The sequence below is a fragment of the Erythrolamprus reginae genome, chromosome 1 (assembly GCF_031021105.1).
Source record: "Erythrolamprus reginae isolate rEryReg1 chromosome 1, rEryReg1.hap1, whole genome shotgun sequence".
Lineage (NCBI taxonomy): Eukaryota > Metazoa > Chordata > Lepidosauria > Squamata > Dipsadidae > Erythrolamprus > Erythrolamprus reginae.
Genome location: NC_091950.1, coordinates 140,329,181 through 140,473,359, shown reverse-complemented (window position 1 = coordinate 140,473,359; position 144,179 = coordinate 140,329,181). Strand labels below are relative to the sequence as shown.

At 40.8% G+C, this 144,179-nt stretch overlaps 5 protein-coding genes across 8 annotated transcripts; 2 read left to right on the top strand and 3 right to left on the bottom strand.

Moving 5' to 3' along the window:
• Positions 1-8,005: 8,005 nt before the first annotated feature.
• PRPF19 (pre-mRNA processing factor 19) lies at positions 8,006-26,452 on the bottom strand. The gene is made up of 16 exons (XM_070767260.1): positions 26,148-26,452; positions 22,950-23,099; positions 22,186-22,262; positions 21,129-21,270; positions 20,956-21,029; positions 20,809-20,871; positions 20,624-20,665; positions 20,398-20,472; positions 19,731-19,806; positions 19,375-19,484; positions 19,076-19,231; positions 18,889-18,958; positions 18,659-18,744; positions 9,978-10,148; positions 9,090-9,195; positions 8,006-8,790 (listed from the first exon to the last, which is right to left on the bottom strand). Exons 1-16 carry the CDS (start codon positions 26,164-26,166, stop codon positions 8,693-8,695), a joined length of 1,515 nt encoding a protein of 504 aa, XP_070623361.1. The 5' UTR covers positions 26,167-26,452; the 3' UTR covers positions 8,006-8,692.
• Positions 26,453-29,896: 3,444 nt separating this feature from the next.
• Positions 29,897-42,351, bottom strand: LOC139175898 (pre-mRNA-processing factor 19-like). The gene is made up of 16 exons (XM_070767274.1): positions 41,997-42,351; positions 40,246-40,395; positions 36,850-36,926; positions 36,168-36,309; positions 35,995-36,068; positions 35,848-35,910; positions 35,650-35,691; positions 35,416-35,490; positions 34,752-34,827; positions 34,389-34,498; positions 34,090-34,245; positions 33,903-33,972; positions 33,673-33,758; positions 31,835-32,005; positions 30,888-30,993; positions 29,897-30,721 (listed from the first exon to the last, which is right to left on the bottom strand). Exons 1-16 carry the CDS (start codon positions 42,013-42,015, stop codon positions 30,624-30,626), a joined length of 1,515 nt encoding a protein of 504 aa, XP_070623375.1. The 5' UTR covers positions 42,016-42,351; the 3' UTR covers positions 29,897-30,623.
• Positions 42,352-43,303: 952 nt separating this feature from the next.
• Positions 43,304-55,474, top strand: TMEM109 (transmembrane protein 109). 4 transcript variants are annotated; one of them, XM_070767313.1, is made up of 4 exons: positions 43,304-43,379; positions 45,950-46,212; positions 49,648-49,750; positions 53,747-55,474. In XM_070767313.1, exons 2-4 carry the CDS (start codon positions 45,982-45,984, stop codon positions 54,127-54,129), a joined length of 717 nt encoding a protein of 238 aa, XP_070623414.1. In that variant the 5' UTR covers positions 43,304-43,379; positions 45,950-45,981; the 3' UTR covers positions 54,130-55,474. The 4 variants fall into 4 exon arrangements, with proteins under 4 accessions (XP_070623414.1, XP_070623397.1, XP_070623388.1 ...); XM_070767296.1 differs by having other exon boundaries at positions 43,346-43,629; XM_070767287.1 differs by lacking the exon at positions 43,304-43,379 and adding an exon at positions 43,572-43,834.
• Positions 55,475-72,266: 16,792 nt separating this feature from the next.
• TMEM132A (transmembrane protein 132A) lies at positions 72,267-104,371 on the top strand. The gene is made up of 11 exons (XM_070767404.1): positions 72,267-72,572; positions 90,477-90,691; positions 91,699-91,917; positions 93,503-93,903; positions 95,399-95,548; positions 98,019-98,211; positions 98,294-98,437; positions 99,717-99,922; positions 100,156-100,429; positions 101,062-101,253; positions 102,381-104,371. The coding sequence occupies exons 1-11, from the start codon at positions 72,503-72,505 to the stop codon at positions 103,575-103,577; spliced, it is 3,261 nt and encodes a 1,086-aa protein (XP_070623505.1). The 5' UTR covers positions 72,267-72,502; the 3' UTR covers positions 103,578-104,371.
• Positions 104,372-107,742: 3,371 nt separating this feature from the next.
• Positions 107,743-137,995, bottom strand: SLC15A3 (solute carrier family 15 member 3). Its single transcript, XM_070735932.1, has 8 exons — positions 137,319-137,995; positions 130,388-130,686; positions 126,654-126,816; positions 120,557-120,667; positions 118,249-118,417; positions 111,785-111,943; positions 110,340-110,498; positions 107,743-110,069 (listed from the first exon to the last, which is right to left on the bottom strand). Exons 1-8 carry the CDS (start codon positions 137,883-137,885, stop codon positions 109,945-109,947), a joined length of 1,752 nt encoding a protein of 583 aa, XP_070592033.1. The 5' UTR covers positions 137,886-137,995; the 3' UTR covers positions 107,743-109,944.
• Between the last annotated feature and the right edge of the window lie 6,184 nt (positions 137,996-144,179).

The window sequence follows — 144,179 nt, the reverse complement described above, 5'->3', positions numbered from 1 at the left end:
GGTCCGTTCTAGAGGCATGGTTTTGTGTTTCAAACGGTAGGTGTGTAGGTGGGTTGGCAGCAGTCAAAAAACAAAAATCTGATGGTAAAAATACAAAATAATAGAAATTGAATTTAATTATTTTAATGCTGTACAGAGAAATAGGGGACACAACACCTGATGTCCCCTGCACATCAAAATGCTTGTTGACTGGGAAGAACTCTCTTAAGACTGATTTAGGATTCATGTCCATGCAGAAGAGGCCCAAGAATGAATCTGGCTTAATTCATACTTCACTATAGTTTTATTCTATAGAGGCATGAGAATGCACTTTCTGATGTACAAAATGTTGTCAAAATGGTCAGTGCTATTTTTATCATTTTTTTCTGATCACAAATAGCTTCCCCATTACTAGTTCAAAACAAAAACATTTTGAAAAGGTTAAGTTTTGCCCTCTATTCCTTGTCAGCGTACAATATTGTATCAATAATGAAGATTGATAGCCAATAAGTGTCAAATCTGTCCTACAAATGTGCAATATTGTGCTATTATCCAGATTTATGACAAACCTTTCAGTATTGCTCATCTGATGGCTCCTTCTATTTTTCCATACAATTAACTCTATCAGATATTCAAATTAGTGAGCCTCAAAACCCTACATCAACCTATTAATAAACTTTTCTGCTCCTATGAATGCTCTAATTGCTATGATCTTAATTTGCTGAGATCTTTACCCAGAATGAATTAGTGAGTTCATTGGCTGATTTATATACTCTTTGGCAAAAGAGGAAAATTCATGCAAGAGTACAGTGGTTCCTTGACTTTCGCAGGGGATACATGCCAAGACCACCCACGAAAGTCAAATTTCTGCGAAGTAGATGCTCCCTTCCTTCCTTCCTCCCCCTCCTTCCTCCATTCCTGGTTTTACTTACCCCCAGAACCCGCAGGGGCAACAGGGCGGCAAGCTGAGGGCTTTGCTGCGCTTGCTGCTGGTGTCTCCCATGGCGGAGGCGGCAGCACCGGTGCTCAGGGTCAGGGGAGGGAAAGCTCAAGGCAAGAGGGATCCAGGCCAGGACTTGAAGCCGGTATTCCAGGCCGGTCAGCTGGGAGGTCAGACACTACCACTAAGGGAGATGCTTAGGTGGGTGGGGGAAGAAAAGGTGGTGGTGGTGGTGGGCGGCAGCAAGGCTCGACTTCAAGTGGAGTGTACAAACGCTCCGAGAATTAAAGAAGAAAGATCGGGAGGCTGGGGCGGAAGCAGAGCTTTTATTTAAAGAAGGTCGACTGGGGTGGGGGAGGAGGAGTTAAAACGCACAGTATTGTACATCGGGCAGCTGCAGGAAAACCCGTGGTGTTCAAAAAAACGCAGAGTATTTTTTTATTAATATTTTTTGAAAACCCGTGGTATAGCCTTTCCGTGAATGTCAGACCCGCGAAAGTCAAGGGACCACTGTATATTAGTTTTTGTTTAGGAAATCTATTTTGTTTCCCTGTCTATTTTTTAAAAAAAATAAGCACTTGGTCTTAGTCATGCACTCAAAAGCCCATTTGGACTTTTTATCAGAGGCTGTTTTATTTTGGGTAAAACGGGAACAGAGCAGCAGTAACTGCGTTATATAGCAGCTAGCCTTAACTAACTGCTATATAACTGGCTTTATCACAACTGTTTTTTTTTAAATAAATTTTTATTGATTTTTATAAAATAGTTACATAAAACAAACATATAACAGTGCACAGTGCGTGTGCCCATCACCTAACAAACAAGACACCCCCCTTCACCACCACCACCCATACAAGAGGATTCAAAGGTTTTGATTGGTTTATCTATAAATCCTTGGCTCTATCTTGCATTGAATATTACTAAGAGTGATTGCAGTTTATTTTTCACATTTACATCACAGATTCTACTCAACATATAATCTTTCACCTTATTCCATCGTACCATCAGCTTCTCCAATTTGTGCTCGTCAAAATTATTTAATCTTATTTCCATAATTTCAAAGTGTATGTGGTCCACCATATACCAGTACCAATTTTGCAATGTCCATTTTGTGGAATCTTTCCAACCCAATACCACCACCGCTTGAGCACTTTCCAATGCTGCAGATTTTATTTCCTTGAATTCTCCTAGTTTTCTTTGTTTAATTAAAATCGCTATTTCTTTTGTAATTGTCCAGTTAATATTTAACATTTTGTTAATTTCATTCTGTACTTCATTCCAGAATGTCTGAATTTCTGCACACTCCCAGAACATATGCATAAAGATTCCCTTTTTTTGACAACCATGCCAACAATTACCCTTCTCTTTCCCCTGGAAGTGTGCAAGTTGTGCTGGTGTATAGTACCATTTATGTAAAATTTTCCTTCTCATCTCTTTAACTCTCGTATTTTTGATCTTATATATATTTTCTACTATTTCTTTCATTTCACTTTCATCTATTTGTAAATCATTTTGCCAGCATCTTGTCAAACTTTTTGTTACTTCCTCTTCCACCTGCAGTAACATTCTATATATATTACCGGCTTGTGCTTTACTCTCATTAATCTTTTCTCTTATTATTTTTTCTAAACAGTTTTCTTCTCGTAAAAGAGCTTCTTTATTCTCACTTTTATTTAAATATGTGCTTATTGCATTAATCTGCAGCCATTTCTGTTGACCAATCCACCATTCCAATCGAGTTCTGCTAACTCTTCCATCCTTCTCATATAATTGTTCAATTCTCGTTATCCCTTTGCTATTTAATACTTTAATAATTCTGCTTAAGTTAACATCATCCCTTGTATTCAATACGTATAACGTTGATAGCTTGGAATTCCTAGTTCCACATTTTCTCTGCCATTTAGACCATATTTCTAAGCATGCTTTGAGAGGGTCGATTAAATTGCTAATTTCTGTTCTACTCCAATTTTTAAATAATAACTCTTTATTATTTATAATATTGATTTCTTTTTCTAAATTTACCCATTTCTTTTCCCCCCATAACTGTAATTCCATTAATCTTTCTATTTGAAATGCTTCTCTATATAGTACTAAGCACGGGCTCCCCCACCCGCCCTCTTTCTCTTGTGCAAACTGCCAATGTTTTCTTATTCTAGGCTTTTTGTTTCCTTCAATCCAAAAGTTTAATTTACTATCCCATTCTCTCAGTTTTGCCCCAGGGAAGATACCCGGTAGAACCTGAAATAAATACATCATTTTTGGTATTATCATCATTTTAAGGGCCCTAATCTTGGCAATTCTTCCCAACTTTTTCCCCTTCCAATTTTTTATCTGCTTCTGAATTTTTTTCCATATTAAATTATAGTTGGCCGTCACAATTTTTATCGGATTCTTAAACAACCAAATTCCTAGATATTTCATTTTTTTACAACCTAATTTCAATCCTGATATTTTTTGTATCTCAATTTGCTCTTTGGGGCCAGTGTTTAAACAAATTATCTCAGATTTCTCTATATTAACCATAAGTCCCGATTGGTCTTTAAATTCCTGGAGCAATATCATTATTCTTTTCATCATTTCGATTGGGGTTTCAGACATCACTATAGCATCATCTGCAAACAAATTTAATTTCAATTCGAATTTTCCTATTTGGTAACCTCTCCATTCCTTATCATTTCTAATTTTATTTGCTAAAGTCTCAATTGCCAGTGCAAATAACATTGGGGATAATGGGCAACCCTGCTTAGTTCCGTTCTGAATTTTAATCGTCTCTGTTCTGTTACCATTTACTCTAATATGGGCTAAATTATCCTTATAAATTGTTTCTATAGTTCTACAGAATGAATCTCCCATATTTAAATCTTTACATAGTTGAAATAGGTAATCATGATTAACTTTATCAAAGGCTTTGTACACGTCTAACTTTAATATACTTAGTTTTCTTTTGGTATTGGTAGCATGGTGTATAACATTGACTACGTTTCTAATTGGTTCATAAATCTTTCTTCCTTTAACAAATCCATATTGGTCTTCTCCAATTACCTTTGGTAAAATATTCTCCACCCTGTTTGCCAATATTTTCATAAATATTTTATAGTCCTGATTTAATAAGCTGATAGGGCGATAAGAACTTGGATCTATTAAATCACGATCCGGTTTTGGGATAGTTATAATTTCTGAGATTTTCCACGTCTGTGGAGTTTCAGAAGTCTTAATTACATTGTTAAACAATTTTTCCATATGCGGTAATAATTCATTCATATAAGTCTTATAATATTCAGCAGTAAAACCATCTGGACCTGGGGCTTTAGCAGGTTTCAACCCTTTAATAACTCTAGATATTTCATCATTTGTAATTTTTGCATTTAGAATTTGTCTATCTTCTTCCGTTAATTTCTCTTTAACCTCTATGGTTTGCAATGTAATATGTTCTTTTTTATATAAATTCCCATAAAAGTCACTCATTATTTTTTCCATTTCTACATTACTACGTTTAATTACACCTTCCTTATCCTTTAAAGCAGAGATGTGGGATTTCTCTTTTCTTTTTTTCAAATAATGTACCATTTGTTTCATTGATTTGTTCCCCCATCCCCTAAATCTCTGTTTTATAATCATCTTCATTTTATTCCATCTTTCTTCATCAAGTGATTGTAATTTATTTTTCTTAAATAATAATAGTGTATTCCAAGCTCTATTTCTTGTAATTTTTAAAGTTTCTTGGATTAAATCTATTTCTTTTAATAGGTTTCCTCTTTCAACTTCCCAGGATTTCCTAATAAAGGCTTCAGTACTAATACAATTACCCCTCATGACAGCCTTATGTGTATCCCAAACTATTGTTTGTTTAATTTCGCCTGTTGCGTTAATACAAAAAAATCCACTCAGTTCCTTTTGTAATTTAATTCTATTTACCTCATTAGCTGAAACCACAGGGTTATATCTCCAAATCCTTTGCTGCCTGCCAGCCTCTAACTGAATCACTGCTAATAATGGAGCATGGTCTGATAACCAAATGCTTTTCACTTCCACTTTCTTGAGCTGTGCCTCTGCTGTTTTATTAATTAACATATAATCAATGCAACTAAATTTATTATGTCTTGCTGAATAAAATATGTCCCTGTTTACTATATTTTCATGTAAATCCGTCATATTAATTTTATTTAAATGTAATTTTTTCTTTTCACCCCTCCCTGCTGTTAATTCCAAGTTGAAATCGCCTGCTAAAATCACTGTGCCTTCCGCAAAATTATCTAGTTTACGCTTTACATTCATTATGAATTGTTTTGCATTTACATTGGGGGCATAAATTACTGCTAAGGTTACTAGCTTATTATTTATTTTCCCCTTAATAAATAGCATTCTACCGTCTTTGTCTCTTTTAATATTAGTTAATTGAAATAACAATCTTCGGTTAATCAAGATGGCGACTCCTCTGGATTTTGCTGTCCCTCTCGACTCATAAACCTGTTGCCACTCGCCATTTGTAATTAATTTATCTGTTTTTTCCCTTCCTTTATGAGTTTCTGATAAAAATAAGATATCAGCTTTACTATCCCTAGCTAGCTTCATGATTCTATAACGTTTCTTCTGTGATGAAAGACCATTTACATTCAACAACAATAGCACTGTCTCACCCATTTACATAATTTTAAATACATTTCCCCCTCCTGCAAAACAGAGCCTGCTGGAAAAATGCTTATTAATTACCATGAATCCCCACCCTAGTGCCTCTTCCCTAGCACCCCCCCCCCCAAGGGGAGGCAACGAAAAAACCTTTCGTTATCCAAGAGGCACTCCTGGATTTGCGTTCCACTAGAAAGCTCCCCCGTCTTTCCCCATTTAATACCATATAAAAAGCTTCCCCCCTCCTTCCCTCTTTTCCCCTTATTGGTTAGCAAGAAAAAAAAGAAAAACACACAAAGAAGAGGTTAATTAGTTGAAAACCATAATACCATATTAGCAAATCAGCTCAGTTCAGTTCATTATTTCTTCTTCTGGCACGAAACTCTTGGCTCTTCTCTTTTCTCTTTCTCCTGAAGAAATTCCAGTTCCTTTTGCAGAGCTGCAATTTTTTCCTCCTTACTTTGTTCTGCTGCACGAATCGGTTGAAGCATAAACAAATCATCCTCCCTTCTTCCATGTCTCGCATCTCCGTCTCCTACTTCTGGCTGGCTCTTCGATGTCGATGCCTGAGAAATTTCCTTCAGATCAATCCCCAGCTGTTGAAGCAGTGTCTTCCCTTCCTTCAGAGATCTCGCCTGGAAAACTTTGGAGTCTTTGAAAACAATTACTGTGGCAGGATAACGCCATGAGAACCGGATTCAGTTTTCGTAAAGTTGGGAGGTGACTTCTCTCATCTGATTTCTCATCTTGAGGGTTTCTGCAGACAAATCTTTTAAGATGCGTATTGGAATGGCTTTATAACATAAGTTTGAAATCTGCTTTAGCTCTTTAAATATTTCTGCTGCCCTCCTTTCCGAGTTAAACCTTACAATAATATCTTTTTGATCTCCTTGATTCCGAGATTCAAAAGCCCAGTGCGCTCTTTCGAATTCACCTGGGTCACATTTAACATTATTTTCACTGAACCATCGGTAAATTGCTTGAATAAGATGTTTACTCTCCGCAAAATCTTTTGGGAATCCCCTCAGGCGGAGATTAGCTCTTCTTTGTCTGTCCTCTAAGTTAATTATGCGAAGTTCCTGGCGACTCTTTCCCTCCTCCAGTTTCCCAATTCTTTGATCTTGTGTTTTCGACAGTTCTTTCAAGTCAGCCACCCCAGCTCCAACAGCCGATATCTCCTTTTTCATATCTTGGAGTAACTGTCCCATATTGGCAAATGCCGTTAGCAGTGAATCCATCTTTCCTTCCAGCTCCGTGGTAGACGCCATCTTTTCCTTTGTTCTCACTTTTCCCCCTACTCACGTTTAAAACTGTGGGTTACTTCTTCTTTTAACTCTTTTTTATAAAGTTTTCAAAAACTCCGTTCAATCCGCTTCCTCTCAATCCGCTATTCACCAAGCTAGAGAGGGTTGTCGGGGGTTAACTTTCACTTTTCCTACTTCTCATGAGGGAGCTTTCTTTCGGTGCGTCTATCTGGATCGACGCATGCGCAAATCCCCCGCTTTATCACAACTGTTGATTTACAACACAACCTTAAAGTGGCAGGTGATAAAAATGTAGCATCCCCCAATGACCTTATAAACATGTAGCATTTTTGAAACAGCATTCTGCTTTCATGGGATTTAAATAACCCAACTTCTTTTAAAAATTTCTGGAGAAGTTGATGTGCTCTTGCTTTGATCTGTTCAATCTTAGCTATTGAATTGCAGTTGCTGTTCAGGGTCTGCAAGACAATAAATCGGAAGCCTTTGTAGTTCAATAAGTTCATTCTTTAAATGAAGTTATGATTTTTTTCTGTTTCTGAATAAATGCGATGACACGTTTATAGACAAATACGGTATGTCTCTGGTACTGATATCTAAAATGCACTAAGTGTTTTAATGTCCGGTGACAATTCCTTTAAGACCCCAGAAAAATCCTGACTGTATGTTTTACTTGCTATATGCTATATCTAACACAGTTGCTAGGGCTAATTAATCCATAAACTAACCAGACCAAATGAATTCACTTAAAATGAGAGATTAACTACTTTGTGGCCTGTTTTATTCCAATAAAACCAGGTGATGCTTTTAAAAATACAGAATAAAATGTAAATGTTTATATATTGAAAAAATAAAATAAAATGAAACTAAAATAAACGTCCTTGGAAATAAGAAATCCAGAGAAAAAGGCTGATCAAAATCATTCTCATATCTAGGCAGATAGGTGCCTTATGCAAATCAGGTTCTGACCCACATAGCATACTAATGTCTATTCTAAGCAAATAAGTACTAGATTTCACATCTCCAAGTAGTATGCATTTGAATATATGCAAACTGAATATTATCTTTGAATTAATCATTAAAATTGCTGAACTGTGATACCTTCTGATGCATAAACATTCATAACACCTGTGTGTTGGCAAATTGTAATTCAAAATTCAAATGTTTCAAATGTGAGATACCACCCCAAAATACATTGTTATAGTTTAATAGGTTTTTTTTAATGAAACTAGAGAGTAGCATACAAAAATTTGCACATCTCACTACTTCACAGATTTTCAAAGGTGGCTTAAATCCATTAAAAATTATTAAAATTCTTCTACAGTACTACTGTACTCAATTAAAAAAACTCGTAGGACATCACATGTAATTCCAGCTGAGAACCATTATAGAATGACTGTTTAATGCAAAGGGTGGATTTTAAAAGTCCAAATCCTCATTAAATACATAAAAAAATATCTTTCCTCTACTTCACATAAATTTGTTTTTCACGGGTGGTCTTGGAACGCATCCCCTGCGAAAAATGAGGGATCACTATATTTAAATTTAAGGGCAATTTTTCATGCTGCAGAAAACTGACAGCTATAATGTACATGATGTTCCATCAGTCCAACACCCCACGTTTATCCCATAGTTTTTAATTACAACAAAGAATAGGCTTCAGCAGCTTTGAATCATAAAACCAGAAGCTACAGGCTTCAAAGATCTATATGAAAAAAAACGGAGAGGGAAACAATTGTATTTAAAACTGAGAGCAATTTCCCACGCTACAGAAGACTGACAGCTATACTGTACATGTTCCATCAGACACACCCCATGTTTACCCCACAGTTTTTATTTACAGCAAAGAATAGGGTCCTGCAGCTTTGCATCCTAGAAACAGAAGCTACAGGCTGTAGAATTTCAAGCTTCTGTCCATGCCTGTGGAAGCGAGGAATTTAGCATGGTGTCCAAAGGCTACTCCTGTTGTCAGCCCACTGTGCTCTGTAAAAAAAAGAAAGGAGAGTCAGACAAGATATTCTTCACTCTAAATTCAAAGAAACAGAGAGCAGCACAAACAGCCAAAATACTGATGCTAGCCATCAATACTAAAGGCAGGGTTTTTTTTCAATATTTTTAATTAATTTTTTAAAATATAAAACAAAACAAGACAAACAACATTAAACGTGTATAGGAGCTACCATTGCTCCGCTAAGCATGTATTAGGAAGACTTCTATGCTTAACTAAAGACAGTTTTGTACAGAGCTCCTGGAGAATGATACAAAGGCTAACAATTTCATACCTGTGAAATGAAGAACCTCTGTCCATTGCTTACAGATGAAAACCTGGACATCAGTACCACCAAGGGCCAGATAGGTACCACTCTGATCAAAGATAAGAGACTTCACCTAAAGAGGAAAGGCACAGAAAATAAACTGAAAGGTGTGCATGTGCATGGACATGCACAAACGTGCACATGAATAGCAGAGACCCAAAGACCAGCGGACTGGCAGGAGGTGGAGCATCGCAACACTGACAGTGTGGCAAGTGGTAAGATCTTTTTCTTTCATGATCTTCGTCATTTGCAAGGAAACAGAACCTCACAAAAGAAATGCAAGAGAAATCTAACCTGGGACGAAGGACCGTGTTGCAGCAGAGTATGTCATAAGTTCGGTGTCACAGATCAAGGACATTTTTGAGACCATCTACTTTGATTAAATCTACCCAGCCAATACAAACAAGTAAAGAGAACATTTAAGGGAAAAGGGGTCCTTGAAATAGCCATCTCCTATGAATCACACATACTGCACCAATTTGACTTCCCAATACCAGGGACAATGCCTCCCCTATTAAATGCTCAGGAAATACTGTTCTTCTGCAGTCTTCCTGGAATGTTAATCTATGTCATAACTGAACCTAGCCAGAGATTATTTGGGATTCATTACGACTTGGACTGTTTTTGTATTGTGCTATAATGTAAGCCAGATATAGTGTGAGGCTGCACACATTTCAAAAGAAACCAAGCTCTCATATAGTATAGAGGTAACAGGTTTGTCCCATTCCAAGGAAGAGAATCCAAAGCTTTAAAAGCAGCTAGATGAAATCTGTCAAAAATTATCTCAGTAGGCTATATTAAAATAAAGAGGAATAAAAAATTCAGAACTGACAAACAAAATGCATTCAGGCTAACCTCAAAGTTATTATCCAGCTGCAGCGTCTTGAAATTCTTCAGCTTACGGAGATCCCAGAGTTTGACGGAGGAGTCATCAGCAGCAGTGGCCAAGTAGTAGCCATTCTCAGAGAAGGCAATGCTAGTAATGGGACCCGAGTGTCCAGGGAAGTTTGCAACGTTAGTCCGTTCCTGAAGAAGACAAATAATTAGTGGATATTAAGAGTGATGCTGTACCCTCCAAAGAAATGCAACTCATGTCTCATCTGTATTGTCTGACTGTGTATTATATAGGGTTTTTACTTGTACTTTTTTAAATATACAGTGATACCTCTACTTAAGAACTTAATTCGTTCCGTGACCAGGTTCTTAAGTAAAAAAGTTCTTAAGTAGAAGCAATTTTCCCCATAGGAATCAATGTAAAAGCAAATAATGCGTACAAACCTATTAGGAAAGAAATAAAAGCTCGGAATTTGGGTGGGAGGAGGAAGAAGAGGAGGAGGACAGTCACTGCCGAAGGAAGAAGGTGCGGTGAGGGGAATCAAAAAGATCCAAAACTTTAAGGCTTTAAAAAAAAAAGAGGGACTCTGAGGCGGCACCCAGAGAAAGGAAAACGCTCCGTTCACTCTGAGCTGCCAAAGTCTCCTTAAGTGTCACCAAAAGACTCCTTTGGCAACCCAGAAAAGCCCAAGATGGGAACACTGTATCTATAAGGCTATGTCTAAATCTATACTTATGTATTATCTATGCTATTAATCTATTAATACAGACTTCTATTTTATAATTTGTCTAAACACTTAATATATATGTATTAATTTAAATAAAAAGAGAACTAATAGGTTGTAACATAGAATATAGAAAAAAGGGAAGAAAAAGGAAAGAAGGAAATTTTTAACTTTTTAAATTGTGAAAACACTTTCTTTGCTGCTTAGCGTTTCCTACTCCCCTAATATGCAAGTTCCAAATCTTCTACTGCAACTTAATAGCCGGATATGATGTCAGTTCATTTACTGTTCTCTTCGCCTCTTGCAATTTGGCCGTTATTCTAAAGTCTTTTACTCCTGTCACAGTCTTTCTGCCGCCAGATAAGATCTTGTAAAGTCTCACTAGTTCAAGTAATCCAAAACCCGACAGCAGAGTCTCACCAAAACAAATCTTTCCTTTCTGTTTAGCTGTGTTCAGGGTCACTCTCTCTGTCAGATTTTTCTCCCTGTGCTGTTCCGGTTTCTCCGCTCACTTCTCCACTCACTTTTCTTATCGGCTGCTTGTCAAACCTCACCGTCGCTTCAGTTATAAATCACCGTCTCTCCCGTTGTATAATAATTATCCCGTTGTATAATAATTATCTGCTGCAGTTTAAATCTTCAAGGTTTTGATCACCACAACAAACAGAGAAATTTCCCACGTTGAACTCCGGCTCACCCAGGCAGTTTCCGGTTCGTAAATCCCAGCGAAAGTGAATGTCAATTAGATGTCTGCGTCAGTTTTGTTTTTTTTAGGCAAAGATGAAAGAATCACAAAGTTGATATGCTTGGGAATATTCTCTTCCCCCTACAGAGATCTGATCTTCAGATATTTTAGTTCCAAATCTGGTCAGATATCAGGCATTTCCCTCCTCTCGCCTTCGCCGCTTTTACTAATTTAAGGTTTTTTTTTTCTTTCTTCCGATCTCCGATTGGGGGTGGGTGTTTTTCAAAATAAAAGTAAGTCTAATTTTAATTGTGCCAGGCTTGTTCTTCTTAAAGTTAACAACAACAGTACAAATATAAGCTGAAGATTTGAAAATCTGTTTATCTCACTTGCTTCCCTCTGCGGTGGCTCATTGAGGCTTCAGGTCCGCCATACTGGTGACAGCTTGACAGACGCCTTTGATCTCCGATAGAGAGGGTGTCCTTCGCACCGATTGTAAAATGCCTTTACCAATCGATGCCTGGATGATCCCTCATTACCCACGTCGCCCTCCAAACGAACTGTGCCCCGAAAGGTCTCAGAAATCGAAGGAAATAGCAGTCATGGGGAGGAGAGATCCTCCTCACAGCTGCTTCGCCCCTCCTTGCCAACCAGGAATATATATATATAGTATAAAAATATTAATTGTTTATTATTATTATTTCTGATTCTTAGATATATTTACATAATTGTTAATAGATTAATTGTTTATAACTACACTGATACTCAGATATACTTATATTTAGATATTTAGATATATTTAATATACTAAAATAGTTATTAAGTCATTAAGTGCTATAGAAATTTTAATTAATTATTATACAATTTGTAGCCTTGTAAAAAACGTTAACATTTCTAAGAAAAATAATAGAACTTTTAAAGTGCATAAATATTTCCTATGGTCATATGGAATAGAATATATAATATTTTAGAAAAGCAAAACCAGATTATAAAAGAAATGGCCAATTACCAGCCCAGAGGTGGTAAAAAAACAACCCCAGCCACACCTTCAAATACACTATCTTCAGCTTCTTCAGCATCACAAAGACAAATAGATGATATGTTAAATCCAGAGAAAGAAAAAGAGAAAGAAAGTTCCTCACTAATGCAAAATATGAATAAAACATTGACAGTTATGCAAGAAGCAATGCTGAAACTACAAGAACTTATTACCAATAACCACCTAGAGTTAAAAACTGATATCCTTAGGTTAGAAAACAGACTGGAAACAGCACAACTTGCAACACAGAAAAATGAACAAAAAATTACACAGGTGGAAGAGAAAATAGAACAGAGTGAGAAAAAAATTGAACAGGTAGATCAAAAACTTAAGGAATCCCATAAGGATCTCGAAAACTCCCTGATTCAGCTGGAGTTGGAACGATCTTCTTATTTTTTAAGATTTCAAAATGTGATAGAGACAGAGAATGAAAACTTAGGGGAGATTATGATAACCATAATTTCAGGAATATTACAAACCAGTCGGGAAGAGGTAATAAGTGAACTGGATGAAATTTACAGAATTAACACTAATTATGCCCGTAGAAACCGACTCCCGAGGGAGATCCACCTGAGATTTGCTAGAAGGATCATGAGAGACAGGGTATATGCAATTTCTAGAGGAAGGAAAATGACATATAAGGGTAAAGAATTAAATATATTAAAGCAAATCCCTAGAAAGGTAAGAGAGAGAAGGAGAGATTATAAGACACTAGCCTCTGTCCTAAACAAAAAAGAAATTACATTTAGATGGATTAATCCCGAAGGGATGATGATAAATATTGATGGCAGAAGAGTTAAAGTGGACTCCCTTGAAAAAGCACAAGAAATATACGAACAATTGGTTAACACGGAGATAGAGTTAGAGAGCGGGGAGAGATTAGAATCTAGTAAAGAAGAAGAAATTGAAATTGACAAACAAACAGGTGGAAGGACGGGGGAGACGGGGGGAGAAAGAGAAAGGGAAGAAGGGGCTAAGACCAGATCCCAAACAGCAGCAGCAGCAGCAGACAAATAGAAACAAACAAACAAAAGGAACTAAAAACAACCAAGAAGGAAAAGCCCTCTTTCTTTTATTCTTTTATTCCTGTTTATATATTCTCTTTCTACCCATTCAAAGCTAAATGCCACTGGGAACTAAACTAATTTCAATAAACATAAATGGTCTCAACAACAATCAGAAAAGAAAAAAGGTTTTCTCCAAACTCCTGAAACAGAAAGCACAGATAATATGTCTACAAGAAGTACATATCAAACTTGCACACAAAAAATATTTAGAATACACCAAATTGGGAGAGCTATACACTTCTCTAGATGAAAAAGAAAAGAAAAGAGGGGTAGCCACATATGTGAAAAAAGAATTAAACCCAAGAGAGATAAAAACTGACCCAAAAGGAAGATATATTATAGTAGAAGTAGAAATCAAAGGAGAGAAAATATTATTAGTAAATATATATGCACCAAATCATGAATTGAAACAATTTTATAAAAAAATACATGAAATATTATTACAATTTAACCAAACAAATATATGTATAATAGGAGACTATAACGGAATAGTGAACCAAAAACTGGACTACAAAATAGAAACCAAAAGTAAAATAAAAAGAGCCACACTACCAACCACATTTGAGAAAATGACGGATGAACTAGATCTGGTAGATATGTGGAGATTAATACATCCAAATGAAAAACAATTTACATTCTACTCTGCCCCACACAACTCTTTCTCTAGGATAGATATGGTATGGCTAAGTAAGAATATGCACAAAAAAATAAAATCTGTTGACATAGAACCAAATACGTGGGCTGACCATAACCCAATAACAATCACTTGGCAGGGGGAAAAGAAAGAATTTAGAAGATGGTCATTAAATACAAACCTACTTCGAGATGAAAAATATACAGAAATGCTAAACAAAGAAATAAAATTATTTCTAGAGGAAAATAAGAAACAACCCACCTCAACTCAAATACTATGGGACACACTGAAAGCATATACTAGGGGAGTTACTATATCATATACAGCTAAAAAACAAAAAGAAGAGAAGGCAGAATATAATCACTACGTAAATAAAATAGCCAACCTGGAAAAAACTCTTCAACAAAACCCAACAAACAAACAGACACAAATATCACTAAGGGAAGCTAAATCCAAAATAAATATATTAGAACAGCAAGAATTTATTAGAAATTTAAAACAAACGAAACAAAAATACTTTGAAACAGCTAACAAACCAGGTAGATGGCTTGCACAGAAAATCAAAAAAATGAGAAGCGAAAAATTAATTTATCAATTAGAGGATAAAGACGGGACAATACAACACATGGAACAACAGAAAAAGGAAATAATACAAGATTATTACAACAACCTATATAAAGAAGAACCAATTGAAATGGTAAAAATTACTAAATACATACAAGAAAATAATACCATACAAATTGAAGAACTCGATAAACAAATTTTAAATGAAAAAATTACTCTACAAGAAATCCAATTAGCATTAAAAAAACAAAAAAACAATAAAACCCCAGGGCCGGATGGACTCCCGGGGGAATTCTATAAAGGAAATAAAGATCTATTTGAACCCATATTACTGGAGACATACAATGAAATATTAGAACAAGCAAAAATTCCAGAATCCTGGAGAGAATCATACATAACGATGATACCAAAGGAGGGGTTAGACAAACAGAAAATAAAAAACTACAGACCAATTTCTCTGCTTAACGCGGATTATAAGATCTTTATGGTAATCTTAGCAGACAGAATAAAAGAAATATTAAATAAAATCATCAACACAGACCAAAATGGCTTTCTACCCTCCAGACAAATTTTCAACTGCACCAGGACAGTTTTAGACGTCTTAGAATATGGTGAAGCCCATCCAGGAAAACAAATAGCTCTTGTCTTCCTGGATGCCCAGAAGGCATTTGATAATGTTAATTGGCAATACTTAAATGAGTTAATTAGAGAATTAAAATTAGGTAACAGATTTGAAAACATTATCAAAAATATATATACCACCCAAAAGGCCAGAGCAATAATAAATGGAGACACTACAAAACCAATTTTGATAGAAAAAGGAGTCCGCCAAGGCTGCCCAATGTCACCCTTATTATTTATACTGACACAGGAACTACTACTAAATAAAATAAGAAATAATAAAAATATACAAGGAATTAAAATTAAAAAAGAAGAATACAAATTACAGGCATATGCGGACGACATGGTGTTCTTTTTAGAAGAACCAACCAGCTCTGGCCCAGAGCTAATCAAAGAAATTGAAATTTTTGGGGAATTTGCAGGTCTAAAAATAAATAAACAGAAAACAATGTTAATGACAAAAAACATGAGTATACGACAAATTAGGAAATTAGAAGAAACTACTAAACTCCAAACTACAAAAAAAATGAAGTACTTAGGATTAATATTAACAAACAAAACAATTACACTTAAAAAGGACAATTATGACAAATTATTGCAAGATACCAAAAAAAATTTAGAGAAATGGAAAGACCTACAAATATCAATGTTAGGCAGAATATCTGTAATAAAAATGGATATTCTTCCCAAATTTTTATATCTTTTTCAGACAGCTCCGATTAACTTGGAACCAAATTTTTTTAAAGAAATCAATAAAATCATCTCCAAATTCATCTGGCAAAACAAAAGGCCAAGAATAAAATATGTGTATCTCCAAGATAATAGAATTAGAGGAGGCCTGGGGCTCCCGGATCTAAAATTATACTACAAAGCGGCAAGCCTAATTTGGATAAAAGAGTGGATTAACTTAAAAAATAAGAGAATACTTGTATTAGAAGGTCATGACTTACAAACAGGCTGGCATGCGCATTTATGGAAAGATAAATTGCAAAAACAAACTATATTTGACAGGCACTTGATCCGTAAATCACTACTAAAAACCTGGTACGAAATTAAAAATAAACACTACGACAAAATTCCAAGATGGCTTTCCACTATGGAAGCCATCATCTACCCAAATTTGATCGACATAGCCAAAACCATCCAGTACAGAGACATATTACACCCAAACGGGGAACTCAAATCTAGACAAGAACTGGAAAGATTAAATCATAAAATGGATTGGTGGACATACGCCCAAATAGAATCCAGATTTAAAAAAGACAATCAAACACCCGGTATTCAAAAATCTATGAACCCATTAGATAAGATTCTGATAGGAAATGAAAACAAACAAATAAGCAGAATATACCAAATACTTTTAGAACAGGAAAGAATAAAAGATACGACCAAAACACCAATGATAGCGTGGGAAAAAAATCTGCAACACGCCATCCATATTGCCGACTGGGAAAGAACATGGACCACAATATCCAAAATAACCCTTTCGGCAGCATATAAGGAAAACTATTACAAATTATTCTACAGATGGTACCTCCCACCGGCGAGATTAGCAAAGATCCACCCAACGTTATCAGACTCATGTTGGAAGTGTAAAAAGGAAAGAGGTACGTTTTTCCATATGTGGTGGTCCTGCCCCATGATACAAAAAATTTGGACAATAACTCATACTTGGCTCACAGAGATCACGAAAGAGGAAATAGAACTCACACCGGAAGCTATGCTTTTAGGAGTTTGGAGAAAACATTATTCAAAACAAACAATGCTCCTCACAACACATATTAACACCGCCACGAGAATTGCGATAGCACAACTCTGGAAAAGTGATCAGATACCAACGGAAGATTTAATTATAGATAAGATATATGCATGTGTAGAGATGGACGAATTCACGAACTCAATTAAGGGAAATAAATTAATAGAATCAAAAAGAACATGGCAAAAATGGCACGAATGGGTTCAAAAGAGAACATAAAAGCAACATAATATGAAACAACAGTACAATTGAAACGACCTACAGTTACCGTGTATAATTAATGAACGTAATAGATTTTAGAATTTAAAAATATAAAATACAATGTATATAATGAAAGAAAACCGGTCAAAACTTACTGTCAGAATGTTAACTGAGAATATGTATAATCTGTAATTCAAAATAATATGTGATGGGAATGACATAAGAAAAATTAATAAAGAGATTTAAAAAAAAAAAAAAAAAAAAGCCCAAGATGGCCAGGATTAAAGGGGGATTGATAGGAAACTGGCCAGGCCTTCGTGCCACTTTCAAATTTCCTGGGAAATTTTTCCGGGCTCGGGTTCTTAAGTAGAGGCAAAAAATCTTGAACACCTGGTTCTTATCTAGAAAAGTTCTTAAGAAGAGGCGTTCTTAAGTAGAGGTACCACTGTATTAGATTTGTCCTGTATGCTTTGTTTTTATACTTATTCGGTGAGCCGCCCTGAGTTTTCGGAGAAGGGCAGCATACAAATCTAATAAACTGAATTGAATTGAATTGAATCTCTGCCTTCACCATTAAGAGATGTGAGCAGTCATTCAAAAGATACATTTGATTCTTGACAAATGTATCTTTTTCTTTTATGTACACTGGCAGCATATGCAACGACAAATTCCAAAATCACATTTGGCCAATAAAGAATTCTATTCTATTCATAATATTCCTGTATGTTTCAAGGAGGAACATTTGACATAGAGCTCCTTAAGTCTTTTCCTCCAACAAAGAACCCAAGAAGAGTTTCATGCTCTTTAACATTAGCATGAGAACTTTCTAAATACAGTGGTACCTCTACTTACAAACCTAATTTGTTCCGTGACCAGGTTCTTAAGTAGAAAAGTTTGTAAGAAGAAGCAATTTTTCCCATAGGAATCAATGTAAAAGCAAATAATATGTGTGATTAGGGAAACCACAGGGCAAGGGGAAGCTGCTTCCTCCCAAGAGATTCCTAGAGAGGCCACACGGAGGATTCTCCCTGCTTTTTCTGGTTACAGTTTCGGAAGCTCGGGTTTGTAAGTGGAAAATGGTTCTTGAGAAGAGGCAAAAAAATCTTGAATACTCGGTTCTTATCTAGAAAAGTTCATAAGTAGAGGCATTCTTAAGTAGAGGTACCACTGTAATGGTATAGATCTACATACTGTATTCACAAAAACATTAACCAACCTAATAAATAAGTAATGGTCTAGCTCTAGTTAAGATACTCATGTACTAAATATTCCATTTCTTATTAAAAACTTCTAAAAGAATAAAAATACTTTTGAATATGAATATGTATGGTCAATGTCAGTAAATCCTTAATAATCAGACTCACAAAGTAAAACTTTCCAACACTGTCATAATTACAACTCAAGTCTTACCTTTAAATCCCATATTTTAATCTGAGAGTCCATTGTTCCTGTTCCAAAAATAAGTCCATCAGGATGGAACTGAGCACAGGTGAGAGCTGCAGGAAAGAGTATTGGATCACTGCATGTGAGGGAGCTCCAATCAGCTTCTTCCCTCCCACATGCCCAACACACTGAGACCACACTCGTGCAAGCATGTCTCACGGAATATACAATTTAGATTCTAAATGCAAAATCCATACCACAGCCAGAAGTTTCATCTGTGACCTTGGTGAGAACACGGCCAGTCTGGATGTCAGAGAAAGCCCAATACTATAAAAAGCAAAGGTTGAGGTTGTACATAAGCAGTCGGTGAAAGAAGATCATGACTGTTGAATCCTTATTTTTCTTTTAAATCTAAGCTAAAAGATACTCTGCATTCACTCTCACCTGGTCATCAGAAGAGCTCAGAAGATAATCCCCAGTTGCATGAAGACTCAACCCTGTGACAGCACTTTCATGGGCTCGTACAACCTGCACACAGGAACCGCCAGAGACTGACCAAATCCGGATAGTGGCATCTGGAGATGCTGAGAACACCAGTTCCTGGAGGGAAAGCAGAAGTCCATCTCCTTAAATACCAATTCTGTAAGACTACATGTAAATGGATTCCTTCAACAAATGTATAAGAAAACCTCATAAGAGATTCTCTCACAGAAAAAGACTGCACAAAACTCCAGAATCCTTACCTGGGATGGATGGAACACTACGCTGGTGACCTTCTTTGTGTGACCTTTAAGGGTGGCCAGGATCTGTTCTGAGCTCTTGTCAAAGACAACAACATTTTTATCAGCTCCACCTGAAAACAAGATAAAAACTAGAAATCAGAGCATCTCACCAAGATAATACTATTTATAAGAGTATTCTTCAGCGGTTGACTTAAAATACATATTATTGGCATAATATTTAAGTAACGTTACTACTTCATTCCAGCTTCATGGAAACAGACGTCAGCAACATGGAAATGAGTTTTATCCTTTCAAATATAAACATGGAGCAAAAAACATCACTCTGGGAAATAAAGGAAGTAGAAGTCTTAACATACCTGTGAGGATCTTGTTGGTGTCAGAAGGACACAGGTCAAGAGCTAGGATGCCAGGGATACTGGCACTGTGCAACCCCTGTTTAAAAATATGAGGGTATGGCAATTAGCATTCCAAATCTTCTCATTTTATTCACTGATCAATGAGCAATATAAGAGAAGGTTTTTACAAAAGATGGGTGTCTCTGTATGTGTGTGGGATGGAAGTGTTTGTGTGTGCTTACTCCATATATTAGTTTGCTAATGCTTCTAAAAAACCAGGCACTTTATAGCCTGGCAAGATGTGGTAAACATCCCACTACAGATTTGCAAGACTAGCAGAAAAAGTAATAAGGAAATCCAGCACCAACATAGTAAATTAATTGCCCGACATAATGAAACAGAGGAACCAAGATTAAAATTATGAGCAAAACACCAGTAGCACATCACTGGATTTTGGTAGTGAAGACCAAGATTTACTCTATGGTGATGCAGAGGTAGTATGAACATACAAGAAATTCTGAATTTTTAAAAGGAATATAGGAGTATAAACAATACCAAACATGTAAAGAACTATCATTAATTTAAATACTGTCCCATCAGGATGAAAGGAAATTCACCACCATTGTTAAATAAATGTATGAATTTTCAGGGCTCTTGGGATAATCTTGTCAATCAATCATATATTTACCACATGTGAAGCCACCTGCCGGTATCTATTAAGTTCTTCCGGTTTCACCAGTTCTTCTGGCACAGTCTTCCCTCTCTGCAAAAAAAAGAAAACAAAATTCATCCACCAAGAAACAAACTACCTAGGACAGGAAATTGGATCTATCGGTTCTTCTAAGAGAATTGATATGCACATCCCACATTCACCTTAGATTCCACAGCTCAGTTTAGTGAAAAGGGGCACTTACCTTTTTCCGCTCTGTGGTCAGCACTGTGGCTTTGTCTTGAAGCTGCAAGACAGAAAAAACAGAAAAACGATGCTGTGATAGTGCTTGAAATTAGATGTTACATACTCACAAGTGGTTCAAAGCACATGTTTTTGCACATTCCTACTACAGTTTATCTGAACTTTTGAACCCAAAACATTTCTTACTTTCTGGATAATTTCTGCTGACATTCCTGCCAACTCTCCTAGATCCATTGGTTCACCAGCACCCTGGAAAAAAGAACAAGTACAGCATTTTGGTTCAGAGGAAGAAGACACGGCATGAAGAGTATTACAAAAATATGTGGAACATACCATTTGATTTGGTTGTGAAGAGGGTATAGCTTGGGGAACAATAAGGCCAGCCTGGGGTTTCAGAGTTGCCAAAGCTGTGAAGAAAAAGATGATTTGGTAGGTTTAACACAGTTGGCAAAACGGGGACCCTTCTTGCACGCCATTAAAAAAAATAAAAAAATTCTGCACTATACCTTCTCTTGCAGCAGTCACCTCTTTGGTGAGACGAGCAATAACACGGCAGGCAGCATCATGTTGGTAGAGTGCATGAGAAAGTTCCTGTCGCGTAGTCTGAAGCTGCTGGCGCAAAGTGAAACTGTGCAGCATGACAGCATCCTGAAGAAAGTAATTCAGTACATTAACATTGTCTGGAAGTGGACATACAGCATGACAGCCCTCTTCTCTATAAGGGCTCCAGCCCTCTGGATTCAGTTCCTCCCAGAGATTCGTACTGTCCCCACCCTCCTTGCCTTCCGCAAGAGTCTGAAGACCCACTTGTGCCGACAGGCCTGGGGACATTAGACATCAGCCCCTGCCGATGAATGGACATATTTTTTGTTTGTTAGAATGAGAGTGACTGGCTTTTTAGTAAATTGGGGGTTTTAGATTGTTAGTTTTAGTTTAAACTGGATTTAGGATATTTAGTATTGTTTTTTATATGCTGTAAACTGCCCCAAGTCCCCGAAGAGGGGACTCCAATCCAATCAATCAATCAATCAATCAATCAATCAATCAATCAATCTGCAGTCCATTATTCATTCATTCATTCATTCATTCATTCATTCAATTTTTATGCCGCCCTTCTCCTTAGACTCAGGGCGGCTTACAACGGGTTAGCAATAGCACTTCTTAATAGAGCCAGCATATTGCCCCCACAATCTGGGTCCTCATTTTACCCACCTCGGAAGGATGGAAGGCTGAGTCAACCTTGAGCCGGTGATGAGATTTGAACCACTGACCTACAGATCTACAGTCAGCTTCAGTGGCCTGCAGTACAGCACTCTACCTGCTGTGCCACCCCAGCTCATATTAATTAATTTCTTTTTTGGTCTTCCCACTCTTGTGAACAGGAAAAATAAAGTAAAATGGATAGCTTTCATGTCATTTGACACCAGCCTATTGATTTTTACAACTCCCTTGTTCTACAAGCAGGAAATTTGATTGCTCATGTTACATGAGTAGCAGAAATTATTTGCTCACAATAAAATAAGAATTCTAGATTATTGTATTAATATATATATATATATATACCCATTCATCTTGTAGTGCCTTCAGGATAGCTGGAATACTGGTAGAAGAAGGAGGCTTAGGCCGAATTGGGTGGGCAACTGTAAACAAAATATATACAAGGATTAATTATAGAAAACCCCAAAATTTATCCTCATAAGCCTTTAAAACATGGCTTTGGCAGTTTTGTCAGCTTTAATTTTAGTGACTAATTTAATTTTGCCTATTTTGGGGGGGTCCACTGTGATGCAGCTGAGGGTAGAATTGAAGACTATGGATGGCACTAGAAAAGCAAAGAGACTGCATTCATGCCTTGCTATTTTAAAACCCAAGGAGCTGAAAAAGCTGCAGAAGGGGCACATGGTTTATAAAAATCTGACCAGATGTTATAATTATAGTTGGAGACAGATGTTGAAGCAAATCGGATTGAAAGAGCAACATGGAAACAATGGACAATGTAGAAAGTGAAAAAAATGCAAACATAAACATCGGTGGGATTTCTGATTAGGGAAAAGTATACATTTTAGTCAAGTGTTGGTTTTGTTAGGGAGATGGGCAGCATATTATTTAATAAATAAGATTTATACACATAGCACTTATTCTGAAATATTGTTCTAAATGGATCTATTGAACAATTCTCTCTATAAACCTGACGATGATATTTTGGAATTATTTTATCTCTTACCATAAACTTACAAATATTTTCAAGACTTTCATACAACACTGTAAGAGATCAGTCAGATTAGGTATTTTGCATTCTGCAAAGTAATTCTCCTGATCTTCTTTACCTTTGATATCTATCAGCTGTTCCTCAGACAGTGGCTGGTTGTTCACTGGATCAGTCCCATTCTCTGCAATATACTTTTCAATCAATCTTCGTTCATAAACATGATTTGAGACTGGAGACAGACAGGGATGCTCTGGTACCTCATTCGAAACTGCAAGAAAAAAAGGTGGAGGAAAGAAGAAAAATTATGTCTTTAGTAATTTACAGACAACAGGATCAACTTTTAACAGGCATGACTTCTATCAACTAAATTAATATGTATCTTTCTATTCTTTTTGAAAATATGAATATATAACAAATTGCGCTATGGGATTCTCTGTGCTTTAGGCAAGCCTCAGCACTGCTGCCAACTACCCCTATTTGTGGAGGGGGGCTAGATGTTTGGCAAGAGAAATACAGAATTGTTTATCTTTTGTTCATTGGGGATGCACAGCAGAGTTGAGTTAGGCATTTTTTGAATTTTTGACACACCAAATCTAAATGGTTCACCATCACTGTATTAAGACAAAATAAAATACACATAAAATGTTGCACTTAGACTTTTGAATCCATTAAAAACTTGTGTATGGCAGTATGTTACCAGTACATAATGTTTATTGTGGCCATAACATACAAATAGAAAATAGAGTTATAATTAAAAAGTTTAATGTAAGACAGCAGTTTAACAGTTAAGTCAATAGATATTACATAAAACACTTTAAACCTTATATTATTAATTTATTGATATTTGTTTTTCTAGCCAGAATTTAAAATGTTGCCATTGTAATTTTAGAAATTGCCCAAGAGCAATATTTTAACATATTCAAAAACGTATCTCTGTAGTCTGTTTTAAAATATGTGTATATCCTTCCAAAAATTAGTCTCAGTTTTAAAATATGTGTATATCCTTCCAAAAATTCTTGCAAAAGATACAGCGCATTAATATGTGATCCACAGTTTCAAGGTCAGTATATTTACATGGACAACTTCTGAGCGATGGGAATCTTGACAAGTAAAATTGCTGGAAAAAGGGAATGAAGACATATAGAAATGCATCCCAATGTGGGATGGGTACACCATAGCTGAAATTACCAAGCACTGTTCAAAGTATTCCTATTCTGAGCACTTTATATTAATAGGGGGAATATAATTAAAATATGCTACTACTGTATTAGCAAACAAGGCACCCTGAGAAATAGCAAACTTTCTGTATTAACTTCAGTTGTGCAAATGCATTTCTGGCTACCACTAAAGTGTAGACATCTACATTCAAGTTGGAATCTGGGATTACATAGAAATTGCAGACCTGAATCTTCAAAACATATTAAATGGCTAATGTTCAATCTGTATTTTGAGTTGATTAAGCCTTGATGAATTGCACGATTCTTTGAATTTCTTTGGAAGGAAACAGGATTTGGTATCACTAATTATTGCTAATACTTTCCCCCTAAATTCCAGATGTTAATTTTATACATATGTTAAATAGCATGGAAGACAAGCCATAAAGTCATGCTAAAGCCAACAAATAGGAATATAAATGCAGGATACATCAAGAAACAGTGACCTAGGTTCCATCCATCTCTTGACAGATACTACTACTGAAAGTTATCAAGAAAACAGATGTATACCTCCACACCCCCATCTCAATATACAGGACAATGGTAACTAAAATAAGTCCCTAATTAGGCCCAAAATAGAGCTAGATAACTGATCTATTCCAAAAATTTGTGTAGATTATTTTTCCCTTTCTTGAAAGCCAGAGATTAAATGAAAGACATGAAGCTTTAAATAAGATTATTGATTGCGAATAAAACAAGCATATTCTGTAAACTATGTTAAATTATCTTTTTATGTAAAACTATATAAAATAACAGGACCTTGCACAACATTTACCTTCACAAGATAATTACAAATCAATAATATACAGTTAGAATATTAAGTGCCAAATCAAGGGAAATTTTTAAAAAATGATTTAATAATGTATTTTAAAAAGCTACTATTGGAAATATATATATGCAAATCAGACTCATGGGCATTTCTTAAAGGCTTAAGATGCAGATGCAAATGGAATGCATACCCACATCACTGAATGTGTAATTTATGTAATCAAAATATAGTCAAAATTATAGAGCCTCGGTGGTGCAGTGGTTAAGAATGCAGTACTGCCAACTACTTCTGCTGATCACGGGCTGCCAGCAGTTTGGCAGATGGAATCTCAGTAGGCTCAAGGTTGACTCAGCTTTCCATCCTTCCAAGATGGGTAAAATGAGGACCCAGATTGTTGGGTGCAATGGGATTACTCTCTGTAAACCGCTTAGAGAGGGCTGTGAAAGCACTGTGAAGCGGTATATAAGTCTAAAAAGGTATTGTTAAAATAAATGAGGAGTGGAATACAAATATATACTGCTCAAAAAAATAAAGGGACCACTTAAACAATACAATATAACTCCAAGTAAATCAAACTTCTGTGAAATCAAACTGTCCACTTCCACATGTTAGCACTTTCAACGTTGTACAGAACAAAGTATTCAATGAGAATATTTCATTCATTCAGATCTAGGATGTGTTCTTTGAGTGTTCCCTTTATATTTTTCCAGCAGTGTACAAACTTTCCCTTTAACAAACTAAAGAGGAAAAAAGAAAATAAGAAATGAGATATGACATAAGTAAATCCATTGAAAAAGAACAAAATGAAAAGCTAGAGATGTAGGGTGTAGTGGATAGAAGTTTTTTTGGGGGGGGGGATACTGCTTCCAGCAGACTCCATTATCTATTTTAAAAAACCTGATCAACCAAAAAAAGCTCCCTATGATGTACAATTGAGAAGTGCTGAGCTTTATCTTCCTCTAGAAACTGTTCAGAGACCAAGTGCCAAATTGTGAAGAAGGGTTTTAAATTTAAACATTTAAATTGACGATTGAATCCATTGTCTGGTGTCCTGCCTTCTGCAGAGAGAAAAGGGGCTTTCTTTCTCCTGTGACAACCTCTCAGCTCCTACCGATCTATCTGCACTGCAGTCTACAACAGTGGCCTAATCCTCTCTCACGGACTGTAAACACCGCAACCCCTCAGACATTTCAATATTGGGAACTGTCACAGTTAGGAGCCAAACGGTTGGGGGCTGTTCAAGGGGGAGCCCTTCTCTCGAGCCGCCTCCCTCCGTGCGAGGCCGCCGCTGTGCGGGAAGAACGAGAGCCGAGGAGAAAACGGGGTCACTCACTGGAACATATGAGGGACATGGCGTGCAGGATAATAACCCCCCTATGGCTATTGTGATGGTTTGATCCTTGAGGCGGCTTCGGGGCCACGAAGGCCGAGGAGGAGGAGGAGGAGTCGGCTTTCGATAGTCCGGTTCGGCTTTTTTAAAACGCCATCACGCCACAGGCCAAGAATTCCGCGCGAACTTGCAGCAAGAGGACGGAAACGGAATCGTTCCACTAGCTCAGGTCCCGTTAGGGGAAACGACCCTCGCCACGTGACCTAATCGTCCGGTGACTTCCTGATCCGGAGGAACCTAGGGAGGGAGGGGTAAAAAACTACCGTTCCCGTCATGCACTTGCTGGTCTCATAACGCGGGTCTCGAAATGTACTTGGAAAGTAGATTTATTCAGCGATACTTGCCCAGCTCCGGGAGAATAGGGAATTTGTTTTTATTTATTTATTTGTCAAACAATTATAAGATGGTAATTTGCACAGATAAAACATTAGATAAGTAATGATAAAAAGTACTGATAGAAGACAATAGAACAGTAGGACAGGGGCGGGAAATAACGGAAAATACACAAAACAAGTCGCACCTATGAAATGTGTCTAGCCAGCCTTGGAAAACAACAAAAGTAACCAAATTACTTTTCATAGGAAATGTCTTGACCCCTGGAAACTGCCTAGAGAAGTCCCTGCAGTTTTCTTGGGTAATTTTCTTCTAAGTCAAATGGATTCCAAACAGCTTATTTAGTTTAATGCAAGGGTAGGCAAAGTTGGCTCTTCTATGACTTGTGGACTTCAACTGTCAGAATTCCTGAGCCAATCTTGCTAGCTCAGGAATTCTGGGAGTTGAAGTCCACATGAGCCAACTTTGCCTACCCGGGGTTTAATGTATTATAATTAATGTATTATAATTCGTATCTAATGGCTGGAAATTATAAATTGATTTATTTCCTTGCATGAAAAAAGAGTTACAAATTCTTACCACTTTCAAATTGTAATACAAACCATTTTCCAAGTGTCAACTCCAAATTGGACTTTGGAGGCGGTCCTATTCTCATCACCTACCTCTTTATTATCTTGTGAATCTATTGTCTTGTGATAAGAGAGAACAATTAAGGCTATCTACTTTATAATGCAGTTACTGCTGCTTCTGTTAGGCTGGATTCCCTAAGCATAGCTCTGAACACAGAAGCTATTATACACTTCCATGAAATTGACCTTTTAGCTTTTGTAAGAGTATACAAAGTAATAACTGGGCCACTGCCACATGAACGAGGGAAAACCACTCCATTTTTCTGTCTTAATGCAGTTTTCACAGGCAGAAAAACGAAGATGTTTGTCCCTGGACTTTGTAGCATCCTCACATTTGCCATTTTGGTGCACCCACAAAGGTTTGCAGGCATAGTGAAAATGGCATTGCTTCTGTCCATGCAGTGCAGCAACCATAACTTTGAAATGGGTTTATAAGTAGCTTGGGGGGTAGAGGTCTGTTGTAACTTTGAACAGCCATTAAAAGACCAGTCATAACTAAAGGAAAATCTATAGTGATCCAGTTGAGGCAAAGATTTAATATTGCAATCCTTATTTTCCTTACTTGGAAGACAATCCCACAAAATTTGAAAGGGGAGCTAAAGTGAGAATACAGTGATCCCTCGAGTATCGCGAGGGTTACGTTCCAAGACCCCTCGCAATACTCGATTTTTCACAATATAGTGGTGCGGAAGTAAAAACACCATCTGCGCATGCGCGCCCTTTTTCCATGGCCGTGCATGCGCAGATGGTGTTTTTACTTCTGCACCTGGGAAGACCCAGGGAAGGTTCCTTCCGCCGCCCAGCAGCTGATCTGCTCGGCAGCGCGGCAGCAGCGAGGAGCCGAAGATCAGGGTTTCCCCGCCGCCCACGCAAAGGGGAAACCCCAATCTTCGGCTCCTCGCTGCTACCGCGCCCGCCGCTTGTCCGCCCGCCGCTTGTCCGCCGCCTGCCTGCCCGCTTGTCCGCCGCCTGCCTGCCCGCCTGCCCGCCGCTTGTCCGCCGCCTGCCTGCCCGCCGCTTGTCCGCCCGCCCGTCGCTCGGTGCACGAGAGGGAAAGTGAGAAAAAGAGGGAGAGCAAGAGGGGGAGAGATAAAGAGAGAAGGAAAGAAAGAAAGAGATGAGAAAGGAAGGGAGTGAGAGAGAGGAAGAGAGAGAGAGAAGAGTGGAGTATTTTTTAATTAATATTTTCTGAAAAATCGCGATATAGCGTTTCGCGAAGCTCGAGATCGCGAAACTCGAGGGATCACTGTAGAACTATGACCTCTGATACTGTTACACTGAGACATGCTTAACCTCTTGTTTACTTGCAGCAGGAATATAAGAGGCTACCTCAGTATCAAATTGTGAGCTGTGAAAACCTCTTTTTTTGTCTTCCAGTTCAGAACTGAAAATATCATACAGGTAAAACTGAAATCCTTGTAGCTCCACGTTTCCAATGAAAAAGTTGTAAAAAAAAATTCTATCCAGCTGTTTTGAATACCGGTAAATGTAATGACCCAACTTCCAGACAAATATGGCCACCTCTGATATTAATATCTAAAATGTACTAGATGTTTTAATATCCTATGACAGTTCCTGTGTGCAAGTTCTCAGGAAAATTCTGAAAGTATGTTTTGCTTAAAGAAAACGTAGTGCTGAGGCTGTAGTAATATAACACAATTTCCAGGATTAATTTAACCAGTTTGCTTAAGTATTTCAATCTTCTGACACAATGATCCATAAACAGAGAATGGATTCACCTCAAATGTTATATTAAAACATGGTTAATTACTTTATGGCCTTGGTTTCATACGAATATAACCAAGTGATGCTTAAAACAATGTTTATACGGAATAAAATGTACACATTTACGAAAGAAATGTAATGAAACTAAAATGAAAGTATTTGGAAATAAAAGACCCAGAGAAAAAGACTGATCAAAACAGATATCTAGACACAGAAAGGCGGCTTTATGCAAATCAGGTCCTGGCCCACGTAGCATACTACTGTCAATTCTAATAAAATAAGTACAGTGATACCTTGTCTTACGAACATAATTGGTTCCGGGACGAGGTTCGTAAGGTGAAAAGTTTGTAAGACAAAATAATGTTTCCCATAGGAATCAATGGAAAAGGGATTAATGCGTGCAAGCCCAAAATTCACCCCTTTTGCCAACCAAAGTGCCTGTTTTTGCGCTGCTGGGATTCCCCTGGGGCTCCCCTCCATGGGAAACCCCACCTCCAGACTTCTGAGTTTTTGCGATGCGGCAGGGTAATCCCAGCAGCGCAAAAACGGGCGCTTCGCTGGCAACAGAAGGCCTGGAGGTGGGGTTTCCCAATGAGGGGAGCCTTTGCCTGGCAACGGAAGTCCAGAGGTGGGGCATCCCAGCGGCGGCGGCGGGTTCGTAAGGTGAAAATAGTTCAGAAGAAGAGGCAAAAAAATCTTAAACCCCGAGTTCGTATCTCGCAGTTTGTATGACGAGGGGTTTGTAAGACAAGGTATCACTGTATCAGATTTCACATCTCAAAGAAGTATGCATGCTCCCTATTTGAGGTTGTATTTCAAACATTCCATTTAATGAATATACTACCTTCAGATTGTGCTATAAATTAATACTGTCTTTAATTGCTGAACTGTGATACCTTCTGATGCATAAATATTCGTAAAAGATACAGCCAACTTGTTTGTTTTAGCAAAATGTAGTTCAAAATTCAAATGTTAGAAGTGTGAGATACCACCATCCAAAAGCACTTTGTTATACTTGAACAGTTTTTTTAATGAAACTAGAGCAGCATACAAAAATTTGCCCCCCTCCCTTTCTTCATCCTCATCTCTGCCACTATCCCTACTAGATTGTCAGCAATGGATGGGTTTTGACTAAGTATTCTTACAGTTACAGATCTACATGAAAAAGAGAGGGGGGGAGGGAGAGAGGAAGAGAGAGGCAGGGAGAGGGAGAGGGAGGGAAAGAGAAACGAATACAGTAATCCCTCGCTACTTCACGGTTCATCTTTCATGGATTCACTACTTCATGGGTTTTCAAAGGGGGCTTAAAACCATTACATCTATTGAAAATTTTAAATCCATTAAAATTCATAAAATTCTTCTACACTACTACTGTACTCTATTAAAGAAACTGGTAGGATATCACATGTAGTTCCAGCTGAGAAACATTATAGAATGACTGTTTAATACAAAGGGTGGATTTTAAAAGTCCAAATGCTCATTAAATACATTAAAAAATATCATTCCTCTACTTCACAGAAATTTGTTTTTCACGGGTGGTCTTGGAACAAATCCCCTACGAAAAACGAGGGATCACTGTATATTTAAATTTGAGGGCAATTTTTCATGCTGCAGAAAACTGACAGCTATAATGTACATGATGTTCCATCAGTCCAACACCCCACGTTTATCCCATAGTTTTTAATTACAGCAAAGAATAGGCTTCAGCAGCTTTGAATCGTAAAACCAGAAGCTACAGGCTGTAGAATTTCAGGCTTCTGTCCATGCCTGTGGAAGCGAGGAATTTAGCATGGTGCCCAAAGGCTACTCCTGTTGTCAGCCCACTGTGCTCTGTAGAAAAAAGAAAAGGCAGTCAGACAACATATTTTTCACTCTATGATTATCACTTCAAAGAAACAGAGGGCATCAGAAAAAGATGAAGTTACTGATGCTAATCACAAGTATAAAAGACAGTATTACATAATGGAAAATGATACAAAAACCAACAATCTAATACCTGTGAAATGAAGAATTTCTGTCCATTGTTTACAGATGAATACTTGGACATCAGTACCACCCAAGGTCAGATAGGTACCACTCTGATCAAAGATAAGAGACTTCACCTAAAGAGAAAAGGCACATAAAATAGATTTTTAGAAGCAAAGCATGATATATTCATATGATCTAGGACAACCCCCCCCCCAACTAATGGGGTGCAGCCCACTACTGAGCGGTGGGCTAATTGCCACCAGCCTGCATTAGTGTCACTGTGGGTGTTTGAGGCCCTTCATGCAAGATGTGTTACAGGCTATCATGGCCCCACTCAGGTGAACTTTGCTACAAACGTCACGGGTGCACATGCACACTTGCGCCTGTGCCTCTCACAAAATCATCCCCTTTCTCCCTCCCTGGGCTGCCAACCCAGAAAGGTTAGGGAACTCTACTCTGGGACATCTCTGAAACTATCTACTTTGATTAAATCTACCCAGCCAATACAAACAAGAAAATCACTACTTTAAGGGAAAATGGGTCCCTGAAATAACCGTCTCTGCTATGAATCCTACATACTGAACAGGTTTGCCTTTCCAATGTCAGGGATGATGCCTTCCCTATTAACGTTCAGGAAATACTGGTCTTTTGCAGTCTTCCTGGAATGTTAGTCTTTGTCATGACAGAGCCTAACCAGAGATGATTTGTGATTATTTACTGACTTTGTTACGGTATGGACTATTTTAGTATTGTGCTATAATGTAAGCCAGCTGTAGTGTGAGGCTGCACACATTTCAAAAGAAACCAAGCTCTCATATAGTATAGAGGTAACAGGTTTGTCCCATTCCAAGGAAGAGAATCCAAAGCTTTAAAAGCAGCTAGATGAAATCTGTCAAAAATTATCTCAGTAGGCTATATTAAAATAAAGAGAAATAGAAAATTCAGAACTGACAAACAAAATGCATTCAGGCTAACCTCAAAGTTATTATCCAGCTGCAGCGTCTTGAAATTCTTCAGCTTACGGAGATCCCAGAGTTTGACGGAGGAGTCATCAGCAGCAGTGGCCAAGTAGTAGCCATTCTCAGAGAAGGCAATGCTAGTAATGGGACCCGAGTGTCCAGGGAAGTTTGCAACGTTAGTCCGTTCCTGAAGAAGGCAAATAGTGGATATTAAGAGTGATGCTGTACCCTCCAAATAAATGCAACTCATGTCTAGTCTCTGCCTTCACCATTAACAGATATGTGACCATTCATTCTCCATTCCTGTATAATATTTTGAATTCAACATAACATTGACAGCAATACCTAGGATGATAGATATTTGAGATAGACTATTTTAAAACTATTTGAAAGAGAATAAAATGAACCTTTAGTACATCACCAAAGCCTTCTACACACTTAGATAATACAACCGTGGTAAGTAAAAAAATTCTTATGCCACCACTGAAAGGAAATATTTTCTCAAGAAAGACGCTTTACATAACCATTTAGATACCTTAAATCTTTATACTGAAAATAGCAATAAAAATATAAACATAATTGTTCCAACTTTATTTTGATTCAAAAGAATGGTGATCATAATCCATAAAGAGGGGGTTTATTTCAAATTATCCCCATTTTTGAATCTATCTCTTCCAGGGAAGAGGAAATATTTGATAATGGCATCATTCTTGTCACGCAACAACGAAGAAGCAAGAGACTTCTATATTTTATAGTATCATCATCAATTCTTTCTAAATACAGTGATACCTTGTCTTAATTGGTTCCAGGACGAGGTTCGTAAGGTGAAAAGTTCGTAAGACGAAACAATGTTTCCCATAGGAATCAATGGAAAAGTGATTAATGCATGCAAGCCCAAAATTCACCCCTTTTACCAGCCGAAGCGCCCGTTTTCGCGCTGGTGGGATTCCCCTGAGGCTCCCCTCCATTGGAAATCCCACCTCCGGACTTCCGCATTCGCAAAAATGGGCGCTTTGCTGGCAACAGAAGTCAGGAGGTAGGATTTCCCAGCAAGGGAAACCTCAGCAAAATCGCAGCATCGCAAATTTGTTTTTGCGATGCTGGCATTCCCCTGTAGCATTGCAAAATCCAGAGGTGGGGTTTCCCATGGAGGGGAGCCTCAGGGGGATCCCACCAGTGCGAAAATGGGCGCTTCGGCTGGCAACAGAAGTCCGGAGGCGGGGCATCCCAGCGGCGGTGGTGGGTTCGTAAGGTGAAAATAGTTCGGAAGAGGCAAAAAAATCTTAAACCCCGAGTTCGTATCTCGAAAAGTTCGTATGACGAGGGGTTCGTAAGACGAGGTATCACTGTATAGGTATACAGGACCATACCTAGACAAACAGGCAGACAGATAGACATAGATAGATAGATAGATAGATAGATAGATAGATAGATAGATAGATAGATAGATAGATAGATAGATAGATAGAAAGAAAGAAAGAAAGAAAGAAAGAAAGAAAGAAAGAAAGAAAGAAAGAAAGAAAGAAAGAAAGAAGCATTAAGGACAATCTAAATAGTCAATAGTGATATTTGAGTTCATATTTCAATTCCTGAAGATTATGAGTGTTCCAAGTTCCAACCAGTATTCATCGCAAGTCTTTACAACATTAAGCACCCTTCAGATAAAATATAATGGTGAACTTAAAGCAGCAGATAATCCTATGAATTTAAAACAGCAAGTAAGCAACAAATAAAAAATATGTGGCATATATTACTAGAACATGGTCAGTGTCAGCAAATCCATCAATCTCGCAAAGTAAAAGTTTCCTATATTCTTGAACTATATTATTTGTCATAATACAACACAATTCTTACCTTTAAATCCCAGATTTTAATCTGAGAGTCCATTGTTCCTGTTCCAAAAATAAGTCCATCAGGATGGAACTGAGCACAGGTGAGAGCTGCAGGAAAGAGTATTGGATCACTGCATGTGAGGGAGCTCCAACCAGCTTCTTCCCTCCCGCATGCCCAACACACTGAGACCACACTCGTGCAAGCATGTCTCACGGAATATACAATTTAGATTCTAAATGCAAAATCCATACCACAGCCAGAAGTTTCATCTGTGACCTTGGTGAGAACACGGCCAGTCTGGATGTCAGAGAAAGCCCAATACTATAAAAAGCAAAGGTTGAGGTTGTACATAAGCAGTTGGTGCCAGAAGATCATGACTGTTGAATCCTTATTTTTCTTTTAAATCTAAGCTAAAAGATACTCTGCATTCACTCCCACCTGGTCATCAGAAGAGCTCAGAAGATAATCCCCAGTTGCATGAAGACTCAGCCCTGTGACGGCACTTTCATGGGCTCGTACAACCTGCACACAGGAACCGCCAGAGACTGACCAAATCCGGATAGTGGCATCTGGAGATGCTGAGAACACCAGTTCCTGGAGGGAAAACAGAAGTCCATCTCCTTAAATGCCAATTCTGTAAGACTACATGTAAACGGATTCCTTCAACAAATGTATAAGAAAACCTCATAAGAGATTCTCTTACAGAAAAAGACTGCACAAAACTCCAGAATCCTTACCTGGGATGGATGGAACACTACGCTGGTGACCTTCTTTGTGTGACCTTTAAGGGTGGCCAGGATCTGTTCTGAGCTCTTGTCAAAGACAACAACATTTTTATCAGCTCCACCTGAAAACAAGATAAAAACAAGAAACCAGAGCAGCTCAGCAAGAGAATCTATTAATAGGAGTATTCTTCAGCGGTTGATTTAAAATACATATTATTGGCATAATATTGCAGTAACTTTACTAATTCATTCCAGCTTCATGGAAACAGACGTCAGCAACACGGGAATGAGTTATAAGATTTTATCCTTTCAAATATAAACATAGAGCAAAAAACATCAGTCTGGGAAATAAAGGAAGTAGAAGTCTTAACATACCTGTGAGGATCTTGTTGGTGTCAGAAGGACACAGGTCAAGAGCAAGGATGCCAGGGATACTGGCACTGTGCAATCCCTGTTTAAAAACACAAGGTATGACAATTAACATTCCAAATCTTCCCATTTTATTCACTGATCAATGAGCAATATAAGAGTTTTTTACAAAAAATGTGTGTCTGTGTGTGTGGGGGGAGGCGGGGCGTGGGGGCGGTGTTTGTGTGTGCTTACTCCACATCTTTGTTTGCTAATGCTTCTAAAAACTAAGCAATTTATAGCTTGACAAGATGTGGTAAACATCCCACTACAGATTTGCAAGACTAGCAGAAAAAGTAATAAGGAAATCCAGCACCAACATAGTAAATTAATTGCCCGACATAATGAAACAGAGGAACCAAGATTAAAATTATGAGCAAAACACCAGTAGCACATCACTGGATTTTGGTAGTGAAGACCAAGATTTACTCTATGTTGATGCAGAGGTAGTATGAACATACAAGAAATTCTGTATTTTTAAAAGTAGTTTAGGAGTAAACAATATCAAAAATGTAAAAACTATCATTAATTTAAATATTGAATGAAAGTAGGAAATTCACCACCATTGTTAAATAAATGTATGAATTTTCAGGGCTCTTCAGATAATCTTCTCAATCAATCATATATTTACCACATGTGAAGCCACCTGCCGGTATCTATTAAGTTCTTCCGGTTTCACCAGTTCTTCTGGCACAGTCTTCCCTCTCTGCAAAAAAGAAAAAGCAAACAAAATTCATCCACCAAGAAACAAACTACCTAGGACGGGGAAATTGGATCTCTCGGTTCTTATGCTAAGAGAATTGATGTGCACATCCCAGAATCATCTGAGATTCCACAGCTCAGTTTAGTAAAAAGGGGCACTTGCCTTTTTCCGCTCTGTGGTCAGCACTGTGGCTTTGTCTTGAAGCTGCAAGACAGAAAAACAGGAAAAATAAAAAAACTATGCTGTGAAAGTGCCTGAAATTAAATGTTATACAGTATACTCAAAAGTGGTTCAAAGCACATGTTTTTGCACATTCCTACTACAGTTTATCTGTAGTTTTGAACTCAAAACATTTCTTACTTTCTGGATAATTTCTGCTGACATTCCTGCCAACTCTCCTAGATCCATTGGTTCCCCAGCACCCTGGAAAAAAGAACAAGTACAGCATTTTGGTTCAGAGAAAGAAGACACGGCATGAAGAGTATTACAAAAATATGTGGAACATACCATTTGATTTGGTTGTGAAGAGGGTATAGCTTGGGGAACAATGAGGCCAGCCTGGGGTTTCAGAGTTGCCAAAGCTGTGAAGAAAAAGATGATTTGGTAGGTTTAACACAGTTGGCAAAACGGGGACCCTTCTTGCACGCCATTAAAAAAAATAAAAAAATTATGCACTATACCTTCTCTTGCAGCAGTCACCTCTTTGGTGAGACGAGCAATAACACGGCAGGCAGCATCATGTTGGTAGAGTGCATGAGAAAGTTCCTGTCGCGTAGTCTGAAGCTGCTGGCGCAAGGTAAAACTGTGTAGCATGACAGCATCCTGAAGGAAGTAATTCAGAACATTAACATTGTCTGGAAGTGGACACACAGCATGACAGCCCCCTTTTCTGTAGGGGCTCCAGCCCTCTGGAATCAGCTCCGCCAAGAGGCCTGGGGACATTAGACATCAGCCCCTGCCGATGAATGAACGTATGATTTGTTTGTTAGAATGAGAGTGACTGGCTTTTTAATAAACTGGAGTTTTAGATTGTTAGTTTTAGTTAAAACTAGATTTAGGATATTTTGTATTGTTTTTTATATGTTGTAAGCCGCCCCGAGTTCTTAGAGAGGGGCGGCATATAAATCCAATCAATCAATCAATCAATCAATCAGTCCAATACTTTCTTCTTTGGTCTTCCCACTCTTGTGAACAGGAAAAATAAAATGGATAGCTTTCATGTCATTTCACACCAGCCTATTGATTCCTACGACTCTCTTTTACAAGCAGAAAATTTGACTTCTCATGTTACATGAGTGGCAGAAATTACTTGCTCATAATAAAATAAGAATTCTGGATTATTGTATTAATATATATATATACCCATTCATCTTGTAGTGCCTTCAGGATAGCTGGAATACTAGTAGCAGAAGGAGGCTTAGGCCGAATTGGGTGGGCAACTGTAAACAAAATATATACAAGGATTAATTATAGAAAACCCCCAAATTTATCCTCATAAGCCTTTAAAACATGGCGTGGCAGTTTTGTCAGCTTCAATTTTAGTGACTAATTTAATTTTGCCTATTTTGTGATGTAGCAGGGGGTAGAATTGAAGACTATGGATGGCAATAGAAAAGCAAACAGGTTGCATTCATGCCTTGCTATTTTAAAACCCAAGGAGCTGAACAAAGCTGCAGAAGGGACACCTGTTTTATAAAAATCTGACCAGACGTTGATATAATTATTGTTGGAGACAGATATTCAAACAAATCAGCTTGAAAGAGCAACATGAAAACAATGGACAAAGTATAAAGGGAAAAAATGCAAGCATAAACTTAGGTGGGATTTCTGATTAGGGAGAAGTGCCAGAGATACATTAGTCAAGTGTTGTTTTGGTTAGGGAGATGGGTAATTTGGATTTGATTTAACTCATAAATTAAGATTTTTAAAATATACTTTAATATACTATTAGATGTGTTTTTATGCAGTGAGTTGTAACAGATATTTTCATATATTCTCTGGATGGATCTAAACAATAATAAGTTCTTTCTTTTTTCTGTACAATGAAGACTTCTATTTTCAGCGGAGTGACTATAGCTCCATTTAATGTTATATGTTGTGTGCATAATTCCCTCTAAGCTGAGCAGTGAGCAATCGCTCACTTAAAAATCATCATCAACTCAGAGTTTTCGAAACCTGCCCAGAAGCCGAGGGAAAGAGTGAGAGGGAAGGAGAGAGAGAGGAAGAGAGGAAGAGAAACAGATAGAAAAAAGAGAGGAAGGAAAAGAGAAAGAAAAAGAATGGGAGTAAGGAAGAGAGAAAGAAAATCAAAATCTAGTTTGAAACTAGCTCAACTATTGAAGTGGCATTTTGATATTGATAGAGTTGCCCTATTATGAGCTCACTGTTATAGACACACAGTGCAGTATTTTATTTTGAAATTTCTGAGGCAAAACAGGGTGGGTTTTTTGTTTGTTTGTTCGTTCATTTATTTATTTATTATTTCTGTGCCGCCCAGTCCTGAAGGGACTGCCGCTCAGACACTATACTGTTCCGCCCCCCCCCCAAAAAAATTAGAGGGAACACTGGTTGTGTGTGTCATGTTTGTCTTTGAAAAATAATAAAAATATTTTTTTAAAAAAAAGAAAAGAAAAAAAAAGAAAGAGCAACATTAAAACAATGGAAAAAGTAGAAAGTGAAAAAATGCAAACATAAACTTAGGTGGGATTTCTGATTAGGGAGAAGTGCCAGAGATACATTAGTCAAGTGTTGTTTTGGTTAGAGAGATGGGTATCATATAATTTAATAAATAAGATTTATACATACAGTGTTCCCTCGATTTTTGCAGAGGATGTGTTCCGAGACCGACCGCGAAAGTCGAATTTCCGCGAAGTAGAGATGCGGAAGTAAATACATCATTTTTGGCTATGAACAGTATCACAAGCCATCCCTTAACACTTTAAACCCCTGAATTACCATTCCCCATACCCTTAACAACCATTTACTCACCATTATTACTGGTACTCACCATTGAATAAGACACTTAGTGATCCTGATATTTATAAACATAATTATTTATTAACAATAATTATTATTTTTGCTATAACAACACTGATTAGCTGACATTTCGGCCAATAAACAATGGCAGACAAAAGTTTGGCGATGACCTATGACATCATTGGGTGGGAAAAACCATGGTATAGAAAAAAACCCTGCGAAGTATTTTTTGATTAATATTTTTTGAAAAACCGTGGTATAAGCTATTCGCGAAGTTCGAACCCGCGAAAATCGAGGGAACACTGTACAGCACTTTTTGAAATACAGTGATCCCTCGATTAGCACGGTCTCGATTAGTGCGAAACGCTACAACACGGTTTTTCAAAAAATATTAATTAAAAAATACTCCACGGTTTGTTTGCTATACCACGGTTTTTCCCACCCGATGACGTCATACGTCATCACCAAGAGTCACTTCTCTGTCTCTTTCTCTTTCTTTCCTGTCATTCTCTGCTTCAATCATTTTCTCATTTCTCTTTTTTTCTCCCCTTTTTTCTATCATTTCTCTCTCTCTTTCTTCCTCTCTCACACTCTCTTCCTCCCTCTCTCATCTCTTTCTTTCCTTCTCTCTCTTTCCTTCTCTCTCCCCCCCTCCACTTGCCCACGAGAAGAAAAAAAGCAACCTCTGCCGGGCAGCTCCCCTTGTGCCCCCGCTTTGTGCCTGCCTCTTGTCCCTCTCTTTTGGGGATTTTTTTTTCTTTTCTGTCTGAGTGCGTCTGTGTGAGCGCGAGAGAGGGAGTGCGTGTATGTGTGTGTGTGTCTGTTGCGGCTTGGGCTGGTCGGCCTCGGAGGCGGGAGAAGGCGAAGAGGTAGCAAGCGGGGAACCCGGCGGGGTGGATGGCGGTGGCGGCGTGTGTGTGTGTGTGGTGGCCGCCTTCAGCTTGGGGTCGCCGCCGGCGTGCTCGAAGGATGCACCGCCGCCCGCCTTGGAGCCCTCGAAAGCCTCGTCGTCTTCTGTGCTCTGCTCGCCGCTGCTCTCCAAGCGGGGCGCAGCGGCTGGGAGCGCGCGCCTTTTCTCCCCTGCGTGGATCCTGGCTAGCCGTCGCGCCTCTCTTGAAGATGGGGAGCCTGGCGACGCGCTGTTTTCCCCCACCGAGGACAATCGGGGTAAACTCTTTTGGTTGGGAACCAACCGGCCCGGTGCTCTTTTGGCTCTCTTGGGGTTTCCCCTTTGCCTGGGCAGCAGGAAGACCCAGGGAAGGTTCCTTTGGCCGCCCAACAGCTGATCTGCTCCGCAGCGCAGCAGCAGCGAGGAGCCAAAGATGGGGTTTCCCCTTTGCCTGGGCAACGGGGAAACTCCATCTTCGGCTCCTCGCTGCTTCCGCGCTGCGGAGCAGATCAGCTGTTGGGCGGCCAAAGGAACCTTCCCTGGGTCTTCCCCGCTGCCCACACGCAAACTCCACCATCTGCGCATGTGCGGCCATGGAAAAAAAAGGGCGCGCATGCGCAGATGGTGTTTTTACTTCCGCACCACTATAACACGGAAAATCGATTAGCGCGGGAGGTCTTGGAACGTAACCCCCGTGCTAATCGAGGGATCACTGTATTGTTCTAATTTGATCTGTTGAACCTGATCTCTAAACCTGGCCTTGATATTTTGGAATTATTTTATCTCTTACCATAAACTAACAAGTATTTTCAAGACTTCTATACAACACTGTAAGAGATCAGTCAGATTAGATATTCTGCATTACACAAACCAATTCTCCTGATCTTCTTTACCTTTGATATCTATCAGCTGTTCCTCAGACAGTGGCTGGTTGTTAACAGGATCAGTCCCATTCTCTGCAATATACTTTTCAATCAATCTTCGCTCATAAACATGGTTTGAGACTGGAGACAGACAGGGATGCTCTGGTACCTCATTAGAAACTGCAAAAAAAAAAAGGTGGAGGTAGGAAAAAAATCAATAAAACAAACTTCTGTAAATCAAAACTGTCTTTTGGTTTACAGACATATGGTAACAACAGCAGGACCTCCCACAATATGGATTTTCACACGATTGTTATACAAACAAGCAATATTCAGTTAGAATATCAAGTCCCAAAAGAAGATAACCAAAATGTTGATTTAATAATATATTTTTTAAAAACCAGTTGGAAATATTACTTATGCAAATCAGACTTACAGGCAATTCTCAAGACATCAGAGTGGAAATGCCATGTATGCTCACATCACAATCTGTACTTTATACACTTATAAACATAATCCAAGAAACTGAGAATATAATTGGGAGGAAATTTTAGAAACGTTCTATTCAACAAGACAGAGAAAAAAAATTAAAAAGAAAATATTGATAAAATGTGAGTGACAAATGCAAATATTTTCATTGAAAAAAAGTTATAGAATGTGGGATATCTAATTGATAGCAGTATTTGTGAAAAAGATGTTAATTGTAAGCTAAATATGAGCAAGGAAAAATCATATAGTTACCAAAAACTGAATGCAAGTCTGTTTTGATGGTAGTTTCAAATTAGGTCATTACATTCTGATTCAGGTAGCTCTAAAATATTGTCGACCCCAAAAACAAAAGATTCAAAGTAAATTACGTGGGTAAAGAGGTCAACAAGGAAATCAGAGGACCAGAAATGCTTATGTGAAACTGAAGGAACTGGAGGTATTTAACTTTGAGGGGGGGGAAAGAATAAATGAATGGAATAAGATAGCATTTTTCTAGTATTAGAAATAGTTTAATACAAGTGAAAAACTGATGCTCATCATTCCAAAATGCAGGAGAAAGGATAATGGTCTTAAATTGCAGAAAGGCAGATTGTAGCTGAGCAGGTGAACACTTGAACTAATTACTTAGAAAGGTACTGTCTCCTCTTCACTGGATCTATACTAAAGCAAGGCTGGGTTGTGGATTGTAATTTGTAATAGATGAATAATTTGCATTCTCTGTGAGGGAGATCAAAAAATGTGATGAGTATAAAATTCCCACACTGAGCAGATGCTTGGCCTTGACCGCTTCAATAGCCTTTTGCACTTTTATATGAATTAGGCAATTTCACAATTCATTATAACCGAACTCAGTTTCTGTTTTTAGCAGATTCCACTATTTAAAAAAAACTGATCAACAAAAAAAAAAAAGCTCCCTATGATGTACAATTGAGAAGTGCTGAGCTTTATCTTCCCCTATTAACTGTTCAGAGATCAGGTGCCAAATTGTGAAAATGGGTTTTTCTTCCCTAACATTTAAATGGACGGCTGAATCCATTATTTGGTGTCCCGCCTTCTACAGATGGCTCCTACCGATCTATCTGCACTGCAGTCTACAACAGTGACCGTAATCCTCCCTCGCGGACTGTAAACACCGCAGCCCCTCAGACATCTCAATATTGGGAACTGTCACAGTTAACGGCCAAACGGTTGGGACTGTTCAAAGGGGAGCCCTTCTCTCAAGCCGCCTCCCTCCGTGCGAGGCCGCCACTGTGTGCGGGAACGAGAACTGAGGAGAAAACGGGGTCACTCACTGGAGCATATGAGGGACATGGCGCGCAGGACAATAACCCCCTATGGCTATTGTGATGGTTTGATCCTTGGGGCGGCTTCGGGGCCACGAAGGCCGAGGAGGAGGAAGAGTCAGCCTTCGATAGTCCGGTTCGATTTTTTTAAAACGCCACCACGCCACAGGCCAAGATTCCCGCGCGAACCTTCAGCAAGAGGCCGGAAACGGAATCGCTCCACTCGCTCAGGTCCCGTTAGGGGAAACAACCCCCGCCACGTGACCTAACCGTCCGGCGAGCACAAGCGACTTCTGGATCCGGGTGGGACTGCCGGGGGAAAACTACAATTCCCGTCATGCATTTGCTGGTCCCAATGCGGGTCTCGAAGTGTACTTGAAATGTACTCGAAAAGTACATTTATTCAGCGATGCTTGTCAAGCTCCGGGAACGGGAAATAATAGTGAATACACAAAACAAGCCGCACCTATGCAATGTATCTAGTCATTCTTAGAAAACAGCAAAAGTAACCAAATTACTTTTCATATGAACTTTAGTTGATTTCGAAAAACTGGAATCCTACGTAGCCCTTCGCTGTGTTTAAGACGGATTGTTGGTGATAGGCCAACACAACTCTCATAGTATGCCCAATTCGGAGGCAGAAATTGCTATAAATAGTTGAATAGTTGGGCGACAACGTTTAGGGAGGCTGGCCGTTTTCAACGTTCATCGCCGCCTTAGAAACATTTGGAAACATTCCCAATGTTGTGAGCACACGGATAATTTATTCTTTTATTGATTGATTGATTTTGTCCAATTCACAATGAAGGTTTTAGTGGGTATACACATAGTAAAATACGTAATGAAGGTTATAGAGCAGTGTTTCTCAACCTCGGCAGTTTGAAGATTTGTGGACTTCAACTCCCAGAATTCCCTAGCCAGCAATGCTGGCTGGGGAATTTTGGGACTTGAAGTCCACACATCTTCAAACTGCTAAGGTTGAGAACACTGTTATAGAGGATATAATGGTATTCTGTTGCTCTTTCGTTTACTACAGATGCCTTATGCCACTTCAATCATTCAGATACTGTGCAGTATGCAGTAAGCATATTATAATAATCGCAATCAAATACAAATAATAATAAAAAGAACTATCATGGTTCTTTTTATTATTATCAATTTATTATTATTATTATTATTATTATTATTATTATTATTATTATTATTATTATTGATGATGATGATGATGATGAAATAATAATAAAGAGCTATCATATTACCATCATCATAATCAAAACCCATGGATCTCCGATCACTTTCTCGCTACCCGCCCGTCGGGCAAGTTTTTACAAGCTTTCCAGAACAATAGGGGAAGCGCAGGGAAGACTCTCCGTGGGAGGAGCGTTTGCGCAGGTAAACTTAAAAAGAGATTGCATGTATGTAATATAATCTTCCAAAATAATTTCTGGAGTACAACTCTGAGCATGCTCCGGACTAGGATTTCCTACAAATCCTAGCCCTCCGACGCTGCTTGGACTGCATTTCCCAGAAAGTAGCTGGAGTTGGAGGCTATTTTTGAATTTCCCCTCGAGGGAGAGAGAGAGAAAATTGTCCGCACAGGCGGAGCTGCCGTTCTACTCCTTTTCTTCAAGCTTGGGACAAGGTAAATATGCACTCAACTTTTTTTGGCGGCGGCGGCCGAGTCCCGAAGTTGTGGGTCGCCTCGCCTTTCCCTCCCTCACGGGATGTAGCTCACCTGAAGTTTTCGGAGCGAGAACTAAGCTGCTCGCTTCCAGACAATGAGTTGCGGGAGGGATCACCATCCTACAGCTCACGGAGGCTCTTGCAGAAAATTCTGTGGCTTTCCCGTAAGTTGTGATTGAGCCGAGAAAGGGTTTTAGAAAAAAAAGAGAATCGGGTTTTATTCAAGTTGCTGAGGAAAAAAATGTGGTGGTAGAAACGGAGTGGATGATACGTACGGCTCCTGACGTTGGTTATGTTTGTTCTTACGTTTCTGGAAACAGAAGTTGAATTTAAATTGTAACTGCCACTTCCTCCCTCCCTCCCTCCCTTCCTTCCTTCCTTCCTTCCTTCCTTCCTTCCTTCCTCTCTCTTTCTTTCTTTATCTCTTTTTTTAAAAAAGTTTTATTGGTTTTCAAATACATTTTAAAACAGACAAACAACAACGAAAAAAATAAATGAAAAACAACAACAACAAACAATTATAATATCAGCAAACATTCAGTATTTCTGCATTGCTATTGGATATTTCATTAATTCCTATAATAATATACATATTAATTAATTACAGTAATATTCATAATCATACAATCACAGGGATTTTGTGATTCTGTCTGTCTGTCTGTCTGTCTGTCTGTCTGTCTATCTATCTATCTATCTATCTATCTATCTATCTATCTATCTATCTATCTATCTATTATTTGTTTTGCCAAGTATGCATTAGTAGTATACAAAGATACTGTATAACAATGTTTATATACATGATGCTAGTAAGGGAGAAACATTAGAACAGGGGACAGAAGGCACGCTGGTGCACTTATGCATGCCCCTTACTGACCTCTTAGAAATCGGGTGAGGTCAACAGTGGATAGTCTAAAGGTGAGGTTTTGGCGGTTAGATGATGATACTACAGAGTCTGGTAGTGAGTTCCATGCATCAACTACTTGGTTACTAAAGTTGTATTTCCTGCAGTCTCGTTTGGAGCGGTTTACTTTAAGCTTGTATCTGTTGTGTGCTCATGTGTTGTTGTGGTTGAAGCTGAAGTAGTCGTTGACAGGAAGGATGTTGTAGCAGATGATTTTATGAGCTATGCTTAGGTTGTGTTTAAGGCAACGTAATTCTAAGCTTTCTAAACCTAGGATTGTAACTCTAGTTGCGTAGGGTATTCTGTAGAGTAGAGGGTAAAACTGTAGAGGGTAAAACTATAGAGTTTTCAAAATAAATCCATATTTGGTAGTTTGCCTAGAGTAGGTAAATTCAATTTGTAGAGTTGTAAGCTTTTCAAAAGCAGGCTTCAGTCTTTATGAGATCTGCTTCATTTTCTAGATGAATCTGGAAATTCTGACTACTGAGGCTTTGAAGCAAAGCAGCAGTTTGTGTTTAAGGGAACATTGGTTGCAGTGTGGAGTGCTTCCGAGTACAGGCTGAACCGTGGACTTGATTGTGAATGTCAACAGTTTCATATTCTTTGAATCTTCATTTTTTTCTAATAAGAATCTGTGTGGGGGCTTTGCTGGGAAGATGCCATAATTGTGGATCAGTAGAAAATGATAATGCAATCAGTGTTAGCATTTATCACTGGTTATGCAATTTCATCTTCTCTAAGCAACAAGTAGTAACCTTCATTGTCCATACCTTAGTAGCACCATACAGGCTGTAGAACTAATGTTTTAAAGTATCTGGAATTTCCAATGATTGTAATGAAGTATAATGTTTAAAAGTATCTGGAATTTCCTATGTGTAAATAATTGCAGCTTGCTTCCTATGTTATGACATTGAAGAAAAATGATTGTAGCTAGCAGCCAATTGTTTATTGGACACAGTTGAAAGTATCAATATTAACTTTTAACTCCCAAGCAGTGTAGAACCTGATAGTCCAAAGCCTCTCCTGTTATAAGTCTGTCCATGTGTAAAGATCTGGATCTTTCCATTTTAAGCTTTATTGCCTTAGAGAGATAGATATAGTTGATGGGAAAAAGCAGAGTTTAAATTTAGTACTGCAAATAATTACTGACAATCTCTGCTGCTTGTGATTTCTTGATAAGAATGCAGATGATTCCAGGTAAACACAGGAAGGGAATCCTATATTCTTCAGACATGACTGATTTAGCATGCCAGCTAGCATAGCCGGGGTCAAGGAAAATATAAGTAGTAGTTTAACATCCAAAGGAAGACAAGTTCGTCCCATGGAGAGAAATATATGTATCTTAATGAATCTGTGCTTTTTTTAACCTTACTTGTAGAAAAACTGTGTGTGAAGACAAACACTGGAAGGATGGTCGGAGGGAGACTAAACTTATGGAGTTGCCACAAGATGATGCTTGCCTCATCTTTAGGCATCATTGTGTTGCTCTCTCTTGTGAACACCTGCTTCGCCCAACACTATCAAAGTTCGTCTTGGGAAAAGAAGCGTGTGGAACCTGACTTTTTTTCTGAAGTGACTCACACTGTAAGGAACACACTGGAGAAGTTGGTTGGTAAAGAGAACATTCTGAAACTGAATGAGGTATGACAGCAGTGCTATCCTAGTTTTTATATATGTGTGGAAAATAAGTCACATACTTAAGAATTGAGTGACACAATTTGGGGAAATATATAATTATAGTTGTAATTATCCAATCATGCTATTATCCAGAGATAATTATCCAGAGACAGAACACTCAATTATGCCATTTAAACAAAAACTTTGCCTACTAATAGCTAGTATATAAGACCTCCATAACCTTCAAGTTGATTTTCTATCCTTTTCAGTTTTTCATAGGAAGAAGTATTCCAATATATTATGTCTTGAGCATTATGTAGGATTGATATACGTCTCTTGTACATATTTTTTAAAAATAGGATTTTTTGCTCAAAACAGCCCAGCTTTACTTTACACAAACATACAAAAAGATCTAGGAAATGTCTTGTATTGCAGTTTTGGTTAGCTGTTGCAGTCTATGAAAATTCTTGATGTTTTCCCTCCTCCACGCCCCCAAGTGATGATATATAATTGCTTGCAAATAATATTCCTCAATATTATATTTGCAAAGAGTTAATATAACTGTACTCAATTGTAATATAAGTCATAGTTTATAAATTAAAAACCTTTTTTGTGCAATCAGATTCTCCATCTCCTGCAATTCTTTTCTCTTTCCCTCCCACCATCAAATCTTTTCCTTGATTTCTTTTTCTCATATTTCCTCCACAAGTGTCCATTAATTCTTTAGGACACATTTTGTGAATGCAGGGTACCCTAGATGTGGAAGAAAAATTATTCCCCATCTTATTCCTAGAAATCTTTGTGTGTGCGCGCGCACGCACACCAGGGGTGGGTTCCTACTTGCCTCACTGCTGTTTTATATTGTGATGTTTTGCACGCTCATGTGCGTGTTCCCTCATCCAATTTGGATTCTGTGCATGTTCAGTAGCTGTAATCGCTGAAACACAGCTGAGGAGCTGATCAGCTGTGCTTCAAGTGAAGGAATAAAGGTAAGTTTCAACCTGAGGGCTGGTGTAAGGCCCCTTTTTTCAAGCAGCAGCGGAGGAAACAATGTCCAAACAGTAAAAAATTCATCAAAAATTCCCCCAAAAAGATGGCGGCGCCCATGGACTGGCACTGGCCAAACAGGGTCCTGGACGCCATCGTGATGTCACCAGCGGGTTGCTAGCGGTTCAGGCGATCTGATTCAAACAGGGAAGAACCTAGAGTTTTCTTGGAAAGAATGGTTTCTTCTCTATTCAAAGGGATTCTAACCAGCTTATTCACTGTAATATATTATAATGAGAAACTGATGGATGGAAAGAAAATATAAATTGATTTGTCTCCTCAAATGTATGACAATTACAAATTCCTACAAGTTTTAGATATAAACCATTTTCTGTCAAGTGTCAAGTCTAAATCTTCTGTTTTTAAAAAAGATCAGATTCGCAGCTAAGTTTTCAAACATCAGACTCTTGATTATGCCAGTGTACATTCCCAAATCAATGTAAGCTATTCCACAGTTCATAAATTGTGTCATAGCTGGTGACTGTATTTTGTGCAAATTACATGAAAAGATTTTCCCATAACCTTAGATTGGTATTGCAAAAAACCCCTGGCTTCTTTGGCCCCTCTTTTGGTTGAGAATGATGTGGAGTTTACAGGGAGAAACCAGTGCAGATGGAGTTCTGTGGGAATAAGGCCTCCGTTCTGCAGAACCCTTTTAAGTATAAACATTTGTACTGGTGGGAGGATGAGACTGTTGGCAAAAGCATTGCCATGCCCATAACTTTGTGAAAGCAATTTATACTTTTTAAAAGTATGCTGGCCAGAATGGAACAGTTTCCTTTCATCCTGGAAATGTTTCCATTGGAATTCATCCTACTTCTATTTCCTTCCCAATTGGCTCTGATATTTTTAGTCACTGGTATCTCCAAATCTGCTACTATATCAGCCAAGCAGGCTTTTTTGTGTGTATGATTCTTAACTCTTTCTGCCATTCAGAGGGAATGTCCTTTTATGCTTTCCTTTCCCCCCCCCAAAAAAATTATTATTATTTTTTATTAAGACATAAACAAACAATGACACAAACCAGCCATGGGCCCCAGGCGGAACATCCGGAACCTCCAGTCCTCCAAGGAAAATGAAGCGCGTAGGCCCCCTCTGGTTGCGGTCAGGCGTGCAAGCACCACTGGAGCGGTTCCAGTAAAAAAATTACCGGCTTTTTGCTTCCATGCATCCCCAGAAGCAAAGAAACCATCAATTTTTGCTGCCGGGAAGAGTTTTCGGCTGCTGCACATGCACAGCAGTCGAATCTCGCTGCTGTGCCTAGAGCGGAAGCTGGGGCCAGCAGCAAAAGTGATCGTCCCCAGGTCCGGCCGCATGGCCTTCTCTTTGATCTCCCGGGCCGCAGGAGAGATGCCTGTGGCGTGGGAGAGGACAGAACAGGCCACATGGCCAGAATTGGGGCAACCTGGCCTGCTCCCTGTGCCATGGCCTGCAGGAGGTGATCCAGGTAAGAAGGGGTGAGGGGCGCAGCAGGGCAAGCGGCAGGGGGAGTAAGGGTGAGCGGCATGGTGGCGGTTGGCGGCGGGGTAGCGGTTGGTGGTGCGGCGGCAGTTGGTGGCGCGGTGGACAGCTCCTACCTTATTTTGCTGGTCATGAGTGACCAGCAACTCTTCTCTCCAATTTCTAGGTTTTTTGTTTCTGCGCATGCGTGGAAGCAAAAAACCCCAGAAATTGCATGCGCGTGCGCATCTTCGTGCAAAATTTGGCTTCTGCGCATTCCCTGAAGCCAAATCATGCACCAGGTATGGGCGCGCGCACAAGGGCACGCTCCCGGCGCGTTCCGGTAGGGCTGAAATTGGTGGCCCGCCCCTGCATAAAACATACATTTGGGATTTTTACATCCCCAATTTCTATTAGAAGTTATAATCGGAGATAAATACATTTATACTTTGTTAACATTATGCTTGCACATTTTAAATTGCACTACTAATAAAATTGCTTCTATCTATACTGCTCAAAAAAATTAAGAGAACACTTAAACAACAGAATATAACTCCAAGTAAATCAAACTTCTGTAAAATCAAACTTTCCACTTAGGAAGCAACACTGATTGACAATCAATTTCATTTTGTTGTCAGCACATTCAACTTTGTACAGAACAAATTATTCAATGAGAATATTTCATTCATTCAGATCTAGGATGTATTATTTGAGTGTTCCCTTTATTTTTTTTGAACAGTGTATTAAACTCTTAAGCAATATCCCTATTTAATTTCATTTCTTTTAGTCTGCACCATATTATCACTGCTCGGTTTAATCCCAACTCATTTCAGCACTGGAGGGAGCTGCAGCTCTATCATTTGCTATGTGGCTCAGGTGAAAGACCATCTCCTTTATGGTAAATTGACATATATTTTTAGAATATTTGATAATAAATGCTGTAGAAGAATTCTGTATTTGGTTTCTTTGCAGAATATGTCTTCCATGCTTTGGATAGTTTCCTCTGGAATCTCTTCAGCCTTATCTGTTGTGGCTCGAATTACAGGGCAGTTTCTTACATCCTTTGGATTGGCTGGTAAGTGACCAGGTTATCGGCATAGTGAGGGAAAAAGATTTAAGTTAATAGAAGAGGTGAAGCATGCTGCAATCTAACAGGATATGGGACACAGCCCTATTCTTACTTAAATTCCACTTTCAAATTTTGTGGCATTGTCTTCCAAGTAAGCAAAGGAAGGATTGAGTTATGAAATGTGTGCTTAAACTTGATCACTTCTGGGTAGGAATCAACATGGAGGAACGACCTACTTTTTTGCAGCAAAGGCCAATCTGATTTCATCCCTTTTTTAAAAAAAACTCAACTAGCAATATAGCAGGAATAGTGTTCATATTCATTCAGGAGGTGATCTCACTAGTTTCTTAAAGGAGTAAAATTGATCTATCGATCTATTGGATTTATAGGCTGCCCTTCTCCGAGGACTTACAGCCTCCGAAGGCAGCTTACAGCATATAAAGGAAAACAATATAATACAATGTCCTAAATCCAATTAATCTAAAAACCCCAATTATTAAAACTCTGGCATTCCCACTCAGACCACAAACCCACAGCCACTCTGTCTTGTCGGGATTGAATTTGAGCTTGTTAACACCCATCCAAATCCTAACAGCCTCCAGATACCGGCATATTACTTCCACTACTTCACTGAACTCCCAGTGATCAGAAAATATGCATGAGATTTTCATAATGACAAGGTGAAAGCTTTTCTTCATGAGATTCTTGGAATATTTAAAGTTTAAGATTACATTGTAATGTCAGTGTTAGTATAAGGGCCAAGATTAGCATTTTATGGTTAGCTGTAAATCCTGTTATGTAGCCCCTTTGTGGCAGTTTCAGGATGTCTTTGGAGAGATGATTAAAAAATACTGGGACAATGTACCAGGAATCCTTTCTTTTAGGAGGGTCTCCCAAGATATGGTGGTCATGCCAGCAGCCTCAGATGTAATATCAAACTCCTGAATGAGTGTCTGAAGGCTGGGACTGAATGGAGAGGAACAGACTCACCCTCAATCCTGACACATATCAATTAGTCCTTGGTCTTAGGTGGGATTGTACTTTCACAAGACTGTTGTGGTATCTAGGAATTGCCCTGAACTTAAAGCTGGGAACTGGGCAACCTCTAAATAAACAAACAGACAGACAGACACCTATATTGGAATGTTGATGAAGACAGATGGAAACTTTAGGACAAAAAAAAAAGACATCATTTAATGTTACAGTATGCAGGAAGGCATAAATCACTCCTGTATTTTTTAACAAGAAAATCTCATGGCAAGACAATATAAAGTGATTGATAATATAGCCCCAAAAGATGGGCTTCTCAGGTCAGATGCTATTCAACATGCTACACAGCACAAATAAATTAAATTGATTATGTTTTTGAGACAAAAAGGTGAAAGAGTCCAATTATAACAGCACAGACGTGGCCAGGGGCTGGCTGAAACAGATAGTGACCTGCTCCTTTCTAAAATTCTACTAAGCTAAAATGGAAGAACAAAGCCACTGGTTTCTGTGATATGTTCTTGAACATAAGCTCATCCTTTTCAAGAATCTCAGGAATCTCTTTGATGTCCTGGACATTTACTGATAGCGAACTAGAAAATCTGTGGAATTAAATCGAGTAAGTTGCTGGGGTAAATGTGAAAAGCAGCTGCCAAGACCAAAAAGAGAAGCAACTAGGTCAAAACAGTAAAACTGACATGATTACTGTATCTCAGAACAAACTTAACAGCTGGTAGAAGATACAAAAAATAATCCGTCAACAACATTTTTGAAGAGATTAAAGATTGAAATAGATAGGCAAAAGCAAGGAAAGTCTTTATCTCAAAATGCAGGAGATTCCAGCCATGAACTGGTATGGTGTAGCGCTTAGTGTGCCATTAATTTTTAACTATAGTCATTGATGATTGGAACTCTAATATTAAAAGTAGCATAATCTTATCTCCCATGCAAATATGTTCTGTAAAAGTAAAACCCAGAACAAAACTGCTACTGTAGGCTTAATCTGACAAGACAGAGTTACTTTGGCCTTTTGGAAAAATGCTACCCCCCACCCCACCCTTGGGCAGGGGATGTTTTGTTTTTAATCTAAATGGGATTACACTTTTTCTTTTGGGACTGGTATGCAAGTTGGGGTCTTTCTTTTGGGACTGGTATGCAAGTTGGGGTCTGCTACTCAACGTTGTGTATTGAGCAAGCAGAAACCATGGTTAAGAAGGCCTTTCAATAATTCCATCTTGCATGATAATTGTGTCCTTTCCTGGATCAGGAGACCCTTTATACAATTTGGTTACTTCACGTATGACCTACCACAATGTATTCTACCTGGGGCTGCTCTTAGATACTATTTGCAAGTTGCAGCAAGTTCAGAATGTGGTGGCATGAGCAAACTTGTAAGTCTGTGTAATACTTTTTCTGCTTGAGTTGTACAGATTGTCAGTAGGCTTTAGGACACAATTCAAAATACAGTGGTACCTCTACCTAAGAACATCTCTACTTAAGATCTTTTCTAGATAAGAACCGGGTGTACAAGATTTCTTTGCCTCTTCTTAAGAATCATTTTCTACTTAAGAACCCGAGCCGAGAAAAATTTCCCAGGGAATTTCCCCTGGGTTTCTCTCTCTGGCACAATGTATGGGAGGCAGCCTCATGCCGGGTATATGGGAGGCGCGTGCTCCTCCTCGCCGCCTCAGAGCCCTTCTTTTTTTTTTTTAGCCTTTTAGTTTTGGATTTTTTTGACTCACCTCACCTCATCTTCTTCCTTCGGCAGCGACTGTCTTCTTCTCCCTCCTCCTTCTCCCACCCAAATTCCGAGCTTTTATTTCTTTCCTAATGGGTTTGCATGCATTATTTGTTTTTACATTGATTCCTATGGGAAAAATTGCCTCTACTTACAAACTTTTCTACTTAAGAACCTGGTCACAGAACGAATTACGTTCTTAAGTAGAGGTACCACTGTACCGATTATTACCTATCAACCCTCCATGGCAAAGGGTCTTGTTATCTAAAGACCATTTGCCTTTAGGGACCTCTGACCAGCCTATATGATTGGACACATTTGCCAAATTGAAGATCCCATCCACAAAGCAGTGTCATCTGATAGGACCTAGGGAAGAGTACATTGTTGCTGCACTGTTCCCATCCACCTAAGAGGTATCTGGCTCCCACCATGCCCATGTTCCAAAGACTTCTGAAAACATGGCTGTTTTCCCAGGCTTTTGGTTAGAGTAAGAGGCTGATCTCACATGTTTGATTGCCCTTCACTGGTTATCTATCAGTGTTTAAAATATATATTGTATGTTAATTTTAAATTTATGCCACCCAACAGTGAAAGGCTACATTTTTACTACCACACTGTGGGCGTGGTTTATGCAGGACGTCCTGCATTTTCTTTCAACATCTTTCAGTGCAAATTGGGTGCTCTGGGGTGGAGCTCCATTTTTGCTACTCCACTGCGTTCCCCCCTCCCCCGAGTCTGGGCAGTAGCCCACCCTGCCACCCAGATATGTAGTAGTTCCCCAATCCTACATTTCAAAAATGAACACATATAAATCTTAAGACTTGTTCAAACATGAGGTTAATTGTTCCATTGATTGCAATTTCCTTGATTGTTTGTGTCAGCGCTGAGAGGGGAGCAAACAGATGCCCCACCCTCCTTGTGAGCCAGAGAAGCAGCCCAGAGCATAATAGGCAAACAAAGATTTATGGCTGTAAAACATGCCAAAGTGCCCACCTGCTGCTCTGCGCATACTGGAATTAATGAGCTACACCATGAGCTACACCGTAAGGTAAAAAAGGAGGAGTTTGTTTGAGTTGTAATACTTAACACTTGAGTGTAGTTGTTCTTTGTAAGTAGCTATAAGCATTTCCCCCCCCCCCCCCACATGCGGTAACGCTTCCTCCTAAACTACTGTGTATCCTAGTTGAAAATTTGACTTAATTCACCTGGGGCTCCGTGTGGGGAAGACAGATGTTGGACTGACTGTATTGCTTTTTTTTTTTCCTTTTGTATTTCAGGAGATGGATTAACACGGTTTCTGAAGCTGAGCCCCGAGCAGGTTCAGGCGCTGCTGCTCTGGAGCCTGGCTGCCCTGATTAGCTATTGGGTGCTCTCGCTGCTGTTCAGCCTGTTGTTCATTATTCTGAGCCACATCATGTGGGGCCTCAAGCTGGTTCTCTTTGGAAGCTGCTTTGCATTTATTGTGTTTGCCGTGCCTGACCGCTCAGTGCAGGCTTTACTTCTCCTGGCCTTGCTAACCCTCTATGTTTTTTTGGGTTGGTGGAGTGGATCCCAGCGCTCTAATACACGACTGGAGGCTAAAGTGCACATCTTGGAGCGCCAAGTAGAGGAACTGCAACGCCGGCAGAAGCGGTCTCCCAGATACCTGGACGAGGAGTAAATGTCAGGCAGGGGCCTTACCACGTTTATCCATTTTCTCCGAGAAGCAACTACATTTCTCTCTTTCTTTATCCCCTATGTTACTTCTTTTTCGGTCTGTACATGTTCCTGGAGGTTATCTTTTCGCCCACTTCTGTTTAGGATGGCAGTCCTCCTTAAGAAAATGATTGCACTTGGCATACTATAGCCGCAATGGTGAACCTGTGCCACAGGACATGCGAGACGTGGTCCTAAGTCAGCTCCTGCGCACATGTACACGCTAGCCAGCTGATTTTTAGCATTCTGCAGGCGGGGGGGGGGGGGGCAGTATGTTTTCACCTTCCCCAGGCTTCAAGAGGCTTTCCTGAAACCCGGGGAGGGCAAAAAACAGTTCAACGGCCCCACCGGAAGCTCATTTCTGAACTTCCGGTAGGCCTGTTGGGCCTGTTTTTCTCCATCCACAGGCTCCAGAGGCTTTCCTGAAGCCTGTGGAGGGTGAAAATGTCCTCCAGAATGAGGTTGTGCGCACATGCATAGGGGGAGGGCATTGCGTTATGGGTGCAGGCACACGCGTCCTTTTGGCACCCAAGCAAAAAAAGTTTGCCATCACTGTACTATAGCTTCTCAGTTGATAGTAATATTTAGAAAAACCCTTTCTCTACTTTTGTCTTGTTATTTTCATTCCCCTTTTTAGGCCCCATTTTTTTCCTACTCTGTTTTGACTCACGGCAGCTGTTGGGTTCTTTAAAGACAACGGGCCCGATAATGAAAAACGCTTATTTCTTAAAAGAAAAAAAAAATCCCAGAATTTCATGACTGGGGATGAGAGAATGGGTCCTCGGATATGATTCTTCTACACTATCATGCTCATATTTATAAAATTAAGTGCCTCTGTGAAAGTTAAAGATGACTACTGTGTTTGTGGTGCTCCTCGCAGCAATCAGAACATTGTGTGTATTGAAGTTGTTTTAATTCGAGCCAAAGATGCCTTTTGAAAGCAGGTTTACATCATTTTCTTATGCATGCCGGTGCTGTACGTGAGGTAATTTAAGATGGTTCTGACAAGTGGTGTTCACCTGCTGATCCAGAATAGAGATAAGCCATAAACCAACAATCAAGGGAATATACACAGGCCGTTCCCTCCGGACTGAATTAATACTGCAAGTAAATAAAACTGTAAATTCAGATTTAAGACTTCTTTGCCTGTTGGAAAATGGAGGCCTGTTGTTGACACTACATATAAGAAATTGTACTGTTAACAAAATATTGTTTGCCAATATATGCGCACATATTTTTAAAGCTCCAATTTTAGATAAACTGAATAGTTTGTTACTGTTTTCCAAATAAAGGCTATCTATCTAATCACATCCCATTGTCCTTGGCTGCTTTTTTCAAGTTCTAAGCAAATTCCAAGCAGGTATCATTTTCTACCTGCTCAAGGCTAGATGGAAAATCCTTCTACTCAGCGATGGGGGAGACTCTAGAGTGTCTTTATTCTTTGTCTGGATGAAAGAAAATGTGTGTTTTGTGGCAAGAAATATAACTGGTCACTCCACCATTCTTTGATGAGCAAAAGGAGACAATCTCTAGTGTGAACTGATTTCACATCCAAAAATGGAGCAATTTGGTTCGATGAAAACTTCAAATGATTAAAAATTGCCGGCCCATAAACAGCTTATTTATCTTGATAGTGCTTTATTTCAAGAAATAATGTACAATTCATTCTAGCCATTCATAATTTTGCCTTGGCAAGCCAAAGACGTTAATTGTTCTAATGGGATCATTTCTCAAGCTAGCCTCATTCATTGTTAAATAACAACTTCTTTGTCATGGTGGCTATTTTATTAATATAAATGTTATTTATAGGCTACTTAAATTTATAGGTTATTTAAAGTCTGTTAGTTACACCAATGCAAATAGGTCACGGTGGTAGTCAATCCGCATTCTTAAGCTTATTACAATAAAGCAAAGCATTTTTCTGCAATTCATATTAGAAAATGTACTGTAGCCTGCTTATATACCTGTACCAGCTAATACCTCTGAGCCTTGAAAGCCTAATTTGTCATACAAGCACCAGCAAAAATGATGTCAAGGAGCATAGCTGGCTTTTCCCTGACTGTATTAGAGCTGATACCAGACCAGGCAGCTCAGCTTTTGCTGTTGAGGAGCAGAGATCTCTCTTTAGCGAGAAATTGTTTATTCCCTCATCCAAATTCAATCTCTGCTTCTCATTATTCTCTGGACTCTAATGGGACCAGATCTACCTCCAACTGTAGTCAAGTAATTACCAACTGCTGAAGGAATTATTTCAGAATTAATTAACTAGGGATCAGAGAAAAATTCCAGAAGGTTGTCTTCAAACTTTGCACCAACAAACAAAATAGCAATGCTTTTTTAAAATGCCATCTAACACTGTTGTAGTCCTTCTAAACACACCATGTGTATACAGTGATACCTCGTCTTACAAATGCCTCGTCATACAAACTTTCCGAGATACAAACCTGGGGTTTAAGATTTTTTTGCCTCTTCTTACAAACTATTTTCACCTTACAAACCCACCGCCGCCACTGGGATGCCCCACCTCTAGACTTCCGTTGCCAGCGAAGCATCCATTTTTGCGCTGCTGGAAATGTAGGATTGGGGAACTACTACATATCTGGGTGGCAGGGTGGGCTACTGCCCAGACTCGGGGGAGGGGGGAACGCAGTGGAGTAGCAAAAATGGAGCTCCACCCCAGAGCACCCAATTTGCACTGAAAGATGTTGAAAGAAAATGCAGGACGTCCTGCATAAACCACGCCCACAGTGTGGTAGTAAAAATGTAGCCTTTCACTGTTGGGTGGCATAAATTTAAAATTAACATACAATATATATTTTAAACACTGATAGATAACCAGTGAAGGGCAATCAAACATGTGAGATCAGCCTCTTACTCTAACCAAAAGCCTGGGAAAACAGCCATGTTTTCAGAAGTCTTTGGAACATGGGCATGGTGGGAGCCAGATACCTCTTAGGTGGATGGGAACAGTGCAGCAACAATGTACTCTTCCCTAGGTCCTATCAGATGACACTGCTTTGTGGATGGGATCTTCAATTTGGCAAATGTGTCCAAACTTCCGTTGCCAGCGAAGCGCCCGTGTTTACACTGCTGGGATTTCCCTACTGGGACTACCCTGCAGCATCACAAAAACACGGAAGTCCGGAGGTGGGGTTTTCCATGGAGGGGAGCCTCAGGGGTGGGGATGAAGGGGCAGGACTTCCCGGGCGGAAGGCGTGCTCGGCTCTGCCGCTCCAGCCCCTTTCGGCAGAGCCTCCCTAGCCAAGCGACTGCCTTCCGTCGCAGCGGGGAACATCGGCGCAGGAGGCAGGAGAGGACCGGGCGACCAGAGAAGCAGAGCTGCCGCCGCCACGCCTGGCTCGACTTCCCTGGCTGCTTGGCCGGGGAGGCTCGGCCGAAAGGGGCTGGAGCGGCAGAGCCGAGCATGCCTTCCGCCCGGGAAGTCCTGCCCCTTCATCCCCACCCCTCGCCCCTGTGGCCGGCTCATCCAGGGGGGCGTGTGTGGACTGGCAAGCGGCAAGCGGGAAGACCAAGGGAAGGTTCCTTCAGCCGCCCAACACCTGATCCGCTCCGCAGCGCGGCAGCAGCGAGGAGCCGAAGATGGGGTTTCCCCTTTGCCTTTACCCCATCTTCGGCTCCTCGCTGCTTCCGCGCTGCGGAGCAGATCAGCTGTTGGGCGGCTGAAGGAATCTTCCCTTGGTCTTCCCCGCCGCCCACACGCAAACTCCACCATCTGCGCATGTGCGGCCATGAAAAAAATGGCGCACATGCGCAGATGGTGGTTTTACTTCCGCATCCAATATAACGCGGAAATCGGTTAGCGCGGGAGGTCTTGGAACGTAACCCCCGCGCTAACCGAGAGATCACTGTAATACCTACATGAACCATTATGTAATTTTACTAATTCCATATCGAATTGCAAGTAGTTTATTTTCACCTATGGACCCAATTTTGAAGTACATGTTTCATTCATATATTAAACATTCATATTTATTTTATTTTTTATTTATTTTTGTCCAATACACAATGAGGGTTTTAGTGGTATATATGTACATAGTAAAATACATGATGAAGGTTATAGAGGAGATACTCATAATAAAATATATCTAAGAAAGAATAGAAGAGAAGATATAGGAATAAAACATATCAATGAAAGAATAGAAGAACAGATATAGGAATAGAAGAAAGGTATAGGAGATATAGGAGAGCAATAGGACAGGGGACGGAAGGCACTCTAGTGCACTTGTACTCGCCCCTTACTGACCTCTTAGGAATCTGGATAGGTCAACCGTGGATAATCTAAGGGTAAAGTGTTGGGGGTTTGGGGATGACACTACGGAGTCCGGTAATGAGTTCCACACTTCGATAACTCGGTTACTGAAGTCATATCTTTTACAGTCAAGTTTGGAGCGGTTAATATTAAGTTTAAATCTGTTGTGTGCTCTTGTGTTGTTGTTGAAGCTGAAGTAGTCGCCGACAGGCAGGATGTTGCAGCATATGATCTTGTGGGCAATACTTAGATCTTGTTTAAGATGTCTTAGTTCTAAACTTTCTAGGCCCAGGATTGAAAGTTTAGTCTTGTAGGGTATTCTATTTTGAGTGGAGGAGTGAAGGGCTCTTCTGGTGAAGTATCTTTGGACATTTTCAAGGGTGTTAATGTCTGAGATGCGATATGGGTTCCAAACGGATGAGTTGTATTCGAGGATGGGTCTGGCAAAAGTTTTGTAAGCTCTGGTAAGCAGTGTGAGATTGCCAGAGCAGAAGCTACGTAGGATTAGGTTTGCAACTCTTGAAGCCTTCTTGACTACGTTTTTGCAGTGGGCTTTGGCAATTAGATTTTTTGTTGTTAGTATACCAAGGTCTTTAACCGAGTGGGGATTATGTTCCTCTTATGGATCCTTGGAAGCGTGCACCATGCCAGGCAATGAAATGTTTGCAAGCAAACAACCAAGCTTAGAGAGGACCAAGAACTCTGGAGTTCAACCCTGAGGATATTTATGTGTGCGTGCGTGTGTTTGTGTATTAATGAGATACATGAAGTAGACCCAGAGACAGGGTTCAAACAAATCGGTACTTTTTATTCAGCTCAGAGAACAAGTGACAGCTCAGCAAGGCAAGTGACAATTCAGCTAGTACCGACTGACTCTGCTTGGAGAAACCGCTTCTTTTATACATTTGCGGCTCCCGCCAAAGCAAGAGCCAGCCGCGTCTGAGCCAATCAGGAGCGACTTCCTGCTTTAGCTCAGACAGCGCTAGAAGACGGAACAAACTATCTACAGGAAATACAAGGTAGCCATTTCAAGATACAACACCCCTCCCCTCATAGTTGGACACATCCATCACGATAGCCATGTGACAAAGTCGTCCAATCGGTGGGGTCTCCGTGGAGCTCGCTCTGACCTGCGCAGTTCAATTTCTCCTTCGACACCGACTGTGGAGGATGGCTCGCCGTTGTTCTCCCGGTGCCGTGGACTTGGCCTGGCGGGCCCAACGAGGACCTCGGAGGAGGAGGATGGCTCGGCGTCGCTGGATGGCTCTCCCTGGCCCGATAAGTTCCTTTGCGTGTCTCTTAATTCGGGCAATGTGTTAAAGTCTGTTGAAGGGGGAGAGTCCATGTCAGCGGTTTGTGGCAAAGGATTTTCTGTTCGTTTCCGAATGTGGTCGATGTGTCGTTTCCACAGTCGACCATCCTCTAGTTTTACCATATAAGTCTTTGGTGCATTTTGTTTAACAACAATTCCCTTCATCCAGTTTACACCTCCATCAAAAAATTTTACATATACATTTTGTCCCAAGTACATTTCTCTTTCAGGTTTTACAAACATTTGATTATTAACACAGAATCTTGGGTTCAACCTATCTAGTGGTGACCTTAATTTTCTTCCCATTAATAACTCTGCAGGGCTTACATGTGTGTGAGAGTTAGGGGTGATGTGTTGGGTGAGCAAGAATTGGTCCAAGTTTTGTTGTACATCCCCAGGGCCTGACCTGTGCAATGCCTCCTTTGCCACACGAATGTAACGTTCTGCCAAGCCATTAGCCCATGGCGAGTAAGGCGAGATGAGGGCATGCCTGACCCCTAGGCCGTCTAGGAACAATTCAAATTGCCTGGCTGTTAGCTGTGGCCCATTGTCAGATACTAAGATATCCGGGCAACCATGGGTGGCAAACAGCCTACTCAATACCTTGATGGTGGCACTTGTGGTTATGTTGTTCATTGTTATTATTTCCACCCATTTGGAGAACGCATCAACCACTATTAGGAAATACTGGGATCCCACTGGACCAGCAAAGTCAATGTGGATTCTTGACCAAGGCCCAGCAGGCTGCTCCCACTCTGCTGGAGTTGTTTTGGGGGGATTGGGCCGTGATTCTTGGCATGGGTCACACTTTGATACCCAGTTTTCAATATCAGCATCTAAACCTGGCCACCATAAATGCCCTCTTGCTAGGCTCTTCATCCTGACAATCCCAGGGTGGCCCACATGTAACATTTTGAGTACCTTTACCCTTAGGCTTTTGGGGATGATCACTCTATCTCCCCACAGCAGGCAACCCTTTACATATGATAACTCAAGTCTTTTGGTTTTGAAATCACACAATTCAGGTTTCACAGAGTCATTTTGCCATCCCTTAAGTACACAGTTGACCACTTGTTTAAGGATTTGATCTTGCTGCGTGTGTGCAGCTACCTCTTTGGCCGTGGTTAGTGGGTTATCCTCGAGCTCTATCATTAATACATCTGTGGAAGGAGCAGGGTCCTCCACTAAGTCTGTTATGGGGCACCTACTGAGGCCATCTGCATGATTGATTTCCTTCCCCCCCTTGTGGGTGAGTTCATACTGGTACCCTGAGAGGAAAAGAGCCCACCTGATCAGTCTTGGAGACATAAATGGCGGAGTGGGCTTGTTGGGGGCTAGCAGGCCTAGTAAGGGCTTGTGGTCTGTAACCAATTCAAAACTTCTTCCAAAAATGTAATTGTGAAATTTCTTCACCCCTGCCACTAAAGCTAGAGCCTCTTTATCAAACTGGCTATAATTCCTCTCTGTGCTGGTCATGGTTCTGGAAAAGAATGCGATTGGGGCCTCTGTATTATTAGGCAGAACGTGAGCTAGGACTCCTCCTACGCCGTACGGTGAAGCGTCGCACGTGAGCCTAATGGGTAGTGAAGTACTGTATTGGACTACCACACTTTTAGAAGTTAATAATTGCTTTATTTGGAAAAAGGCTTCACGTTCAGTTTTCCCCCAGGTCCAAGGGGTTTCCTTCTGGAGTAAACGATGTAGAGGCTCTGCTACTGTTGCCTTCTGCTTCAAAAAAATGGAATAAAAATTAAGGAGGCCTAAAATTGCCTGCAGTTCATTCTTATCTTGTGGCTCTGGGGCTTCCCTAATGGCCCTCAGTTTCTCTGTTGTGGGGTGGATACCTTCTTTGTCCACTTTATATCCCAGGAATTCTATACTGTTGGTTCCCCAGACACATTTGTCAGGCTTGATCCTTAACCCTTTATCCTGTAACCTCTTAAGTACTTCCCTTATTCTTTTGTTTACTTGTTCTTGGTTTTCCCCTGCAATTAAGATGTCATCAAAATATGGGATGGCCCCATTTACCCCTGACAATAGGCGTTCCATAATACTCTGGAATATCCCTGGGGCTATGCTTACCCCAAACTGTAACCTTGTGCATTTGAAAGCTCCCCTGTGTGTTACAATCGTTTGTGCGTTTGCTGTTTGTTCATCGACCGGAAGCTGCTGGTAAGCCTGCGCGAGGTCGATTTTTGCAAACCTTTTCCCTTCCCCCAGGGAGTGTAGGAGTTGTTGTACCACCGGGATGGGGTAGGGGTGATGTTGGAGAGCCTTATTAAGGGTGGATTTATAGTCAGCGCAAACCCTTAAAGAACCATCTGGCTTTAGAGGCGTAACTATGGGCGTTTCCCATGGCCCTTGTTCCACAGGGACCAAAATACCTTGGCTTATAAGTTTATCTAGCTGCAGGTCTAGCTTGGGGAGAAGCGGGAGGGGTACCCTGCGAGGTTTGAGCCGGACTGGTGGGACCTTGGGGTCAATAGAAAATGATATAGGGGGCCCCTTATACGATCCCAAGGTGGGGCTGAACACTTCAGGGAACTCTTGCACGAAGTTAGGCATATTATCACAGTTTACAGTACAAACACCAGAAATTTCAATCCCCAAAGGTTCCATCCAAGCCAAACCCAGGAGAGAGTGCTTAGCCCCAGTGACAATGAGCATGGGTAGGGTACATTTGACATTCTTGAATACAATAGGTACATTTGCTGTTCCCAGGACCGAGATTACCCCCCCTTGAAAATCTCTGATTACTAAAGAGGTTTGCCTTAGATCAGATTTAGACAGGTTAGGCATGTACAGTTTAAACTTCTCCCATGGCATAATGGTATACTTAGACCCTGTATCAAGCTCCATCGAGCATGGTTGGTTGTTAAGTAACAGCGAGATAACAATTTTGCCCCCTTTTTTGGTTGCCGTGTTATTCACGGAAAATTGAGTGTTACCTTTTGAGTAGTCGCGGTTAGCGGCTGAGTAGTTTCTTTGACCCGAATAGCGGAACGGTCGGTTTTCTCGCGGCTGGGGTGTTTGGTTTTGTGGCCGTTGGTGGTGCGGTGTGGAGAATGTTTCCTCTGGTGCCGATGCTCTGCATGCGATGGCGATGTGGCCTCAACGGTTGCAGCGGTGGCATGTGGCGTCCCGGAAGGGGCATCGATGGCGCTGGTGGTTCCCTCGGCAGCCGGCACAGGGGGCTGGGGGGTGAGTAGCTCTGTGGTGTCTTGGCTGGTCTTGTACCAGGAAGCAGTTGTCCACGTTGTGAGCTGGTTGGCTGAGGTCGTCTGATCCCTCGGCGCGGGGAGACGCGGAGTCAATCTTGGCGATCAGTTCTCGCCTTCCGTGTTCTTTTAATTCCTTAGCCGCTGCGTCGGCGGCTTCTGCGGTTTGCGCTAGTTTAATCACGGTTTGTAGAGTCGGTTCGTCTTCGGTGAGGAGTTTGTTTCTCACCGTGGCGCTTCTCATGCCGAAAACCAAGGCATCTGTGAGGCGAGCTTCCGGGTCTTTAAACTTGCATTGTGCAAGTACCGTCCGAAGTCGCGTTGTAAACTGGTTGATTGATTCTGTTTCCTTCTGAGCCATCATGGAGAACTGATGCCGAAAAACCATGGCTGGTTTGGTCGGCTTGAAGTGGCTCGCTAGCTTGGCTTGTAGGACGTCCCAAGCGACGGTTCTTGCTGGCTGCGGGTCGGTGAGAGTCTGGGCAAGGCCACGGATTTCTGGGCCGCAGTAATTTAAGAAAATAGCCTGTCTGCGATCGGCGTCGGCTTCCTGTATTCCTGCTGCCTCGAGGAAGATCTCGAAGGTAGCCAGGTATTCGTCCCAGGACGTTTTTTCGGGGTCGAAGAATTCTGGAGCCCGGCCGATCTGGACGTTGCTCATGTTGCACGTGAGGTTTCTTCCGTCCGTCGTCGCCAGTGAAGTAGACCCAGAGACAGGGTTCAAACAAATCAGTACTTTTTATTCAGCTCAGAGAACAAATGACAGCTCAGCAAGGCAAGTGACAATTCAGCTAGTACCGACTGACTCTGCTTGGAGAAACCGCTTCTTTTATACATTTGCGGCTCCCGCCAAAGCAAGAGCCAGCCGCGTCTGAGCCAATCAGGAGCGACTTCCTGCTTTAGCTCAGACAGCGCTGGAAGACGGAACAAACTATCTACAGGAAATACAAGGTAGCCATTTCAAGATACAACAATACAGTAATGAATTTTTAAATACGGTAAGCCTTTTCCTAATGTTGGGTTGGGACTACAGCTGCTAGCCAGCATGCTGGCTGATATACTAAATCAAGCTCAGCTCTTTAGTACTCAGATATTTAAGTTCGTCTAATTAGAATCTAACTTAAATCCAGATTTGTTTCTTATTAAATAATATTCTCTGTCATTGATTAAAAAAAGCCAATTTGGTCATTTGAAACTATTATATGATTAGAATGTAAAATGTCATAATTACACATTCCATTTCTAAATGGATAACAGATGAAATTAGATAAAACAAAATGCAATAATAACTCGCCAAATATATACAGTAAATGACCTCTGTCATAGTGTCTTGTTCTGTTGTTATTAAGGATGATGGCAAACTTTTAGCACACACAAAAAAATTGTACACACACACACACAAAATTGGATGTTCATTTGCTAAATGCTGCAATTACTTATTTGTGTCAACATTAAACACCATCCATTTATTTATATTTGTTTTTTCTAACATTTTTGAACTTCATTCCTTTCAGTCAGCTTTCAGCTTTTAGCTTTTAACCTTGACATTTCTCTGCATTTAACAGACATTTTATCTTACAAAATTATTCACTTCACTCCTCTTGTTCTGACTTTTCTCTAATTATTTATCTTTGTTAATGATTTCTTGTGTCTTGTAGATGCAGACTTTTTAAATTGCTTTTATAGCCTCTTGTTCCTTTTTCTCCTCTTTCTTTTTCTTCTCCTAGAACAACAGTCTTTGCTTTTTTCAGCCAGTTCAATTGGCTGAATGTGGGTTTGAAGTTGTTATCACAATTGACTATTTTATTGCAGGTCATAGACTCACCAAGGATATTCTGTTAAAAGCAATACACATATTGCAAATAGAGCGATATGATGCAATAAATGCTCTGCTCTACATCAATCCAAAATTAATTTGCAATTAGTAAAGCATGAATTCTGTTGGCTGCAAAGGCAAACTTAGCAACTGGCTTGTGTTATCTTCATGTCTTTGTTTGCATGAAGGAGATTTACATGAAATTAATCTGGTCATTGGGGAATAACTTAATGAAGTATGCTACTAGTACTACCAATCTCTCTCTCTAGAAGCTACAACAGGATACACCAACACGGGTCAGTGATTCAATATTCACAGATTGACAGAGACAAGTTCCTTCTGAACAGAGGGGATTCTAAAACCAGGATAGCTGAGGGCAGATATCAAAAGCCTTACTACAGCCTAACTGTAAACTGGATATAAAACTGAACCAATTTAAGAAAAATACATTGCATTTCACATGGTATGTTGCTGTTGCTCTCCATCTAGACTCCAATTTGCTAATTCCAGGCAGTTTGGAATTGTGTAACAAAATAAGAAAGGTCGTGGTGGGAGGTGGGCAGAGGTTCATTTTGTGGAATTTCTTCTACCTAGAGTCTACAAAGATGTCTACACAAAGTCCACCTGGAGCTCAGATCAGTTTGAGGGAGTCTTCATTTGCAAAAAAAATGTATGCAAATGATTTCATCTTAGCAGAAAACTCAGTCATACTGAGCAGTTGAACTACTTGGCCTGAGGAAGCATTCAGAATAACGTAACAGTGCATAAAGTTAGGATCACCAAGTGGCAAGAAAGAGACAGAGAAAACTCTATGGCACTCCTAGTGGCAAGAAAGAGACAGAGAAAACTCTATGGCACTCCTAGTGGCAAGAAAGAGACAGAGAAAACTCTATGGCACTCCTAGTGGTTCTCCAGATTTTTGCAAACCAGAATTGGAAACTCTCATTTTGATTGGATGAAACTTTGGTTCATCTATGGAATCCCTTCTTATTATTTTATTTTATTTTATTTTATTTTATTTTATTTTATTTTATTTTATTTTATTTTATTTTATTTTATTTTATTTTATTTTATTTTATTTTATTTTATTTTATTTTATTTTATTTTATTTTATTTTATTATTTTATTTTATTTTATTTTATTTATTTATTTTTATTTATTTTTTTATTATTTTTGTCCAATACACTATACAGTAATACACAATGAAGGTAATAGAGGACACCTCTGAGAAAATAGAATTAGAGAAAGAATAGAAGAAAGAGTATAGGATAAAATAAATCAATGAGAGAATAGAAGAAAGATATAGGGATAGAAGAGAAGATATATGAGATATAGGAGAGACAATAGGACAGGGGTCGGAAGGCACTCTAGTGCACTTATGCACGCCCCTTATTTTGAGGAACAACACTGTTTCCTGGTTTCCTCCAATTTCCCCTCCTCCTCTCACTCACACAAAAAATGTTAATGATCTAGTTCAGTGATGGTGAATCTTTTTGGCACCAAGTTCTCAAACTGGAACACACACATGCATACATGCGTGCACACCGGAGGTGGATTCTAACGTACCTCGCTGCCAGTTCTCTTTCTCTCACGCTGCATGGCCGCACCCCATGGATGCACATTTTACACCCATGTGCATGCACAGTGGCAAAAAATCCAAAAATATCTCCCCCCCAAAAAGTTGAAAACTTTTTTCTGACTTCTGCATATGCCTGACTTCTGCATATGCTCAGAAGAAAAAATAACTGAATAAAAATCCCAAAAAAATTCAATTTCCCATAGGAATCAATGTAAAAGCAAATAATGCATGCAAACCCATTAGGAGAGAAATAAAAGCTCGGAATTTGGGTGGGAGGAGGAGGAGGAAGAAGAAGAGGAGAGTCGCTGCCGAAGGAAGAAGGTGAGGTGAGGAGAATCAAAACAATCCAAAACTTTAAGGCTTAAAAAAAAAAAGAGGGACTCAGAGGCGGTGAGGAGGAGCACGGGCCTCCCATACACCTGGCGTGAGGCTGCCTCCCATACATTATGCCAGAGAGAGAAACCCAGGGAGAATGGCAGGAAACTGGCCGGGCCTTCGTGCGGCTCTCAAATTTCCTGGGAAATTTTTCCGGGCTTGAGTTCTTATGTAGAAAATAGCTTTTAAGGAGAGGCAAAAAAATATTGAACACCCAGTTCTTATCTAGAAAAGGTCTTAAGTAGAGGCACCACTTTATTTTCCAATCACAATTCAGGAGAAATAAGCTATTTGAGATCAATGGACTTAGACATGCTTCAAGTTGTAGTATGAAAGGCCAACATTCCACAGTGTCCTTCCTCCATCTGGCAAAGTGGGATAAATTGCCTAGGTGGAGAAGGGCAGACGAACAAGGAAGAGCGCACTGAAGGCTTCAGAATGGGTGGGTGCCAGAGAGTCTACTCAGTCCCTCCCCTCCAGGTTACTCATCTGTCCTCTAGCTGGCCTTTGTAAACAAGGTGGTAGCAGAACTTCTCCTGGCTAGCTAGCCCTTTATGTAATCTTTATGTTTTTACTGTATTTAAGATAGTGGGATTAATGCTGTCAGTCAATGTTTAATAAATTTGGGGATGGGGACACCGGGGAATAGCAAAGAGATACATCTTATTGCTATGCTATAAGAGAGAGGGTGAATACGAGATCTGAACCACCCTAAGGTTGAAAAATATGCAGATAAGTCTTTCGCTCTGCTTTCTTTGCAGCTGGTTCAGGGAAAAAGCATCTGCTAGAAACAGCAGAAAGGAGGTATGCTAATTTGGTCTGTGCGCTGGGCACTTCCTTAATTTAAGTATTCAGAAATAAATTGCAGCCTGGGCAAACGAAGCTGAAGCTGCCTGGATGTGTGAGTCCGTGATACGGCAATTGTATTCATTAAGTGAGCATATAGTGCATACTTAGGAGCCCAGGAGCCAGCAAAGAGATTGTAGCAACCAATAATCACTGCCAAGGTTGCTGCTGTAACTGCTGTCATTCTGGATGGCTTGATAAGCAAACGGGAAAGGATGCAGCTTTTTACAAAACAGATGATTACAAAACAACTCATGATTTTCGACAGAAGGCTAGTTAGAAAGCATGCTTTCAAAACTAATATTAATACAGATTTTTTTAAAAAGTCAGATGGTACCATTGGCTGGGTTTGTCCATTATGCCAAATATGCATACGCATACACACAAGCATACTCTGGTTGAGGATAATTTTGCCAACCCAGCCACTGTGGTTATGAAAAAGCGGTTTTAGTCTGGTTTATAAACCAGGTTACAGCGCACAGCAATTAGATGGTATCTCCTTTGAGTCAAGCTAGATTTTTAGTGGCTTCATAATAGGGTCATTTCCTTGGTAAACAATGTTACATTGGGTCCGGATCACAATCAGTTTGATCCTTATTGGGACTCTTCAGGCATAGACACCCTCCATACAGTATTAGATGTTCTACATTCAACCCTTGAACAAGGATTTGAATGGGTAGGTTTTGCACTTGATGACTTTACAGTGCATTTAGCTTTAGAGCTATCTTGGCCTGGCTGTCAATAGCTTGAGGGTAGGAGGTATTATATAAACTATGTAGGTACATATTCTTTTTTTCCCCTATCACGCTAGGCACTCCCTTTTTAGAGAAATTTGGGGGCTTTCTTAGTATTAGTATAGAGTAATGATGGCAAATCTTTTTTTCCCTCGGGTGCCGAAAGACCATGGGCATACACTATCGTACATACACGAGTGCCCACACCCATAATTCAATGCCCACACCCATAATTCAATGCTTCCCCCACCCCTGGAAGGCCCTATGGAGGCCAGAAACAGCCTGTTTCCCAACTTCTGATGGGCTAAGTAGGCTCATGTTTCACCCTCCCCAGGCTCCAAAGGCTTCTCCGGAGGCGGGGAGGATAAAAACACCCTCCCTCATCCCCCAAGAGGCTCACTGGAAGCCAAAAACACCCTTTGACAGCCTCTGTGTGAGCCAAAAATCAGCTGACTGGCACACACATGCATGTTGGAGCTGAGCTAGGGCAATGGCTCATGTGCCAGCAGATATGGCTCCGCGTGCCACCTGTGGCACCCGTGCCATAGGTTTGCCATCACTGTTATAGAGGTTATTTGGCACTGTCTTTTTCTGGAAAGTGTGGACTCAAACGTAGGCCCCAAAGTAAATAATTAAGGCTTACTGCAGTCTTTATTAGACAGCACATGCTGGTGGGACTCTCTTTGAAGAACATTGAACAAAGGGAAGCACTATTATTCATACATTTCAAAAAGGCAGGACAGACTAATGCATAAGCAACAGATGATGTAAGCATACACATTCATAAGTGGAGGTTCTCAAGTTACTATAAGTAATGGACTGTTGGTCACTTCCTGTGCCTGTTTCCCTTCAGAAACCAAAAGGGAGGAATAAAGCAGTAAAACATTAAAGCAAAGAGGAGAACATCTCCATAAATCAAGAGCATGGGGCAGTTTGGGAATTCCAGACATAAAAGAAAAATATCTCATTGCAAATATGGGATTGTTCTAATGAGGCTGTGGCCTTGTATCTGTGTATATCAATTTGATTTAATTAATTCCATGCATCTAAGAATTGATTTTCCTCATAGATGTTTTTTACTGATTTCAAAGTCCTGGTATTTCCTAGTGGTCTCTCATTCAACAACTGAGGTTAGTTTATCTTTGTTGTCAGCAGACAATGTGAGTTTATATGATTTAATTAATTTATTTTAATTTAATTGACTTCTATGCTGCCCAATCCCATGGGACTCAGGGCGGCTTACAGCAGTATAAAAACAGTACAAGGGTAAAAAAAGTCAAATACAGTGATACCTTGTCTTACGAACTTAATTGGTTCCGGGAGGAGGTTTGTAAGGTGAAAAGTTTGTAAGACGAAACATTGTTTCCCATAGGAATCAATGGAAAAGTGATTAATGTGTGCAAGCCCAAAATGCAGAAACCCGGAAGCCAGGCCACCACCGCCGAAGGAGGCTTGAGCCTTCCGGTCCGCCCTGCCCCTTCATCATACATGTCATCCTGGGTGAAGCGCTGGGGGGAGGGAGTCAGGAAGGTCCTCCTGCTCCGCCCCCCAGCCAAAAACACAATGGCGGTCTGCTGCTTCCCGCTTGAGCCAGGATGACAGGCAGGGCGAAGCGGCGTGGAGCAAAGGGAGGCTCAAACTGCCGCCGGCCGCACACCTCCGTTGTGTTTTTGGCAGGGGGGAGAGCAGGAGGACCTTCCTGACTCCCTCCCCCCCAGCGTGGCCCAGCTTCCGGGTTTCTGAGTTTTGAGCGTGTATGCATTAATCACTTTTCCATTGATTCCTATGGGAAACAATGTTTCGTCTTACGATCTTTTCACCTTACGAACCTCCACCCGGAACCAATTAAGTTCGTAAGACAAGGTATCACTGTATTCAATATTAAAAAACAGTAAAACCCCATTATAAAACCCAATAAAACTGTCCAATCAAAGCAAACATACCTACCAAATCAATCACACTTCGACCGGGACAAGATGGTAGTATTCACGGCCCCCAGGCCTGCCAGCAAAGCAGCTAAAGCTGATTGAGGTAAAACTGAACAAGGGACTTCCCAACTTACCTTAATTGTATCAACTCTCAGTTGAAACTACTGAAAGGGATCCTATCTATTGTTAACTTAAGTGAATGAGCAGCTTTCCCCCTATCTGCTGACTCCTAGAATTAAAAAGTCAGTTAAAACACTCAGGTTATTGAATTGAAGAATTTCCTGACTTCCATTGTATGACGTTTTTTGTTGTTGATAGTTGTGAAGTGGTGTCCCACCCCATGAACAACATTCCTCCAGCCTTCCTGTCCTCTACCATCCCCCATAGTCTATTTAAGCTCTCACCAAGACTGCTTCAGTGATTTATTTATTTGTTTGTTTGTTTGTTTTGTCCACTACACAATAATACACAATAATAATAGAGGATAAATACGAGTAGAATGTATCAAAGAGAGTATAGAAGAGAAATATAGGAGTAAAATATAACTAGAGAGAATAGCAACTTCCTTCTCATTATGTGGCCAAAGTATTTGAGTTTCATCTTCAGCATCTGGCCTTCTAAAGAGTAGTCAGCATTGATCTCCTCTAGGACTGACCGGTTTGATTGCTTTGGAGTCTAGGTGACTTGCAGGGGTCTTCTCCAGCACCATAGTTCAAAGGCCTCAATTCTTTGGCGCTCAGCCTTTCTTATGGTCCAACTTTTTAGTGTTGTTTTAGTGAGCCATTTTTAATTCCCCCAGATCTTTTTGACTAACATAATGTTTTATCATGAAGCCAGTCCATTGCCTTTGGTTTAACTAACCATAATTTAGGATGTTACCTGAAACATTGTCACTGTTAAATATGCAATTTTTAAAAAACGAATACCGTATTTTGTAAAAAAAATCAAAAGAAAGAACAACAATAACCCAGTAATATAGGGGTCAGTTGCGGACTGGCATGTTAACTCTCCAATAAGTTCTGATCCTGATTAAAGTGCATACAAGGAAGGAAATCATAGAAGGGAAATAAAACCAATGAATTATTAGGAATTGCTACAGACCAGTCTCATCTAACTTAATGCCTTCCAGATGTATTGAGATTCATAATACATAATCCATGTTTGAGACTGCCTTCTACCACATAGTTCCCAGCAACCGATAAGGGCCCACAGAATTGGTCTTTGTGTCCCGTCAGCTAAACATTGTTGGTTGGCGGATCTGTGGGGAGGGCCTTCTCTGTGGTTGCTCCGACCCACTGGAACCAGCTACCTCCTGAGATCCGGACTGCCCTCACCCTACTGGCCTTCTAGAAAGCTGTAAAGACCTGGCTTTTCCAGCAGGCCCGGGGGGGCCATCGATCTGATGGCGTACCATCGAGCTCTGGCCATAAATGGTATTTCCAAATTTCACTGCACTCGATTTGGAACACAAGCAGTTTTGCAAAGGAGAGCTCGGGTCCATTGTTGTTATTGTTGTTCAGTCATTCTGTCACTTCTGATTCTTTGTGACAGAGGGCATCCTCACTTGGGTAGAAACGATTATTGTCAGTAAAGTCCTCTTTCAATTCTTGCAAGCTCCTGCTTAGGAGGAGAGAGAAAGAGAGAGAGAGAGATCTGCTGGGTTAGAGTTAGGCAAACCCCCGACTACAACCATTCATACGGATTTATGTTTGTGCATGTGTTTGAGAGATATTTATTGTTGGATTGAGCACTTTCCCATTGTGCCTTTCCTTTTTTTCTTTTATCATAAGTGCTTTTTTTTCATAGATCCGGCTCTCTTCTTTACTTTCTCTCTTCTTTTCTGCCGAGGCCTCTCCTGGCTTCAACCGCGATCAATTCCTGCCCAAACCGACGGCCTCGTCCCGGGGAAGGCTGGACGCTCAGGTCAACTCGGCTGTCGACCGAGGAGTTCTAGGACCCAGCAGGCATCCGGGCAGAGGAGCGGAGCCCATGTGCTCCGCTCCCCTCCTCCTCCGCCCGCCTATCTCTATTGTCTGAGCAGCCTGGCGGCGGCAGCAACCACCTACAGCTTCGGCAACTCTCCGGCCGGGCTGCGTTGCGCGAGGGGCGGACGCGCACCGACCAGGCGCTTGCCCGTAGCCGAGTTTTCTGCAGCCGCGCCGGGCAACTCGGGCCCGGCGGGGATGGACCTGCGTCCTGCAGCGGCGCCAGCGGGCATCTGAGGGGGAAGGGAGAGAGAGGCGGGTCGGGTCCGGCAGAAATGGGCTCCCGCCGCGCTGCCCCGGGGCTCTGGCTGGTCTTGGCGGTTCTTTTCCTGACCGCTCCCCGAGGTGAGTCCTGGTTTTGTTGGTCTGGTTGGAAAAACTAACTTCCCCAGCTCGGTTCCTAATCTTAAGGGAGACGAATCCGATCCTTCCCCGGAAAGGTCTCTGAGTTCGGATAAGTGTGTGTGGCTGTGTGTGTGCAAAGGAGTGAAGTCTGTTGTTCTGACGGGAATCCGCCAATTCCGGTCTTCGGAACTCGGTCACCTCTCGAGACTTGTTGGGGAAGGGAATCCCTCCGAAAACTACCCCGCGTTCCCGGGTGATCACCATGGAAACGCTGAAACCCGTGTGTGTGTGTGTGTGTGTGTGTGTGTGTGTGTGTGTGTGTGTGTGTGTGTGTGTGTGTGTGTGTAGACCGAGCATCTGGGGCTCGCCGCCGTGGGCTCCCCCTCTCGGACTCTGAGGCACAGACCATAAAAAAGGTGCCCTCCGGCTGTTTTTGCCAAAGCCCGGAGGTTTCCTCCTCCACGGCGTTTGTTTGTTTTTTCCTCAGATGGGACCTCCCCCCATTCTCGCAAAATCTGTCCATGCCCAGATGCTGCGGGATTTAGAATCCCCACGCAAGTTCCCGCCACCTTCTTTAACCTGCCAGTGGCGGGTTTTCCTCAGAGAGCTGTCGAGAGCTTGGGAGATGCAACTCCCTCCCTCCCATCCCCTCACACCAGCAGGGCAGGGTTTAAAATTTACCTTGAAAGGCAAAGGAGCCGTTTGGGAGCTCTTAGGATTCAATTAGCTTCGTTAGTCCACGCCTTCCTCCCTTCCCCCTCCTCGCCCCCCCCTTCCAGCAGCGCAGGGTCAATCCCTGAGGAGATATTTCCCCCCTCCCGGTCTCGAAGAAGGGAAAGGGACTCTGCTTCCCTCGGGAAATAAAATTCCCTAGGAAAGCAAATCCAGCTGCGCCCTTCCTTGGAAATAGCCTCCTGAGAGGGGCAGCATACAAGTCTAATAAATTATTATTATTATTATTATTATTATTATTATTATTATTATTATTATTATTATTATTGTTATTGTTATTATTATTCCTGCTCCCCGAAAATACTCCCTCCAATTCTCCCAACTGGCTGAAAAACTCAGGAAAGATGGCTTAGAAAAGCTCTTCAAATATGATGGTTGTGGACCTACTTGCTCCTCTCTGACTTCTCTCCTGGCATTCTTTTTCAAAGCAATCCAGAAAAATAAATCAATCAGTCCGGATCCTTCTTATTTATATTTACAGCTCTTCTAGCGAGGATAAGTAGTTACCCATGTTTATGTTTTAAGAATTAAGGCAATTAAGACCCTCTGGGCAAAAGCAGCCTTCCTTCCCTGCCACACCTCCCACAGAGGTATTGGACTACAATATTAACCTTCCCTGGCTAACATGACCATTGAGCATTAAAGTTCACACATGGGAGAGATACAGAGGCTACTTGCTACCCTTTATTTGGTTCTCTTGTGGTATAAATTGTTATAAGAGCCTAAAAGCCAAACAAGCAATGGTTCCTGGATTCTCACTACAGTCTTAATTGATTTCTGAGCCCTCTCTGAAGTCATATAAACAAAAGATATATAGCCACCCTGGATCCCTTAATGCCAACGATCAGGATTACATCAGAATATAGTTGCCTCACTAATATTGAAAAATTAAAAATATATGGAAATGTTTTCCAGTAATATTCTCAGCATAATTTCTGCACATTTTCCAAACCGTAGATTTATACCCTATGTGGTTTGAATTAAAGACATTTTGGGGGGGTAAGAGCTATTGGGTCCATTTTATAGTAATCAATCCTCCTGGTTCTTTTCTTAAACGTAAGCTTATAAGCTAAGCAGGAAAGTTTTAGTGTTGCCTGAAACCTTGAAGAGGGTGGGGAGAGAGGGGTATACTTGCCTGTAATACCTGATTTTGCTGTGACTGTGAAACAGAGAGCTATTTCACCAAAGGAAATTGCGTTGTGTAAGATGACACCTGAAAGGTTTTCCCTTATGGCCAACAGAGGAGGAGAGAAAACAGGCATGTTGTGAGAGATGGATCCAAAATCTATGGCAAAGGAGACACTCCATTCTTAACATGAACTGGAAGCCTGTGGCTGGATCACCATGTCAAGTTGACGAGGGGAAAATAGATGAAGAAACATCTATTAGCATAGAAGGGAGGAGAGGTGTCAGAGGTCACAGCCCAGGGGAGGAAGAAACCAGATTGGTAAGGAGTCCCTTGCTCCTTCCCTGTCATCCCTCTTTCTGGGACCTAACAGGGCAGGGAGTGATGTCATGGTATCTCTCAACCATCTGCTGCTTCTTCAGAAGGAAATCCTGAAACACAGAATCTCAGGGAGCTTTGATAAACGGTGCCCATGGGGTTCAGTATCTTTTAATGGACTGATTGTTCTCTAGATGGACGGGGTGTATTTGTTTGCTGCTCTGGCTTCACATCAGACAGAGGAGCAGGTGGAGATAGCAAAAGATGTTGTTTGATGGAGGTTCCATTATAACCATTGATACAGATTTATGTGTGTGCATGTGTGTGAGAGATATTTATTGTTGAACTGAGCACTTTCCCATTGTGCCTCTGGCCATTAACCTAAATATAATACTATACAGTGAAATCTGGATTCTTTCTTATCTTTGCTCATCTGGCAGAAATTGGGGATAGGATCATATAGACAGCCAGTTTAACGCCTGATATTTCTATGGTCAAAAATTGAGTGATGTAATTTATATTAATAGCCACACCATTTTGGGGAATACGTCTCCTGCAACAGTTTAGGAAGCTGAAAATGCTGTTTAGGATTTAGTCTAATATTTCTAGTTTTCAGAAAATAAAGGCATAAAAACGTTTGGATATGTTTCACCTTTGAAAATTGGGGAAGAAATTCTTCCTAATTTTTTTTGAGCCAAGATGTCACATTTATAGCAGTGCTGGATGCTAGAAGAGAGGGAATGTCAGCTTTTATTCAGGAATACAAAACCCTCAGATGAGCTATAATTTGGCAATCTGGCATTTTGTCTCTAATATGGATTGACCAAATGTCTTGGGATTCCCACAAGCATCACCAATGCCCAGTCTCTAGTATTAAGACATACACCATATCTGATCTAAAGCTAATGCATAGATATCAAGGCTATAGTAGTCGCCAATGATAACCTCAGCTTTAATGACTTTTTAATCAGGCTAATACTTAGTTCCTTGAAAGAAGCCTCTTATTCTCAGGTTGGCTTTTTAACTGATTTTAACACTAGTGTCCAGCTGAGGTGATGCTAACACACACCTGCCTACCTGAGTTTCTGAATATGTCAGGGGTTGTCATGCAGAGATTTTTATTTCTCCTCAGACCTGAGGGAACCTAAGTAGTTGAAAATTGCAGGGAGGTAGTCTTTGACTGTAGGAAAACCTTTCTGAAAATATAAAATGTTAAGCAGTAGAACAAACTGTTTGATCTGGCAAGATCACTTCAATGGAAGGCATTTTAAAAAGACTAAATGATCAAGTATCATGGATGGTGCAGCTATATCTTCTATTATAGATCTCTTGTCAAGCAATGGATAGGAATAAATAAGTCCTAATTTTCATTCCAGCAGTATGATTCTATTATTCTACTCCTAAACTGGGAAAACATAGAAAAGCATCAATTTAGTGGTTTGGAAGATAGTTCCAAATAAATGTAAGTCTACATTGTATTGGTCTGTACTTTTCCATTTCAAGGGACAGTAGCTGCGGTGGATCAATAGCATAAAGTACTTAAACATGGAAGTGATGTGGTGTAATGAGAATAACTCATTTATGGACTACAATTTTGCACTTGGGCTTGTACCACATCTGAAGTTTGCCATAAATCTTTCACATATTATAACTTGCCCTTTTTCTGTTAAGAAACCCCTTTTAATTGTTCATGTCCATGGAAAACAACTCTAATGGTTATGCATTGTTTGGTGCTATCCAAGAAGTGACATTGAAAAAGGCAGTAGACTTTATATGATGGAGTATATAATAATACCACATTTATTTTGTATGCCATTTAGTTTTATAATTTTGTTATTCACACACATAGAATAATAACAGAGTTGAAAGGGATCCTTGAAGTCTTCTAGTCCAACCCTCTGCTCAAGCAGGAGATCCTATACCATTTCAAAGAAACTGTTGTCTAATCTCTTCTGTTATAAAAATATTCCCAAAAAAAAGGAACACAGACAAACCAGAAACAAAAAATCTTACTTTGAGATTCAGAGGTTTATTTCATGAGCAATTTGGAACATGAACAGCCATCACAACACAACTTATATCAATAAACCTTTGCAAAGAAATCCATTGACATAGCTGAATCAAGCAAGGAGTAGCTACTGCCAGAGGCCCTGAACTCACCCCAAGACATCCTCTTTATACTTTTCTGCATGCACTTCACAATTTACTTCCTTGTTCTGTCTTAGTGACAGACAATCTCCACATATACCTGTGTACATCTCAAACCTCTATCCTTTGTCTAATTTCAGTTCCCTATTTCTTATAGTTTCAATGTTCCAATTTCAAATACATCTCAAAACTACATACTTTGCAAAATCACATTTCAGAGCAACAGAATTACAAATAGTTCTGATACACTTTGCAATCTTTCTGTCTAAAAATTTGGCTCATGTAAATTTTAGGGCCTACTATCCTTTTGAGACACATATAATCACACCCCAGTTTTCCTCCTCTCACACTTCTTTAAAATCTTCAGGGGAGAAGCACCCACAATTTCTGAAGGCAACCAGTTCCACTGATTAATTGTTGAATTTGCAAGAGAGTGTTGTTCAGTGAAGCAGTGAATCCTTCTTTGTTTTGCCCACTTCAATTCTCAAATCCTGGATTCTGCTAATACGTTCATGCCTGCAGTTAGTGTTGCAATATGACCCTTGAAGGATGTTGTATTTTCGTTCTTACAGTGAAAGACCAAGTGGGATGCTGGATTTTAAGCAGGGAAGGTCTGATACACATCTCCACCCAATCATGGAGCTCAGTATTCTATTAGGCAGAGAATTATCTTTCACATGACCCTACTTTATAGTTGTATTTTGGGAATGAATTAGAAAAATCTTGTGTATTTTTGGAAAAGAAAAGAAGCATCAGTGATAAAGAAGTACAATTTTGGCAGAGCAATTTGGCTTCCTAGAAAATGATATTTGGGGTACAGTTGAATACCAATTGCCTTTTGAAATTATCTGATGAATTTGTGGATAGAGAATTGGGCTAAATTATTATCTCCAGAGGAAGAATAATTTTTCTATCTTTTTTTCAAGAGAAAGATTATCCCTTAGTGGTGATAGCTGCAACACTCCACAAAAGCTCTGTTTTAGAATGTCTTCCTAATGTCTTCTCATTGTATGTAATGGAAGCATTGGAAGCCCAGCAAGCTACAGATTGCTGAAGAGAAGGTAGTGCAGCAAAACTAGTTATTCTCACATAATCTATGGCCAAATTGTAATTAAATAGGTCAAGCACACCACACTCCAACGATTAGAATTGGATAGAAGCATTAGATTTCAACTCCGCAAATTACCAGCATGCTTGGGACTTCGGGATGGCGAGGATCATGTTGTTCTGCAAATATTAATCACTTTGTAACTGCAGAATGCGGCCGCGAGAGCAATCATGGGCTTCCCTAGGTATGCCTATGTTTCATCAACACTCCGCGGCCTGCACTGGCTGCCGATCAATTTCCGGTCACAATTCAAAGTGTTGGTAATGACCTGTAAAGCCCTACATGGCATCGGACCAGAATACCTACGAGACCGCCTTCTGCCGCACGAATCCCAGCAGCCGATTTGGTCCCACAGAGTTGGCCTTCTCCAGGTCCCATCGACTAAACAATGTCGGTTGGTGGGGCCCAGAGAAAGAGCCTTCTCTGTGATGGCCCCGGCCCTCTGGAATCAACTCCCTCCAGAGATTCGAACAGCCCCCACCCTCCTCGCCTTCCGTACAATGCTGAAGACTCACCTTTGTCGCCAGGCGTGGGGATGATCATCTCCCCCCTTCGTTGTTTCTCTGACCTCTGTAGTATGATTAATTGGGTTGAGTGTGTACGAGTGCGTAGTTGTGATTTTATGATATTGATTATTTTATATTAATGTTTTTTTAATTGACTTTTTAAATTTTAATATTAGATTTGTAATGTATTGTATTATTGTTATATTGTGAGCTGCCCCGAGTCTTCGGAGAGGGGCAGCATACAAATCTAATAAATAATAATAAATAATAATAATAACTATCCCCTGCCCAGGCAGCAGCCCAGAATGACTTGACCATTAGATAGGATCCAGGTTTTATTTGGCTTATGATATCTGAGCTTCAAAATTCTGGACACCACTAGATTTATTTATTTATTATTTGTTTATTAATTATATTTATATGCCATCCAATTCCCGAAGGACTCGGGGCGGCTTTCCAACAAATAAAAACAATTTCTAAAACAGTATAAAACATTCTAAACTGTATAAAACAATTCCTAAAACAGTATAAACATTCATTAGTAAAACATCATTTAAAGCACGTATACAGTACTCTCTCAGTCATTCATCAGTCATGGCCAGATGTCTCAATCATCAACGGGAACAGTCAGGTCTTTACAGCTTTGTGGAAGGCTGGTAAGATAGGGAGGGTACGAACCTCTGGAGGCAGTTGGTTCCATAGGGATCAGGGATTCCTAAACTTTTTGCCTCTCTCAAAATCCAGACAACCAAATAAAATGGATAACAATATTTTTCCATAAACCATCTACAGTACCTCATATATACGTATTCTCTACATGTGGCTGTTTCACTGCTAGGAAAATGCTATCTTTTGCCAGAACTGTAATTCGCAGAGTACTTCATTAGATTTCAGTTAATTAAAACAACGTCCTTATCAGTTCAAACATTGTTGGAAGCTGGAATCATGCCAAAACTCAAGTCTAGTTGAATATTACTGTTCCAAATAATTGAGGGGAGGGAATAGAAACCCTCCAAGAAACTCCTATTAATCCTTTGCGCATCCTGAAGAAATAAAATGGCTGCTTTGAACAGAAAAGCCAAATGAAACTAAAGTGTTCATCGGAAAAGGAGGAGAACGGGATTATCAAGCAGATAGTCAGCAAAGCCAGGGCTAGTAGCTTTGGACTGCAAACATTTGGAGATCATTTGATAAACTCATTGTTATCAAATGTCAAACTCTTAGGTTTACCTGCTCAGATCTGGGAGTTTTAAGTAGAGTTTTTATGTATGATTCGATTGTGTGCTTGTTTTTTATATATTGGGGTTTCTTTTCTTTTTTCTTTTTTGGACTTTTTAACCTAAAACTGTAATTTAGATTGCTAAATATTAGATTTGTTACTATGTACTGTTTTTTACCATTGTTGTGAGCCGCCCCAAGTCTGCCGAGATGGCGGCATATAAATCCAATAAATCTAATCTAAATCTAATCTAGAGACAGCTAGTGATTGTTGATAAAACAGAATTTACTCTGGCAGAGTTACCTGCAGAAAGTCCTTAACCTGATCAACAATCATATTTTGACTGACACTTTTTATTATGCAGCCTACAAAGTAAAACATAGTTCAAGATGACACAAACTGAGCACTACAGTGGTTTTCTTTTATTTTTGTCTTTACCATCAATTAGTTAGAGATGAATCAGAGTCAACTTTCTATTTGTTTAAAATAACCAATCTTGTCTTCTCAAAGCAATTTAGATGATTGCAAAGCATTCATCGAAGGCAGAGAATTTGAATGAAAAAATTGTTGAAATAATTCAAATTAAAAGAAAAAGAAAAAGCAGAATAAAAACCTATCAATATTTTTTTTAAACTAAACAGGATCAACTGTGTCTTCAGAATTTTGCTTTGTTTTGTTTTTAAAGAGGACATTTAGGAGACCTTTCCCTATATCCATTAGTGCAGCACTTATTGATGAGCTAAAGATAATCTTGATAGTCTTTTGTGGCCAAAATAATGCCGAAAGGCCATCATCAAATTGGGCACAACAAAATTTCTTATGGGAATGCCTTTTTTTCAGGAGTTAAATTTTGTATGTAAGCTATTCTTGCTGCATTAAACCTAAACATAAGCTTAAAACTTCACTGACAGTCATTTTGTTTGGAACAAAGTGAGAGACCATACCTCCACTTGCTAACAAAATTCAGCATGACAATTTTGGGGAAATTCTGCGGGTTACAAAAAAGGGTGGGTGGATGGGAGATGCTAATAATTTCCATGGAAAACTAACTGAAGATTTTAGAGATAGAGAAGGAGGTGGAGGTATGAAAGTGTAAAGGGCAAAGTTGAAATTGGTGTTTCCCTTTTGTAAACCAGCTGTTAAGCCATAGTGCTCTGTTTGGGGAGAGTGCTCTATTCTGTTCTGGGAGAGGGATTGAGGAGTCCTAATGGACAACTAAAATATGAGCCAGCAAAGTATCACAGAAAAAAAGCCAATGAAGACTTAGGCTGCACTAACAAAGGGAATGGACCTACCCTGTTTCCCCGATAGTAAGACACCCCTGATTGTAAGACGTATCGGGGGTTTCAGGGGGGTCGGCTAATATAAGCCGTACCCTGAAAGTAAGACATATGTCTTACTTTCAGGGAAACACGGGGGTATTGCCGGGGGGGAGCCCGATGACGTCGCTTCCAAGCTCCCCGCGCGCCCCTCGCCTTCGCCTCGCCGCGGCGCCACCGCCTCTTCCCCGGCTTGGCAAAGCGAAGGACGGCGCTGGTCTGAAGCGAGCCGAGTGGGCGGCGGCTTGCAGCGAAGGCGCTCGTCCCAGCAACCAAGTCCTGCCAAGGCTCGGCTGCAAGCGGCCATCGAGGCCGACCGGCTCCGAGGCGAGCAGCCGGAGCTGCACCCTCCTTCGCCCGCCTCCTTTCCAGCAGGCAGGTGGGGCTGCCCAACTGCGCAGAGCGGCTCCTCCCCTCCAGACACATGCTTCCCCGACACGCGTCTGCGGCTCCACGCGTGCACGCCGCTTGGAGCCCTGAGGTTGAACTTGGAAAAAGGCTCACGAGGCTCTTGTCCCGCGGCTGCCCTTCTGGACTCTGGGGAGATGCCTTCAGGAACGCGACCCTTTCAATTTTTTTCCAATGTAAGACATACCCCGAAAGTAAGACGTAGTGGGGCTTTTGGGGGTAAAAAGAAAGTAAGACACTGTCTTACTTTCGGGGAAACACGGTATATCCTGTGAAGTGATAGTATTGCTTTATAATGTCTTGGTAAAACCACACTATTTTGGTCGCCACAATATATAAAAGATGTTGAGACTCTAGAAAGAGTTCAGAGGAGAGCAACAAAGATGATTAGGGAACTGGAGGCTAAAAGATATGAAAAAGAGTTGCAATAACTTGTTTTAGTCTAATAAAGAGAAAGACTACAGATTACACGACAGCAGTCTTTCAATATCTCAGAGGCTGCCACAAGGTAGAAGGAGTCAACCTATTTTCCAAAGCATTTGCAGGCAGGACAAAAAACAATGGATGAAAACTTATCAAAAGGAGATCAAACTTAGATCTAAGGAGAAATTTCTTCACAGAGAGAACAATTAACCTGTAGAAGAGCTTGCCTTCAGAAGTTGTGGATGCATCATAACTGGAGTTTTTACATGGTATAAGGCCGTGATGGTGAACCTATGGCACATGTGCCACAGATGGCACGCGGAGCCATATCGGAGGGCAAGCATGGCATTGCCCTATGTCAGCTGCAGTATACATGCGCGTGCTAACCAGCTGATTTTCGGCCTTGGGAAAGGTCATTTTGTCCTCCGGAAGCTTCAGGGAAATTTCAATTCAATTCAATTTATTAGATTTGTATGCCGCCCCTCTCCAAAAACTCGGGGTGACTCACAGAATAAGTATAAAACAAAGCATGTAGAACAAATCTAATATATTTTAAAAGTACAACTAAAAACCCTATACAGTATAACACTTAGTCAGACAATCCAACCCAATCACACCATACATCATATTTATTGGTCAGAGGGGCAAGGTCTAATTGCCCCTAAGCCTGGTGACATAGATGGGTCTTAAGACTCTTGCGGAAGGCAAGGAGGGTGGGGGCAGTACGAATCTCTGGGAGGAGCTGGTTCCAGGGGGCCGGAGCCCCTACAGAGAAGGCTCTTCCCCTAGGCCCCATAAAATGACATTTCTGGTTCACAGGACCTGGAGAAGGCCAACTCTGTGGGACCTAACCGGCTGCAGGGATTTATGAGGCAGAAGGCGGTCCCGTAAGTAGCCTGGCCCCATGCCATGTAGGGCTTTATAGGACATTGCCAACAATCCTACTGAAGCCCCGGAGTGCAAAAAACAGCCCCAAGTGCAAACCGGAAGTCCGTTTTTCCGAATTTCCTGTTTGCCCATTTGGCAGTTTTTCCCCCATCATAGGCTTCAGTGAGGCCTGTGCGCATGTGCTAGCACAAGCACACACCTCCATTTAGCATGCAGACCAAAAAAGGTTCAGCATCACTGTTATAGGGTCTTCTGATTGAGCAGGGATTAGATATCTTCTAATTCTGTTGTTCTGTTACTCTGCTCTTATGTCATACAGAATATTCATGGATAACAGGAACCCTTTCTTTAAATCTCAAGATATAATTGCTGCTGTATTCAGGGTTATCTAAAGCAGTGTTTCCCAACCTTGGCAACTTGAAGATACAGTGGAACCCCGACATAAGAGCTGCTCTACTTAAGAGCAACTCGAGATAAGAGCTGGGAGGGGAGAGATATTTTTGTTCTACTTACAAGCCCAAATTCGAGATACAAGCGCCAAGGAGCTGTCTCCTGAAGCCAAACGCTAACTTCCGCGTTCGGCTTCAGGAGACAGCTGCGAAGCGGTGCGCATGTTTTAAAAGGTTGCAGCCGGCCTGGGGGGCTCGGGGGGGGGTGCTTGCAGCTTTCTTTCTTGCTCTTTTTCTTTCTCTCTTTTACCTTCCCTTCCTCTATTTCTTCTTTTCTTTCTCCTTCCCACCTTCTTCCCTCCCTCCCTCCCTTCACTCATTCCTCTCTTACTCTCCCCTTTCATAAGTTTCCTTGCTTCCTTCCTCTGTTCCTGTCCCTTCCCCCTTTCTTTCTTTCTTTCTTTCTTTCTTTCTTGCTCTTTTTCTTTCTCTCTTTTACCTTCCCTTCCTCTATTTCTTCTTTTCTTTCTCCTTCCCACCTTCTTCCCTCCCTCCCTCCCTTCACTCATTCCTCTCTTACTCTCCCCTTTCATAAGTTTCCTTCCTTCCTTCCTCTGTTCCTGTCCCTTCCCTCTTTCCTTCCTTCCTTCCCACCCTCCGTCCATTCATTCACCCATTCCTCTCTTGATCGCTTAAAGCCGGTCCCTGGTGCAAAAAGGGTTGGGGACCTCTGTCCTACAGGATTGGGTGGCAGAGAAGTTGAACATATGTAAATTTAAAAGTTTAAGAAAGTTTACAAGTTAAGTGAAAGAAACTTCATTATTCATTTATATGTACATGTACATTTCTTCATTAAAAACATGTCTTTCTGCATAATTTAGACTAACTTTGTGAGTTTTTTGAGGGCTGGAACCAATTAAAATTATTTACATTAATTCCTATGGGGAAAAGTCGTTCGAGATAAGAGCTGCTCGACTTAAGAGCCCAGGTCCGGAACGAATTAAACTCGTATCTCGAGGTACCACTGTATTTGGACTTCAACTACCAGAATTCCACAGCCAGCAAATGCTGGCTGGGGAATTCTGGGAACTGAAGTCCAGATATCTGAGTTGCCAAGGTTGGGAAACACTGATCTAAAGGATGGTTAAAATGGAGGACCTGACCAGACAATTGAAGTCCTGTTCCCTTTTAACATGTATCCAACACATTGTCTATGGAGATTCTCAGTCATCCAGGTCATGGTTGTCCCGAAGGTGCTTTTTCTAAAGGCAACTGAACTTTGTTTTTCCTTAAAGACGTTTTGCTTCTCATCCAAGAAACTTCTTCAGTTCTGATGGAATGGTTGAGGATGGAAGGATTTATACTTCGTGCAATAAATCTTTCCATCCTCAACCATTCCATTAAAACTGAAGAAGTATTTTGGATGAGAAACAAAGTCTAGTTGCCTTTTAAAAAGCACCTTTGGGTATCCCATGCACGTATGAAGTGAGACAGAGCCTAGACTGCCTGGTCATGCCTGCAATATTGACACAATTGTCTACCCCCTGGCTGTACCATATTCTGGAGGACCCATGTGAGGTGTTTATATACTGCTGAAAAAAATAAAGGGAACACTCAAGGAACACATCCTAGATCTGAATGAATGAAATACTGTATTCTCATTGAATACTCTGTTCTGTACAAAGGTGAACGTGCACTTCCTAAGTGGACAGTTTGATTTCACAGAAGTTTGATTTACTTGGAGTTATATTGTGTTGTTTAAGTGTTCCATTTATTTTTTTCAACAGTGTATATCCCTAGCTTTCCTAACTAGATCTCTGTTTATAAGCATTTGTCAACAATACATTAAGGCTTGAGAGTACTGTAGACAGACCTCTTCAGTTTTCCTGAATGAGCGATGGACTGAAATATTAAATCAATTATGGTGGTCAAGATCCCCTGCCTTTTTGAAATCTAAATTGCCAGAATAGTTTTTATTATTTAAGTAATAAAATAAAATTTCTGCAATAGAGCATCTCTCCTTACTTCACTTTTCAGACATTCCCACTTCGCCTCAAAAGTATACTGGGTCCCAGAATTACTCAAAATATTGCAAAAGGGCAGTTCTTCATCTGTGTTTTCCCAGCCTTTTATAATACTGCTTTAGTTGGCTGTAGTCCAGCCTCTGTGCTACTGGGCATAGTTGGGTCCTGGCTGTTTCAAAGATTTCTTTCTCACCACAGGTTCCCAACAGGTTCACGCATCTGTCTCTTACAGAACAGCATTTAAAATCAGGGAACTGCAAAGGATAGTTTGGAAATATACCGCCTTGCTGTTCCTCATCTATTCCGCTTTCATCCCTTTCCCTCATCAAATGTTGCCTGCATTTACTTTTTATCAAGCTGTGGTTGTCCAGAGACTTCTAAGAAGGATGAGAATTGAATTTATAATAGGAAGGGGGGAAAGAAAAATGCAAACACCTGAAATAGAGACAGGGTGTTTGTACTGTGCTTTTCTGTGCATCACAAAGGCAGATTTGTTGGCCCTAGGTAGTGCAAATAACTCTATCTTAGAGCAGGATTTGATTTTTCTTGTACTATTGGGTTGCTTAATCTTTTAAAACCCTTCATTCTGAAAACATTTTGACTTCCCCATAGGCAATTTTTGACAAAATAGCATACCATTGTAAAAGAACTAAGGATTTAAAATAGCTAGTAGCACAATTCAGGAGTAGTTCCCTTGTTGGATTCAGATTTGGCCATGCTTAGATGGAACTCATTGAAATCAGTCAGAGTTAAATTAGCCCATTGACCTAAATTTCATTTAGTTCACCAGGCCTTATCCACGTGTGACTTAATCTGGCCTCAGTTCAATCAGAATGTCACAAGAGCATAGGAAGTATGTTTTATTTTATAACCTACTTTCACTTGTAAGTGGAATATGTACAAGACATCTAACAGTGTGATCAAAGGGCTAGAATTGTGCAAAGATTGGTAAAACCAAGGTTGCCTTCTAATCTTAGCCATGTAAAGTTACTGGGTGACTTTGAGCCAGTCATTCTCTGTCTACACAACATAATTTGCAGGATTTTTTTTTTTTTAAATACAGTGGAACCCCGACATAAGAGCTGCTCTACTTAAGAGCAACTCGAGATAAGAGCTGGGAGGGGAGAGATATTTTTGTTCTACTTACAAGCCCAAATTCGAGATACAAGCGCCAAGGAGCTGTCTCCTGAAGCCAAACGCTAACTTCCGCGTTCGGCTTCAGGAGACAGCTGCGAAGCGGCGCGCGTGTTTTAAAAGGTTGCAGCCGGCCTGGGGGGCTCGGGGGGGGTGCTTGCACTTTCTTTCTTGCTCTTTTTCTTTCTCTCTTTTACCTTCCCTTCCTCTATTTCTTCTTTTCTTTCTCCTTCCCACCTTCTTCCCTCCCTCCCTCCCTTCACTCATTCCTCTCTTACTCTCCCCTTTCATAAGTTTCCTTGCTTCCTTCCTCTGTTCCTGTCCCTTCCCTCTTTCCTTCCTTCCTTCCCACCCTCCGTCCATTCATTCACCCATTCCTCTCTTGATCGCTTAAAGCCGGTCCCTGGTGCAAAAAGGGTTGGGGACCTCTGTCCTACAGGATTGGGTGGCAGAGAAGTTGAACATATGTAAATTTAAAAGTTTAAGAAAGTTTACAAGTTAAGTGAAAGAAACTTCATTATTCATTTATATGTACATGTACATTTCTTCATTAAAAACATGTCTTTCTGCATAATTTAGACTAACTTTGTGAGTTTTTTGAGGGCTGGAACCAATTAAAATTATTTACATTAATTCCTATGGGGAAAAGTCGTTCGAGATAAGAGCTGCTCGACTTAAGAGCCCAGGTCCGGAACGAATTAAACTCGTATCTCGAGGTACCACTGTAAAATGAAAGGAAATCTCCATGTCAGTTACCTTGAATTTCTGATTGTCAACAGTAATTTTTGTTTTAGAAAACCTGCATGTGTAGTGCTATCATTTCATACATTCAATGTGCCTCCAATAAACTGATCACAGTAATCTTCAAACCATTTCCACAAAAAAAATCCATGCTACAGACTCTTGTTCTAGTGCAATTCCAAATAGCTGCACTGCACAGTACAACCCCAAGGATACTTTCTCTGAAGTAGATTAAACTAAATTCATTAGGATTTACTCCCTGAATAATGTACACTTAATTGAGAAATGTCAAATTGAACTCAAGACACAAGTTTATATAAAATTTTAAAAGTTATAGTTTACCAATTTCAATATTGAGAAGGAAAGTCCTTTTGTTTAATTAATCAAAATAATACAATTCTTAGGAGTTAGTGAAAAATTTAAGGGAATTTCAAAACACAGACCTATGAAAAAAGCTCAAGAAAAAGTAAACATAAGACTGCTCCCAATAAACTTTGCTTTTGTGAAAGTTTGAGATATAAAGGCAATAAATAGAATGATTATCTTAAAATACATTTCATTCATTCATTCATTCATTTTTTTCTTATTAATTTAATAAGAAAATATATTCACAAACATATAACCTATTTTTCATTGTTAGCAGAATCCAAAGAATGGATAAACCATTTTTAAATATACTGAAATATTATCTAGGGTTTTTTTAAAATCATAAAGCCATTAAAACGCTACACATGATATAAATTCTAATATAAAGATCATCAATAGCAAAACATGATGATGGTGATGACACAGTACAGTTACAGCATTGTACTCTCCATGGTACTGAATTAGACCAATAGGAAAAGTCATCAGTCATTTGTCAGATTCATCAACTGAATTAAAAGTACTCAATGGTTCAGAGTCTTTCCGTTTTCATTGTACTGAGTATATATATATACTGTATATACCCTGTCTTATATTTTTTGGAACCTGAAATAAATGCTTGGCCTTATTGCAATGCACTCAAAAGTCCGATTGGGCTTATTATCAGGAGGTGTCTTATTTTTGGGGAAACGGTGTGCTATTAAATTAAGTCCAGGTTATCTGAGACTTCTGCACCTGTCTGTCTGTCTGTCTGTCTGTCTGTCTGTCTGTCTGTCTGTCTGTCTATCTATCTATCTATCTATTTAATCTAATCTATCATTCTGGATATATAAGCACAGTGTAATGGATGCAACCATTTACTTATAAGAATTGATCGCTAGGCAGAAAATCTGGGCTTATATTTAATAGACGTTCTGCTCAGATTGATTGTGAAGTAGAAGTGGCTGTCCATTAAAAATGTAACTCTTGTCTCCAAGATTGAGATCACGCTGAGGGCCACACTCTACATCAAGAGTTGAATGTCTCTGATTATAGAGGTTACATGTATGGCATATATATAAAACCAAGGTTCGACAAACCCAGGCGCCTGGTCGCCAGTGGCGCCTAGAAAAGGTGGTCTGGCGCCTAGAAAATGTTGCCTGCTGTACTGTATGTGTATACAGCAGTGTTTTTCAACCGGTGTGCCGCGAGGTGGCTCCTGCAAGTGGGAGCTCCAGGGCTGAGGCTTCAGCCCTGGAGCTCCCACTTGCAGAAGCCGCCCCCCGGCTATTGCCCGCCGCCGCTACCCGCACACCCCAAAATACCCCCCTGCGTGCCCTTTTCCATGGGCGCGCAGTTCCCATTCCCCTGCCTGCCTGGGGGGGGGCGGGGGCGGGGAGGCGCCGGCAGTAGAAGGCGCTGCCCCCGCCCACCCGATCTGCTCCCTCTCCTCCTCTTCCGCTGAAAGAAACGCGCGGAAGCTGCCTGCTTGAGCCTGGCGTTGCTCCACCCCGCTTCTTCCTGCTTGTCATCCTCCGTTGCCAGGAAAGCCGGGTTTGTTTTCCGTGAAAGCAGCGCGCCTTTTAACACGCTGCTTTCCTGCACCAGCGACGTTTGGCTGCCGGGGGGGTGGGGAGGAGAAAATCCTCCCCCCCCCAGGAGCAGCAAAAGCCTAAGCGGCGGGGTGCACCGTTTGCCTTCCGGCTCAGTCGCAGAGGCTTTTGCTGCTTGTGGAGGGGGAGGGGTTTGGCGGTGCCGATGCCAAATGCTTTCCCTCCACGGTGGGGGGTGCAGGGCAGGCGCAGTCAGCCCCAGGAGACAAAGATGGAATGAGAGAAAGGAAAGAGAGAGAAAGGGAGGGAGAGAAAGAAAAAGTGAGAGATAGAAAGGATAGAGAGAAAGGGAATGAGAGAAAGGAAAGAGAGAGAAAGAGAGGGGGAGAAGGAAAGAGTGAGAGATAGAAAGGATAGAGAGAAAGAGGGAATGGAAAGAGAGAGAAAGGGAGGGAGAGAAGGAAAGAGTGAGAGATAGAAAGGATAGAGAGAAAGAGGGAATGAGAGAAAGGAAAGAGAGAGAGAGAGAGAAAATAAGAGAGAGAGCAACAGAGAGAGAAAGAACAAGAGAGAGAAAGCATGAGAGAGAGAAAGAACAAGAGAGAGAGAGAGAAAATAAGAGAACAAGAGAGAGAAAAAGATAGCAAGAGAGAGAGAAAGCAAGACAGATAGGGAGAGGAAAGGAGAGTGAGAGAAATGAGAACAAAAAGGGGAGAAAAAAGGAGAAATGATAAAATGATTGAGGCAGAGAATGAGAGGAGAGAGAAACAAAAGAGAGAGAGAGAGAGGTGATTCTTGAAGCATATGGTAAAAAGCATCCAAATAATAAGAACCCCCCCCCCCCCCAGCCCACACCTGTTTTTGAAAAGGATAAAAGAGAAAAAAAACCCAGCCCTCAACTGGTTTTGGAAATGGTTGGAGTGTGTATACATACACACACATAAGGGGGGGAGAGAGACAGGGATGGAAAAAGAGGAGAAGTTTGGGGGTGAAAGCGATGTCAGGTGGAGACTCGGCAAAAAACCAAGTTTGCTTAAAAAAAATTCTGGCTCCTAAATTTTTTGGCTGGCTCCTAGATTCTGAACAACTTTGTCGACCCCTGTATAAAACACTTGTTGGTCACCCTGACAATTTAGTCTGATAAGGTCACCATTATATGGGATTAATTTCATTGACTTATTACGTGTCACTGACTCAGTGTTGACTGTGAACAACCATATAAATAGATTTTCATGATGAGGGATCAGTCTACACCTTTAGATGGTTGTTTGTTTGCAGAGGAGTACTGTATAGTATTTGGACTGAAAAAAACATCTGTACTAAATTGCAAAAAACAGAGTGGTCCGTATATTTCTTTGTCAAATTACTGAAGCAAGGTATAGTAGTCCTATTCTTGAAGCCCTATTTTGTTGTTTGAAAGTGCTCTGAACATAGAAGATCATAGAAGGATCAAGAGTGGGAATGGGGTCTATGGAGTGAGGAAATTACATGTCTGATGTTGATGGGCATAGTTCTTCTTTTTGCAGCGGATTGTGAATCTGATCCTCCTGACACTGTGTATTTGCCAGCTGAATTAAAAGTACTCAATGGCTCCGAGTATTTTCGTCTTCAGCGTGTTGATCGTTACTCACCAGGAAATGCTTCCTTCAGCTCTCACTCTGAGACATTCCTCTTCCTTCATCGTCGACTTGCAGGAAAGCCCAGTATCCAGGCTACCTACATTCCTTTCACTGCCCAGCAGGTAAATTTGCCTTAATTGCTTACCAAGATGCTTCAATGTAAAATGGAAATCACAATCCTTAAGTCATATTTGGAACTTTAAGAATATATCATGGAAACTGATATAAAATGTCTATTGTGTTTCCCAAACTGGTGACTTTGTGTTTTGTTACACTTTCTCTCAGGGTTTCCCCAACAGGAAGGGGGAGAGGCAAGAAGGGGTGTGTGTGTCAAAATGTGATTTACAACAAAAGTATACATTTAGTGGGGCTTATGTGATTTCATAATATAATTTTTTGATGTCCCCATGGTTAGGAATCAACAGCTATAGTATGTTCCCAATGGTGGCACAGTGATTAGAAGGCAGTATTGCAGGCTAATTCTGCCCAGAGTCTGGAATTCAATCCAGATAGGGCTCAAGGTGGACTTACCCTTCCATCCTTCTGAAATCAGTAAAATGAAGGCCCAGCTTGCTGGAGATTATTATTATTATTAATGTTGTTGTTGTTGTTGTTATTGTTATTGTTGTTGTTGTTATTATTATTATTATTATTATTATTATTATTATTATTATTATTATTATTTATTAGATTTGTATGCCGCCCCTCTCCATAGACTCGAGGCGGCTATACTGACATATTGCTCAGGGTGTACTGTAAAGTACAATGGGGCTGTATATAGATCTAGTCTATTTAATTTTATCCTTTTTAAAATAAACTTTGCTTTTAACAACACAGAAATATGCAATCACCTATTGTATTTCTTACCTAAAAATGCTTATAGTATCCACGTGGGATCCAGAATCATGCTTGTAAAGTAGAATGATGCTAGAAGTTGCCACATTGTTCTGTAACTAGTTTAATGTTTATATGTTTGATTTTTAAAAAACATGGTAGGTACAAGTGAGCTACCTATGGGTACCACACTAAGGATTCCCAGTGTAAGAAATGAAACAATGCCAAGTTCCATTCTTCCGTGGATTTATTTAATGAGATTCTACCCTGAATTCAGATTCTCTTTTCTTTCCAGGAAGTTCCAACAGATAATTCACAGTTCACAGGTGTCTCTACTACCTGGGACATCCGTGCTGTATCCATTGAAGGCACAGTATCTCCTTATGAGCCCTATGCTCGTGTTCTTTTCCACCTCCAAGGGCAGGATTGGATGTCAAAACGACAGCCCTTGCCTTGTGTCAGCCTGCATGTCTTCCATCAGGCCCAGGTTGTGCATCGGGCTTGCCACCTTCAGGTAGGCACAGTATATATGTTTACCACTTTCACAAATTGTGGGAAAATTAAGTACATGGCTCTCATACGGCTTGGAAACTTAAGTTCTGTTGTGGCTATTTGGCTGCAGTCTGTTCAAAACAGTGGAAGTGAATATGTGGAAGTGAGGTGAAGTGATGTGGTGCAAGTTGCTTGGAGGTTCTAAGAGATCATGGATCATCATGAATCACCTATATGATGATTTAATTCCACAAGCCTCTGGTAGGATCTGCCATGCAATTAATCCCAGGAATCCATGATTCTAGAGCAGAAAAGGTTGCTGTTTAAGTATTAAATATTGAAAAGTAGTTAAATACTAAATAATAGCATTATTCTTGTAAACATTGCTTAAAGCAGAAATAGGATTCAAAGCATCTGATTAATCCAGAGCGTTGTTTTATCTTCTCAAATATATTTGTCCTTCTAAACGCTCCTACCCCTCACCCACATATGCCATGAAGGATAAGGCATGGAATAAATGGCTCCTTTCTTCATCTTTCATAACATGCCTTTATTCATGAAAGGAAATGATTCTGAGCTTAATGCCAGGATATTTGTGCTAGGTATATGTAATAACAATTCCCAACTTTCGATGTGGAATTAATGACCATTCGTTTAGCGACAATTCAAAGTGACAACATTGAAAAAAGTGACATTGACCAGTCTTTGCACTTGCAACTGTTGCAGCATCCTTGAGGGTCATGTAATCAAATTTTGAACTCTTAGCAACTGGCATGTATTTATGACTGTTGCAGCATCCATTTATGAGATGCTGACATTATTAACTGCAGTTAAGAAAGATAATAAAATCAGGCACAAATTACTTAACAACTGTATCCCTTAATGATAGAAGTTCTGGTCTGAATTGTGGTTGTAAGTTGAAGATTACTTTTACTCTAAAATGTGGAAGTGATTCCTCTCGAAAGCAATCACTTGATCCCCAAAAGGAGAGGAGAGGAGAGTGATAGAATTGTCACTAAAGTGGTAAGACAAGTGCTTCCAGAAAAGTATCTAAAAGTAGCAGATAATTGGGGCAGGGACCATAACTAAGCAGTAGAGCACATATATTATGTATTTGCATTGGTACTTCAGTATTTGTTGTTATTGGTTCTGGGAGGCATAATGAGTACCAAACAAACAATAAATAAATAGCAGACACATTTTTCCTATAAGAAACAATGTAATGAGTCACGAGGCAGCCAACACCGACAAGTTCTATCTTGTGTGTTGAGTACTGAACAAACGATGAGAACTGGAACAAAATTTGTGCATCAAAATGCCCTCAGTACCAAATTTGATGAGTTTCAAAGCATTTGAGTACCAAGGTACCAACTGTATAAGGTTTCATGTTTGATCCAGCTATTGCACTCGTTAGTGTAAATGTGAGAAAGGTGTGTGAGAGAGAGATGGAGACATTGGCGTCAGTTTCTCAGGGACCTGTTGCCTATTAGAGTAGGTGGAATTAGGCAAGATAGACCAGGCCATCACACAGTATAAACTTCATATAGCTTGAAGATAAGCTTTCCAATGAGTCAATAGCGTGTGAATTTCTCTCTTTTCCTATGTAGGCTCCCCTGGGCATGTGTGTGGTGGAATTAGAGCTTCCCCCTCGCTGGTTCTCTCCTCCACTTGGCACTCTTCATCGCAGATCCGAGGATTCAGTCAACCCAACTCTAAGGGCAGAGTTGTACTATAGGCTGGAGGCCACTCTGCCTGGGAAGGGACACAGAGATTGTCCCCATGTGCAAACCCAGCAGAGGCCACATCCGGGAACAGAAAGCTCCAAGGAGCAGCTGCACTACGTGGGCCCTGTGGACATCAGAGTGATCAGCCCTCCACGGCGGCAGGAGGTGCGGCTGGATGACAATGTGATGGTCCGAGTTCCCGACACAGCCCTGCGCCCAGGACAGCTTTTCACTGCCACTCTCATTCTGCAACAGAACTTCACAGCTGATCTGCTGACTCTCCGGTGAGTGACAGCTGCCATGCACTTACCTGAACGACAAACAAAGGATTTCAAATTGAAAAGTCTTTTCAGTCACAGTGAGCACAACCTTGATAAGCAATCGTAATTGGGAACAGTTAAGTATCATATTGTTTTCAACAGTTTCAAGTTCATTGCAGAACACTTGAAACAGTTGAAAACAATATTCTTGGCTGTGAAATGTACAATGGGCTTCTATATTATTATAACTCCTGTAGATGAGATTGAAGATGTGATTGCCTAATTAGTTGATGGCAGAGCTGAGGTTTATAGCAAACCTATGGATTTCTTGATGCCCATTTACTCTCTGGGTTCTCGGATGCAGGTTTTCATCTCCTCCAAAGGTCCTCATAGAAACATAGAAACATAGAAGACTGACGGCAGAAAAAGACCCCATGGTCCATCTAGTCTGCCCTTATACTATTTCCTGTGTTTTATCTTACAATGGATATATGTTTATCCCAGGCATGTTTAAATTCAGTTACTGTGGATTTACCAACCACATCTGCTGGAAGTTTATTCCAAGGATCTACTACTCTTTCAGTGAAATAATATTTCCTCACGTTGCTTTTGATCTTTCCCCCAACTAACTTCAGATTGTGTCCCCTTGTTCTTGTGTTCACTTTCCTATTAAAAACACTTCCCTCCTGAACCTTATTTAACCCTTTAACATATTTAAATGTTTCGATCATGTCCCCCCTTTTCCTTCTGTCCTCCAGACTATACAGATTGAGTTCATTAAGTCTTTCCTGATACGTTTTATGCTTAAGACCTTCCACCATTCTTGTAGCCCGTCTTTGGACCCGTACAATTTTGTCAATATCTTTTTGTAGGTGATGTCTCCAGAACTGAACACAGTATTCCAAATGTGGTCTCACCAGCGCTCTATATAAGGGGATCACAATCTCCCTCTTCCTGCTTGTTATACCTCTAGCTATGCAGCCAAGCATCCTACTTGCTTTTCCTACTGCCCGACCACACTGCTCACCCATTTTGAGACTGTCAGAAATCACTACCTCTAAATCCTTCTCTTCTGAAGTTTTTGCTAACACAGAACTGCCAATGCAATAATCAGATTGAGGATTCCTTTTACCCAAGTGCATTATTTTACATTTGGAAACATTAAACTGCAGTTTCCATTGCTTTGATCATTTATCTAGTAAAGCTAAATCATTTTCCATATTACAGATCCCTCCAGGAATATCAACCCTATTGCACACTTTAGAGTCATCGGCAATTAGGCAAACCTTCCCTACCAAACCTTCCCCTATGTCACTCACAAACATATTAAAAAGAATAGGACCCAGAACAGACCCTTGTGGCATACCGCTTGTAACCTGTCTCTGCTCAGAATACTCGCCATTAACAATAACTCTCATCCTTCAAAGGCTTCTCTTTGCTGATCCTAACCTTACCACTGAGGCTGTCCAGATGGTCTTTGCTGCACATCTTTTTTAAAAAAACTTGTGTTTCCTTTCAGAATCAAGGTAAAGAAAGGATTACAGGTTCTGGCTGCTCGCCCCACCAAACCAGACGCTTGGACGGCAAAGCTGGACAAGTTCAAGAGTGCCAAGCACCACACTGCTTTGATCACTTGTCGTCGTTCTCCTGGCAGTGGATTAGTCTGGAAGTAGGTAGCCTTTGAGGCTCATAATTGTTTCTGCAGAACTGCTTGGCTCACCTTGAGATGAGGCATCAGGCAGCATCTCTGAACAGTTTGTACTGTAATGCATTTGGTGTTTTGCTTTTGAAAGGAAAACCTTGCCCTTATCTACATATACTGTACCTATGAAGAAAGCACTGAACTAGGATTCCACCTACTCTGTCTCTCCGCATTCCTTGTGAAAGGACAATTCGTTTTTTGCTTGAAGGGAAGTTGAATACTGCATCATCTATCCACTATATAGTCTGGGCAAAGTTCATTGTTCCTTAATTTACATAATAGTACAACTGTTCTAGTTTGCATAATTCTATGTTAGCGATAGAAGGGACAAATCCTTCTTCCAACAAATGTTTGTCTGCTGCTTCCTTCTTCACCATCGCAAGGATTAAAATCTTGTTGACCAGAAGTTGTTAACAGAAGCTGAGATGCCCTAGAAATACAGCTCTACACCCTACACTCTGTACCCAGTACACTCTACACCTAGTACTCCATTCTATGCAGGGGTGGGTTGTGGATCGTTTTGCTGTCATTTTACTCAGAGTTGCACCTGGAGTGTGTGCTTTGCATGCACGCACTCCCCCCGCCACAGCAATAAAAAATAGCTTCTGCGCATGCACAGAAACAAAAATTAGCTTCTGCACATGTGCAAAAGCAAAATCAAAGATGGCAGTGCCTATGGCCTGGCACTGACAAAACAGGCTCTATGATGTCATGGCCGCTTTACTAACGGCTCTAAGGAACCGGTTAGAACCAGTAGGAACCCACTTCTGGTTCTATGTCTTTAAGAGCTATTCAAATTGTTTGCATACTTCTGTAACTGCTTCACCTTACTCCTTGTATTATTCAGTCAAGTCTGATTTTTAGATACTAAATACTCTGGCTGGCTAACAATATAAAAAAAGCTAAGGAAGTTTAGATAGAAATACTGGGAGTATTTCCCCAAAAGCCAGCCAATCTTGTTGGATTGAGCATTCTTCCTCCTCTCACCCCACCCCACCCCCATGCCATTCTGCATCTATTAATATCAATTGTCAATTCAATTTTAATGGAAGATAATTTGTTTGAAAAACTCTTTCCAAGGAGTTGAACATTTGAGAGACATACTCAAGCCTAGAAAGTCATGTTCGATAGTGATAAAGACGTACATCATGAGAGAGACTGTCTCCTCTTTCACTGCACACTTGCCTCTCCAGAGATGTATAACCTCCTTGGCTTCTCATACTTCCACCAAGTTCTGGAGGATCTTCCCTCATTGGGCTTTTTTCAACTGGGAAGCGAAGACAACCTGGGAGGCTTCAGAGTAAGGGAGAGATTCAACACAGGAACCAGTAGTAGCGCTGGCACCGTGTACCACTTCCAAAAAAGAATGAGCTCAAAAACAGTACCTAAGAGTAAGGTTCAAAACAAATCTAAAATCAGAGACAAACTTTATTCAACAAGGAACTTACATTTGAGATAAAAAATGCAACCTCAGTTATGAAAATCATCATCATTATTATCATCTTCAATTACTACTAAAACTTCTAGCCAAATATCTGCCTTTTACTATCTTAACATTTATTTGTTGATAAACAGAGTAGGCCCAGGTATGCAACTGAAATACATTGCTCAAAAAAATAAAGGGAACACTTAAACAGCACAATGTAACTCCAAGTAAATCAAACTTCTGTGAAATCAAACTGTCCACTTAGGAAGCAACACTGATTGACAGTCAATTTCACATGCTGTTGTGCACATTTAACTTTGTACAGAACAAAGTATTCAATGAGAATATTTCATTCATTCAGATCTAGGATGTGTTATTTGAGTGTTCCCTTTATTTTTTTTGAGCAGTATGTATTTCATCCCTTAAGTCTTTTGTAGGAAGTGGGGTTTTTAAAAAAGATTTTTATCCAGATAAATTTGTCTGATTTGAGGAAGTTTCAGAGCAACTCATTTTTTCATTGGTCTTTGAAACATGCTGCTGTTTATTATATTTCAGATGAGACTGCTATAAAGTTTATCTGGAGGTAGTTAATTAAAGGCTGTTTTACTTTTGGTATGATGTAAAGCTGGAAAGTGGGCTTTGTTAACATTCTTGTTCAAGTTATTGGGAAGTTTAATGCATTGTAATATCTTTTCTAAGTAGTCATACTTGATTATTTGAGAAAGTTGCCTGTATTTTTGTGTCTTTAAACTGAATATTGTGCCCATTAAGTAGTAGCAGGTGTTCAGCTGCCACAAATTTTTCAATTTCTTTTTCTAGCCAGCAATATGGGAAATATATTTTGAAAGTCTGAATGGGTTAGTTTTTTGAAACCAGAGAATGCTATTCAGCTCCATGATGATCAAGAATATGTGAGGTGGACATATTATTGTTCCGCATGTTCTGTCATCTCCTCAGTTTTCCATGGGTTCTCTGATCTCTTGAATGCTGATTTTTAACCTTTCCATGTAGGGCAGCAGATTCTCCAGAGTTCCTATATTTGGATTTTCTTGTGGAGAATGGAACAGGTGCGCAGGCTGCTACACGCCCTGTTACCTGGCAAGTGGAATACCCTGGCCAGGATCCTGAGGCTGAGAAGGACAAGATGGTGTGGGAGATCCAAGTATCAGAGAGAGATGTGCGGGCCTTGGTTCCATTAGTAAAGGTAAGGCCTGAAACATGGTGTTTTTCTTCTCGTGGATAACTTGTAGCACAGATCCTTACCCGATTCCTTTGACTCTGTCCAGGAGCAGGAAATTCTGAACACTGCACTCCTCACAGGAATCCCCCAGTCTGTGCCTGTGAGGCTGGTTGTGGTTGAAACAGGAGGCGCCGTATCGGAAGTAACACAGCAGATGGGATGTGAGTCCTCTAATAAGCAGGTCCTACAGGTGAGAAACAAGTGCCTCCATTAAAGCTTCTGGATCAAAATCAGCAACATTTGTTAAGACTGCAGTTTCTAATTGTCAAATTATTTCTCAAGTGAGAGTCAGGCGCAGAGCTACAAAAGATGCTTAATCACTTCATTTAAAAGTTTTAGGGGTTGCACTCTCACAAGATAGGGTTAGTTTTAACCTTAGTTAATATTTGTAGTTTGAGATGTTAATACAGTAGTACCTCGTGATATGAACCCCTCATCTTATGAACTTTTTGAGATATGAACCTGGAGTTCGTGATTTTTGTGCCTCTTCTTACAAACTTTTTTCGCCTTACGAACCTGCCGCCGCGAACGCCGAACCCGGATGTTCAGCAAAAGTTCGGGTTCAGCGTTTGGGAGGCCGCCGAGAAACGCTGCCGCCCGGCTGTCACCTTGCCAGAAGAGCTGTGGAGCTGTCAGCCGGTCGGGAGGCTCAAATGGAGGTGGGGAATCCCAATAGGGAATTCCAGGGGCGGAGCTTTGACATCACAGAGACATCCTTCCTGGCTGGCTGAAACGTGGACTCCAGTAAGGGTGTCTCCGTGACATCAAAGCTCCGCCCCTGGAATTCCCTATTGGGATTCCCCACCTCTGTTTGAGCCTCCCAACCGGCCGACAGCTCCACGGTTCTTCTGGCAAGGTGACAGCCGGGGGGGCAGTGCTTCTCGGCAGCCTCCCGAATGCCGAACCCAAACCTTTGCCGAACTTCTGGGTTCGGCGTTCGGGAGAACGCCGAGAAGCACCCAGATGTTTCAAAAGGTGACAGCTGGGCAGCGGCGCCCAGCGGAGTGCCGGTTTTGCGATTTTTTTTTGCCTTTGCCCAATGTCCTTCCTCCATGTTTTCATGCAAGTGCCATTTCTATGGGAAACATAGAATGAAGCAGAGCAATGTTGAAACACAAGAAAAATAATTATACCAGTATATTCAAGGATAATGTATGGCTTCCCTCATTTCTTTTGGTATTTACAACCCATTTCTCTATTGCACCCAAGAGGATTCAGTCTCACACTGATAAGATTATCAGAACTCACAACATTTTCCAGCTATGGCTCCATCTCTAATTGTTCTAGAGGAAAACAAAATTCAATTCAATTCAATTTGTTAGATTTATTAGACTCGGGGCGGCATACAAAGAAATAAATCCATACTGAGTTAAGGACTCAGTATGGGCATTCTTGCTTTCTTTTAACACTTTCATAAGCCTTTGGATGCACATCTATGGACCTGAATGTGTTTTCTAATTCACCTCTAGGTATCAGATGTATGTGATGCTGTCTATGTAGGAGGAAAAGAGAGCCGAGGGGCACGGGGTGTAAGGGTGGATTTCTGGCACCGTCGTCTGCATGCATCATTACTCTTTACTGTCTGGGCTCCACTTCTGCCTTTGCGTATTGAGCTGACTGATACCTCTTTGGAGCAAATACGAGGCTGGAGGGTCCCTGGTCCAGCATCTGAGAGGTAAGTGTCCATGATCCTGATAGTCACTAAGTAAAGGTTTGGTATCCTTCCTCAACTTAGCTCCTTGTAGATGTTTTGCGAGTATGCTTTCTAGATTCCCTATCACCAAGGCCAATGCTGATACAGAATACTGAGAGCTGTGACCCCCAAATCATTCCGAGGATATTAAATTGAGGAAAGCTGCCTTATGTTTTGTAAATATGCTATGTTCTTGCATTTCTTCTCTTAAACAGTCCAGCAGAACCAGACGAGGGTGGAGAAGAAGCTGAGAGGAGAGCACGTGGCTGTCGGTTGCAATACCAGCGTGCTGGGGTCCGTTTCCTCACCCATTTTGTAGCTCACCCTCTAGATGGTGGACGTCACCTGACCTATATGCCAGGCTCTGATTGGCTGCTAGATGTTTCCCATCTGGTGCAGAAGCATGCCAGAATCCAAGACCCTCGAATAGCAACACTGGAAGGTGGGAAGGTGGTGGTCGGCCGTGAAGTAGGAATGACCTCTGTGGAGGTAAGGATCATGTGAGGAGAAAAAATGGGGGCTGAGTGATTCCTTGCTGAAATGGGATGGAATGAGACAAGAAGCTTGCTTGGAGCATGATGATAGTTCTTCAAGGGGATGAGTTTGCATATGCTGTGGATGTTACTTTTGTCTCCGTTTGGGGAAATGGTGGGATAATATGGTGAGTGTGGGTATGAAGAAAGAGACAATGAAGAAAGAGGGATATGATAGCTTTACAAGCAATCTATGAAACATATTGTACATTGTAAGCATCTCTATTGTCTCCCTCCCTCCCTCCCTTTCCATCCACCCAACCATCCATCCATCCATCCCTGTCTGTCTGTCTGTCAGTCAATCATCTATCTAGCTATCTAGCTATCCATCCATCCACCCATGCACCCATCCACCCATCTACCTACCTATTTATCATATATCTGTCGGTCCATCTACCATTTTCTATGATTTATATCTGTCAGTCATTGAGGGGAACTCGCTCTCCCTATTATTTGGTCGCTTGGCTGGCAAATTAACCATTCTGTTAACCATATCTTGATGTTGCAATGGATGAGAAGAAGCATCGGAATGGATACAGTTTCTGTGCAAAGTCTCCTTATAAAATAACAATATATATTTTTTCTCAGGTGCGTTCTCCTGTTTCTGACTCTATCCTGGGGGAACAGACTCTGATGGTGTCAGAAGAGAAAGTCTCAATTTCAGAGTTGCAAGCCCAGCTGATATCAGGTCTGTCACTCACACTGTTTGCAGAACCAAAACATCTGAATGTTTTCACTGCGATGTGCCAAGGACTTTCTGCTCTGCATTCCCTGAAACAGGTGAACAGTTTTTCTAGACATTCGTAGCATTATGAATTTAATTTTCTATCTTTGCGTTGCAGAAGCACTAAGCTGCATTTTGAAGGGTGCATACGCGTCCTTCTATGGCACTCTTAAGCTAAAGTTAGACTTGATAGAAATGTCATGTTGTAATTATCTTCAAATATGGAATGTGTTTATACGTCTTGTTCTCTCCCAAGATTTGCAAAATCTATTTTATTTGGGTATCGTGAAAGGGGATCAGTGTACCATGAGTTTTCTCCCCGTGATGTGTAGTAGTCAAAAAAGAGGGATAGAGATTTAGGGTAGGAAGAGGTAAAGGGGAAGCCGCTTCATTAAGTTGGGTGGCATAATTTACATTTGCCAGGATTTAGGGGTAGTGATTTGTGACAGTCTCAAAATGGGTGAACAGTGCTGTCAGGCGGTAGGGAAAGCAAGTAGGATGCTTGGCTGCATAGCTAGAGGTATAACAAGCAGGAAGAGGGAGATTATGATCCCGCTATATAGAGCGCTGGTGAGACCACATTTGGAATACTGTGTTCAGTTCTGGAGACCTCACCTACAAAAAGATATTGACAAAATTGAACGGGTCCAAAGACGGGCGACAAGAATGGTGGAAGGTCTTAAGCATAAAACGTATCAGGAACTCAATCTGTATAGTCTGGAGGACAGAAGGAAAAGGGGGGGACATGATTGAAACATTTAAATATGTTAAAGGGTTAAATAAGGTTCAGGAGGGAAGTGTTTTTAATAGGAAAGTGAACACAAGAACAAGGGGACACAATCTGAAGTTAGTTGGGGGAAAGATCAAAAGCAACATGAGAAAATATTATTTTACTGAAAGAGTAGTAGATCCTTGGAACAAACTTCCAGCAGACGTGGTTGGTAAATCCACAGTAACTGAATTTAAACATGCCTGGGATAAACATATATTCATCCTATGATAAAATACAGGAAATAGTGTAAGGGCAGACTAGATGGACCATGAGGTCTTTTTCTGCCGTCAGACTTCTATGTTTCGATGTTTCTATGCTACCAATGTGGATAACAATACCTTCGTTTGTCAACTCGCCCAACCCACTGTTACCATTATTTAAGATCCCAGTTTTCTTCTTTTTTTTCTGCAGGACGCAGTTCTGAGCATTTGGTTGGTGTTCAGTGATCACACCTTGGCTCCACTAGAGCTTTATGGCTGGCGGGATGCATCTCTCTTGCTTTCTTCTTTGAAACCTGAAGTCATATCTGTGCGGATGGAAGAGGAACGTGCTTACCCAATGATCGTTGCGGAAGGTCCAGGCCAGGGGTCCCTCCTGCAGCTCAGTCTACATTCCCCGGAGTCTTGCCGCAAAGGGAAACACAAGGCTCCCCTTTCCCAGGGGACAGCATGGCTGGAAGTGAACTTTGGATGGCCCCTTTTGACCACTAAGAGCCCACAACAAGAAGACCTCCATCGACATGGCAAGGCCCCCTTTCAGCGAGCGGAAGGCGCCATGTCAGGCGAAGCAGTGACGGTTGCAGCTGTCGCGGAAAACGGCAGAGGTTCAAGGAGGCGTGGCCCAGTAGCACGAGGGCCGCCGATGACCAAATTTGAGGGCGCTGGTGTTAGCTCCTATGAGGAGGATATTGAAGAAGTGGAGGAAGTGGAGGAAGATGAGATGGTGAAAGCGCCCGCAAGGGTGACCGATCTGGAGATTGGCATGTATGTCCTCCTGGGAGTGTTCTGCCTGGCCATCTTTATCTTCCTCGTCAACTGTGTGGTCTTTGTCCTTCGTTATCAGCGCAAGGAGCCTCCTGATGCTGGATCAGGTCCAGCCTCTTCCGCCCAGCAGCCTCACAATTGGGTCTGGCTAGGCACCGATCAGGAGGATCTTAGTCGGCAGCTGGATCTGGGCAAGCCACACTGCAAAGACCAGCCTCGGGGCCCTTCTAGCACCACCAAGGATGGGTACTCTTGCTGCGCGGGGCCAGGTGGAACTTTGGAAGTTTTGGCCCCAGAGGCACCAGCCCCATTGCCAGAGCCAGAGCCAGAAACAGGGATCCCCGCTAGTCATTTGGGCCCGACTGCACCAGGGAACCCGGCGCTTACCAGCACCTTGTCCAGGAAGAAAGAGGGCAGGGATGTAGGGGGCCGGCGGAAGCGTGTAGAATTTGTGACCTTTGCTCCCCCGTCCATCTCCGCTCCCAGCCCCCCTGCTTCTGGACCAGTAGTTCAGTCCATTCTGGTAGCCAGCGAGGATGACATCCGTTGGGTGTGTGAGGACATGGGGCTGCGCGACCCAGATGAGCTGCGCAGCTACATGGAAAGGATTCGAGGTAGCTCCTGATCTGCCCTCGCCCCTTCATGTGGGCAAACCAATAAGGCGGTCACCCCCGCCCCCTTAGGCGCTCTCCTAGGATCGGTCAGCTGAACTCTACCTGCTTCTTTTTAAATAAGGGCTCTCCCCCACAGGACATCAGCCTTGGACCAGTTTGTGAGGAGGGAATGAGCCAGAGGTATTTCTGCTGGTCTCTGTGTTAGAGATCCAGTTCCTCGGCTGCGCTTTCCTTTTCATTCTGGTAGAGGCATCTGCTCCACCTGTTATTCTCTCTGCAGGACTAGCACATTCCTCCTGGGGAGATAGCCCACAGATCTCATTGCTTCTCCCTCCACCCCCTTAGGAGGTGTGGATGTGGAGTTTGCAGACTGGAAAGTAGCTGCAGGTGAGAGGTAGGCTGGCGCGATGTACTGTGGAGGTGACCTAGGGGGCTGATCCAAGACCTCACATATTACATTGACCCTCATTGCCAGTGTGTGTCCATTGTGATGGTATGAACGAGTGTCTTTCCGTTCTTCCTGTGGTCTGAGCCTGGGGCTCTGCCCCTATTTCCTTCCCCCCCCGCCCCCAAATTCCCTGATCCCTCCTCTAAAGCTGGGCAAGGACAGAACTCCAGGGAGCCCTGGCTGGGCCTTTTCCACCCCAGTTGTGTGCCTGATGTCCTCAAGAGTTTTGTACAATCGCTCATATTTTATACCGTACTATTGGGAGGCTGCCAGGCAAGTCCTTTATTTATGGAAGATTTTTAATTCTTACATTGTTAAAAAAAAAAAAAGTAAAATAAATAATAACTAAAAATGAAAGGTGTGTCCTTTTTGGTGCAGTCTGGTTTATTTGTGTTTCCTTGGAAATAGAGATGTAGTCATCTCTGCTGTGGGGATTAAGTCCAGACACCTGACAGTTACTTTCATTCCAAATATTTGTGGACTTGATCCTAGCCTAAGGCCAGTGTGTCATCATCACTGTTGAAATGCAGGAAATCCTCTGAATAGCTTTCCGCATGATTGTAGTTAAACCTTCTTTCCGAGAATATAGTTGAAAGTACAAATATGGGCAATTCTTGACTTATAACCATTCATTTAGCTACCCTTTGTTGTACAGGTAGTCCTTGACTTACAACAGTTCACTTAATGACCATTCAAAGTTACAGTGGCGGTGAACAAAGTGACTTAGGACTGTTTTTCACACTTATGACCAGTGCCACATCCCCAAAGTGACGTTCGGATGCTGATTCACATCTTTGATGGTTGCAGTGACCTGGGGTTGTATGATCCCCTTTTGCAATCATAGTCAATGGGAAGACTAGATTCACTTAACAACTGTATTACTAACTTAACGACTGCAGTGGTTCACTTAACAAAAGTGGCAAGAAAAGTCGTAAAAACTCACTTAACAAATTTCTCACTTAGCAACATAACTTTTGGGTTCAACTGTGGTCTTAAGTTGAGGACTACTTGAACAATAGCATGGAAAAAAGTGGTTTGTGACTGGTTCTCATACTTACAACACTTGTAGCATACCCAGGCTCATTCAATCAAAATCTGAGCACTTGGTAACCAGCATGTATTTTATGGTGGTTGCACTTTGCTGAGGACGTGTGGTCACTTGTGAACTTCTCAGCCAACTTCTGACGAGCAAAGCTAATGGATAAAGCCAGATTTGCTAATTGGATATGACTCACTCAACACCCACCTTGTTTGGGAACATAAATTCCAGTACTGATTCCAATTGTAAGTTGAGGACTTCCTGTAGCATAAAATCAAATCAAACTTCCAGCAGACGTGGTAGATAAATCCACAGTAACTGAATTTAAACATGCCTGGGATAAACATATATCCATCCTAAGATAAAATACAGAAAATAGTTTAAGGGCAGACTAGATGGACCATGAGGTCTTTTGCTGCCGGCAGACTTCTATGTTTCTATCAATTCCTAGCAAAAAACTCCCTGTATCAGCGTTATCAACCTCAGCTACTTTTAAGATGCAACCCAAGATGGGGATGGCCAGGGAATTCTGGAAATTGAGGTCCATGCATCTTAAAACGGTCGAGGTTGAGAAACACTGCTCTATCTGGTCATTTACTAATCTTTGCAACCAGGAGGCAGCTTATAGAAAAGGAAAACATAGCAATGGATGTATGACACGTACTAACAGGCAGTGCTAGGCAGTGAGCAATTGCTAAATCAACATCATGCAGGGTGTAGCATCTAACTAAACAATAGCACTGAATAAAATTGAGGGTAATAATATATTGGGTGATACAGCTGGTGTATAAATCATACAACTGATGTATGTTTGGTTGCTGTTTCCCTAGGCTTAGTAGCAGTTACACCAGGTTTACTTCTCCTCCAAGTACATTGGGGACTTCCAGGTTCACTATTCGGTCCTTGTGCTTTTCCAGGCAAGAGAGCTTTTGGAAATGTTGACTTTTATATCCTTCTATGTTGTATCTGCTAAAATGTTTCTCTTCTGTACAACAATTTCTAGACTTCTTGCATTCTAAAAATGGTCAGCTCTGAGCAAATCTTTCCCAGCTGCCAAGAAACCAACTTTTTTCTTCCTAGGGCATGATGGTGAACTTTTTTTGGCTTGGGTGTCAAAAGGGTGCACACATCCATGCCAACACCCACAATGCAGTGCCCTCCCCCACGCAGGCGCATAATCTCCATGCTCCCCACTGCACATGTGCACAGGCCTTACTGAAGCCTCTGGATTTCGGGTAGGCCCGTTGGGCTGGTTTTTGCTCTCCCCAGGGTTCAGGAAAGCCTCCTGTAGCCCAGGGAGAGCAAAAAAAATGGACCAAATGGATGTTTGGAAACTAATTTCCAGTTGGGCAGTTGGGCCATTTTTCACCATCCCCAGGCTTTAGGAGGCTTCTTGATGTTCGAAAAGAAGGCCGAAAATCAGAGCTGACATAGGGCAACGCCTCACATGCCCTTAGATATGGCACGTGTGCCATCGCTTCGTCAACACTGTCTTAGGATCTCCTGAAATAAAGTAGTAAACTGCAAATCATTAATTGCATTTTTTTTCCTGATTAAATTTCATGTTACTTCTAAAATAGCTTTACTTCTCATCAGTCCTATACGCCTGGTTATGTCGAGGATTATACAAGTGTGGAGAGTACACAGGATGGTCTTGAAAGACAGAAGGAAGATCTGTTACCACGGCAACAATCAGACAAGTGTGGCTTGAGTCCAGGCTAAAAAAGAGATTTACAAAAGCACCTCAGGCAATTCTCCCACTCCCCCTCTGTTCCCATGAAGATAGGAGAGGGAGGCACAAGATTTAGTTATTGTAGCTATTTTAATAAAAGTAGATTTAGACCTCATTTGCTATCTGTTTTTAATCTGGCCTACTTTATGAAGCAGACAACTGGTGAACTGTCAAGTATGAAATTTTATAGTTAACACTAATTTGAATTTTTAAAAATTCAAGGGCAAATTGAAAGCTTGGGAAGCTGAATCTGAAATAAGCAACCCCAATACAGTAGGTTTAATTTTACAGTCCAGATCAAAAACTTGAAAACTCTCTCTCTTTGACTCTCTCTCTTTCTTTTTAAATCATCCATTTCAGAGATGGATTTGGACCAGTTCAACCGAACCGGTAGCAAGCTGTTGGTAATGTTACGATGATGTCACGGAATCGATTCTGTCTGTGCTGATCTGTGGATGTCGCCATCTTTCTTTCTTTTTAAATTTCTCTCTAGAATTTCAATTTTTTTCCCAGGGTTTTTTCTTCTGAGTTTATAGCACTATGCACCATATTGTTTTTGGCTTTTTTGGCTTGTTTTTGCTTCTGAACATGTGCAGAAGCTGAGTTTTCAGCGGGGGTGGGGGGGTGGGGACGCTGTCTGACTGCTCGCTCCCTAAACAACCTCACAAGTTTTCAACCTCTTCTGGAGAGGCTTTATTTAAAAAAAGAAACCTGCAAAGAAACCTGCAAGACCTTGAGCTGACAGCTTCTGGTAAGATATGTATCTCATAACCACCCTACCCCATCTGCCACCCCCAAATTGCACCCCACTGTGAGTGTCTGTCAGCCCTTTTGTGCAAGGAAAAACTTTACACTAAAGAAAAACATCTCATGAGTGTGAGGCAATTAACAACTTCTTGCACTCACAAGAAGTTTTTCTTTACTGTGCAAGGGCTGGGAGTTACTCCGAGGCTCTTATTTATTTTATTTTATTTATTTTTAATTTTTTTAATTAAATTTTATTACAACAAACAAAAAAATACTTAAAAGAAAACGTGCCCAACACCAATAAAACGCCACCACCATTTAGGGGGTTAAATTATTTGCAATAAGTTTCCATTTCTTCCTTAGCTCCGGTTTACATTTCTTTTCATACAAAAAGTGATTGGAATTTATTTTTCACATTGTCGTCATAAATTCTACTTAAGATATAATTTTTCACCTTATTCCATCGTGCCATCAGCTTCTCCAATTTATTTTCATCAAAGTTATTTAATTTTATTTCCATAATTTCGAAGTGGATGTGGTCTACCATGTACCAGTACCAATTCTGGATTGTCCATTTATTTCTATCCTTCCACCCTAATACCACTACTGCTTGAGCGCTTTCCAAAGCTGCTGTTTTGATTTCTTTAAATTCTCGTAATTCCCCATATTTAACTAGTGTTGTTAATTCTTTTGTAATAATCCAATTAATGTTTAGCATATTATTTATTTCATTCTGTACTTCCTTCCAAAATTTTTGAACTTCAACACATTCCCAGAGCATATGCATAAAAACTCTTTTATTTGGCAACCATGCCAGCAATTTCCTTTTCCTTTCCTCTGGAAGTGTGCTAGTTTTACTGGCGTGAAATACCAAGGCTCTGAGGAGCAAAACTTCCATCCCCTGAATCCTAGAGCCACAGCCTCCTGACCCTGCCAGCCCGCCAACTTTTTGTTCACTGGGGAGGACAAAATGCGAAGCTTCTCCCCACTTCAGAAGCAACTTCCAGGCTGGGCAAAACATCCTCCTCTGAGAGCTCCGCCACTTGGGGGGAAAGCTCCCAGCTGGGTAAGATAGATCAGGGCACGTTGAAGACTGGGGTAGGTTGCTGAAAAGAAAACTTCCAATACCTTCCTATTACATTAACAAAGGTAAGCTATTAATACAAGGTTTTATTCCATAATTGTGATCCCCATTGTTGTGGTTCAGCCTGAGCCAGATCAAAGACCAGCTGCGTCTCTGCTGGCTCCATGCCCGGGGGAGGCTGAGAGCAGAGAGGAGAGTTCTTGGCAGTCAGACAGTGCAGACAGCAGTCACGAAAGTGAAGGTGATGCAAGGCCTGGGAGCCCTGGGGAAGGGCTCTCTCAAGCAAGTAGCTGTGATTCCCTGGAGTCCCTGGATGATGATGCACAAGCTATCATTAGTATGCGGCAGAGACGCATAGCTCAAAGGAGAAATCAACTGCGTAGATATTATCAGCATTAAATGAGGAACACCAGGGGGTTGGGTGTGGTCCTCATTAGCAGGGAAAGGTTTATAAGGCATGAGAACCATTCCGGCAGCGTGGAGTGTTATCAAAGGGGAGTTGGTGTTATCTGCATTTTCTCTCAGCGTTTTTGTTCCTGGATCGTGGCCCAGCAGCCTTGAAGACTGGTGGGAGGTGTGTGTCCGTTGGCTCAACAGCCTCGTCTGACATCAAGGATCCTGTGTTTCTGTATGAATAATTGCCTTCATGTATCTATTTGGAGTTCCAGTGTTTTCCTGATCTGTAAGGACATTTTCTGTTGGCTTCTTTTCTCTTTACCATTATAAAACTGTGTTTGGATTCAACCGGTGTGTCTGGCTTATCTTTTTGGGTTGGTCATAGCTTCCGGAGTGACCCAGACAGAACACCCATGAAGTCCACATTTGCAATGCTGATATTTGTCTGGAAAGTATCAGAAGCTTCTGATGACTTTCAAACCTCCAAATTACATGAATATCTATGTACAAGTATATACAATATATATGACATTCTCCTTTCTTAAGGGTTTAATTTTGTCTCCCCCCCCCCAAAATGGATCAGCTCAAAGGAGATTGTAAGCACTAGGAAGGGCAAGAACCATTTTGATGGATCCAGAAACTGATCTGTTTAACTTACATCCAGTAGTTAATATCTTAGCTTCAAACTTCACATAACCCCACTACTCATATTGAGTTTCTGGAAAACATGAACACTTCAAAAAAGAAAGTGTAGTTCTTAGTATCCTGATGTCAGTAATCTGGATTACCGTCTCTTAATTTTCATTAATGTAGCCTTCATAACATTGGAATCAGTTAACTTTCTGAAAATGCCATAGCATTAAACTGCCTGTTGAGGACTAGAGAGCAGGTGTGCCTTCTTGCAGTCCTGAAAACTGTCATCAGTTGTTCTCTCAGCTGGTGGGTCGCTGTTGACGCTCATAGCGGATGGAGATGAACATAAAGAGGATGCACGTTACTGCCTGAATCCCACTTAGGAGGAAGAAATAATAATCCATCCGACATTTGTTGATGTTTCCTAGGCAAGAAAGAGAGAAAAAGAGAGCCTTTAGTATACAGCAGCAGAAAGCTGTCTCCTTGCATTCTGCAGCCTTCACAGGTCCAGGAATCCTTTGTGTACAACAGTCTTTTGACAACATGTTTTTAAATAATTTTCTCTCGGTCTCCTCCAGTCTACCTGTCTTTACCACAAGGTGTTCGGCTTTGCTGGACAACAGTAAAAACTCTTAAATGGCTTCTCCATTGTCTTTAGTAGAGGAAGGGTCTAAAGGGTATGGCAGGTGCTCACCAAAATCTTTTGGGCAGTACATCCAACCACTTGTTGACAGGGAGAGTAAACTCAGGAGGCCAGATCCTAAAAGAGATCCAAGTCCAGAAATGAAGAAGAAGAGACCCATGATTGCTCCTTGCATGGTTCTGGGAGCTTCAGAATAGGCAAATTCCAGCCCTGGGAAAACAGAAAGAATTCAAAGGATTAGCAACCTAGAGGGGCAAATTTAAAGTACAGTGATACCTTGTATTACAAACTTAATTGGTTCTGGGACGAGGTTCTTGAGGTGAAAAGTTTGTAAGACGAAACAATGTTTCCCATAGGAATCAATGGAAAAGCAATTAATGCATGCAAGCCCAAAATTCACCCCTTTTGCCAGCCAAAGCGCCCGTTTTTGCACTGCTGGGATTCCCCTGAGGTTCCCCTCCATAGGAAACCCCACCTCTGGACTTCTGTGTTTTTGTGATGCTGCAGGGGAATCCCAGCATCGGAAAAACAAGTGCTTCGCTGTCAACGGAAGTATGGAGGTGGGGTTTCCCCATGGAGAGGAGCCTCAGGGGAATCCCAGCAGCGCAAAAATGGGTGCTTTGCTGGCAACAGAAGTCCAGAGGCGGGGCATCCCAGCGGCGGCGGTGGGTTTGTAAGGTGAAAATAGTTTGTAAGAAGAGGCAAAAAAATCTTAAACCCTGGGTTTGTATCTCGAAAAGTTTGTATGACGAGGTGTTTGTAAGATGAGGTATCACTGTAGTAGGTTTGAAGGATAGTTCAAGGCTTCTGAAGTCATGACGAGAACTCTGTACATTTTCATCTTTTGGTGCAACTAGCTGCACTACATTCGGATCAGGAAATTCTGGTTTAATGCTGATATAGGAAAAACAGGGCTAACCACAAAACCTTTAACCTTAGACTATCTACAATTGACCTCTCCCCCTTTCTAAAAGGTCTGTAAGGGGCGTGCATAAGTGCACCATTGTGCCTACTGTCCCTGTCTTACTGTTCTATTGTCTTCTATCATTACTTTTTATCATTATCTATAGAAACGTAGAAGACTGACAGCAGAAAAAGACCTCATGATCCATCTAGTCTGCCCTTATACTATTTTTTGTATTTTATCTTAGGGTGGATATATGTTTATCCCAGGCATGTTTACATTCAGTTACTGTGGATTTACCAACCACGTCTGCTGGAAGTTTGTTCCAAGGATCTACTACTCTTTCAGTAAAATAATATTTTCTCATGTTGCTTTTGATCTTTCCCCCAACTAGCTTCAGATTGTGTCCCCTTGTTCTTGTGTCCACTTTCCTATTAAAAACACTTCCCTCCTGAACCTTATTTAACCCTTTGACATATTTAAATCTAATGTTATTTAATGTTTTATTTGTACAAATTACCATCCTATTTATTCTTTGGGAAATAAATAAATAAAAATAAATAAATAAATAAGGCCTTGTTCCCTGGCTTACCTGGAATGCTGGCAAAGATTTCACTGATTCCAATGAGTAAATATTGAGGGATTTGCCAGAAAATGGAGAGAGGGGCTGCAAAGTATTCATCTTTCCCAATTCGTTGCGTGATTGTCTGGTTGTTGTTCACATATTGCAGCCGCTTAGTTTCCAGGAAACCTAGAAAGGAGAAAAGCATTTGGCCCCAGAATAAGATGTTGCGAAGAACATTTTCTCTATGAGGCAGATTTTTAAAAGTTAGAAACCAGGTGTCATATCTTTGCTATATTAGGTATCAAATATTTACCATTGGGTTATTTTATTCAGAGACATTTCCTTACTCTAAACAGAAATATGATGAACAAGGGTGGAGAAAAAGCAGGAGCATCTTCCAACACTCTGTCAGCTTGCTTCCCCCTTTGAGTTGCCATATGTGAATCTGGCAAGGAGCATTGGAAATCTCCTCCCTTTCCCTTTCCTTCTCAGCAGGCAGATAAGTAACTGCTAATGGGTGGAGGAGGGCAGAAGGGATTGTGAGACTGTTTGGGAAACTGTTAGGGAATTTTGAAAATGAAGATCATGTGACTTCAATAGTAGTAGCCCAGCAGTGCACACTAAAGCAGTGCACAACTTCCCCAAATTCCATTCCCTCTGGAGTTTTAGATTTTAGACACATTCTGTAAATTAACCCATTTGAGGTTCCATGGTTCAAAATCATTTCCCTATGACAGTGATGGTTAACCTTTTTTTCCTTGAGTGCTGAAAGAGGGTGGATGCATGCTATCGCGCATGCCCAAGTGCCCACACCCACAATTCAATGCCTGGGTAGGGCGAAAACAGCTTCCTCCACCCCTTGGGGGCCCTCTGGAGGCCAGAAATGGCCTGTTCCCCAACTTCTAGTGGGCCCAATAGGCCCGTATTTCTCCCTCCACGGGCTCCAAAGGCTTCCCTGGAGCTGGGGGAGGGTAAAAATGTCCTCCCCCATCCCTCCAGAGGCTCTCTGGAAACCAAAAACGCCCTCTCAGAGTCTCTGTGTGAGCCAAAAATCAGCTGGCCGGCACACACATGCACGTTGGAGTTAAGCTAGGGCAACGGCTCGCGTGCCAGCAAATATGGCTCCGCGTGCCACCTATGGCACCCGTGCCATAGGTTCGCCATCACTACCCTTTGATATACGGTTTCACCCAATTAAAAGCCGTGTTGAGAGTTTTAGTAGTATATAGATTAAAGTATCACTAACAAACAGTAGTGTAACCCAATACGGTGAACCTTTTTTGGCTGAGAATCCAAAATGCAATGCCCTCCCCCTGTGCATGCGCACAACCCCCATGCTGCCCCCCCCATGCAGGCGCAAAACCACCCCTGCTGCTCCTTGTGCATGCACATAGGCCTCACTGAAGCTTCCAATTGGCCCTATTGGGCCATTTTTCTCCATCCCCAGGTTTCAGCAGAAAAGAAGGCCAAAACTCAGCTGGCCTTTGTATGCATACGCGCTGAAGCTGACATAGGGCAATACCTCATGTGCTCTCAGATATGGCTCCATGTGCCACCTGTGGCATGTGTGCCACAGGTTTGCCATCCCTGGTAGATCCTGTTTAAAAAGGAGCCACATGAAGCACTTCACACTTCAGCATACTCTGTGGGCTGATCCTCGCCTCAGCTTTAATTTGTTCCAAAATTTGTTTTTATTTCAGTCTATGGTACGATTAATAACCATCTCCAAAGCTACAATGTGAAAGCATCTGTTTTCTTTCACTTTCTCAAGTGGCCAGACTGCAGAACAACTAATAATTGTACAGAACAACATCAAGACAGAGCATTCAAAATTTTAACTGGAAACCAGGACACTGGTTTGCTTATAAAGTACACAAAGAACTAGAAGAATACCGTATTTTTCGCTCCATAAGACGCAGTTTTTTTCCTCCCAAAGTAGGATGAAAAATCAGCCACGTCTTATGGAGCGAAGATGCAGGCAGGGAGGGGGGGGAGGCGCTGGAGCAGAGGGGGGGGGGCGGCAATATACTCATCTGGAGACCGCCGCCTCTGTCGCCGCCTCTCCTCTTCCCAACCCCGAAGAGAGCCGCACCTTTCGGCCTCCGGAAGTGCTGGGCCGGGGGACGCCTCCACCCTGCAGGTTTAGGAGGCGGAGCAGCACCGGAGGAGCGTTGGCGGTTCCGAGCCTTTGGGAAGGCTACGGGAATCGCTTCAGGAGGCGGGGAGGTCTCGAAGACACAAAACCCAGCCAGTCGCTCGCAGCCGGCCGCCGCCTGTGCAAAGTTTGGCTGCGAACTCGGCTGGCTAGCTGCTGCCTGGCCCCCTCCCTCCCGGAGGAGGATCTTCCTTCGCACCACCAGCGGCGCTCCCCCCGCCAGCCAGCCAAGCCCCACGCCCGCCGGAGCCGGCTCCTCGCTCTCCCCCCGCTGCCCGCCGCGTTTGCAGGAGGTGGGGAGGATCGGGCGGCCCGCCAAGGCCAGGAGGGACGCCGCTGCCCCCCTCCCTCTCTCCGCCCGCCGCTGCGCCTCCTGCTGAGCCCCCTCGGCCCCGCGCGGCGCCTGTCAGAGGAAGCTGCCCTGTCCCGGCCAGGATCCGGGGGCGAGATCGTCGGGGTTTGAGGGGCCCTAAACCGCCCACAGCAGAAAAACAGAAAAAATAAGGGAGAGAGAAAGAGAGAGAAAGGAAGAGGAGAGATAGAAAGGGGGAGAGATAGAGAAGGAGAGAGAGAAAGAGAGAGATACAAAGAGAGTGAGTGAGAGAAGGAGAGATAAGAGAGAGAAAGAAAGAGGGACAGAGAGAAAGAAAGAGGGACAGAGAGAAAGAAAGAGAAGAACAGAGAGAAAGAAATAGAGGGACAGAGAAAGGGAGAGGAGAGAGAGAAAGGGGGAGAGAGAAAGAGGGAGAGATAGAGAAGGAGAGAGAGAAAGAGAGAGATACAAAGAGAGTGAGTGAGAGAAGGAGAGATAGAGAGAGATAGAAAGAAAGAGGGACAGAGAGAAAGAAAGAGAGGGACAGAGAGAAAGAAAGAGGGACAGAGAGAAAGGAAGAGAGGGACAGAGAGAAGGAAAGAGAGGGACAGAGAGAAAGAAAGAGAGGGACAGAGAGAAAGAAAGAGAGGGACAGAGAGAAAGAAAGAGGGACAGAGAGAAAGGAAGAGAGGGACAGAGAGAAGGAAAGAGAGGGACAGAGAGAAAGAAAGAGAGGGACAGAGAGAAAGAAAGAGAGGGACAGAGAGAAGGAAAGAGAGGGACAGAGAGAAGGAAAGAGGGACAGAGAGAAAGAAAGAGAGGGACAGAGAAAGGGAGAGAGAGAAAGAGAAAGAAAGGTAGAGAGAAAGAGGGAGAGATAGAAAGAAAGAGAGAGGGGGGCTTGTTTGTATATTTTCCCAATTCCCCTAGGGCAGTGTTATTGTAATAAATATTTTAGCCTACTTTTTGGCTCAAAATATTTTTTTTCTATTTTCCTCCTCTAAAAACTAGGTGCGTCTTATCAGCAGGTGCGTCTTATAGAGCGAAAAATACGGTAGATTATGTTTTGCAAGGATGAGGGATGTAGGCTTGGTAAGAGATTGAGGGGATTCAAGGAGATTGCTAGAATATGCTCAGAACAGCTCTGGGCTGTCACCAGGGAGAGGTTGGGATGCCAGGCACTTGAACATTCAGTCCCCAGAGTGTATATAACTATGTTGGCTTAAATGTTAATGATCAAGATTTTTAATTACTGAGGCATAGACAGTACTGTACAGAATGAAGGTATTGTTTCCCTTGAGTCAGGATCCTATTAACTACTTGATTGATTGATTACATTTTTATACTCCCAGACTTAAAAATCTAACTCCTTACATTATAAATCATACCTAAAAAAAAAAAAGATTAAAAATCAAGGTAAAAAAAGATCTACAACAATATAAGTGCATCATGATAACTAGTCGCTGTCCAAATCTCCTCAAAGCATTCTGCTTTGTTCTTGAAGGCTAACAATGAAGGACGTAGCATGATTTTTAGAGGAAGATTATTCCATAATATGGGAGTTGCAACTGTCTATGAGCCTTCAAGTTGTGAACTTAGGATGCATTAAAAGATGTTGATAGTGCTGGGTGAGCTAGCTGCTTCTACAGAGAAAAAGGACTCCTGCCAAGTATTACAAGGTTTTATAGGTCCAAAATAGCACTTGGAATTTTACCAAGAAAGCTACTGGTAACTAGTGCAATAACCATAAAACACATGTTAGCTGATTATAGTAATTTTGATTTGCTAATACACAGGCTGTTGTATTTTTCAAGGAGGTGTAAACCAAATTGGGGCAACAGTGTCAACAATTACATGAGTTGCATTTTCATACAATGCAGAAATGGTTTGCATTGTCATTTTTCAAGCGCAGAAGCAAATATAGCTAACATTCCATTTAGCTGTAAGGTGAAATAGGTTTTCAAAGCTTTGTTTGCTCTAAAATACAAAGAAGTAAGCAAGAAAATGGAAAGAAAAAGAAAGAAAAAACACAAAAAAAGCAGAAGCGAAGAAACGAGGAAATCAGAGAGGTTTTTTTTAAAGTGTTACATTAAACTTTGACCACACAGAATATATATTAGCCTATCTTTCCTTTATGCCAATAGAAAGCTAATTCAGAAATAAATGAATATGTATCATATCATTAACTGGTTTCTTTTTTATAACAGTGTGATATTGTTCTCCATGTCACTTTTGTAGCCTGTCATTGGTAGAACCATTTTTGATGCTATCTCTGCCTTTCAATACAACTTATTCCATATCTACCATTACTTCCATAACATCTTTTAGACATATTCTATCCATAGAAGCAAACACTACTATTGACATTGTTGATACTAACTTCTGATTCCATTTTTCAAAATGTGTCCATCAGTATTATCAGTGTTTTAATGTTTTGTATCAATTTATAAGCCCCAATTAATTAGCTGGCTCGTGTATTTTTTCTTCTTTAAGAAAAAATCTTTAGTTCCCTCTAGTGTCTAATTTTTAAAATTGCTTATCCTTATTATGTCTTGCTAAAAGCCCAAACAAATCTATTTCTTTTGGGAAGGACTCTTTACAGTTACAATCAATTAAATTAAAAATATGATTAGAAAAGAAAATTCATGAGCTTAGTGTCCTTTAAAGGGCAAGGATCACATTTATGAGCGGGATGACTATTCTTATTGTTATTCAGATCTCAAAATCTACTGGGGAGTATTGTCTATGGTCTTCTTGTGAGGAGCAACTATTCAGAGTACATGAGGACGCTGTCCCATTCTCTCCTTGTCTAGAGAGGTTCTGAAGAGCCTGATCTACTCATTGACTCTTTGTTGTTTGCTGCAGCCTTTGGCCCAGGTTTTTGTGGTGCCATCTTCAGTCTGCCAGTTCTTCTTCTGGAAACTCTTTTTATAGCTCATTTTGAAACCAAATATCTAGCTGGTGTTTTTTTCAGCATAACATAACATAACATAATTTCTGTATAGCACCCTGTACTGATAAATTCAGTTGTTCATACATTTACTGCTGGTTGAAATCCTATCTTCCATAGTCATTTTAACATTTTCAGTGCATAATTCAATGTTACATTAGCAGATTTAAGCTTTATTCATCTTATTTATTATTTATTTATTAGATTTGTATGCCGCCCCTCTCTGAAGACTTTCCAAAACCATATTAACAAATGTATGATTATTAATAAATATATGTATATCAACCTAAAACTGGACAATCATGGGACAAACCCATACCGTATATCCAAATATCTCCTCCATAATTTTATACTTATAGAATTATGAAGTTGGTAGACAGTTTTTTTCTAAATATTCTCTGATGGGTGCAATAAATATGAAAAAAATTAAACTTATCTCACAATTACGAGAAATGATATTGTTTATTTAATTTATTTCAAACTTCTCACAAATAACCAATATTCATCTTAGTAAACTTTTTAAATACTATGTATTCTATATACTGTACAGTCAAAACCATTCAAAACAATTTTAGTACTAACAGGTATAATATATGCAGCTATTAGAGTTGGATCAAATTATGAAATTAGAAGATTTAATTGAATAGATGGTCATTCTGCAGCTTTAGACATTACAGATTGTTAGAAACCTTTTCCTCTTAGGCTAATTATTTAAAGATATTTTTAAAATGTCCAGACAACAAATAATAAACTGGGTTTTTTTTACAAATATCCAGAGATAGGTTAAAGACTATCAGAAATACATAATAACTGTTCCGATTGAATAACTTTATAATTTACTAAATGCTTTAGGATGTATCAATCAATGTTGATTTTAGACCATTCATTCTAAGCAGGATTTGCTAAATTTTCCTTAAGAGGCCTGTAAAAGCCAATATGTCAGGCTAGGCAAACCAGGTCATGACCAAATCATGCCTGGTGTTTCTTTTTTTAACATTTTAGCCTCTCTTGCTATAGGTGTAAGGAATGTGAGTACAAGGTAACTTGTATGAGCTTATAAATGAAGTGCTTACCTGCTAATAGGACTGAGCCAAGGCCAAAGATCATGCCTAGGGCCATTCTCCTCAGTGCTGATGGCAACAGCTTCTTCTTTGCTAGGAATGGGTCTATCACCCGGTCCTTCAATGGAATGAGAATCAACAGAACCACTACGTTGGCTAGAAGGAGCCAGGCATCTGGAAACTGATGAGACAATGAGGAAAAGAAGGTAAATATTATTCTGTATCTCCCAAAAACTTTTATTTAGATTTGATTTGATTTGATTTGTATGCCGCCCCTCTCCGTAGACTTTTAAGGTGTTTGGTAATGAATGAAACTCAACAAGTTTCTATGGACTAGAATCTGAGTCCCATTGCTCCTAGCTCAGCAACTTAACCACAATTCCTACTTGAGTTCTTTTCCATTACACAAAAAAGGCTGTTTTTCGAATCTCTAAAGAGTCAATGAACAAAACTAATTTATAATTTTTATAGATCCACGCAGTTTCTCACCTTCCAATAGTTGTGCAACTGCTTTATATCTTTGAAGTCCCCTATTATTCACAGCATCAGGAATAGCTACTGGAAGCGATACAAAAGTGCTAGGAGATGTGGATGGAGTTGAAAATTGAATACCCACTGATGTTCCACAACGCTGATTGTATTAATGTCAGATCCCCTCAACTAGCACACATTCTCAATGTTCTTGCCCAGGCTTGTTTCTCCTCCAGGCGAATCGAGAACACCTGAAATCATATTTTACTCCTTCTAACGTTCCTGGATTGATTATATACAGGCAAGAGGCTTTCAGCACAGTTTCCACTGAAAGTGATTTGCAATAAGCAAAAACCTTATCTGGATTACCCTTGGACTGTTCATCCAGATGTTTTAACAGATTTCAGCAGAACATCCTATTTCTCAGTCATGTGAATCAGCCTTTAGCAAGGCCATTCGGTAAACTGGGGCAGTAACATCTGTTAGCTGGAGTGAGGAAAGATGTGTGGTGAATGATCCAGTGATTCAAATCTGTATCACATATGTACGTAACCCTTTCCCCTCTTTTTTTTTTTTTTAGTTTGTAAGGGGAGAGGGGGATAGTATGATTTTTGTATCTGTTTGTGGTTCAATAAGACATTCCGCAGATTCTTGGCAATAATGAGCAATTGTTGCTTCGGGGTTCAGATGAATTGTAGTAGAAGTCTCTTAACCACAAATATATTTACCCGCTAGATTTAAATTCATAGTGATAGGCAGTGTTCCCTCTAATTTTTTTGGGGGGTGGGCGGAAAAGTATAGTGTCTGAGCGGCAGTCCCTTCGGGACTGGGCGGCACTCTTTCCCTCTCACTCTTTCCCTCTCGGCTTCTGGGCAGGTTTGAAAAACTCTGAGTTGATGATGATTTTTAAGTGAGCCATTGCTCACTGCTCAGCTTAGAGGGAACTATGGTGATAGGAGTACAAATTAAAAGAAGAAGCATCAATTTATTTTCATCTTGAAATAACAGATCTCTTTGAGGAAAAAAATTGAAATCATCATATATTTTTTTAGAATCCTCACTATCCTACTTATGCACACTCTTTTTGAATGTTTCAGCAATTCCTCTACCATATGTATCTTTTATGTACACTGAGAGCATATGCATCAAGACAAATTCCTTGTGTGTCCAATCACATTTGGTCAATAAAGAATTCTATTCTATTCTATTCTATTCTATTCTATTCTATTCTATTCTATTCTATTTTATTCTATTCTATTCTATTCTATTCTAGTCTAGTCTAGTCTAGTCTAGTCTAGTCTATAATCCAGTTTGTGGCTTGAGAGAAAATTGAATAATTTTTCTTCCATCTAAGGGCAAGGTGTCAAACTCACATCATCATCATAGTGGTCTCCCATGCTGTATCAAGACTCCCTCACACCTTTGCTAAAATGGATGTGGGTGTGGCAGTGTGTGATGCATCCGGCCTGTTGGCCAGGAATTTGACAGCTGTGATGTATGATAACCAAGGCCTATGATCTTAAATAACTATGACATATGCAGCTGGTCAAGAGATTACTCTCTGCTTACAAAACTAGGGATTGAACTTGGGTTCTTGGAGAAGATAATTGAAAGGATCTGTTTCACACAACTTCATTCCACAAAAAAAATCACTCCTTCTACCCAGCAGAGCTATTTATTTCTTAACACATCTACTGGTGGTGGCCCTTTATGTGAACTGTTAGACACTTAGATCTTTTCCTTTATTTTGATTTCAGAGTGCCAACATATTTCTGAATGATTGAACCAAAGCCAAACTTCTTAGAACGTAATAACCCAAACCAATTGGCTCGCCTGCCCCAAAGCTTACCATATAGATAGTATCGATGGTTGCTGAGAGTGCACTATAATTCGCATGACTATTTTGAAAGAATTTGGGGATGGAGAGATGGAGGCCCTGCAAGTAGTAGGTTGACTGCATCTAAAATAAAATAGAAAGTGATGTGGTTAAAGAAATAAACACATGACCTAAATGATTTTTCTATATGGAGCTTTCCTATAGTAAAATAACATACACTAAACCTAGAAAGCCTGAGACATGTCAAAGCAATTCCCATATTCTCTCGGCTAAGCTAATATGTCCTTTGGTTATGGTGGCTGGAGAGAATGGGAACTGAAGCTTAAAATATTAGAAAGGCAGCTATTTGGGGGAAAATTAATATTCTTATCCTATATCTTTAACAGAGGATCCTATCCATCTTCATGGAATAGTGATTCTTATTATCTATACACATCTACCTAATTGATATTTTACAAGACAAGAAATTAAACACACACACAAAACACATTTTTGCTGATAATTAAAATGAAGGAAGACTAGTATAGATCTATTTCAAGCTATTTAGCTCTCATCAGCTAGCCCAGTGGTTCTCAACCTTTCTAATGCCACGACCCCTTAATACAGTTACTCATGCTGTGTTGACCCCCAACCATAAGTCTAGCGCCAATTCTCCCAACAGAGTATTGGCAAGAAGGTCACTGTAAACACCTGATTGATCGGATTGTAAAAATATGTTCCAAGACACCAGAATAGAAGCTTTAGTTCCTAACACCATGGGAAATTTGTCTTTTCCCATGGTCTTAGACAACCCTGTGAAACGGTTGTTCGACCCCCAAAGAGGTCCCGAACCCCAGATTGAGAACTACTGAGCTAGCCATAACCTTACCATGATTTGAACCTAGGCAGTCTGCCTGTAAGGCAGTAAAAAAAGAAACACACACACACACACATAAAATCCACATTACTATATAGTCTGTTTGTTTTTACTTTAAATTTTATGTACCATCATGCAAATTGTTCTGTTGGCATCCCCCTCCCCCAATTTTCTTCATTTTGGAATGTTGTGATTGCACTTTTAGTATTTCTGTTTGTAGGAACACTTATTCATCCTGAATGTATCTTCTGATGAGCTCCTTCTACCAAGGAAACATATTTATATTTGCTAAAATATGCTGAAATCTAAAGTATGCAGTCGTTTCTTATTTTGGTTTATAGCTCTTGCCTTAGCTTTCTTCTTTTTCCTGATCTTTCCCTTACACAAAGTTGCATTTCAACAAATTCCTTTTAGTTCTCATTGCTCGCTTACTCACTCATTTCTATCCCAGATGCCTTATATTCTTTCAACAGTCTCTGCTTACTCAGCAGGAAGCACTCTCAATCATTCACAATGAGCAGCTAACTATTTTCAAGACACATCACTTGCAATCAACAGCTACTTAAGAGGTGACCTTTTCAACCCTTATTTATTTGTTTGTTTGTTTGTCAAACATGTATAGATAGTAGTAGTTTGCATAAACAAAAGTACAAAAACTAACAATAAAAGAGGACAATAGGACAATTTAGCTGAGCACATTGCCCCTACAGCTCTCCCTTCTCCTTTCTGATGAACCCTGTTACAAAAATAGGGGGAGAAAGTTTCTTAAGGCAGTTTTGCCATCTTCTTCTTTTCCTCATTCACGAATCTCTTTAGAATAATTGCTTCTAAATTTTCTTAGAAAATGAAACTCATTGCATAACAAGGAATTACAAGTCTATAGAAACAAAACAGACCCTTTTCTAAAGTGCACATTTTATTCTGTTTATTGCAATCATTTATCAATTTTACTGCTGTGCTATAATAGCAAACAGGCATCAGGGGAGAAATGAAAGTGGCAGGCTTCTCTTTTTCTCTAATTTAGGATGCCTAAAACCTGGCAGGTTGATAGCACTGAGGTGGATCTGCCTACAATTTATTCAGTGGATTTAATTTGAATTGTGCATGGACTGAAACCTAATGGAATCTGTCTCCCTGCTAACAATTGGGTGAAATTTATCTGAGGGGAAAGAACCAAAGTATTTTCATGTTCAGCATGATTAGGCTAGATAGTGTGCGGGATTCTCTCTGAAGATTAAGTAAAATCATGGCTATATCAAGTAAATGAATAAACTTATCGATATGAAGGTTATATTTTTACACAGAAAAAATATCTAGCCCAAATTAGCCTTTTAGGGATCTACATCTAATTTAAGGACATAATAATAATAATAATAATAATAATAATAATAATAATAATAATAATAATAATAATAATAATAATAATAATAATAATTATTATTATTATTATTATTATTATTATTATTATTATTATTATTGTTATTATTATTAATTAGATTTGTACGCCACCCCTCTCCAAGAAGTCGGGGCAACATAAATATTAGGTGGATAATTATCTATTTTTTAAAAGAATTAAAAAAATATGTTTCACTTCTTAGTGTGGGACTCCTCTTAATGCCAACAGTATCATTCAATAGAAGCATGACAACTCTTTTTTCAAATATCCAGAAGAAAGTATATACAATAAAATAATTGCATTTTGGTTGGCTGTCTTATAACTAATTCCCTAAGGGGCAAGAATATCCCACCACACCTCTGAAGGTTTCATTAAAATGCTTTTTTTTCTTTGAAAGAATTTATACAGCAAATGTTCTTTTGTGAAATTGAATGAGCCAATAATAGAGGGGAAATACAAAGGGAAGCTTCTTTTCTTGGCATCAGCTGAAATCTTTTTTCTCTCTTGCTCTCTCTTTTTAAAAAACCTCTCTCTTTCTCTCTCTCTAGAGTCTAGACAGCATTTCAAAGATCAAACTTGAACTGTCATGAATGTAAGAAAGCAGCAACCAGCCCAGGGTTCACATTGTATATGCAGGCTGCCATCCCAAAATTACGATGTTAAGTGTCCTTCACCAGAACATTACTGAAATTGACAATACAAAAACATGCATGGCATGGAAAAAGTGCATAAGGAAGACTGAAGGCTAGTGATGAAGCACATCTTTTTCATTTAGCAGATACTGTTTCCATGAAAATAAGAGCTGGTCTTTTTTTTTTTTTGCCACCCTAAAAAGGTACCAATTTTATTTGGAGGGGGGATGTCTTCCACTGACTCACCTCATGGCAGCCCCCAGCCTTCATTTCACTGTCAGAGGCCTTCAGGAAAGGCCTCCGCAGGCAAGAAACAGTCTCCAGATTGACGTTCATGATACCCGCCCCTCCCGGCCTCATTTCGCCAAGAAATGGGCTCTGGATTGACACGCCTGGTGCCCCGGCTTCCATTTCACTCTCAGAGGCCTTCAGAAAAGGCCTCTGTAGGCGAGAAACAGGCTCTGGATTGACATGTGTGACAACACACACACACCGGCCTCATTTCGCCATCAGAGGCCTTCAGGAAATGCCTCTGCAGTCGATAAAAGAGCTCCGGATCGACACACACAAGGCCTGGCTCCAACTGTCCAACAGTAAGTACCGGTAGGACAGCTCCACCCCTCAACCCCGTCCAACTTGATTTTTACACATGTGTGCACCCTGGAGTGGGTGGGGTCTTAAGTAGAACTTATTTTGGGGACAGGGTTATATTGGGCACACATGAAAAAATCAAAGTAGGTCTTATTTTGGGGATAGGTCTTATTTTCAGGAAAACACATTATAATAATTATACTAATAATTTATTAGACTTGTATGCCACCCCCCTCCAAAGACTCGGAGCGGCTTGCAACAAAATACATAGCACAAATCTAATATTAAAAGATTAAGAGAAATATTCCCTTCCCCATGGCTTATAAAATTTATGTATAGTATGACTGTATGTATGACTGATCTCTTAAATTAGGGTTTTTAGATTTTTTAATATTAGATTTGTTTACGTTGTCTTTTTATTGTTGTTAGCCGCCCCGAGTCTGCGGAGAGGGGCGGCATACAAATCTAATAAATAAATAAATAAATAAATAAAATAAAAACAATTATAAAAACCCATTATAAAAACAGTCATACCATCCAGACAAACCATACATAAAATGAAACAGCTAAAGGTCAATTAGATCCCCCAAGTCTGGCGGCATAGGTGGGTTTTCAGTAGTTTGTGAAAGGCAAGGAGGGTGGGGGCCGTCTTGATCTCCGGGAGGAGTTGATTCCAGAGAGCCGGGGCCGCCACAGAGAAGGCTCTTCCCCTGGGTCCCGCCAGATGACATTGTTTCATCTATGGGACCCGGAGAAGGCCAACTCTGTGGGACCTAATCGATCGCTGGGATCGCTTTGGTGGTCCCAAAGGTATTCTGGTCCGATGCCATGTAGGGTTTTATAGGTCATTATCTTTGGCATCTCCTGGAAATATGAAAATAGGTTTTCTGACCCCCAGACACAACCTAACATTAGAACATATATGTTCCAATGGGGCAACATTATGCTTTTCTGAAACCCTCAAAACTTTTCCTGCAGCTTCCTTTGAGGGTCGGACTCAATGAGTGCAGAGAGAGCCACAACCAGCTGGCACAAAATTCTGCACTTAATACGGGCAAACCAATTACAGTCCTCCGAGTCTTGTTTACCCCAAGGCCTGTCCTGGGGCACAGACAGCATGCTGAAGCGATATCCACCAATCCTTGAGCCAGCAGAATACTGTATTATGTTTACTATAAAATTTCTTTGGAATGAGGTTACCCCACTAACCCATTGCAGCAGACGTGAGGTGACCTAGTTAATCAGGCGGTGCTTTGTATTTTTAGGTACACATTTTTAAAGTTGAAAGGACTTTTTTTGGGGGGGGAGGAGGGAGAATTCAAATGTATCTGTCTACTAAAGAATGATTTTAACATTTCTGAAGATGCTCCCTCTTTTCTGAGGTACCTGTGAGACACAGAATGTTCTAAGAATTGCATTTACCTGCAAAGAAGAAAAATGTATCTGTTTGAATTCCCTTTTTCACTGAAATCAACATCAAGAGCCTTCTCTGAGGATCCCCGGAGTGAAACTTGCAAATGGTGAGGAGAGACCATTTCTAAATGGCCCTGCAATCAGGGAAGGCTTGCCCAAAGAAGCTGCTTGTTGGACATTTTTTGGGAGTGTGTGTGTGTAATTTTGTTGCTAAGCAACTCCCTTAAAGCATTAAAGTAAAAGGCTTCTTCTGATGCTGGATTTTTGCTGCCATCCTTGCACGTCTTCCGTTTTAACAAGCTCATTTTTATGCTACTGCTGTTTAATCTTACTGTACATGTAGATAAAAAGATAGTGGGAAAAGATGGAACATAAATCCCTAAATAAATACTCAGTAAGTGCTTGCTATTAAAATGCAAATTAAAACTGGCATCCTCCTTAGATTCCCAGCTAAATGCCCCCTCCCAGAACACAAACCATCCCCTATGTTTTCCTCTGCTGCTGGCATTATTGCCCACCAGTCAGGGCATCTTCCCCTATGAATGAAACATAGAAACATAGAAACATAGAAGAATGACGGCAGAAAAAGACCTCATGGTCCATCTGGTCCACCCTTATACTATTTTCTGTATTTTATCTTACAATGGATATATGTTTATCCCAGGCATGTTTAAATTCGGTTACTGTGGATTTACCAACCACGTCTGCTGGAAGTTTGTTCCAAGGATCTACTACTCTTTCAGCGAAATAATATTTTCTCATGTTGCTTTTGATCTTTCCCCCAACTAACTTCAGATCATGTCCCCTTGTTCTTGTGTTCACTTTCCTATTAAAAACACTTCCCTCCTGAACCTTATTTAACCCTTTAACATATTTTAATGTTTTGATCATGTCCCCCCTTTTCCTTCTGTGCTCCAGACTATACAGATTGAGTTCATTAAGTCTTTCCTGATACTTTTTATGCTTAATTCCTGTAGCCCGTCTTTGGACCCGTTCAATTTTGTCAATATCTTTTTGTAGGTGAGGTCTCCAGAACTGAACACAGTATTACAAATGTGGTCCCACCAGCACTCTATATAGCGGGATCATAATCTCCCTCTTGCACACTTTAAAGTTATTGCCAAATAGGCAAACCTTCCCTACCAAACCTTCCCCTATGTCACTCACAAACATTTTTTAAAAAAATGAAAAAAAAAATGGAGTGCCCTGCAGGGTGGCTACCTGGAAATAAACCATCCAATAGGGGATGAGAGTCAGCAGAACTGGCAGGATCTTTGCCATCACATGGACGTTGGAGGCGTGTTCACAGGATGAGCCCATAGACTGGTTGCTTTCCCTTGAAAGTGGATTGGGTCTGTCTGCTTCCTGCAGGGGATTCCCTGTCCTGTAAAGAAAAGGAAGGAAGGAAGGAAGATATTGGGTCTAAAACAACTTCTCCCCAAATGGAGAGCCGGCTCCTAGATGGGTCAAATCACATATCCCATGATCCATAGCCAACTGGAACCTGTTGTCTGATCACTAGAGGGTACTAGACAGATAATAGAATAGTTATAATAAACCCATCCCCCACCCCACAAAAACCCTGTTACTTGCATCCTGGAATTGAAATTCCAATATCCAGGGCCTCTACCTGGTCATGGGATGAAATTTTGGGTGCTTGGCATCCAGCCTGCATTTATAGCAGTGGTTAGAGTGCAGCACTGCAGGCTACTTCAGCTAACTGCTAGCTGTAGTTCAGCAGTTCAAATCTCCCCGCTGGCTCAAGGTTGACTCAGCCTTCCGTCCTCCCGAGGTGGATAAAATGAGGATCCAGATTGTTGGGGGCAATATGCTGATTCTGTAAACCGCTTAGAGAGGGCTGTAAAAGCACTATGAAGCGGTATATAAGTCTAAATGCTATTGCTATAGCTGTTTGAAACACCCTGCGGTCAAGCAGCTGCAATTTAAATCGTTTTAGCCAGAAACCAGCACGTATTTCCAATCTTTGGCCAATGTTTGTGTAACATCTGCTGTGTTTGCTTAATGACCCCCAGAAAAAAAGTTTGTAACATCGAGCCTGATCATATGGTGCCCGCTTTTAATAATCATCATGATTTACAATTGAAATTGTTGGCTCAATTATAGTAGTAAATGGAGGACTACCAGTAGAATTGACTGCCCAGGCAAAGGGGATTGAAATTTTATCGCAAATAATGAGAAAATATTCAGACGTGGCTCAGGTAGACACCTCCCTAGTTCACTGAATTATAAAGAAAGGAAGAAGAAAAGGTACATTGCAATCAGCCTGCCTGTAGAGCTGATTTACGAACACAATTCAAGGTGTTGGTTATCACTTATAAATCCCTACACGGTTTAGGACCAGAGTACCTTCAGGAATGTCTTCTGTTGCATACCTCCCAGTGACCATTAAGAACCCACAGGGTTGGAAAGAAATGGTAATACCAAAAGATGTAGAAGTATTTTAAAAAATCATGGAATGTGCAGAACTAGATATGATGACAAAACGTTTGAACAATCAAGTTGAAACAGAATTTTATGAAATATGGGACAAAGTATATAATTGGTGGAACTTTAAAAATAGTGGTAAAATTATATAAGTAAGAATTTATAATTATTTGAATTTATTAATTAGAAGGTTAATTGTATGTATAGATGAAAGAATTTTTTAGAAATTAATATGATAACGTGTTTTTTTCTTTTCTTTTTAGTTATATTAAATAAGTGAATATTAATTAATTAATTAAATAACATGACAGCAATAGATAGAATGTAATAGTTTAAAAATAATATAAATATAGAGCATTTTTGCAATATTACTAATATTAAAGTATTATTCCTTTATATAGTTTAGGTATTTTATGTTTTATAGATAAGAAAATTAATTAAAGTTATATAAACTATAACCTATAAACAGCAGAGTTAAATTTAATAAGAATATAGAGTGTGAGTGTTATATCTCTGAATTGATCTGGTTATAGTTAGGCATTTTTTTTTGTATTAGTTAGACTTCTATGATAAGTGGAGCAATGGTAGCTCCTTGAATGTTGAATGTTGTCTGTCTAATGAAAAATAATTTAAAAAAAATTTTTTTTTTAAAAAAAGAACCCACAGGGTTGGCCTTCTCCAAGTTCCGTCAGCCAAACAATGTCAGCTGGCGGGTCCCCGGGGGAGAGCCTTCTCAGTGGCAGCCCCTGGAGATTCGTATTCTCCCCTTCTTGCCAGCCTTCCGCAAAGCTGTAAAGACCTAGCTGTTCAATTTTGATTGAGGAATGTTAGTTTGGGTATGTGTGTTTTAATTGGGGTTATTAATGAATGTTTTTATTGTTTTAGAATCTGTTTTTATAAATTATTTTTATTTGCTGGAAGCCGCCCAGAGTCATTCAGGAGTTGGGCGGCATATGTTTAATAAATAAATAATAGTGGGGCCAACACAGTGATCAGGAATTGGACTGGCATTGGGGAGATCCAGATTCAATTACTAGTGATAGAAATTATCTCAATCTATCTCAAAGGGTCACTTTTGTGGTGGTGGTGGTGGAATGGGAGAAAGAAAAACCTGGTACACTGCTAGGGGCTCCTGAAGGAAAGTCAATTAGATCTTATCAATAAGTGCTTAAACCTTGTTAGAGAAGGGAGCAATTCTCTTCCTACTCTTCACACTGCCAGAGAAACCTCATGGGGGAAGGACATTGCTCAGTAATTTGGTTCATGATTTGAATGCAAAAGTTTCATCTAGCAATTCTGGTCATGGCTGGGCAAATCTAAAATTCTAGTAAAGGAGCCACCAGTTATAACGGATAATGTTTTTCCTGAGCTGGATGGACCACTGCTCTGACTTAGCCCTCAGACACTGAGTTATGGTATGACGTTTATCCAGTTTGTTGAATAAACCACAATTTGCCTGATATATATAAAACTCAGTGGTGGGTTTCAAATTTTTTTACTACCGGTTCTGTGGGTGTAGATTGTTGGACGTGGCTTGTTAGGCATGGCAGGAGAAGGATACTGTAAAATCTCCATTTCCTCCTGATCAGCTGGGACTCAGGAGGCAGAGAATAGATGAGGGTGGGGCCAGCTAGAGTTGGTATTTACCGGTTCTCCCAACTACTCAAAATTTCTTCTACTGGTTCTCCAAAACTGGTCAGAACCTGCTGAAACCCACCTCTGCTCAAGCTGGTAAAATGGGCAACATCTTTTCAAGCTTCAGTTAAGGATTGCTGTTTTATATCGCTTCCTCATCTATGTTTGGATTTTTAAAAGAATATGCTCTGCAAGCAGAAAGCAAAGTCCATTAGTATTTACACTACGTTACATTCTGTCCTTTTTGGGGGGTGACAATCCACAAGGCATTCCTTAGATATTTCATCTGCACCATAAAGTCTGTATTTACTCAGGAGTCCCACAATTTCCTTCTCCTGGGCACGCATCCAAGTCATTGCAATTATTTGCCTGTTGACTCCTTGCAAGGAAAGTCACAGGTTTAAAGAAGTGTATGGACCAGTCCCAAATTCAGGCCTTGTCCAAGCAGATGGAAATGCTCTGCTGAAATTCATTCAGTTCCAATGCATGAAGATTGCTGCTACCACAGAAGGGACACCAATCCCACACAGGCCACCAGAATTATTTATTTATTTATTTATTTTCATTCTTTCATTCATTCTTTCATTCATGCCTTAGACTCAGATCTCCTTAGACTCAAAGCAGCTTACAACATGTTAGCAATAGCACTTTTTTTTAACAGAGCCAGCCTATTGCCCCCACAATCCGGGTCCTCATTTTACCCACCTCGGAAGGATGGGAGGCTGAGTCAACCTTGAGCTGGTGATGAGATTTGAACTGCTGACCTGCAGATCTAGCAGTCAACTTTAGTGGCCTGCAGTACTGCACTCTACCCACTGTGCCACCTCAGAAATATTCAGCAGGGCCACTTGCAAAGTGGCCACTGTCTGCCTTACCTGATTTTTATGGTCACCTTCCGCAGTGCTTTGCAACAACAACTGTTCTGGAGACCCAACTGCAACATGGTGAGGACTCGACTGCCTGCGGCTGGCTTCGTGACAAAGATGGGGGCAGCCACAAGGAAGATTACAAGGGCCAGGGCCAGGCAGACAGCAGGAATGGCATAGCCGATCAGGAAGTCCACATTCTGTTGGACGAAGGCGATCACCAGTAGCGAAAGCACAGCCCCAATGTTAATGCTCCAGTAGAACCAGTTGAAGAAACGGCGGGTAGCTTCTGGGCCACGGTCTGTCACCTGCAATGGAAAAAAAGAGTGGGAGAGAGAGAGAGAACAGAATGAGGCTTGATTCTTCTGAATTAGTCCTTGGTAAGCCCAGCAAGAATTGTCCACATAGTTGTTTTTCTCTTTATCTCTCCCTTCCCCACCTTCCGTCTTGCATCCAGATAATAATAATAATAATAATAAGTACATCCGTCTTTGATATCCACGTTTTTCAGGCTCCGAGTTGTAATAACACTTCATGATTGTGCGATTCTCTGACATTGAGAATTTCTGCTGCTTTTTGATTTGTAAGCTTTGTTTGTTTTGTTCCTGTAGCTCATTTGTCGATGGCTGCCCAGGTTCCACAGCAGCCACCGCGGTCCTTTTTATCCTGGGCGACGACTGAGCCAGTATGGACTTCTTTTTCTTTTGTCTCTCCATTAGTTTAAATGGGTTAGGTACGTTTAGTCTGGCTCCTCTGCTTTGACCACTCCGGCAAGGTTAGACCTACCAGTAGTTTACACTACCACTGGCACAGCTCTCAGCTTCATTGAAGCACACAAGCCTCACTACCACAACAAGGCATACCCATCAAGCAGCAGAATTGAGGAGAAGCAGCTAGAGAAATTAGTGAAATACGAAGATCTAAAAATGGAGTTGCAAGGACTCTGGCATAAGCCAGTGAAAGTGGTCCCAGTGGTACTTGGAATGCTGGGCATAGTGCCAAAGGATCTCAGTGGACATTTGAAAACCATTGGAATTGACAAAATCTCCATCTGTCAATTGCAAAAGGCTGCTTTACTGGGATAGGCAAACATAATTCGCCGCTACATCACACAGCCTAGGTGCTTGGGAAGCGCCCGACTGGTGATGAAATACGAAATCCAGCATAGTGATCTTGTTTGCTGTATTGTATTGACATAATAATAATAATAATAATAATAATAATAATAATAATAATAATAATAATAATAGTTATTATTATTATTATTATTATTATTATTATTATTATTATTATTATTATTAATTAGATTTGTATGCCGCCCCTCTCCAAAGACTCGGGGCGGCTCACAACATAACAATAGTACAATACATTAAAAATCTAATATTAAAATTTTAAAAGTCAATTAAAAAACCATTCATATAAAATAATCAATATCATAAAATCACAACAACGCACTAAAGCATGTCCAGATTAGTAAACATTTATATAATTTTGCAATTTTTGTCAAATTATTGGCATGTACAGAATGGCTATCGAGAACACCACTGCTAAAAAAAGAAAATGAGAATATGAGAAGACCTCTCTCATGTTTTATGATCCCCTCGGAAAGGAATTGAGTTCGCATTGCACTGTACAAAAAAGCACCAGTTTTTTGCGTATGGGGAAAATAGGGAGGCCCACATTTGATAAAGGAAAAGATAATTGTTGGCTGCCTGGTGGGCAAGAGAAGGAATGGTGAGTGGGTATTAAAACCTTCCTTTTGCAAGTGGCACTGCTCTTCCAGCTGTGGAGGTAATAAGCGGCAATGAAAACAGGCCCTTGGCCTTGCTTGTACTTTACAGAACAGAGTCACATGTTTGTTTACATGATATTGCCTCCATATTTTTTATTTACTTATTTTGTCAAACATGTACAAGTTAACAGGTACTGGTATATACATAAACATAAGCAAAGTAGGTAGAGGTAAATCAGGACAATTAGGACAGTAAGTTGGGGACGGTAGGCACAATGGTGCACTTATGCATGCCTCTTATATTGTAATAATAATAATAATAATGATAATAATAATAATAACAACAACAACAACAGAGTTGAAAGGGACCTTGGAGGTCTTCTAGTCCAACCCCCTGCTTAGGCAGGAAACCCTACACTACTTCAGACAAATGGTTATCCAACATCTTCTTAAAAACTTCTAGTTTGGAGCATTCACAACTTCTGGAGGCAAGCAGTTCCACTGGTTAATTGTTCTAACTTTCATGAAAATTTTCCTTAGTTCTAAATTGTGCAGGAAACCAACTATAAACCTTTACTAGATATACTGGTCTCAAAGCAGTCTCTCTCCCCTCCACAACATTATCCCAAGAGGTGTAAAATCTCTCATGCCTTGCCACGCACTAGCTTGGAGATGCAGTCAGCTATTGTGGATCTTATCAGAGGCATGCTGGGAAGCAGAGGCACAGGCTCTGTAGTCACAGGACATCTTTCTCATCCCGAGTTAGTCCTCCCCATTAACCCTTTGTTTCTGGAGTTCCTTTTAGAGCAGTCATCTCCCCATCTTCCATTCTGATTTGACACCAGCTTCTTCCCCAGCTTCCAACAAGACAGATGAGTTGGTTATGACCTATAAAGCCCTTCATGGCATCGGACCAGAATATCTCCGAGACCGCCTTCTGCTGCACGAATCCCAGCGACCGATTAGTCCTTCTCCGGGTCCCGTCAACTAAACAACATCATTTGGCGGGCCCCAGGGGAAGAGCATTCTCAGTGGCGGCCCCGACTCTCTGGAACCAGCTCCCCCCAGAGATTAGAACTGCCCCCACCCTCCTTGCCTTTCATAAACTCCTCAAAACCCACCTTTGTCATCAGGCATGGGGGAACTGAGATATCTCCCCTGGGCCTATACAATTTATGTATGGTATGTTTGTACGTATGTCTGCTTAATAATGGGTTTTTAAAAATATTTTAAATTGTAAATTATTAGATTTGTTATGAACTGTTTTATTGTGTTGTGAGCTGCCCCGAGTCTACGGAGAGGGGCGGCATACTAATCTAATAAATAAATAAATAAATAAATTTTATTTAGAGTAAATGTCCAAAGATACTTCACCAGAAGAACCATTCACTCCTCCACTCGAAACAGAATACCCTACGAAAATAGACTAACAATACTGGGTCTAGAATGCTTAGAACTACGTTGCCGAAAACACAATTTAATATTGCCCACAAGATCATATGCTGCAACGTCCTTCCTGTCAATGACTACTTCAGCTTCAACCGCAACAACACAAGAGCACACAACAGATTCAAACTCAATGTTAACCACTCCAAATTTGACTGTAAAAAATATGACTAACAATCGAGTTATCGAAGCATGGAACTCATTATCGGACTCAGTAGTGTCAACCCCCAACCTCCAACATTTTTCCCACGATTGATCTCTCCAGGTTCCTAAGAGGTCAGTAAGGGGCGTATATAAGTGCACCAGTTGCCTTCCATCCCCTGTCCAATTGTCTCTCCTTTATCTCATATATCTTTTCTTCCTTTCATATATCTTCTCCTCTATTTTTATATCTTTTCTTCCATCCTTTTCTTTATATATTTTACTACATGTCTATTTTCTTCATTATGTATTGTGTATTGGACAAATGAATGAATGAATGAATGAATGAATGAATGAATGAATGAATGTATAGTTGTTTTAGTCTGCCTAGCCACCCCAGGAGTCTCCTGCTGCTGTGCTCTGATCGGTGGATATTTTCCCCACTGAAGATCTGAAACGAACAGGAACAAAGCACAACTGCCAGCAGGAATCGACCCCATAGGCATCCATAGAAGCAGCAAGGGGGACAAGTAACAAAACGGGTGTCCTCCTGACACAAATCCCATGACCTACATACCTCCACCAGACCTCAGAATGCAACAAAGGAGATCATTTCACGCATTATGCAAGTATCGTTATTTTGCGGTAAAATTGGTTTGTGTCAATTGGGAAATACACCATTTGGATGTGACTCAGAGGCTGGATAGAGACTGACGCAAGGGCCCTGGCAACATAAGGCCACTATTTTAATTAAATGGTGGGGAAAGAGCAGGGGGGAAATCCAGCAGGTTCTGACAGGTTCTGGAGAACCGGTAGCAGAAATTTTAAGTAGTTCGGAGAACTGGCAAATACCACCTCTGGCTGGGCCCAGAGTGGGGTGGGAATGGGGATTTTGCAGTATCCTTCCCCTGCCATGTCCACCAAATGACACCCACAGAACCAGTAGGGGAAAAATTTGAGTTTCACCCCTGGGAAAGACTCTTGTGAATTGAAAAAGAGAGATAAATGAATTACTTCAGAATTTCCGGAAACAATGAAAAATTAGCATTACAGAAGCACTACAGGACTTTTGATTTTCAAAGGAAAAAAAACCCCTCCCTATCATTCTGTTTAACTGTTGTCTCTGCTTCCACACAGCAGATGAACCACTGATTATGTTCATTGTTTCCCTATTGTTTTACAGGAGGTTTACTGGGTGCTCTTCTTTCTCCCACTAGAATTTTTTTGGGGGGGTCATATGATCCCCAGGTTCCCTACAAGGCTGTTAATCATACTTCACCAGAAGAGCCCTTCCCTCCTCCACTTGAAATAGAATACCCTATGAGACTAGACTTTCAATCCTGGGCCTAGAAACTTTAGAACTAAGACGCCTTAAACAAGATCCAAGTATTGCCCACAAGATCATATGCTGCAACGTCCTGCCTGTCGGCGACTACTTCAGCTTCAACCACAACAACACAAGAGCACACAACAGATTTAAACTTAATATTAACAGATCCAAACTTGACTGTAAAAAATATGACTTCAGTAACCGAGTTGTTGAAGCGTGGAACTCATTACCAGACTCCATAGTGTCATCCCCAAACCCCCAACACTTTACCCTTAGATTATCTACGGTTGACCTATCCAGATTCCTAAGAGGTCAGTAAGGGGCGAGTACAAGTGCACTACAGTGCCTTCCGTCCCCTGTCCTATTGCTCTCCTATATCTCCTATACCTTTCTTCTATTCCTATACCTCTTCTTCTATTCTTTCATTGATATGTTCTATTACTATATCTTCTTTTCTATTATTTCTTAGATATATTTTACTATGAGTATCTCCTCTATAACTTTCATCATGTATTTTGCTATGTGTATATAGATACAGTCATACCTCGTCTTACGAACCTAATTGGTTCCAGGGGGAGGTTCGTAAGACGAAAGGTTCGTAAGACGAAACATTGTTTCCCATAGGAAACAATGTAAAGTCAATTAATCCATGCAACCAAACCCCCCCCCCCACAAAAAAACGGTGTTCGGCGACTGCTGGGAAGCCGCGCGGCTGTTTTAAAAGGTGACAGCCGGGCTGGGGGGCTTCCCAGCAACCTCCCGAACCCCGAACCCGGAAGTTCGGCAAAAGTTCGGGGTTCAGGAGGTTGCTGGGAAGCCCCCCAGGCCGGCTGTCACCTTTTAAAACAGCCGCGCGGCTTCCCAGCAGCTTCCCGAAGCCGAACGCCAAACCTGAACTTCCGCGTTCGGCGACTCCTGGGAAGCCGCACGGCTGTTTTAAAAGGTGACAGCCGGCCTGGGGGGCTTCCCAGCAACCTCCCAAACCCCGAATCCGGAAGTTCAGCAAAAGTTCGGGGTTCGGGAGGTTGCTGGGAAGCCCCCCAGGCCGGCTGTCACCTTTTAAAACAGCCGCGCGGCTTCCCAGCAGTCTCCGAACGCCGGTTCGTAACTCGAAAAAAGTTCGTAAGAAGAGGCAAAATTATTCTGAACCCCGGGTTCGTATCACGAGTTGTTCGTAAGACGAGGGGTTCGTATCTTGAGGTACCACTGTATATACCCACTAAAACCCTCATTGTGTATTGGACTAAATAAGTAAGTAAGTAAGTAAGTAAGTAAGTAAGTAAGTAAGTAAGTAAGTAAGTAAGTAAGTAAGTAAGTAAGTAAGTAAGTAAGTAAGTAAGTAAACAAACAAACAAACAAACAAACAAATAAATAAAATCACTCTCACTTCTGCATTAAGGCTGCTGCTACTTTAGCTACCTGGCCTAGAGATCATTTTGAGATCATTTTGATGGGGATGAGATTATCATGAGGTCATGGTTGCTGACATTCTTCAGTTCTAAAACCCTTTTGTCCCTCATTCCCTACCGATCTTCCAGAAAGCCATTAAGTCCTGGCTTTTCCGGCAGGCCTGGAATTAGATTGACTGCTGTGCATGTATGGTTCATTTAAAATTGCTTATTGTTATTACTGATTTTATTAAGTATTTAGGATTGTATTTTAATATTATTGTATTTATTGCATTTGTTACTGCTCTGGGTCTGCTTTGGAATAAGCGGCATATAAATAAAATAAATAAATAAAAATAAACAAAAGAGATGACAGAATAACATTTTAACATTTTATTTATAGTAAAGGAAGTATAGTTGTTCTAGTCTGCTTAGCCACCCCAGGAGTCTCCTGTTCCTGCTGTCACCAAGGCTTGCCTTTTCAATCCCGGGTACAATTCTTTTCATTTTCAGAGGCTTTTTCTATCTTTGGCTAATTAAACCAAAGTAGTATTAAACCAAAATAGTATTTTGTCTTCCTGCTTTGAACTTGTTTTGGATGGCAATCATTTAGAAAACATGTATCAAAAATATGGCACAACTATCTGAAATCAATTCATGTGAAACAATAGAAGACAAGAGAAGTCTGCGGAGAGGGGCGGCATACAAATCCAATAAATAAAATAAATAGAAGACATTAAAAACATGTTTCGATGTAATATCAAAACACGTTTTTAAGGCAAAATCCTGAGGCTTATTGGGACAGACCTATCCCAGCAACTCAATGAAAAATTTAGTAATATTTCAAAATTGTTTGCCATGAAATAAAGAAAGAAAGGATAGACCCGAGAGATTATCTCTTACCTGATCAGCACCAAATGGAATGAGATTAGCTTTGACGGAGCTGATTCCAAGAGCGAGGGTCAGCAGACCAGTGTACAGGAGAGGGGCACAATATGGACTTGGCAGCTCTTGTTTACACTCTGACATGTCACCGTGGCATGAAGGCTGTATTGGGTATGAAGGCATCTCTCCACAAAACCAGAGGCGCCCCTCTTGTGAGGCCACAGTGGGCAACAGGCATGCCGAGACAAGGTAGAGCAGGAAACTGAAGACAATAGTCCAGTAGTATCCTAGGTAAACATCGGCAAGCCAGCCCCCAATGGGGGAGAGCAGGTAGGAGGCACCTATGAAGATCAAAACTGCCTGAGAAGCCTGGGAGCCACCCCAGTTAAAGATGCTGCTGTTGAGGTACAAGACCAGGTTGGAGAAGATACCGAAGAAAGCTGCTCGCTCCAGGATCTCCACCAGCAACACAGCCAGACAGGCAGCCTTTCTGCCCCCAAAGAGAGATGGAGCTGGCCCATGGAGCTGGGCTTCTTTCTGCTCTAACAGGGGACGGCGCTCCTCTTCAGTTTGCCCAGAGGCCATGGTGAAAGCCCGATCTCAGAGTCCTTGTTTTTGCTTCTATACGGATCTTACTTCTTTGCCATTTCTCTCTGGATCTTTCTATGCTGGCTTTTATTTCCTGACCTCTTCTCGTCCACAAAGCCTTTGAGTGTTGCATTCACTTCCCCATTTCTGCCCTCCAACACAAGCATCATCACGAGTGCTCATTTCCCTGAAAGGAAACATTCATGTTATGCTCGCCAGTATGGTTTCCTTTTCATGGGAGCCTTTGCTCCTGCCCTTTTTGCAGAACCACCCCTTTTGCATCTCTCTCTCACACACACACACAAACACACCACACGCACACAGAGAGGACCAAACTGCTGTTTTCCTGTATGTCTATCAAGGCAGAACAACATGACCACATAGTTTTAGGTAGGACCTAGTGAATTGTCCCTAATGTGATCAGTCAAAAACTCTGTACAGTTATTCCACATGTTTGCAAGTATGGACAAAAAGAATCGAGACAGAAAAAAAAATCCCACAACATTTGTACCTTTATAAAACCCCATAAATGAGTCAGGATGATAATGCAATAATTACTTAGAGACTGCCCTGTTCACTTCCTTTCTTATAAGAGATCAAAATTTTGATCTCCATGCCAATTTATCTCGCTTTTGAAAATTAAAAGCTTTAGTGATCACTTTAGTGACAATGGCAAAGGCATCAATTCATATCGCATGGGACCATGTATGTGGGGGGAAAAAAGAAGAAAAAAATAGAAAAGAAAACTTCCCCTTTCCTCTCCAGTAAGCATAGTCAACGTTAACATTGCTGTCTGTTAAAATAGAGCTAAATATTTCTACACTTTCCCTGCCTCACCCTGTTTTCTATAAAGCCATCTCATAGTATTTCTTTAATTCAAATTAATCTTAATCCTTAATCTATTTTTAAAAAACTTTCTAAAATCTATACTACACCATCCCTTTGCTCTATATTGCAAAACTCCCTCTTAAAACTGTAGTATGTTCTCTCTCTCTCTCTCTCTCTCTCTGTCTCTCTCTGTGTGTGTTTATGAATGGATTGAAAAGAAACTAGTCCAGCAAATGCCATACTTACAATTCTGAATGTTTTGCAATGTTTTACAAGCAATAAGGGGGAAAAAAACAAATTCCAAAGTTATTAAATGGATAAGGTTGGTGAAATGGCTCATAGCATGATGGAATCCTGTTACTCATACCTGACTGTAAGCCAGTGTTTTTCAACCAGTGTGCCGCGGCACACTAGTGTGCCGTGAGACATGGTCAGGTGTGCCGCGAAGCTCAGAGAGAGAAAGAAAACAAGAGAGAGAGAAAGAAAGCGAGAGAGGGAAAGCAAGAGAGAGAGAAAGCAAGAGAGAGAAAGAAAGCAAGAAAGAGAAAAAGAAAGAAAGAGAGAGAGAAAGAGATGGAGAAAGAAAGAAAGAGAGGGAGAGAAGGTGACAGAGAAAAACAGAGGGAGGGAGGGAGGGAGAGAAAGAGCAAAAAAGAGGAAGGAAGGAAGAGAGAAAGAGGGATGGATAGAGAGAAAAAAGAAAGGGAGAGAAAGGGAGGGAGAGAGAAATAGAGCGAAAGGGAGGGAGAGAGAGAATTTTTTTTGTCCAAACTCCCCCCACCCCCGCTCAATGTGCCCCATGATTTTGTAAATGTAAAAAATGTGCCGCGGCTCAAAAAAGGTTGAAAATCACTGCTGTAAGCAACCACAAACATTTCAAATTTCTGCTGACTGCTCACCAAAAAATAGCTGTCCCAAGTACACATGGGTGATCTCAAGATCTCTCTTTCATCTGAAGTGAAGCTAGAGGACTGAGTTGTACTCCCACCTTAGGCGTGAAAGCTGATTAGATGACTTTGGGCCAGTCACTCTTTCTTAGTCCAATTCAACTCACAGGATTGTTCTTGTGGGGAAAATAGCAGGAGAAAGGTATATTGTGTGTTTTTTATTGCCTTTGGTTATTTATAAAAATAGTAAATGTGGGACATAAAAGTAAATAGATAGATAGATAGATAGATAGATAGATAGATAGATAGATAGATAGATAGATAGATAGATAACTGAGCTGCCTTTCAGTCATAATGTGTTCTATGGCAGGGGTCTCCAACCTTGGCAACTTTAAGACTTGTGGACTTCAACTCCCAGAGTTCAACTCTGGGAGTTGAAGTGCACAAGTCTTAAAGTTGCTAAGGTTGGAGATCCCTGTCCTGTGGTTCATAGGAGGTTTACCTCTCAATTCATGATTTCACACAGAAGTGGCTTCAAGAAAGCCTGCGAGTTTCCACAATATGATCTTAAACATATACTCACCATTTTCAACAAGAACATCAACAAGTTCTTAACTTCATTATCAAAGAACCAGAGGAATCATGGAATGAACTTAAAGAAGGTTTCAGTCTCAAATTGGAATACTAAAGGACACCAATGGACAAATAGTACCCTCAAAATGTCACTGCAGAGCACTGCACACCAAGACAACTAGACACAAGAACATCCCCCCCCCCCCGGACGCCATTATTCTGCAAAACAAATATTTCCCTCAACACTTTCAAACTTTCCTCTAAGGAATCCAGGCTGCTTGCTGGGGAGAGCTCCCCCTGGTGGGACTCTGGCTGTCCTCCCTCTTCTTCAGCCTGGGATTCCTCCTCCTCGTCTGTCTGCACCTCCTGTTCCTCAGCCTCTCCCTCTGAGCTGGAAACCGACAGAAGGTCAGCCGTTCCCGGAGGGGCCTCAGACGGAACCACAACACTAGGTCTGCACTACTATTACTACTAGTTTTTTCTCATGATTCCTACCACCCATTTCCTCCTACTTATGACTGTATGACTGTAACTTGTTGCTTGTATCCTTAAGATTTTTATTAATATTGATTAGAACATAAGAGCATAAGAAGAGCCATGCTGAATCAGGCCAAAACCCATCGAGTCCAGCATTCTGTGTCACACAGTGGCCCACCAAATGTCATTGGGGATCTTGAGCAGAAAGAGAAGGCAAAACCCTCCCTTTCCCTTGACCATCAACAAATGGTACTCAAGGGAATCCTTCCTGCCTCAACCAACATTGAGGCGGCACGTGGAGATCCATTTCAATAACCACCGATACACTTGGCATCCATGAATCTGTCTAATCCCGCCTCGAAGCTATCAAGGCTGACAGCAGTCATGACCTCTTCTGGAAGTGAATTCCATAAACCAACGACCCTCTGGGTGAAGAAATATTTCCCTTGATTTGTCCTCACTTTCTTACCTATGAGCTTTAGGGAGTGCCCCCTTGTCCTAGTATTTTGTGATAGAGAAAAGAATTTTTCTTTATCCACCTTTTCTATCCCATGCATGATTTTATACACTTCGATCAAGTCACCCCTTAAACACTGGAGACCAAGGCGTTGCAACCTGGTATCATAAGGGAGGTGCTCCATTTCCTTTATCATTCTTGTTGCCCTTTTTTGCACCTTGGGGATTGTTTCCCCATTGCTTATTTGACTCCTATGACAATCATTAAGTGTGGTGCCTCATGATTCTTGACAAATGTATCTTTTCTTTTATGTACATTGAGAGCATATGCACCAAGACAAATTCCTTGTGTGTGCAATCACACTGTTCTGTTCCGTTCCGTTCCGTTCCAATCCATTCCATTCCATTCCATTCTATTCTAGGGTTGGGTTTTTTCTGTGTAAACATCCTTGAGTTGTTCATAGTATAGAGGGATAAGAATCTTGTTATAAAATAATGCAGCATTAGGAGAAGCAGAACTAGAAACTTTCATAAGTTGACCCAGGAATATATCATACCTCGAAAAAGTAAATAGTAGATTGATACATTTCCTGTGGGAAGCCGTGGCAGTAAATTTTCATGCTTGGAATGCATGCTTGGGACACCAACTCCATAAAATGATTTATGGACAAAACACTGAAGCATTTAAAATAGCTGATTAAGAGATATGGATTAAATGCTAAATATGTTGTATGTGTTTACCTATAATTTCCTGTTGGAAAGGGAAGACAAGCCCAGAAAGTAAGGGGACATTTTTAAAAGGTAAAGTGGATAATGTGTTCAGACAATTGGAAATGCACAAAACAGAGCTTGCAACTGGCAATTCCCCCTGTGTCAATTAAGAGCCTCTTGCATGCTGTTTCAATTGTCTGATCATGTTATTGTCTTCAGAGATAACTTATTGTATACCAGAATGGTCATTTCACTTGTTAGCCTGTTAGGTAACTGTCCAAAAACTTTAACATTAGACTGTTTACTGTCAACAGGGGTGGGCTACTGCCCGTATGGGGGGGAACGCAGTGGCGAGCTGAAAATGGAGCTCCATCCCAGAGCACTCAATTTGCACTGAAAGATGTTGAAACAAAATGCATAAGCCATGCCCACAGTGTGGTAGTAAAAATGTTAGTAGCCCATCACTGACTATCGACCTGACCCTATTCCTAAGAGGTCTTTAAGGGGCGTGCATAAGTGCACCAGCGTGCCTTCTGTCCCTGTCCTAATGTCCCCAGATACTCAAAATAAAATATATTTACTGTCCCTATCCTAATGTCCCCATGTATGCGTAACCATCTCATGTATTCATAACCAAATGTATACATTTTATATATTCGCAATCGTGTTTATACTTTTTCTGTAATCATATATGCACTTGACAAAATAAATAAATATGGTAGACCAGAATTTCCACCATTTCTATCTAATATATCCATGCTGACTAAGGATGATGGGAATAGTAGCCCAATATCAACAGAAAAAGGTTCTGGACTAGATGCTTGCAGAGAAAGTATCCAGCTGCTTCCAGTGCTAAATGTAGCCTGCTCTTGCTTAGCCTGTTTACCAAAGAATCCATTGGTGTGGGATGGAAAAAGATGATGACTGCATTCCAGGCAATTACCATATGTCCCTCTTATACAGGCAAGATTAAAGACCAATTAGAGCTCCTGAAGCTCTAATAGATGTTCCTGCAGTTTGAGTAGGTGTCTTATCTGTAGAGGTAGCAATGCTTAGCTAACCTGAGCTTATTTTGAAAACTAAGTTGAGTCAGACTGGATTCATACTTAGATGGGAATCTGGAAAGATTAAAAAAAACATCTGAGAAGAAAGCAATTGGTCATTTTCTTTCATGTAGTTGCCAAGGTCAGTCTGGAGCTGAGCTTCATTTATAATTCAATGTATTTCAGGAAAGGTTGCACCTGTAAATTTCTCGCTTTATACTTCTGCTCTATAAGATGCCTTTCTCAGTCTCCCACTCTTCTTTTCTAAAGGCTATTGTTAAAAGTGCTCACAGTCACTCATGCCCTCATCACCTCGAGGTTCGACTACTGTAATGTTCTCTACATGGGGCTACCTTTGAAAAGTGTTCGGAAACTTCAGATCGTGCAGAATGCAGCTGTGAGAGCAATCATGGGCTTTCCAAGATATGCCCATGTCACACCAACACTCCGCAGTCTGCATTGGTTGCCGATCAATTTCCGGGCACAATTCAAAGTGTTGGTTATGACCTATAAAGCCCTTCATGGCATCGGAGCAGAATACCTCCAGGACCGCCTTCTACCGCACGAATCCCAGCGACCGGTTAGGTCCCACAGAGTTGGCCTTCTCCGGGTCCCGTCGACTAAACAATGTCGTTTAGCGGGACCTAGGAGAAGAGCCTCCTCTGTGGCGGCCCCGATCCTCTGGAACCAGCTCCCCCCAGAGATTAGAACTGCCCCCACCCTCCTTGCCTTTCGTAAAGTTCTTAAGACCCATCTCTGCCATCAGGCATGGGGGAACTGACACATTTCCCCCGGGCCTATACAGTTTATACATGGAATGTTTGTGTGTGTGTTTGCTTTTAATAATGGGGTTTTTAGTGTTTTTTAAATTATTAGATTTGTTTTTTACATTGTTCTTGTTATTGTTGTGAGCCGCCCCGAGTCTACGGAGAGGGGCGGCATACAAATCTAATAAATAAACAAACAAATAAATAAATAAATAAACAAACAAACAAACAAACAAACAAATAAATAATAAATAAATAAACAAATAAATAAATAAATAGATAAATAGATAAATAAATAGATAAATAAATAGATAAATAAATAGATAAATAGATAAATAGATAGATAGATAGATAGATAGATAGATAGATAGATAGATAGATAAATAAATAAATAAAAGTGAATACTTTTGCTGAAGCTATTTTCATCAATGAAAATTCATGTGGAAAGGTCATAACAGGTAGGATTCAGACCACCAATAGAATCTGGGAGTGTAGCTGTAGCACTGGAAAAAGAAATGATCAGGAACAGCTTTTCTCAAATTGAATTTG

Excerpts from the sequence above, each read along its gene's own strand:
- TMEM132A (XM_070767404.1), top strand. The coding sequence starts at position 72,503 with ATGGGCTCCCGCCGCGCTGCCCCGGGGCTCTGGCTGGTCTTGGCGGTT. Across the intron at positions 93,904-95,398 it reads GCTGATCTGCTGACTCTCCG|AATCAAGGTAAAGAAAGGAT; the intron begins GTGAGTGACAGC and ends GTTTCCTTTCAG. Across the intron at positions 95,549-98,018 it reads GGCAGTGGATTAGTCTGGAA|GGCAGCAGATTCTCCAGAGT; the intron begins GTAGGTAGCCTT and ends CTTTCCATGTAG.
- TMEM109 (XM_070767287.1), top strand. The coding sequence starts at position 43,636 with ATGCACTCAACTTTTTTTGGCGGCGGCGGCCGAGTCCCGAAGTTGTGG. Across the intron at positions 46,213-49,647 it reads ACATTCTGAAACTGAATGAG|AATATGTCTTCCATGCTTTG; the intron begins GTATGACAGCAG and ends GTTTCTTTGCAG. Across the intron at positions 49,751-53,746 it reads TACATCCTTTGGATTGGCTG|GAGATGGATTAACACGGTTT; the intron begins GTAAGTGACCAG and ends TTTGTATTTCAG.
- LOC139175898 (XM_070767274.1), bottom strand. Across the intron at positions 33,759-33,902 it reads AGATGAAACTTCTGGCTGTG|CTCTCACCTGTGCTCAGTTC; the intron begins GTATGGATTTTG and ends TCTTTCCTGCAG. Across the intron at positions 32,006-33,672 it reads TTAAAATCTGGGATTTAAAG|GAACGGACTAACGTTGCAAA; the intron begins GTAAGAATTGTG and ends TGCCTTCTTCAG.
- SLC15A3 (XM_070735932.1), bottom strand. The coding sequence starts at position 137,885 with ATGGCCTCTGGGCAAACTGAAGAGGAGCGCCGTCCCCTGTTAGAGCAG. Across the intron at positions 130,687-137,318 it reads TTCCATTTGGTGCTGATCAG|GTGACAGACCGTGGCCCAGA; the intron begins GTAAGAGATAAT and ends TTTCCATTGCAG. Across the intron at positions 110,070-110,339 it reads GTACTGCCCAAAAGATTTTG|GAAACATCAACAAATGTCGG; the intron begins GTGAGCACCTGC and ends TTTCTTGCCTAG.
- PRPF19 (XM_070767260.1), bottom strand. Across the intron at positions 21,271-22,185 it reads AGGCACTACAAGATGAATGG|GATGCTGTCATGCTGCACAG; the intron begins GTATATATATAT and ends TACTTTCTTCAG. Across the intron at positions 8,791-9,089 it reads AGAGGTTCTTCATTTCACAG|AGCACAGTGGGCTGACAACA; the intron begins GTATGAAATTGT and ends TTTTTTTTACAG.